At 53.4% G+C, this 137,246-nt stretch overlaps 4 protein-coding genes across 15 annotated transcripts in view; 2 read left to right on the forward strand and 2 right to left on the reverse strand.

Moving 5' to 3' along the window:
* Positions 1-15,576: 15,576 nt before the first annotated feature.
* On the forward strand, positions 15,577-65,378 carry ATP2C1 (ATPase secretory pathway Ca2+ transporting 1). Of its 2 annotated transcripts, XM_064162302.1 has the most exons (28): positions 15,577-15,716; positions 16,231-16,305; positions 29,022-29,132; positions 30,002-30,118; positions 33,481-33,570; positions 35,197-35,232; positions 35,982-36,043; positions 36,912-37,020; positions 38,473-38,628; positions 39,214-39,282; positions 41,469-41,544; positions 42,100-42,166; positions 43,133-43,257; positions 44,199-44,296; positions 45,524-45,619; positions 45,710-45,799; positions 46,700-46,804; positions 48,056-48,212; positions 49,962-50,132; positions 51,516-51,613; positions 53,094-53,144; positions 53,871-54,037; positions 56,107-56,175; positions 58,192-58,308; positions 59,420-59,567; positions 61,064-61,159; positions 62,294-62,435; positions 64,580-65,378. In XM_064162302.1, exons 2-28 carry the CDS (start codon positions 16,300-16,302, stop codon positions 64,711-64,713), a joined length of 2,763 nt encoding a protein of 920 aa, XP_064018372.1. In that variant the 5' UTR covers positions 15,577-15,716; positions 16,231-16,299; the 3' UTR covers positions 64,714-65,378. The 2 variants fall into 2 exon arrangements, with proteins under 2 accessions (XP_064018372.1, XP_064018373.1); XM_064162303.1 differs by lacking the exons at positions 15,577-15,716; positions 16,231-16,305 and adding an exon at positions 16,315-16,383.
* A 2,212-nt stretch (positions 65,379-67,590) lies between these two features.
* ASTE1 (asteroid homolog 1) lies at positions 67,591-77,865 on the reverse strand. Its single transcript, XM_064162304.1, has 4 exons — positions 76,489-77,865; positions 72,421-72,631; positions 70,643-70,829; positions 67,591-69,545 (listed from the first exon to the last, which is right to left on the reverse strand). The coding sequence occupies exons 1-4, from the start codon at positions 77,776-77,778 to the stop codon at positions 69,254-69,256; spliced, it is 1,980 nt and encodes a 659-aa protein (XP_064018374.1). The 5' UTR covers positions 77,779-77,865; the 3' UTR covers positions 67,591-69,253.
* Positions 77,866-78,074: 209 nt separating this feature from the next.
* On the forward strand, positions 78,075-111,543 carry NEK11 (NIMA related kinase 11). 10 transcript variants are annotated; one of them, XM_064162311.1, is made up of 16 exons: positions 78,075-78,367; positions 83,175-83,428; positions 87,082-87,247; positions 88,827-88,945; positions 89,891-89,955; positions 90,888-91,014; positions 92,698-92,847; positions 92,930-93,008; positions 95,208-95,293; positions 99,451-99,570; positions 100,193-100,286; positions 101,439-101,559; positions 102,331-102,455; positions 104,062-104,122; positions 106,996-107,092; positions 107,691-107,751. In XM_064162311.1, the coding sequence occupies exons 2-16, from the start codon at positions 83,259-83,261 to the stop codon at positions 107,734-107,736; spliced, it is 1,626 nt and encodes a 541-aa protein (XP_064018381.1). In that variant the 5' UTR covers positions 78,075-78,367; positions 83,175-83,258; the 3' UTR covers positions 107,737-107,751. The 10 variants fall into 10 exon arrangements, with proteins under 10 accessions (XP_064018381.1, XP_064018382.1, XP_064018383.1 ...); XM_064162307.1 differs by lacking the exon at positions 107,691-107,751 and adding an exon at positions 110,270-111,543 and having other exon boundaries at positions 78,077-78,367; positions 95,217-95,293; XM_064162305.1 differs by lacking the exon at positions 107,691-107,751 and adding an exon at positions 110,270-111,522 and having other exon boundaries at positions 78,077-78,367.
* A 13,986-nt stretch (positions 111,544-125,529) lies between these two features.
* MRPL3 (mitochondrial ribosomal protein L3) overlaps positions 125,530-137,246 on the reverse strand; it is a 15,330-nt gene continuing 3,613 nt past the window's right edge. For both annotated transcript variants that reach the window (XM_064162323.1, XM_064162324.1), the window contains exons 3-10: positions 135,438-135,529; positions 133,800-133,898; positions 132,868-132,967; positions 131,904-131,964; positions 130,339-130,447; positions 128,087-128,164; positions 127,071-127,148; positions 125,530-126,041 (exon numbers count right to left, since the gene is read on the reverse strand). In XM_064162323.1, the coding sequence (XP_064018393.1) occupies positions 125,892-126,041; positions 127,071-127,148; positions 128,087-128,164; positions 130,339-130,447; positions 131,904-131,964; positions 132,868-132,967; positions 133,800-133,898; positions 135,438-135,529 (767 nt within the window). In that variant the 3' untranslated portion in view covers positions 125,530-125,891. The remainder of the gene's footprint in view (positions 126,042-127,070; positions 127,149-128,086; positions 128,165-130,338; positions 130,448-131,903; positions 131,965-132,867; positions 132,968-133,799; positions 133,899-135,437; positions 135,530-137,246) is intronic.

Below are 137,246 nucleotides of genomic sequence, written 5' to 3' on the forward strand. Positions count from 1 at the left end.
CAGGCTTCCCAGCTGCTGCAGAAAGGAGGCAATCTGTGATCTGGCCCTGGCTCCTCTGGGTGATCTGTGTACCTCCAGGACTCCCCAGCTGGGCAGGAGACGTGCCGGTGCAGGCAGGATGCAGTGCCATGTGCGGCCTCAGCACGGTGCCACGCTGGCTGTGCAGGCTGATTGCACGCAGGCATTTAGAGCCTCTTCCTGGTAAGCTCTCCAGACAAGTTCAGGGTGCAAAAATGAGGCAGCAGCAGCCTCCTGCTTATCCCTTTTATCAATATCCAGCTCAAGACTAATGGGGCATTGGACACAGGTCAGGCACTTTGCCAAGCCTCACCACATTAGGTGAAGCCAGGGCTTTGCCCTCCACTCCCATGGTTGCCTCCCCCCAGCACAGGAGCAGGGGGAGCAGGGGAACATGTCTTAGCAGGCCAGCATGGATAAGCACACGTTTGCCCCATCAGGCCTACCACCACACAGCCTTGTTACATCTGGTTATGGTTGCTACCTGCACTTTACTACGTGTCTATGTGTTACACAACCTGTGTGAAGAGCTGTTCCTTCTGCCCTTGCAGCCTTTCTGCTGGGTGCAATTAGGAGTGCCTCTGGGCACAGCTTCAGCCTCTCTGTACAGCACTAGGGGCTGCCTGCAGCTCTCTTGTGCCAGCTGTAAGAGGTACTTGCTGAATCAATTGCTTTTATCAGTAGCCTCTACCACCCTTAAAAATGTGAACTTGAGCAAATTTTTTGCCATCAGGGAGGAAAAAAGTCCTCTGAATGCCTGCCCCTCATTTACTGTCAGGTGTGGAAACAAAAAGGGAAGTGGAAGTCTCTCAGAAACCAAAGGTCCCACATCGAGCTAAGTGTCTTATCAAACCAAGTATCTTCTTATTGCCAGGAGCTGAAACCTCCTATCTACTGAAACGTCTGCTTAGTAAGGGCCAGCTCCTTACTGAGTGCTACCTTCACCCTGCTTTACCCCCACTGAGAGTCTTGAGGAAGGATTTCCAAGTGCAGAGAGGCTTGGCAGGGCTACCTGGCTGTAATGGATGCAGCATTCCTGAAATTCTTGGCATCTCAGGCTTGAATCAGGTCAGTTCTTCCCTGCCTCTGGGTGTTTTGACTGTTCATAGCTGCATTGTTGATTCATCTTTATTCTGCACCACAGACACCTAACCATGGCTGGCAGTGTGAGTTTGCAGCACAGACGGCCAAAGGCAGCCTGGGCTGCATCCAGAGCAGTGTGGCCAGAGACAGAGGGGATCCTGCTCCTCTGCTCTGCTGAGATCTCACCTGCACTGCTGGGTCCAGCTCCAGAGCTCTCAGCACAGGAAGATCATAGACCTGTCAGAGAGCGTCCAGAGGAGGCCACAAAGATGCTCAGGGGGTTGGTGCAGCTCTGCCATGGGGAGAGGCTGAGGGAGTTGGGGGTGTGCAGCCTGGAGAAGAGAAGGCTCCAGGCACACCTAAGAGCAACCTGCCAGTGCCTGAAGGGGCTGCAAGCAGGCTGCAGAGAGACTGTTTGCAAAGGGCTGCAGGGACAGGACGAGGGCAATGGCTGCAAAGCAGAGCAGAGCAGATGGAGATTGGCTGTGAGGAACAAGTTCTGCAGCAGGAGGCTGCTGGAACCCTGCAACAGGTTGCCCAGGGAGGTGGTTGAGGCCCCATGGCTGGAGCTATTCCAGGTGAGGCTGGGCAGGGCTGTGGGCAAGCTGCTGTAGTGGAGGATGTCCCTGCTGAGTGCAGAGAGCTTGGGCTGGATGAGCTGTGGAGGTCCCTTCCAAGCCCAGCCCATTCCATGCTTCCATGCTGATGTAATGGAAACATTCCTGAGCTCAGTGGGGTATTCTCCTCCCCCACTGAACAAACTGCAGAAACCTTTCCAAGGCAGCAGTCTTCCTGCTACTCTTGGGCCATGAGTGGCTGCAGCAGAAGGGTGCCTTTGTCCTGCAGCAGGCACTCTGCTAAGGCCTGCTGCCTACATCAGCTAAGACTCCAGTTACAGAGCACTCTCTCCTTGGATGTGTCTCCTGCCTGTCCTGAGCACACAACAGGAAAACAGCTCTTAACTTCCCCAAATGAGTAGGAAGGAGCTGGGGGTGTGCAGCCTGCAGAAGAGGAGGCTCAGGACAGACCTCATTGCTGTCTACAACTACCTGAAGGGAGGATGCAGCCAGGTGGGGTTGGATTCCAGCAAGAGAACAAGGGGACACAGCATCAAGTTGTGCCAAGGGAGGTTGAGGCTGGATATTAGGAAGAACTTCCCAGAGAGAGTGATTGGCATTGGAATGGGCTGCCCGGGGAGGTGGTGGAGTGCCCACCCCTGGAGGTGTTGCAGCCAAGCCTGGCTGGGGCACTTAGTGCCTTGCTCTGGTTGATTGGATAGGGCTGGGTGCTGGGTTGGGCTGGGTGAGCTTGGAGCTCTCTTCCAACCTGCCTGATTCTGTGATTCTATGGTTCTCTGGAAATGAGAAGCCCAACAGACAGGACATAGGCACCTCTGAGAGCTTCCACTTCAGTAACGAAGCTTTTGCTGGACTTGTCAGCTTTGCAAGCCCACCACTGAAGGCAACACAGCAACAGCTGAGGAGTTCTGTGTGCCCCCAGTGAAGAGAGGGGAAAGCTCTGTGGGAAATATGCAGTTGATATTTTTACCAGTTTCAAAGTAGTGCAGCTGAAGGAAGAGAAGAGCAGGGGAGTATGGAGCACACGGGGGAGATGGAAGGACATGAGGAGCAAAACAGGATGAAGCACAGGCTTGAGTGCTGTGGTCAGGAGAGGAGCTTACTTCTCCTCTCCCAGATTAAATGAGTACTCTGGGAGTGTATGGTCACAGCACTCCAAGGCCTGGAGCTCCCTGCCACTGCCTCCTGCTGGCTTCCTGCACAGCCTCGGGAAGGTCAGCAGCAACCCTTTCCTGAGGAGGGCTTTTGTCTCGCCTGGGTCAGTCCTCCTCAGCCAGCTCGCCAAGAGGCGGCAGCCTCAGGGCAGCAGCCTCAGGGCAGCAGCGAGCGCAGAACGAGGAGGACCACAACAGCCTGCTCTTGTGTCAGCTCAGACTGCTGTGGTGCTGCTCCCCTCCTTTGGATGCAGGATGTCAGCAGAGACGGGAAGAGAGGGTCACATGCAATGGCATTTTGAAAAGCAGTGAGATCTGAGAGCAACCCCAGGGGTCAGCTGGGGACTGAGCTGCTGGAGAGCACTGAAGAGGAAAAGGGCCTGGGGCTCCTGGTGGACAGAAGGGTACCCACGAGCCAGCATCGTGCTCTGGTGACCATCCAGGCCAAGGGCATCCCAGCATTGGAAGGACTGTAGGGCCCAAGGTAGGCTTCTTTATGCCTCACCTTGCCTGGACATGTCTTTCTGCCCAAACCAGAGGTAAACAGGTTACACTGACAAAAGGGGCACCATAGGTGCCGTAAGGTCTGCCCTGCCTAGGCTCTATGTTGTATAAGGTGGTTGTAGGCAGGCTGTGTGAGCCCCACAGCCTGGCTCCTGCCTGCCTAGTGCTAGGCCCATGTGCTCCCCACATTTGGAAAACCCAGGCCTGTGTCACTTTTGCCTGATATGGAATTGTTTGGCTGACTGCCAACCTGACTGGTCATCCTGGTGGCCCAGGGGCCATTACTCTCAGCCCACATTGAATAACTGGGGGTGCACAGGTAAACAGCATGCTCGGACTCCCTGCCTTGCTCGCCCGCCTGCCTACTCACTTGCAGAGCTCACTTAAGCCCTCAGCCTCCCAGCCAGCTGTGCACAGCTGCACACCACTGCGGTGAGTTACCAGGAGCAGATCCTGTACTGCCTGCCTGTACCTGCGGAGTGCAGACTCCCCAGCAGCCTTGCACTCACTGCCTTATCACTGCCTGCTGTGCGCCATTGCCACAGGTGACCAGGAGCAGACGCCCCTTGTCTGCACGCTGTCAGCCTGCTAGCCAGGGGGAGACTGTGCTGAGACAGCACGACATGCTGCCTTGGCACCTGAGATCCTGCCTACGTATCCCTGCACAGAGCATCCAGAAGAAGCAGCAGCACAAGGTCAGAGACAGTCATTTCCCCCCAGACTGGGAGGATTCCAGCTTCAAAGTCCACGGGCAAAGACTCCCCTGAAGTTTGGACACTAGTGATAGGCTGCGGCGTAGCCCTGGAGGGTGACTCCTAATTAATCAGAATTTGTTAGTAAATGCTTTAATGCCTCTGTAATTTCTGTGGCCTCCTGCCATAGAGCAGAAAGAGCTCTCAGCTCACCTGCTGGGCAAGCAGCATATAGACCCCAAGCGGCATTTGCCACGGGGAAGAATCCTCTCTCTGTTCATAGTTTGAATGTTTGCTGGTTATTAACAAGTTACTGCTGATATTAATCCTAGAATGCTTTCATGACTGTGTAGATCCTTTTAATATTAAACTCAGTGGTTGGGGGTGGCAGAGCTCAGAATATTGAAGTTAATAAATATCTGTTTTTATAGGATATCCTCTGGCACCAATTACCTTCTCCCCTCCACCACAATCGGCGTGGGCGGCAGAATCCCCTCCACAACAGTGCAGCAAATATGTCCAGAGAGGTTCTCCTGCCCCTCTACTCTGCCCTGCTGAGGCCACATCTGGAATATTGTGCCCACTTCTGCCTTCCCCCACCCAGTTTAAAAAGGACCTCAGGGAACTGCTTTAAAGAGTCCACCACAGAGCCACAAAGCTGCTGCAGGCAGTGGAAGATCTTCCTTACAAGGAGAGCCTGATGAGCTGGGGCTTGGAGCTTGGAGAAGAGGAGCCTGAGGGCTGCCCTCAGTCATGGTTATAAAAATGTGCAGGTGAGTGCCAGGAGGCTGGAGCCAGCTCTGCTGGGTCATGCCCAGGGACAGGACAAGGGGCACTGGTGGAAGCTGTGGCAGAGGAAGTTCCAGGGAAACAGAAGGAAGAATTTTTTCCCTGTGAGGGTGACAGAGCCCTGGAGCAGGCTGCCCAGGGGAGTTGTGGAGTCTCCCTCTCTGGAGATACTCAGAACCTGGTTGGATGTGTTCCTGTGTGAACTGTGATGCTGCTCTGGCAGGGGGTTGGACTGGATGAGCTCTGGAGGTCCCTTCCAGCCCCTGACACTCTGTGGGTCTGCGATTTCATGATTCTAATCAACTGCCAAACTTCCTCAATTAGCATTACCACACAGGGTCAGCAGGGCTGAGCTCAGGGAATGAGCCAATGGGAGGAAATCTCTGACATCCTCACATGTCACAGGTACAAAACAAAATCAGCACTTTTCTTCCTCTGGGGAAAATTCTACCAATTCTTCTTTTGGGCTGAGTGAACTGGTCATACACAGAGAGAAACGTACAGACATACACAAGCTCACTCAAACCTGAGGGGAGATTGCCAGGCATGCTCCTCTGAATCCCTTTCAGAGATCAGCTGTTTGCTTCTCTCAGCTGAGACATTTATCTATCTAATTAATTGATATAAATTACTACACATATATATGACATCTATATGCAGCCATACAAAACCATTCACATGCAAGGTGGAACTGCCATGGATTTTCCTCTGAGTGCCTGTCAGAGGTGAGCTGTTTGCTTCTATCAGCTATCAGTTAACCTGGTTTTTATGTATGTTGAGTATATGGAGACATACAAAACCATTCACATTTGAGGAGGAATTACCACAGATTTTCTTCTAAAGCCCTTTCAGTGATTGTGTCCAGATGGGCAAGAAGACAAATGGCATCCTGGGCTGGCTCAGGAACAGCGTGGCCAGCAGGACCAGGGCATTCCTTTTGCCCCTGTGCTCAGCACTGCTCAGGCCACATCTTGAGTGCTGTGTCCAGTTCTGGGCTCCTCAACTTAAGAAAGACGTTGAGGTGCTGGAAGGTGCCCAGAGAAGGGCAGCAAGGCTGGGGAGAGGCCTGGAGCAGAGCCCTGTGAGGAGAGGCTGAGGGAGCTGGGGGTGTGCAGCCTGCAGCAGAGGAGGCTCAGGGCAGAGCTCATTGCTGTCTGCAGCTGCCTGCAGGGAGGCTGTAGCCAGGCAGGGTTGGGCTCTGCTGCCAGGCAGACAGCAACAGAAGAAGGGGACAGAGTCTGAAGCTGTGCCAGGGCAGGTTCAGGCTGGATGTTAGGAGGAAGTTCTTTCCAGCAAGAGAGACTGGCATTGGAATGGACTGCCCAGATAGGTGGTGGAGTCACCATCCCTGGAGGTGTTTAAGAGGAGGCTGCATGAGGCACTTAGTGCCAGGGGTTAGTTAATTACAGAATCACAGAGTTAACCAGGGTGGAGAAGAGCTCCAGCATCACTGAGGCCAACCTATCACCCAGCCCTTCCAATTAATTAGAAGGAGTTAGGGTGATAGGTTGGACTCAATGATCTCGAAGGTCTTCTCCAGCCTGCTTAATTCTATGACTCTGCGAGGTGATTGCTTCCATCAGCTATCAGCTGGACAGCAGGGATGGGAGGGATGTGGGGAGGAAACAGTCAGGGCAGGCTTGCCTAAGGACATAGAACTGCAAGTGTGTAAATGAGGAGCTCCTGCATCAGCCCTCGCCTGTCCAGACTCTGCTCTCACAAGCACTCTGTAGAAGACTGCAGGAGAACTGAGGAGCTTTTGATATCAAGATGAAAGAAATAATTGCATTAAATCCAGTGCAGGTCCATCTTCCCAGAAGGTAATGCTTTTTTCTTCTAAGCTAATTGGTGCTCAGCATCTGGAGAGTGGCTTTATAGCTGCAGCAAAGCAAGCAGACAGCTGAGAGGCTCATTTGGACAGAGGGGTCACATATGAGCCTTTTCTGCCCCAAGCTGAAGTGCTGCTGTAGAAATAAACCTGACATTACCAGTCTGCAGGAGATTTCATTAGCGTAACTCATCACTGCCAGTTGTTAAACAAAGGAATCTTTAAAAGGATACTTTGGATCCTCCCAGAGGTGGAAAAAATACTCTGGGCGAGGTCTGACCAGTGCAGAGTAGAGTGGCAGAATCATCTTCCTCAACTCATTGTTTATAATGGGGCTGGGGGAACACAGAAACAGGTTGTTCAGAGAGGCTGTCAATGCCTCAGCCCTGAAAATACGCAAAATCAGGCTGGGTGGGGCTCTGTGAAACCTGGTCCAGGTCTCTGCTCACCACAGGAGGGTTGGACTAGATGAACTTCAAAGCCAAAAGACAACAAAGTCAGAAAACAGCAGTTTGCAGTAGGTTTCATCAGCACTACTCAGCACAGACAGAAAGCAAACGAATGACTCTTTAAAATGATCCTTTAGGCAGCATCTGGAAGCTCACTTTGGAGCAAGCAGTGTTTCACATGGTGCTGTGGTCTGAAAAGTGACTTCACCAGACTTCTGTGTAATAGATCAGAGAATCTAGAACGGGCTGGGCTGGGAGGGACCTCCAAAGGGCATCCAGTCCAATCCCTCTGCACTCAGCAGGGACATCCTCCACTAGAGCAGCTTGCCCACAGCCCTGCCCAGCCTCACCTGCAATAGCTCCAGCCATGGGGCCTCAACCACCTCCCTGGGCAACCTGTTGCAGGGTTCCAGCAGCCTCCTGCTGCAGAACTTGTTCCTCACAGCCAATCTCCATCTGCTCTGCTTTGCAGCTATGGCCCTTGTCCTGTCCCTGCAGCCCTTTGCAAACAGTCTCTCTGCCCCTTCAGGCACTGGCAGGTTGCTCTTAGGTGTGCCTGGAGCCTTCTCTTCTGCAGGCTGCACACCCCCAGCTCCCTCAGCCTGTTCCCATGGCAGAGCTGCTCCAACCTCCTGAGCATTTTCATGGCATCCTCTGGTCCTGCTCCATCAGGCCCATGTCCTTCTCCAGACTGTGAACCATGCAGTTGTTGGTATCTTTGATGTGTCTAAAGCATATCTTACTACTTCTTGTGCTGTAGCAGAAGGGAGTAGTAGAGATGAAGATGAATCAAATGCTATCCTGATCACTAAGCTGAACTTGAAGCTAGGCCTGCCTGTAAAGATGCTGCAAGTTAAGGCCTACCTGTTTCATACTGTTACACTGAGACTTCCTTCTTTCCTTCCTTCTCATTGATCCATGGAACTATCTAGAATGCCATATTTATCATCTATTCATTTCTGCAAGTCTTCCAGAGGACTTCTGAAGAAGTAGAAAGTTAAAGTTCTGTGGGAAAAGACCTGGGAGTCCTGGTGGGCTACACAATGACCATGAGCCAACACTGTGCCTTTGAGGCCAAGAAAACCTTGAGGCACCCTTGGGTGCATCCATTAGAGTGTGCCCAGCAGGCTGAGGGAGCTTATCCTGCCCTTCTACTCTGCCCTGGGGAGGCCTGGTCTGCAGTCCTGGGTCCAGTTCTGGGCTCCCCAGTTGAAGAAAGAAAGGGAACTGTTGGAGAGGACACTGCAAAGGGCTAGGAAGATGGCTAGGGGACTGGAACAACTCTTGTGAAACAGAAGGGTAAGGCACTTGGGGATTTTAGCCTGGAGAAGAGAAGGCTGAGGAGGAGTCTAATCAGTGCTCACAAAGACAGGGAGGGTGGCTGCCAGGAGGACGGGGCCAGGCTTTTCTCAGCATGGCTCAGCAACAGCACAAGAGGTGAGAGGCACAAACCTCAATGTGGGCAACTCCACCTAAACATCAGGAGGGACTTCTTCTCACTGAGGGTGGTGGAGCACCAGAACAGGCTGCCCAGAGAGCTGCTGGAGTCTCCACCACTGCAGCCGTTCAAAGCCTGCCTGGATGCATGTCAAGGTCCAGAGAACAGAGATTAACAGCATCTCTGTCCAGAGGAGCAAGAGCTGTTCTTAGAGGTTTCTGTGGTGTGACATTAAGGTGCAAACGAGACCAGAGACCACCACAAGACTATTTATTAAAGGATAAGGTTGGACAAAACAGAGGAGGGAGGGGCCTGGAACACAAACCCTATGAGGAGAGGCTGAGGGAGCTGGGGGTGTTTAGCCTGCAGCAGAGGAGGCTCAGGGGTGACCTCATTGCTGTCTACAACTACCTAAGGGACATTGTAGCCAGGTGGGGCTTGGGCTCTTCTGCCAGGCAACCACCAACAGAACAAGGGGGACACAGCCTCACTTCTTCTAAGGCCCATGAAAATAGGACATTTTGTAGGAGGAAGGCTTTGTCACAGACACTCTGATCTCAGCAGCTCCAGCTGTGAACAAGCTCTGCCATGAGCAAGAGCTCACAAGCTTCTCCCCAAAGCTTTTCGTGGCATAGTGGAAAGGATCAGAGAATCACAGAATGTGCTGGGTTGGGAGGGACCTCCAAAGGGCATCCAGTCCAACCCCTTGCACTCAGCAGGGACATCCTCCACTAGAGCAGCTTGCCCACAGCCCTGCCCAGCCTCACCTGGAATAGCTCCAGCCATGGGGCCTCAGCCACCTCCCTGGGCAACCTGTTGCAGGGTTCCAGCAGCCTCCTGCTGCAGAACTTGTTCCTCACAGCCAATCTCCATCTGCTTTGCTCTACTTACAGCCATTGCCCTCGTCCTGTCCCTGCAGCCCTTTGTAATGGAGGCCAGATATGCTGTGGATGCAAAGCACCATCAGGGTCCACAGGCTTTGGGGTTTCATTCATGAAAACATTTCAGGTTTTCATATTGAAGAGTAACAACTGCTACTGAGAGCAGGAGCTGCCTGTTCTAACAAGGTAACCATACACTGTCTGCATCACTTTTGTGCTCAGATTGGGACATCATAGACTTAGACTCACAGAATGATAGGGGTTGGAAGGGACCTCCAAAGCTCATCCAGTTCAACCCCCTGCCAGAGCAGCATCATGAAGAGTAGTTCACACAGGAACACATCCAACCAGGTTCTGAGTATCTCCAGAGAGGGAGACTCCACAACTCCCCTGGGCAGCCTGCTCCAGGGCTCTGTCACCCTCACAGGGAAAAAAAATCTTCCTTCTGTTTCCATGGAACTTCCTCTGCCTCAGCTTCCACCAGTGCCCCTTGTCCTGTCCCTGGGCATGACCCAGCAGAGCTGGCTCCAGCCTCCTGGCATTCACCTTTGCAACTTTATAAACAGCAGCGAGGGCAGCCCTCAGGCTCCTCTTCTCCAAGCTCCAAGCCCCAGCTCCTCAGGCTCACCTCATAATGAAGATGTTCCTCTGCCTGCAGCAGCCTTGTGGCTCTGTGGTGGACTCTTTCAAGCACCTCCCTGAGGTCCTTCTTGAACAGAGAGGCCCAGAACTGAACACAGTACTTGAAGTGCAGCCTGGTATCTCACAGCTGGCATCACAAGGAGCTCAACAGAGTTCTTTGCCTTTGCACACCAGTTAACATCAGCGACTGGGAGAAACGTGGTTGCTACAATGGCAGGGCTACCTGCTTGTAGTGGGACACCTCCTGGAGAAGCCAAGACAACATTCAGGTGTGTGGCAACTCCATGGGGCACATCAGAAATGATGCATTAACCACTCTCAAACATTTAAGCTGCTTATTATCTTAGCTTCCCAAATGCAAGCAGCTGAAGGCTGTACTTTTAAATCACCACTTGTAAGCTCTCCTTGCCTCTCAGAATTCAGGCAAATTTGTATTAGTGTGGCATCTCCAAGAGCGTCAAGAGGAGGAAGCCTGCTCTCTAATTTCCCCTCGCTTAGCTGGCGAACTATGGAATTTCTTAGCTTGGAAAAGACCTTCAAGCTCCTCGAGACCATTCATCAGTTTCACACTGACAAGTCCTTGGCTAAACCAAACCCCTCAGCACAACATCTAATCACTACGAATGGCTATGGCTGGAAAGCACCACCAGCATCAGCCAGTCCAGCCTTCATCCCAGCACCCTTCATCACTAGACCATAGCCTCGAGCGCCACATCCACTCCCCTTTTAAACACCCCCAGGGATGGCGACTCCATGTGGTGGAGAGTCCCAAGGGTCACAGAATGGGCTTGAGCATGTCCTGTCTTGTCCAGACATGTTACTGCCTGCCTGCACTGCAGCCAGAGGCAGGAAATCAGGACAAAGCAGCCCAGACAGCTCAGTCTGCTTTAGCCTGGCCGCATGAGAGGGGTTCCAAGAAGCCCACACCCCTGCCGCGCGCCAGGCGAATGCACCCCCAGTTTTGGAGGAGAACAGCCTGTGGGGTCTGCCTTTTCTGGGTGTATTGGGGTGATTGCCAGAGGTGACTGGGGGATGGTGTGGCCAAAGAGCCCATTAGCCTCGGCCATGGCCCTGTAAAAGGGTGAGCAGGTGAATAAGTGCTTGTGTGCTCGCTCGCCCCTCGCTCGCCTGCCGCTCGCCCACCGCCTCAGCCAGCAGCCCAGCCGCAGCGCAGTGTCCTGGAGTCCTGTACCCCTAAAGTCCTCTCCTGCCCGGACTTCGGGGGGAAAAGGGAAAGCTGCCTGGTTTCCCTCCCCCCTCGCCTGCCCTGCAGCCGTGAAGGGGGGAGGACTGCCCCGTGAGTTCCCGCGCTGGAGCCAGGCTGGCATTGGCCGTGCGCTTTCGTGCCTAAGGTGTGGTAACTCTGCCCTTTGTCTAGCCAAGGTTATAACTATTGGGGGTCTTCCTGCCTTTGGGGGTCCCGCTTTGGAGTTTGCCTGTGCCTGGACGTATGTGTCTGCCTGAGCTCACACACTCCCCTCGACTGGACTGCAGAGATCATCAAAGGGACTGTTCCCTATTGACACCTTTGTGAGCCTAACGACCCTTAACGACTCTTAATCGTTCACCTGCAGCCGCTGAAAGGTGGAGAAAGACAGAGGCGAGCAAGCCAGCCCGATCCTCAGTTGTTCTTGGCTCCACTTGGTAAGAAACCACAATTAATTAATAGCTAAAGCCTTTTCCAACTTCTGACTTCCAAAATAGTCAGATTATTGATAGTGTCCCTGTAGGTAATTCTCATGCGACTGAATCTGCTAATTAAACTAATCTTTGTATATACAGTTTTGGGGGCAGGTTTTTGGGAAATAAAATTAACTATTTTTGTGTAATTTCCCGACTCAGCCACATATTAATTCCTGCCTCTGCGACACGCAGCCCACCTGGGACTCCCCACAGCACTTCTGCTGAGTGCTTTCCTGCCTACGTCTGGGGCACAGACATGGAGCCTGAGGACTGCTGAGTGTGCTGGAGTCTTTACTCAGGCTGCTAAAGGAATTTGCTTAGCCTCACCAGCGGTGACTGAAGCTGCCAGACTCTAGCACAGACATTGCCAAACCTTTCCAAATCGCTCTGTACAGAGACATTCTGTAAAGCAGCTCTGCTGACTGCACCCCAGAACTTGTGTGGAGAGCTGCAAATGAGTTTGGGGAATTACCTTTGTGTACATTAACAAATTATTTAATACCTTTTGAACTGGCCTCAGTGCATTTCACCCCAAACTCAGATTTCAGCTAGCCCCTTCATAACACTCCACCACCTCCTTGGGCAGCCTGTCCCAGTGCCTGACCACCTGCTCAGGAAAGAACTTCCTCCCAAAAGCCAACCTAAACCTCCCCTGACTCAACTTGAGGCCATTTCCTCTTGACCTGTCATCAGTAATTTGGGAGCAGAGACCAGCTCCAGCCTCACTACAACCTCCTTTTAGGTAGTTGTAGAGGGCAATAAGGTCCCCTCTCAGCCTCCTCTTCTCCAGACTAACACCCCCAGCTCCCTCAGATGCCCCACGCAGGTCATGTTTGCCACACCTCTCCCCAGCCTCGTTGCCCTCTCTGCACCCGCTCCAGCACCTCAGTGTCCTCCTGTACTGTGGTGGCTAAAACTGGGCACAGTACTGGAGGTGTGGGCTCATGAGTGCTGAGTACAGTACACTTCCCTACTCCTGCTGCTCACACCATTTCTGATACAGGCCAGGATGCTGTTGGCCTTCTTGGCCACCTGGGCACACTGCTGGCTCATGTTCAGCTGGCATTATTATGGCTTGAGAAACGGAGGTGTTTAACATTTAGTTCTGTTAAACAAACTGACAAAGACTGATTTGGGTTCCCTCTGCTGTTTAAAGTAAACCCAAGCCAAGGTGACAGGTCAAGTGAAACTGCATTGACATCAGGAGATGTCAATGCAGTTGCACTTCTCCACATTGTCACTCTGCCTTAGGAACTTCTGAAGCCTCCAATTACATGAAGGGAGGCTGTAGCCAAGTGGGGTTGGGCTCTGCTGCCAGGCACCCAGCAACAGAACAAGGGGACACAGTCTCAAGTTGTGCCAGGGCAGGTCTAGGCTGGATGTTAGGAGGAAGTTCCTGGCAGAGAGAGTGATTGGCATTGGAATGGGCTGCCCAGGGAGGTGGTGGAGTGGCTGTGCCTGGAGCTGTTGAAGCCAAGCCTGGCTGGGGCACTTAGTGCCATGGTCTGGTTGCTTGGCCAGGGCTGGGTGCTAGGTTGGGCTGGCTGAGCTTGGAGGTCTCTTCCAACCTGGCTGATTCTATGATTCTGATTTCTCCAAGAGATTTTTGTCCTTGAAAGGCAAAGGGCATTTTGTTCTGATTGCTGTGCATCATACCTGGATACAAAATACATTATCCAAGTGATTTTTGTTTGAAACTTCCTCAAACACTGAGTTGTAGTTTCAGATCAGAGCCCTTTGGTGCCAGGTAAAAAGAGGGATTGGAGAGAAGTTTTGGGCACTTTTCTCCACAGTACTTAACCAGTGATAAGTGTTGGTAGGTACCTTTCTGGCAGTGATCACAGAACAGCTTAGGCTGGAAGAGACCTTAGAGATCATCTGGGCCCCCCAGTTAAGGAGGGACAGGGATCTGCTGGGGAGAGTCCAGCAGAGGGCTACAAGGATGCTGAAGGGACTGCAGCACTGCCTGAGGAGCCTTTTGGCTACTTAGGCTGCAGAGGAGCAGGCTGAGAGGGGATCTCAGCAATGTCTGTCCAGAGCTGAGGGCTGGGGGTCAGCAAGGAAGGCACAGGCACAGCCTCTGCTCACTTGTGCCCTGCCACAGGACAAGGGCCAAGGGATGGAAGCTGCAGCACAGGAAGCTGCAGCTCAACATGAGGGAGAACTTCTTGACTGTGAGGGTGCCAGAGCCCTGGCACAGGCTGCCCAGAGAGGTTGTGCAGTCTCCTCTGGAGCCTTTCCAACCCTATCTGGATGTGCTCCTGTGTGACCTGAGCTAGATTGTGTGGTCCTGCTCTGGCAGGGGGATTGGCCTCGGTGATCTCTCTGGGTCCCTTCCAGTCCCTGACACCCTGGGAGCCTGTGAACAGCCTGGGACCCAGGCGGGAGCCCTGAATTGCTGCAGGTTTTGTATTGGATCTTGATTTTCTTTTTGTTTCATTTCATTTTTTGTACCATTTGAAATGCCATGATAAATGTCTGGCAACTCAGACCTGGCCCACACCTGGCCTGGGACCAGTCCAGCTCACAGCACAGCCATGCTGCTCCCTGTGACACCTGCTCCCCTGCTCCAGTTCTTGGCCCCTCAATTCAAGAGAGATGTTGAGGTGCTGGAAGGTGTTGAGAGAAGGGCAGCAAGGCTGGGGAGGGGCCTGGAGCACAGCCCTGTGAGGAGAGGCTGAGGGAGCTGGGGGTGTGCAGCCTGCAGCAGAGGAGGCTCAGGGCAGAGCTCATTGCTGTCTGCAGCTGCCTGCAGGGAGGCTGTAGCCAGGTGGGGTTGGGCTCTGCTGCCAGGCAAGCAGCAACAGAACAAGGGGACACAGCCTTAAGCTGTGCCAGGGCAGGTCTAGGCTGGATGTTAGGAGGAAGTTGTTGTCAGAGAGAGTGATTGGCACTGGAATGGGCTGCCCAGGGAGGTGGTGGAGGCACCGTCCCTGGATGTGTTTAGAAGGAGGCTGCCTCCATGCCCAGGGCGCTGCTCGCGGCTCCGTGTCCCTCAGGCACCTGACATGGGAAAGGGCTAGAGAACACCGAGTGTAGCGAACTAGTTAAATCATCAACTGTGTGAGCAATAATACTGAGCATCATCCGATAAACACAAAGGAAGGGGGTTACGGCTGAGAGGGTCTTGAAACACTCTCATGGAGAAGAATACTGTGTTCAAGATAAGAATATCGCAAACTCCAGCCAAGAATGTGACCCACAGCTGATGCCAGGTGGACGAAAGGCAGAGAAGTCAGAGCGAGGAAGACGTCAGCCTTCCTCTCAGACTCCAACAGACGCCCAGCAGGTGGCAATGAGCATGTGCAAAGAGGTGTGACAGGATGGAGATGAGCTCCGGAATCGATTGTTGTATCTCCTCCCGTTCCAGGCGCTAACTGCAATAACCCTGTGCGGAAGAGGCATGACTTGGTACCGTAAATACTGTACCCGAACCAGGTGAAGGGGTGCAAGGGTTTGAGGAGGACCTCCCCTTGTCACACAGCGCTGACTGAACATATCTTTCCCGATTATCACTGTGTGTTGTGAGGTCTCATTTCCCGTACGTCAGGCGGCAGCCGGGGTCTCCTCGGAGGCTCCCTCAGGCAGCGGCTGGGGCATCTTCAAGGCTCGCCATGCGGCGCGGAGGCTCCCGGTGGCCGAACAGCATGACCCCGGCGCTGGGCGGGGACGCACACAGGGTCGCGTACGCCCTGCCGCTCCGCCCGCCCGCTCCCCCGGGGCGCAGGCGCCGCCGCACGCCGGCCGAGCCGCCCGGGCCGCCCCGCCCTTCCGCCGCGCCGCCCCGCCTCGTCCGCTGCCGCCCGCGGAAGTGAGCGGAGCGGGAACGCGGCCGTGCCGCCGCAGCCCCGAGCCACGGCCGGCAGAGCGCGGCCAGGCCACGGCCACAGCGGCAGTGGCTCTGAGGGGGCCGCCGCCTGCGTCTCTGCGCGGCGCCGCCGCCACCCGCTGCTGCCCGCGGCGGCCTGCGCCTCAGGGTGAGCGGGGCGCGGCGGGGCTGCGGCGGCCGAGGGAGCCGCTCGGAGCGGGGCCCTCCGCGCTCCAGGGCTCTCCGCTTCCCTCGCCGCACCCCCGCCGCGGTCTCCGGGGCGCGGGCGGAGGGGTTTTACCCGGGGCGAGGTTTTATTTTTAGTGGGGGACGTTCGCTCGGGGCTCGGCCCCTCCCCGGGCGGGACGCGCCTGCTCGGGGCGCGGGTGGCGAGCGGCAGGCGGCGGCGGCGCTGGCTGCTCTCCGCTCTCCGCTGCTGGAGGCTGCTGGGCCGCTGAGTTGGGTCCTCTGCGGGCTGTCTCCGTGCGTGTGCCGGCGCCGCGCTGCCCTGAGGGAGGAGGTGGTGCAGGCCTGCGGGGTCCGACCTCCCCGTTCTGGTGCTGCTCCCATCGGGTTTTAACTGCTTTAGCGTTGGTTTCTCTTGCAGATGTTGCTGCAGGTAGGGGCAAAGGGAGCTGTGTGATTGCCTGGCATCTTAGGGCATCTCTCTCTTCACCTTTCAGCTCCCGCTCCGGCGCTGCTGTTGCTAAAGAGTTTTGTAACTATCGACTCAAGTACAATTTCGATGGAAAATGAAGGTAAAGGTCTCACCAGAGTCACTGACCTCACTGGAGCTAAGAGGAGTTTTGCATGCAATTTGGTGACAACCCCGCCTGGTGCGTGTGTATGTTTTGCCCTTCGGGGGTTGCAGCGTTGCTCTCTTCTCGTGTCGTGGTAGGAGTTCTGACCTGTATCTTGTAGTGCAAGAGCTGTACAGCCGTGGTTCTCCTTCCTTTCTGCTGCTGCTTGCTGAACTAATTCCGAGGCGGATTCTGTTGTCCCTTGACAGGCGTTCAGAAGGCCTGTTACACGATTTAGTGCTCTCTCTGTGTTTGGCATAGAAAGCCCTTATTTATGTAGGGATTTCTAAGCGTTAGTTGCTTGGTGATTGCTTTGGTTATGTGATTTTTGCATCCTTTAAGGGTAAAATAGAGAAGTGCTGGTGGCATTGTGTTAAAATATTTTTGTACATGTTTTGTGCTCTTAAATGACTCCTTTGGCCTTTCCTAGTACCAAGGTTTTGTGTTGTACCCCTTGAAATATCTGGTCTCTGTAAGCTCTGTGTATTGACTGCAAGACATTGGTCTCTTTTCCTTCTTGTCTGGTTTGGATTTGACTTAATGCAGGGAGTTCTTTGAGCTTCTCTATGTTGGTCCTCAGTTTAAGCTCTAGGAAACTTCAACATCCCTTTAGCAGTAGTGGCTGTGAGCTTGATTGATTAAAAAAAAAAGTTTAGTTTTTGCTTTCATCCTATTTGAATGCTGAAAAATCCCTGAAATGTATTCTTTTTATTACTATGTGTGTCAGAAAAGAGCTGTCCATTCCCCCCTCCCACCTACGTATTCTTTGAAGGTGTTAGATGGATTATGCTTTTTAGGTGAGGTTTCCTCTGGATTATCTGAGCTCTTGCAGTTCATTTTCCTCCCACCCCATCTGAAGGAAGGTGCCTTTTAAAAAGTTTTGAGTTTTGACTTAAAATCCTAACCTGAAGTCGTGGGGTAGGCTAACTACAATTGTTTTCTGCAGCTGGATATTGTTCTGCTTGGAAATAGCTTCGTGACGGGAAAGTTGTGGTCATTGTGGAGGCCAACCTGTGCTGAAGATGACCTAGGTTACTAAAACTGTCATTTTTAGGACCTTTTTTGCACCTTCATGTTAGCATTCTTTTAGTTCTGTTGGCCATGTCTTTGAACTGAAGAGTGTGACACTTGTTGGGAGTTGTGGAGTGTGAAGGATCATTTGAAGAAGCCAGGAGGAGGAATGGGTTTAAAGTGGCAGAGTGGAGATTGAAACTGGATGTTAGGAAGCTCTTTGCAATGAGGGTGGTGAGACACTGGCACAGTTTGCCTAGGGAGGCAACCTCCTTGCTATGAGGAGAGGCTGAGGGAGCTGGGGGTGTACAGGCTGGAGCAGAGCAGCCTGAGGGCAGAGCTCATTGCTCTCTGCAGCTGCCTGCAGGGAGGGGGCAGTGAGCAGGGGGCAGCCTCTGCTGCTTGCTGCCAAGGGCCAGGAGCAGAGGAAATGGTTCCAAGCTGCCCAGGCAGGGGAGGCTCAGGCTGCACCTTAGGGAATCTTTCTGCCCTGGAAGGCTTCTCAAGCATTGGCAGTGTCTGCCCAGGGCAGTGCTGCAGAGCTGCAGCCTGGAGGTGTTGCAGCAGCCTGTGGAGCTGTGCTTGGGGCCATGACTTAGTGCTGGGGGGAGGCTTGGGCTGGGTGAGCCTGGAGGGCTCTGCCAACTGGATGTGCTCTGTGAGTCTATGAATTTTGGATCTCTCCACTTTTGCCTTCGATCATTTTCAGTAAATTCGTTCAATCATAGTCTGTATTTTTGTTTTTTTTTACCTCCAAATTGTAGGTTATGACAGATTCTTCATTCCACAGAGAACTGTCTTGTGGAGGGCTGCCTCTTAGTAGAAGAAGAAAGAATGCAGGTTAGGTTATATCAGCCTTGAGCTTTTCTGCTCTGAGGGCTGCCTGTGATCCCAACTACAAACCCTTAAACAGAAGGACTGGTTTGTTACCAAGGCCTTTTGTAGTGTTTGCTTTCAGATCATTAAGAGCCTCTCAGAGGAGGTCACAATAACATTTTTCCCACTTGTAAACCAAAAAGATTTTCCCCAAGTCACATAGAGCTTTGCTACAGAAACTCAGACCAGACTTACTCTAAGTACTAAGAGCACCATGTGGAGATTCTGAAATCCTCCTTAACGTCCATTGTTTTGAGCCCTAGTTAATTGCAGCTAATCTGTAAATCCTTCTGTTAACTCCATCCTGCAGCCTGTCAGTTGTGATTTCAGGGTAATGTTGGTAATTGGGTGGCTAGTCAAGGAAAAGATGCTTTAGTCCTTCACCTGATCCTGAGCTGACAAACAAGTGAGGTGCCTGCACTGAAGGTGAATTTCCCAGTGATTTTTGTGGCTTTCTTAAATGATACAAAAGGGCTTAGCTGCTGAAGGACAGATTGAAGATGAGTGATTAGATCTGGGGTTTGGGGCCATTGAGTTAGCTCAACATGAATTCGGTGACTAGGACCAAATGGCTGACACCAGAGGGGCAGGGATTGCCTGTGCCAGCAGGGACCTGAGAACAGCTAAAACTAATCCAGAGGGGCTGCTCCAGTTGTTGCTGAAAGTAATACACTAAGCAGTGGGAAGGGAATTTGTGATGGACAGCATTAGGAGTTGTGAAATGGGCTTGGTGTTACCACAGCAGTTGATATTCCTTTCAGTGTGTAAGTGGATGTCGATTTGCTTTGCTTGCTGCTTCCTACCAGTTCCAGCTGCCAGAGAGTTGACCCCAGTGCTTTACACGTACATTGGCAAAAAAAGTCACACCTCTTCTGTTCCACTTGGAGGAGAGAGTGAGAGAAGAGATCTGTGGGGTTTTCTTTCTGTAGGGAGTCTTCATTAAAGAGCAGTTGTAGCCTGTCTTTTAGCAGTGCTTTGGTGGCTGCTAATGTAGCACAGCTCTGCTCTTGCATTAGAAACACAGAGTGAGGCAGAGATTGATCTCTTCTCTCTACTGTCAGCTTGACAGAATGGGAGGACAAACATGGCCTGAAATTGTGCCAGGGAGCTTCAGGTTGGAGATTAGGAAATATGTCTTTGCTGCAGGAGTATCAGGGATTGGAAGAGGCTGCCTGGGAGGTGCTGGAGACCCCATGCCTGGAGTTCTTCAAGCAATCTGTGGCCATGGCATTTTGGGACATGGTTCAGTGGCCATGGTGTTGTTGGGCTGATGGTTGGACTGGATGATCTTAGAGGCTTTTCCAGCCCAAACAATTCTGGGGTTTCTTTTTAATTGATGATTGGTGTCCACTTCTCCTCTGTTTGCTTGGTGGAGCATTAGGTAGTTTTAGTCTTTCCCCCTTTTTTTCCCATGCAGACATCTCAGAAATGTTAATCTCTGATAATCCTCTGTCTGCTTAGAATCAGAATCAGCCAGGTTAGAAGAGACCTCCAAGCTCAGCCAGTCCAACCTAGCACCCAGCCCTATTCAGTCAAGCAGACCATGGCACCAAGTGTCTTATCCAGGCTTTTCTTGAATACCTCCAGGACAGTGACTCCACCACCTCCCTGGGCAGCCCATTCCAATGCCAATCACTCTCTCTGACAACAACTTCCTCCTAACATCCAGCCTGGACCTCCTCTGGCACAGCTTGAGGCTGTGTCCCCTTGTTCTGTTGGTGGTTGCCTGGCAGCAGAGCCCAACCCCCACCTGGCTACAGCCTCCCTGCAGAGAGCTGCAGGCATCAATGAGCTCTGCCCTGAGCTTCCTCTTCTGCAGGCTGAACACCCCCAGCTCCCTCAGCCTCTCCTCACAGGGCTGTGCTCCAGGACCCTCCCCAGCCTTGCTGCCCTTCTCTCAACACCTTCCAGCATCTCAACATCTCTCTTGAATTGAGGAGCTCAGAACTGGACACAGCACTCAAGGGGTGGCCTGAGCAGTGCTGAGCACAGGGGCAGAAGAACCTCCCTTGTCCTGCTGCCCACACTGCTCCTGAACCAGCCCAGGATGCCATTGGCACTGCTGCCCACCTGGGCACTGCTGCCTCATCTTCAGCCTACTCTCCACCAGTACCCTCAGGTCCCTTTCTTCCTGGCTGCTCTCAGCCACTCTGTCCCCAGCCTGTAGTGCTGCTTGGGGTTGTTGTGGCCAAAGTGTAGAACCCTGCACTTGGCCTTGTTCAGTCTCATCCCATTGGCCTCTGCCCACCCATCCAGCCTGGCCCAAGTCTCTCTGCAGGGCTCTCCTACCCTCCAACAGCTCCACAGCTGCTCCTATCTTGGTGTCATCTGCAAACTTACTGCTGCTGGACTCAATCCCCTGCTCCAGATCATCAATAAATATATTGAACAGGACTGGGCCCAGCACTGATCCCTGGAGCACACCACCAGTGCCAGCTACCAGCTGGATATGGCACCATTCACCACCACTCTCTGGGTCTGGCCTTCCAGAGTGAATCTGTCCAAGCCATGAGCTGCCAGCTGTGCCAGGAGCTTGTGGCAGATGGTACCAAAGGCTTTGCTGCAGTCCAGGCAGACTCCATCCACAGCCTGCCCCACATTCACCAGGCAGGAACTTGATCACAAAAGGAGCTCAGGTTGGTGAGACAGGACCTGCCCTTCCTAAACCCATGCTGGCTGGGCCTGATCCCTTGGCCATCCTGTAGGTGCTGTGTGATGGCACTCAACATGAACTGTTCCATGCCCTTGCCTGGCACTGAAGTCAGGCTGACAGGGCTGTAGTTTTCTGGCTCCTCCTTATGACCCTTCTTGTGGCTGGGATCACATTGGCAGCTTCCAGTCTTCAGGAACCTCTCCAGTGAGCCAGCACTGCTGATAAATGATGGAGAGTGGCTTGGCCAGCTCAGCTGCCAGCTCTCTCAGCACTCTAGGTTGGATCACATCTGGTCCCATGGACTTGTGAGGATCCAAGTGGCTTGGGCTTAGAGGCTGCAGAAAACATGTTCAGTCATTTTGCTGTCTTTGTAGCTCTGAGACATAGATAGTTTCTGGCTGTTCCCTCTTTCTGAGTCAGGAAAACCAGTGGTGTAAGGAGAATGCAGCCACTTCTCAGGGTAGCTCATTTAACAGGAGAGAAATACACTTTTTCACCTGCTCTTTTGGCAAAGGGTGGCAGGTGTGGTGGTGCTGGCACTCTGTAGGACCTGATGAACTGCTCTTCTGGCTGCTGAACTAAGACCTTAATCTCAGCATGTCCCTGCTGCCCATGGTGGTTGAGTTTGTCTGTCTTGGCAGGAGGTTAGCCCAGCCCTTCTGTCCTCTTTTGCCATTGGAACTCTCCCTATTGAGTTAATAAATAAGTTCAAAGCTTCACTAAGTGCTGAAATCAGTGGGGGCCAAAGGGCTGAGACCTGCTCCTCTTAGCATGAGCAAGCTGTTGGGTTGACTCAGGTCTGCAACTGCAGCCTCAGCTCAGCAGAAATTCTCGTGTGGACCTCAGGGAAATTTTGCAAGAGTGGAACAAGTTAGTGAGAAGATTTTAGTTGTGAGACCTGATCTTGAGTTTGAGAAAGAGTCCAGGTAGCACCTCACTGACACTGGGTGGTACCATTGGCATGTGCAGTGTGGTGTGCAGGAGCTAGAGAGAAGGATAGAGGCAGAGCAGAGAAAGCAAATACGCTGCAGTAACCAAGGGTAGGTCTGGGAGAAAGCCTCTGTTTGTAGTCACTTGCTTTGCTCTAAACACCCAGTAGGGATAGAATAGGTAGTGGTGGTTGGCAAATGGAGTCTTTTACAAAGGCATTTCAAAGTATTTGTATGCCATAGATTTTCTGCAGCACTTTTCTCTGCATGCCTGACCCACAGAAACACCCAGAACTTGCCAGAAGAGTCGAGCTGGAGGCCTGTGTCTAGTGGGGTCCCGCAGGAGTCAGTGCCAGGACTGTCACTCTGCAGTACATTTGTCAGTGACCTAGGTGAGGGCACAGAGGGCACTGCCAGCAAGTTTGCTGGTGGCACCAAACTTGGACAGGCTGAAGAGGTGGGCAGGGAGAAATGGGATGAACTCCATAAAGGACAAGGGTAGAGTCTGCATCTGGGGAAGAACAACCCCATGGACCGGTAGAGGCTGGGGACTGAGCTGTTGGAGAGCAGCACAGAGGAGAGGGACCTGGGGGTCCTGGTGGGCCCTTGTGGCCAAGAAGGCCAAGGGCATCCTGGGGTGGATTGGAAGGGCGGTGGTGAGTAGGCCAGAGAGGTTCTCCTGTCCCTCTACTCTGCCCTGGTGAGGCCACATCTGGAATATTGTGTCCAGTTCTGGGTCCCTTAGCTCAAGAAGGACAAGGGAGCTGCTGCACAGTCCAGCCCAGAGCCCCCAGGCTGCTGCAGGCAGTGAGCATCTCCTGTGAGGCCAGGCTGAGGCAGCTGGGGCTGGCAGCTGGCAGCAGAGGAGCCTGAGGACTGCCCTCAGTGCTGTGCTCAAGATGTGCAGGGCAGTGTGGGGAGGATGCAGCCAGGCTCTGCCCAGGGGTGGCCAAGGGCAGCACAAGGGGCACTGGGGGCAAGCTGCAGCAGAGGAGGTGCCATAGGAACTGGAGAGAAAAACTCCACTGTGAGGGTGCTGGAGCCTGTAGCAGGCTGCCCAGAGAGCTTCTGGAGTCTTCTCTGGAGCTTTTCCAAGCCCACTTGGATATGTTCCTGTGTGCCCTGCCCTGAGTGATGCTGCTCTGGCAGGGATTGGACTGGATGAGCTCTGGAGGTCCCTTCCAACCCCTACCTTTCTGTGATTCCAAGAAAGCTTCATCCTGAGGACTTTGTAAGCAGTGAGTTCAGGGCTTTTAACTGGCATTTGGCTGTGTCACATTCTGCAGTACCTGCACAGCTCTCCGGGGTGGTGTCAGTGATTTGTCCTGGAGCTTCAGCCACGACTCTGAACAAACACCAAGCAGGTGTCCTGCTGGTGCTTGTGCTTGCAGCTCCGGTCTGCAGCTGTCATGGGCACACTGGTGGTGTATCCCAGGCTGCTACAGTTCTTTTCAGTGTTTGCTGTTCAAGTGCTGGCCTTCATTTTGTCAAGCTCAGCACTTCAGAGTGTTACGAGATAGCAGCAGTGTTGGAGAGGAGCCATGTGATCTTACTGCTAAGCTCAAATGTTCTCTTCTAAAAAGCTAACAACTCCCAGCCAAGATAAATGAGCCTTAGAATCAAAGGCTTCAGCTGCTAAACCCATCCATGTGAGTCGGGATTTAAGCAGAAGTAGAAGCTCTTTGGAGGTGTGGCCATGGGTGCCAGGTGCTGCTGGTGCTGACCTGTCCATCTCAGTGTGTGCTCAGCATTCTCTACCCTTTTCCTGTGGCTATCACTGAGCTATAGAATGCCAGGTTGGGAGGGAATCCAAGGATCATCTGCTCCAACCTTTCTAGATGATGAGTTGAAATGAGCTGGCCCAGTACTCTGTCAACCTGAGTCTTAAACTGTCCAGTGCAGGGGGTTCCACTGCTTCCCTTGGGAGATGATTCCAGTGTCCATCTGGAATCATGGGCACACATTTCCTCCTGCACTCCAGTGGGAATCTCCCCAGCAGTGACCTGTCCCCACCAGCCCTTGGCTTTTCCTTGGGACTCCTCGTACAAAGGGAGTCTCCATACTCCTGGCAGCCACCCTTCGTGTCCTGGCAGTAAGGTCTCCCCTGAGCCTTCTCCAGGCTGAACAAGCTCAGCTCTCAGATTTCCTAAGAGGGCTGCCAGCCCTCTGAGCACTCTCCTGGCCTCCTCTGGATGCTCTTCAGCCTGTCCACATCCCTTTTGTGCAGCAGGGACCAATACTGCAGTGCTCCAGTGACCAGCACTGAGCAGAATGGGACAATGACTTCTCTGTCTGCAGTGATGCCCTTGGTGATGCCCCCAGCACCCTGTTGGCTCTCTTTGCCCCTGCAGCTCACTGCTAATTCATGCTGAGCTTGTCCACCAAGACCCCCAGGTCCCTCTCCACAGGGCTGCTCTCCAGCGAGGCGGATCCCAGTCTGAGCTGCACTCCTGAGTGCTGCATTCCCAGGTACCAGCCCTGCACTTGGCCCTGCTGAACTCCATATGGTTCTTGCCAGCCCACTCGTGCAGCCTGTGCAGGCCTTCCTGGAGGGTGGCTCCCCTTCTGGAGTGTCAACCTTCCTACTCATCTTGGTGTCATCTGCAAACTTCTGCTCTTGACCCCAACACCCAGATCACTCATGAAGATACTAAACAGCTTTGGACCCAATACCATCCCTGAGCATCCTCACTAGTGCCTGGCTGCCAGGTTGAGAAGGAACTGGCACCCTCTGGGTGGGGTTGGCAGGCAGTTCCTCACCCACCACACAGGCCCCTTCTGTAGGCCATAACATGTTAGTTTCTTTAGGAGGAGGTTATGGGGCTGGTCCAAGTCTCCCAGAAGAACCAAGTTTCATTGATCTGAAGCCTCTTTAAGTGACTCAAGAATGACCACATTAGTTGTGTCATCTTGGTTTGGGTGTTGGGAACAGATGCCCACTGTGAGGGCTCCCTTGGAGACAACCCTTCTGGCTTTGACCCATGGCACTCCAAACCCCTGCCATAATTGATTTCAGTACTTTGAGGCTTTTCTTTCTTAAATAAGAACAGATACATGAAATGTTTAAAGAGGCTTTTCCAGTGTGGAGAGAGGGTTTTTTGGAAAGGAAAAACTCAAGTTGTGTATTTTGGCCAAGCAGATGCAGATTGGTCTGATGTTTGTCAGTGCATTCTCAGTAATCCTGATGCCATCTCAGGGCTTTCAGCAGCCAGGCTTGAAGTTCACCGCAGTGTGTCCTCCAGAGTACCAGAAGTGCTCTAAATGGTTAGGTTTAGGGGTTAGAGTTAGGGTTAGGTTTGAATGTTTGAAAGCTCGTCAGTGAGCTAGGGGAAGTTGTGGTGGTGTTGAGGGTTTAGACTCATAGAATCAACCAGGTTGGAAGAGACCTCCAAGCTCAGCCAGTCCAACCTAGCACCCAGCCCTAGCCAGTCAACCAGACCATGGCACTAAGTGCCCCAGCCAGGCTTGGCTTCAACACCTCCAGGGGTGGGCACTTCACCACCTCCCTGGGCAGCCCATTCCAATGCCAATCACTCTCTCTGACAACAACTTCCTCCTAACATCCAGCCTGAACCTCCCCTGGCACAGCTTCAGGCTGTGTCCCCTTGTTCTGTTGGTTGTTGCCTGGCAGCAGAGCCCAACCCCACCTGGCCACAGCCTCCCTGCAGGCAGCTGCAGGCAGCAATGAGCTCTGCCCTGAGCCTCCTCTGCTGCAGGCTGCACCTCCCCAGCTCTCTCAGCCTCTCCTCACAGGACTGTGCTCCAGGCCCCTCCCAAGCCTTGTGCCCTTCTCTGGACACCTTCCAGGACCTCAGTGCCAGCTCTGGGACCCTCGCAGTCAAGAAGCTCTCCCTCATGTTGAGGTGAAGCTTCCTGTGCTGCAGTTTCCATCTCTTGCCGTATGGCAGGGCGCAAGTGAGCAGAGGCTGTCCCTGTGCCTTCCTTGCTGACCCCCAGCCCTCAGCTCAGATCCCCTCTTGGCCTCTCCTTTGCAGACTAAGCAGCCCCAAGGCACGGTGAAGCATCCTGAAAGAGGCAGGTGTGTTGTGGGTCATTCAGGCATGTTTGTCAGAGGAGGAGGCTTTAGAAGGTACTTTTAGTACTTAAGATAATTCTTGAGCTTTGTAGACTTCCATGGAGTTACTCAGCTGGCTCTTAAATGGAGCATCGTAGCCTTTATTACACTGCCTGAAGCAGAGGGGATTGAGGAGAGGTCTATTAAATATTTTGCAACTTCTAAGGTTGGGCAAACCCTGGAATTTCAGGTGGTTGGTGTCACAGATGTGTGCCCACTGGGTCAGAGATGCAGAGGTGTGTACCAAGGAGTCCAGTCCTGCCTCACGGCTGCTGGGTGACTGCAGTGCCAGCCTCAGCACCGCTGCAGCAGGGCCTGACAAGGCAGAGCTGCTCAGGCTTCTAGGGCAGCTTCTTCTCCTGGTTTGGGTGTTTCTGTTTCTCTGGTTATCAGGTGGTGGCTGTGTCCTCTTCCTGGGGAGTCTGAGGGAACAGCACACAAGAGCAAGGGGCTGGAACTGTGCCCCTCAGGATAGTGATGACTGCCAGGGGAACTCACTCATGCAAATTAGTGTTTATCTTTCCCAGTGGCTTTTTGAGAGACAGAACTTTCCTCTGTGCACTTCTTTTGATGTGAGGACTCCTGGTAAATGTAAAACCAGGCTGCACACCCCCAGCTCCCTCAGCCTCTCCTCACAGGGCTCTGCTCCAGGCCCCTCCCCAGCCTTGCTGCCTTCCTCTGGACACCTTCCAACACCTCAACATCTCTCTTGAATTGATGTTGCTGATGAATGTGTGATGTTAACCATTTTGGTCTGTGTTTCCTCCACCCTGTCTGAGGGGAACTTCAGTCAAGTTCTAGAGTGAACTCTGAAGTAACAGATGGAGTGGAGTGACTGAAAAGGTCCTGGGTGCTCTGCTCACGCTAGCAGTGGTGATTGCTGGCATCATCACTTCCTGGCCTCTGAGGTGCTGCCTTTCTTTTCCCATTTGTGGTGTGTTTAGGCAGGCAGCCAGAACAAAGGTTGAGTGGAGTGCACATCAGCTGTTGTGTTTGGGTACGTGGCCAAGTGTGAGTGGTCTAGAAAATGCAGTTTGGCACCCCATGCCAGGGCACAGAAATGCTGGGCTGCTCCTCTACAGTCATCTGGGGCTACTTCCTCTTAGATTTGATCCACAGAGGGGAATAATGGTTCTTGAAACTGTAAACCCAGCTATTCCTGCTTGATGCAAGTGGAAGGCCATTCCTGTGGTGTGCACATTTGGTGTCTTCCAGATGATGGAGGGGGCAGATGTGTGTGCAGATGAGCCACAGGGGGTGGGTGCACTATGGCAGTGAGAGGGAAAGAGGAGCATCCCTGCAGGCACTCCTCTGCTCAGCAAGGTCTGGGGAGCTGCAGCTGCCATAATTAGTGAGGCAGAGTGGAGCTATGTGATCAGTGTTGCTGCTGAGCTGTTCTGCAGCTCACAACATGTTGGTTCCTGGAGCGCCAGGCACACATTCCTTTTAGCTGCACTGACTCTGAGCCTTCATGCTGCAGGTGCTGGAAGGTGTCCAGAGAAGGGCCATGAGCAGAAGGCTGGAGCTGCTCTGCTGTGAGGAGAGACTGAGGCAGTTGGGGCTGTTCAGTCTGGAGAGGAGAAGGCTCCCAGGAGACCTTATTGTGACCTTTCAAGATCTTAACAGGGTTACAAGAAAGCTGGGGAGGGACATTTTAGGGTGTGAGGTAGTGATAGGACTGAGGGGGGATGGAACAAAGATGGAAATGGGTAGATTCAGACTGGATGTTAGGAAGAAGTTCTTCAGCATAAGGGTGGTGAGAGCCTAGAATGGGTTGCACAGGGAGGTGGCAGAAGCCTGATCCCTGGAGGTGTTTAAGGACAGGCTGGATGAGGCTCTGGACAGCCTGATCTAGTGTGAGGTGTCCCTGCCCATGGCAGGGAGGTTGGAACTAGCTGATCCTTGAGGTTTCTTCCAACCCTGACTGATTCTATGATTCTTCTGTGGTCAAGTCTTCACAAAATCACAGACTCACACAATGTCAGGGGCTGGAAGGGGCCTCAAAAGCTCATCCAGTCCAACCCCCTGCCAGAGCAGCATCACTCAGGGCAGGTCACACAGGAACACATCCAACCAGGTTCTGAGTATTTCCAGAGAGGGAGACTACACTCCCTCTGGGCAGCCTGTTCCAGTTTTCTGTCATCTTCACGGGCAAAAAAATTCCACCTCGTGTTTCCATGGAACTTCCTCTGCCTCTGTTCCCATCATTGCCACTTGTGCTGTCCCTGGGCATCACCCAGCAGAGCTGGCTCCAGCCTCCTGGCACTCACCTGCACATCTTTATAGTCAGAAAAGAGGGCAGCCCTCAGGCTCCTCCTCTCCAAGCCCCAGCTCCTCAGGCTCTCCTCAACAGAAATGTTCCACTGCCTGCAACATCTTTGTGGCTCTGTGCTGGACTCTCTCAAGCTGTTCCCTGAGGTCCTTCTTGAACTAGGGGCCCCAGAACTGGACACAGCACTCCAAATGTGGCATCAGCAGGGCAGTGCAGAGGGGCAGGAGAACCTCTCTTGACCTACTAACCACAGCTCTTCTGATGCACCCCAGGATGCCCTTGGCCTTGTTGGCCAGGAGAGCACACTGCTGGCTCATGGAAATCCTTCCATCCACTAGGACCCTCAGGTCTTTTTCCCCTTCACTGCTCTCCAACAGCTCAGTCCCCAGCCTCCATGGGGTGGTTCTTTCCCAGTTCTGTGGCTTTGCTGGCAGCTGTGCTCTTCTTGGGCATTTTCTTGGTGTCATTTCTTCTCTGTGCATATGAAAAGGTCCTGCTTAGGCCACCTTTATTCTGGAGAAGAAAGCAGGGGCTGGGAGTGATATTTATCTTGAGTAATTACTTTGTGACCAGGTACTGTACAATGAGCTTAAGGATTATGACTGCATTAACTGCTAGGGTGTCTGTCACTGCTGATGATGTGGGCACAGCAGTTAGTCTGCTCTGCTGCCTGCCCAGTGCTCTCTTCTGTTACTGCATGGAACTAAGTGCACCTGTGGATTTATTCATTTGTTTGGAGCACACAGGTTATAAAGAGCCACTTTCCAGTGGCATCAGTGCTGTGTTGCTCTTGCCTGTGTGGTTTGGAATGAGATGTTGGTGCTCTCCTCCCCTTCAGACTTGGGTTTTGTTTCGTAGGTTGCACGTCTTCAAAAGCTCCCTGATGGTGACAATGAGACAATGATTCCTGTACTGTCCTCCAAAAAAGCAAGTGAACTGCCAGTGGATGAAGTAGCCAGCATTCTTCAAGTGAGTCCTGCAGCTCTAAGGGCTGCCTTGGTGTTGCCAGTGTTGATTAGGAAGTTAGGGACAGCTCCTGTCCCTGAAGGTCTCTGCAGTGTCGTGCACGCTGATGTTAGCAGTTGTCTGCTGCTACAAGTGTACGAAGATTAAATGCTCTAATCTCTATCAGGTTCCAAAAATGTGGGCATTTGGGAGGGGATCTGAGATAGAGTTGAACAGTGTTTGGATTTCTGTGTGCCTTGAGACTTGCTTTTGGTTAACAGAACTCCTAGGGTCAGTCTTCCGATGGGATTCTGTCGTGTTTCCATAGCTGTTGTTTCCACGTCTCCAAAGGATCCTTCAGCTCCTTAATTTATCTTGGTAGCCTCCATCTGAAGTGGAGGAACTGGAAGGCTGCCCATTGTCTGATTTGTGACCCATCCAACCTGGGTTCCCTTTCATGAGAGACAGTCTTTTATCACCTGCTGTCTGCTCCACTGTTTGAGGAGCACACCATGACAAATGTTGGTCAGTGACAGCTGAGGACTGCAGAGCTGTCGCTGTCATCTGGCCAAGGAGCTGATCTTAAGAGTCTGAACCATGCCCACACTTTGGCTTGCTGAAGAGTTTTCTGTGGGGAAGATTGGCAGTGAGTCAGATGTGGAGCAGCATCTGCTGCTGTAGGGCTCTGAATGTGGTGTTGAGTCCCTTCAGCAGAGCCAAAGCAGGCTTGAAAGCAGGAGTCGCTTCGATTGTTGCCACACAGACATTAGTCCCCAGCTTGTCTTTAAGATGCTGCTCAAATCTAAGGCTGTGTTTTGGTGCTGGAGTTTATTCTGGAGTCTAGCTTCTGAGTGGCCTTGCTGACTGTGTTACCCTTTCCATCTTTTACTTAGGCCAATCTTCAGCATGGCTTAAAGAACTGTGAAGTGTGTCACCGGCGAGCATTCCACGGCTGGAATGAATTCGACATCAGCGAAGATGAACCTCTCTGGAAAAAATACATTGCCCAGGTTTGGTTTTGCTGCTTTCTGCTTTCATAGGTGGTAGATTTGCTCCACATCACTTAGCTTTGGTGTCCTTTCACAAGAGTGTGTGTGTTGGGTGTGCTTGAGAGAGATTCTCAGGGAGAAAAATCAGCAGCTGGCTTTTCTAGGCAGTAGGTAGTGCTGGTCCTGGGGCAGCTGTGGTGAGCTGGAAGAGCAGAGGAAGTTTAGAATCATTGAATTGTTTGGGTTGGAGAAGCCCTTTAAGCTCATCCAGCCCAACCGTTCTCTAACTCTGCCAAGGCTGGGGCTAAACTGTGGTCCTCAGCACTACATCTCTGCCTCTTTTAAACACCTCCAGGGATGCAGCTTCAAGCACCTCTCTGGGGAGCCTGTTCCAGTGTCTGGAAACCTTTCAGTCAAGAAGTTTCTTCTAATGTCCAACCTGAACCTCCACAGTGCAGCTTGAGGCTGTTTTCTCTCCTTGTAACTAGGGACAGGACAGGCTCTCAATGATTCTTCTCATGACTTTATAGAGAAGCTAAAGCAAGGTGGCTGAGTTTGAACCTGCTCCTTTGAAAGTGCTGGAGCAGCTGTCCAGCTGAGTGGATTCCCCAGGAGCCTACCATGGCTCTGGGACCATAAGTAGTTACTTTGCTCTTGTGAGGCCCCACCTCATATACTGCCTCCAGTTCTGGTGTCCCCATCATAAGAAGGACACAGAGCTGCTGGAGTGAGGCCAGAGGAGGCCTCAAAGATGCTCCAAGGGCTGAAGCAGCTTTGCTGTGATGGCAGGCTGAGGGAGCTGGGGCTGTGCAGCCTGGAGAGGATGGGGCTCAGGGGGCCCTTAGAGCTGCCATCCAGTGCCTCTGAAGGGATCCTGCAGGCAGGCTGCAGAGAGACTTTTCATGAAGATGTCTAGAGACAGGCCAAGGGGAGTGTTTTGGTGCTGAGGCAGAGCAGGGTTACACTGGAGCCGAGGAAGAAGTTCTAAGTAAGAGGGTGGTGAGACTCTGAAACAGGCTGCCCAGGGAGGTCGTGGATGCCTCCTCCCCAGGGGTACTCAAGGCCTTTGAGCAGTTGAGTCTAGTTGAGAGGTGTCCCTGCGCATGGCAGGGGGTTTGGAACAGATGATTTCAGAGCTCCCTCGCAGGCTGAGCCTTTGGAAGATTCTGTGTTCTGATAAGGGTGGGGAAACTAAGCAGAACAGTTCGAGCTTCTGTAATTGCTGTTCAGTTCACCTCCCGAGAAGCATTTCCTTGGACAGCTGCCAGTGCTTTCTGGCATGCTTTGGTCTTAAGTGTGTGCTGCTAAGGAGCCCAGGGCTGCCGTTCCCACCTAGCCTGCAGGCTCAGACACAGGTGCAAGTGACTGTTGGTAAATTCTGGGGTGGAATGTGAAGTGTGAAGAACTTGATAGGAGGAAATTGCCAAAGGCAAACCTGCTGCCTTTGAGCCGAGGGTGGAGGTGGAGCCAGCCACAATGCTGGCGTTAAGCAGAACTGGCAGAAGTGTGACTTACTAATTCCTGTCTTTGTCCTCTCTGTGATGTGTCAGGTGTACAGCAGCACGTGCAGCTCTCAAACTGCTGCCCACACCTACCCTACCCCTCCTACCCAGCTACAAGAGATTTACACCAAATCTCTGCAGAGATCACAGAATCAACCAGCTTGGAAGAGTCCAACCTAGCACCCAGCCCTGGCCAATCAGCCAGACCATGGCACTAAGTGCCCCAGCCAGGCTTGGCTTCAACACCTCCAGGGAAGGGCACTCCACCACCTCCCTGGGCAGCCCATTCCAATGCCAGTCACTCTTGCTGGGAAGAACTTCCTCCTAACATCCAGCCTGAACCTGCCCTGGCACAACTTGAGTCTGTGTTCTCTTGTCCTGTTGGTGGTTGCCTGGCAGCAGAGCCCAACCCCACCTGGCCACAGCCTCCCTGCAGGCAGCTGCAGGCAGCAATGAGCTCTGCCCTGAGCCTCCTCTGCTGCAGGCTGCACACCCCCAGCTCCCTCAGCCTCTCCTCACAGGGCTGTGCTCCAGGCCCCTCCCCAGCCTTGCTGCCTTCCTCTGGACACCTTCCAACACCTCAACATCTCTCTTGAATTGATGTTTCTGATGAATGTGTGATGTTAACCATTTTGGTCTGTGTTTCCTCCACCCTGTCTGAGGGGAACTTCAGTCAAGTTCTAGAGTGAACTCTGAAGTAACAGATGGAGTGGAGTGACTGAAAAGGTCCTGGGTGCTCTGGTCATGCTAGCAGTGGTGATTGCTGGCATCATCACTTCCTGGCCTCTGAGGTGCTGCCTTTCTTTTCCCACTTGTAGTGTCAGATCAGATCACAGAATCACAGAACACATCCAAATGTCAGAGCCCTCCAAGCTCACCCAGCCCAAGCCTCCCCCCCAGCACTGCAGCCTCAGCACTAAGCCATGGCCCCAAGCACAGCTCCACAGGCTGCTGCAACACCTCCAGGGTGCAGCACTGCAGCACTGCCCTGGGCAGACACTGCCAATGCTTGAGAAGCCTTCCAGGGCAGAAAGATTCCCTAAGGTGCAGCCTGAGCCTGCCCTGCCTGGGCAGCTTGGAACCATTTCCTCTGCTCCTGGCCCTTGGCAGCAAGCAGCAGAGGCTGCCCTCTGCTCACTGCCCCCTCCCTGCAGGCAGCTGCAGAGAGCAATGAGCTCTGCCCTCAGGCTGCTCTGCTCCAGCCTGCACCCCCCCAGCTCCCTCAGCCCCTGCTCAGCCCCAGCTGCTCCAGGCCCTTCTCCAGCCTGGCTGCCCTGCTCTGGACACGCTGCAGCCCCTCAGTGTCCTTCCTGCAGCCAGGGGCCCAGAGCTGAGCACACACTTGAGATACATAATTTTAGAACGTTTTTCACTTTAACTGTTACCAAACAAGAACATTCCTACAGCTCTCAAAAGAAGAGGCAATGTTAGCAGCCACCTGCCATCTGGAAATAAGGTCCTTCATCATTTTCACCTTATGAACAGGAAGAAAATGTTTTATCTTGTGGAAGAAATCAGGAGCTGAAAGTTGCACACCTTTTTGCTGCCTGGATGATTGCCAGGAACAGAATTCAAACTTGCTTCTATGTATTTAAATGCAGTGTAAACAAATATAGGAGGTGACTCTGTGTCTTAGAAATGTGACTCGAATGTAAGGAGCATCTTTGTCCTGTTTGTGTCAAACGTGGCCTCATCCAGGGCTGGGGTGGTTAAAGAGGTCAACAGCTGGGCTGCACTGTCAGATTTACTTTGCACTGGTGGGTTACAAACGTTTTAATTCCAGCAGGTGTTTCCAGAGTAGCTCAGAGGTGCTCTGAGGGGGTAGGTAAGATGGTCTTGCTGTCAGAGGTGTTGCTGAATTGCTCTTCTGTTTCATTGCAGTTTAAAAACCCTCTCATCATGCTGCTCCTGGCATCTGCAGTCATCAGTGTTTTAATGCATCAGTTTGATGATGCTGTCAGTATCACTGTGGTAAGGAACTGAAACCCTCCCCTCGTGGGCTGTATTCCAGCGTGTGGGACCATGTGAATGGCAGTGTGGGATGGGATTGCTGGGCTCTAGCTGAGTAATTGGATTCATGTGCTGTCATGTAAACTCTTTGGTTTGTGACTGGGTTCTGCTTTCTTCCCTTGACCAACAGCAGTAATACAGATGAATAATCACCTGCCTGTGCCCTGCATCTTCACTCTGGCATTGACTGAAGTGTCTGCCTTTAGCAGCAATTTTTGGTGCCTTCTATGCAATTTTTACCTTAAGTTGTGCTTTGATTTCAAATTGAAACCAGCAAAAAGCCTTCTGTGAATTTACTGGAAAGATGGAAAAGGTGAAAAAGCAGTGGGACCTGGACTCTCTAGGGTCCAGCAGAGAGACAGAAGCTGAAAGGATCTTTTGTAGGGGTTTAAATAGATTTGGCTCCCTAGTTTAGCACCCTGACACTGCTATCCATGTGTCGCTGCAAATGAGGCAGAGACGAAGATTGTCATCCCTTGACTTCTTTCTTGGTGATAGATGGCAACTGAAGATTGGGATTTCTGTATGATCAGAGGCAAATTCTAGCTCTGGTTTTCATGGCAGACCTCCCTGCTGCCTCTGGCCAGTTTTATGTTGGTAATTAAGGTGGCTGGAGCCCTGCTGCTAACCCCTCTAGCACTGTAGAGAGCTGATTTTTGCTTTGGCCAGCAAACTGTGTGCCTTCTGTAAGGAAGAGCCGTGCAGTGTGGAATGTGTGTGTCAGTTTGGAATGGCCTGCTCTGTTTCTAACTTGAATGTAGGCAAATGATTGTATTCTGAAATGTATTTCACCATTGTGGCTGCAGGTTGAGTTCAGCTGAGTTTGAGAGTGTGTTGAAGGGAAGGGGATGCTTGCTTAGCACATTCATTAGCTGCTTCCTCTAATAGCTTTCCTTCATCTACTCACTCCCATCTCACCTGTTTACTAAGCCTCACGCTGCCTGTGCTGAAGTCTGCTGAGCAGAGCTGTGCAATGTGGGGGACTAGGAATGCTTCCTGTAGAGGCCTCAGTACTGCTTCTGAGCTATTCCTGGTGACACCAGGTGTTTGGCTTTTTTCCTTTGGGCTCTCTAGCATCGTGGCTGTTGGATGTGCTCAGTGTCCTGTCTCACTGCTTGGGAACCCTGACCAGGATTTCCTGAGTCTCATCCTCTTCTCATTCTCCTTGCCAGGATATTTTATGGTCTCAAACTGTTCTTCAGCTTACTCTGTTAAGGGCACCACACTTGTGATGCTCTGTGGCAACTACACCTCACTCCTCTGTTATTTGTGGTTGTGTCTGTCGTGGGTCTCTCCACTGCTGCCTGTTGCTCACCATTTAGAGACACAGAGCCAGGAAGCTTTGCTTCATGATCACTCTCTAGTGACTAACCTGCTTTTACCAAAGTAACCTTAGCAAACTAGTGGCCATCACTAGAGCAGCTGCAGGCAGATAGCAGGGTTGCTTTTGTAACAGAGCCCTGGGGTACTTGAGTGATTTTGAGCACGGGGAAGTTTGTGATCACATTCATGTGATCACCCAGGGAGGATCAGTTGCTTCTGTGGCCTTGGAATTCTTTTGTGTCATCCACTTATGTTTTCTTGCAGGCAATACTCATTGTTGTTACAGTTGCCTTCGTTCAGGTAAGACAGCTGCTGAAAGGAGGTTACTGCTTTTGTGTCAGCTTCTGCCTGTGAAGCTGAAGGAGTTCTGCTGGGAATGGTTGAGAGCTCTGTGCTCATCCAAGCCTTAAAGGCCATGATTTGCCCTGCTTTAGCTGCACTGGCAGTTCCGTGTCTGTTGGAGCGAGCCGTAAAAGAGAGCTTGGAAAGCAGCACTCAGGAAACAGTAGAAGTAGTGAAATATGTAACTTCATCTAGACTTGGAAAACTGCAGCTCTGGCTTCTGTTTTGTAGAGAAATTGGGGGAAAAAAGGGAGATCTTTAAAGTAATTTTCTAAGTCATTGAAAACTAGTTGTAATTGTGTAAATATGCAGTGTGTGCCTAGGCCCAGACTGCTTTGTGCTTGTGCTTCCTGCCTGAGCTTCCCTTAGCTCTGTAAGCTGTTGATTAAGCTAGAGGTGAGCTGTGCTGCCTGAGTTCTCCAGGGGCTAAAAGCACAGCTTATCCTTGCAAGTGCTGCCAAGAGCTGAAGGTACCGAAGGGCAGAGGCCCTGTGCTGCCCTTCCAGCAGGCCTGTCCGTTTGTCTTCTTAAACCGCCTGGCACAGAACTGCTGAAGGGCATCTCCCGTCTGACCGTTTGGGATGTTGCAGCCTCACTAACAAGGTCAATGGCATTGCGTGGCCACAGAGCTTATTGGCAGGTGACTTCTGCCTGCTTTACAAATGCTACCTGCCTGATCATTTGCTCCTTTTTATATGTCCCTGCAGGAGTACAGGTCAGAGAAGTCTCTTGAAGAGCTTAGCAAACTTGTGCCTCCAGAATGCCACTGGTACGTGATTGTGCCTCCAGCCCTAAACTGAGTCACAGCAAGTTTAATCTGGAATGTGTGCAGGGATGTAGCCTGTGCACATTTAATCTGAAATGGGGACAAACTGACCGTGTTTGTATCAAGCTCTGCTGCTGACTTAAAGCCTGCTTTGCTTTTGCTCAATTTTGAAGACTGTTTTGTAAGCCTAAAAGATGCCTCCTCACTGTTCCCTTCTGAACCCTTTGAAGAAGGCTTCGAGGAGACCATGGAGTGGCCTTCCAGGATCTGAAGGGGGCTACAGGAGGACTGGGGAGGGACTATTGGCTAAGTTTTGTCATGCCAGGATGAGGAGGAATGGGTTTGAAGTGGCAGAGGGGAGATTGAAACTGGCTGTTAGGAGGAAGTTGTTTGCAGTGAGGGTGGTGAGACACTGGCACAGGGAGGTTATGGAGCACAGAATCTTCACATTCTGTGCTCCACAACCTCCCTGGAGGTATCACACAGTATCACAGTATCATCAGGGTTGGAAAAGACCTCACAGATCATCAAGTCCAACCCTTTACCACAGAGCTCAAGGCTAGACCATGGCACCAAGTGCCACGTCCAACCTTGCCTTGAACTGCCCCAGGGACGGCCAGGTTGGATAAGGCCTTAAGTGACCTGTTCTAGTGGGAAGAGGTTGGAACTGGATGAGCTTTGAGCTCCCCTCCAACCTAAGCCATTCTGTGATTCTCAGGGTGCTGCTGATGTGTAGCTCCTAAGAAATGGAGGTAGAAATAAGGAGCTGGCTGAAGGCTGCAGCGCTGCAATGCCATTCAGCAGCATGGATGCTCTGCTCAGAGCAGGTGGCAGGGCAGACACTGACTGCTCTGCTTGTTCTTGCCCACAGTGTACGAGAAGGCAGGCTGGAGCACACCCTGGCAAGAGACCTGGTGCCAGGGGACACCGTCTGCCTGGCTGTTGGAGACAGAGTCCCGGCTGACCTGCGGCTGTTTGAGGTGGGTCACTCACACTGCTTGCTTTGAGGAATTCTCTTGCTGTGGGGCAGGGGGGAAGAGAAGATAGGCACTGAGTACTGAAGCACAGCAAATCCTCTTGTTTGGAGCCGACACCTGCTTTGCTAGGAGCTGTGGAATGATCACTTGCCAAATGCCATTGTGCGTTCTCCGTGTGTGCAGTCTCATATTGCATGGGTGGGCTCTGGGCGTGGGACGTTAGCAGCGGTAACTGGGCCAGTGGAGGCTTTTCCCTCTGACACTGTCTCAGCACTCTCTGTTGTTTGATGATGTGGCCCCCTAGAGAGTTCATAGGGATGTTGTCAACAGGCCAAGGGGGAATGAAGCTGAGGAAGAGCAGGGTTAGACTGGAGCTGAGGAAGAAGTTCTTCAGTAGGAGGGTGGCGAAACTCTGGAACAGGTTGTCCAGAGAGGTTGCAGCTCCCTCCTCGCTGGGGGTGTTCAAAGCCAGGTGGGGTGAGGACTTGGGCAACCAATTCTAATTGAGAGGTGTCCCTGCAGGCAGCTGTGTGCTGGGCTATAGCCAGAGGACTGTGGGCAGCAGGGCAAGAGAGAGGATGCTGCCCCTTGGCTCTGCTCAGACCTCACCTCCAATCCTGCCTCCAGTTTTGGTGTCCCCAGAAGAAGAGGGGCACAGAGCTGCTGGAGTGAGTTTAGAGGAGGCCACAAGGCTGGAACACTGCTATGAGGGCAGGCTGAGGGAGCTGAGGTTGTTCAGCCTGGAGAAAGCTCCAGGGGGACCTTAGAGCTGCCTTCCAATACCTGAAGGGGTCTTGCAGGAAGGCCGCAAAGGGACTTCCTGAGGGTGCCTAGAGACAGGACAAGGGAGAGTGGTTTGAAGCTGAGGGACAGCAGGGCTAGATTGGAACTGAGGAAGAAGCTCTTCAGTGTAAGGATGGTGAGACTCTGGCACAGGCTGCCCAGGGAAGCTATGGCTGCCTCCTCCCTGGGGGTGTTCAAGGGCAGGTTGAATGAGGCCTTGAGCAGCCAAGTCTAGTTGAGAAGTGTTGCAGCCCTTGGCAGGGAGGTTGGAGCAGATGAGCTCTGAGGTCCCTTCCAGCCTAAGCCATTTTGTGATTCTCCAGGCTGAACAGCCTCGACCCTCTCAGCCTGTCCTTGCAGGAGAGGTGCTCCAGCCCAGTGCTTTGTCTGGATCAGCTGTTGTTTGCCCCTGTAGCACAGCTAATACTTGAGCAGGTTTGTTTGCTCTGCCTGCAAACCCTTTCTCCTGCCCTCAGCAGTTGTTGCAGCAGCATCTCCCTCCTTTGCTCGGAAGCTGATGGCATGCCCTGATGGCAGCGTGCCCTGATGGCAGCATGCTTTGCCCTTGGAAAGGGGAGCAGAAATGTCAGTAGAAGCTTCTTGACTGTCTGTAGGCCTGCACCAGTGAGCTGCAGGCACCTGTAAAGCTCTGTACCTGTGCTGCTTTCCCAGGCTGTGGACCTCTCTATTGATGAATCCAGTCTGACAGGTGAGACAGCTCCGTGCTCCAAGTCCACAGCTCCGCAGCCAGCAGCGACCAATGGAGACCTTACTTCCAGGAGCAACATCGCCTTCATGGGAACGCTGGTCAGATGTGGGAAAGCAAAGGTAAAGTCTCTTGCCAGGGCAGTGTGTTCTCCTGTGCCAGCTGTTCAAAGGGTGTTCTTGCTGTAAAGCTCAGCTGTCGCTTCACAAATGGACTTTAATGCCCATGGCTGGGTTGAGTTTTCTGAAAGAGCAGGAGTGGAACAGAAATGTAAACGTTTCCTGAAGCAGGCTTTACTGTGACACACTGCAGAGCTGTTCTCATTCTGCTTTGATTTACAGAGATTGCAGACTTACAAAGAACACTAAACCTAAGGCTAGGAGAGATCCAGTTGATAGGGAGCAGATGATGGGAAACTCTTCCATCTAGGATGTGGCATTTAGCTCCTAGAACTCCATTCACGTGTTAGAGCATCTGTAGGTGACAGCACAGTTGTTGGTAGTGTGAGGTAGCTGTTGCCTGTTGGCTTCACAGAAGCTCAGCTCTTTCAGTAGGAGTATTCCCTGTTAGTGCCAAGACTTTTTGAAGCACACTAAGAGGTGTGATAGGCTGAAGATCCTTTGCCTCTTTACTCTTTCAGCAGCTACTAAGGTGGAAGTGAGACTTCAGCTTGAATTGACTTCATCTTTGCTTTTTCCTTTTTTTAGGGGATAGTTATTGGCACAGGAGAAAACTCTGAGTTTGGGGAGGTTTTCAAAATGATGCAAGCAGAAGAGGTAAGGTTGCCTTCCGAAGCAGAGACCTCTGTACGTGGCTGTTTGATGGGCTACAGTTGAATTCGTGCCCTTAGGTGTAATTACACTAACTTAGGAGTTTTCCTCAGTGTGACATTGGCCCTTGAAGGTGAAAATGGTAACTAAAGTCAGTGCAACAAAATATCCATAGCTGACCTAAACATGTTAACCTGGGAACTGCTATGCAAGGAGGAAAGCTCAGTGCAGCTGGTGGGTGAGAGGCTTTGGTCAGCTCTGTTAGTGCAACAGGGAGCTGGGTGGCAGATCTGTGTGCTGTGTGCACAGCACTCTGCCTTCCTCTGGTTGGCAGCTCTGGCCTTGGCTTCTGTGTCTGCTGCTGCTTCCTCATCTCCACCTTGCCCTTCTGTGGCCTTCCTTTGTCTCTCGTCCATCCAACTCCCACAACTCTTCATTGCAGTACCCTGACCCACATGGCAATTCAGGCTCTTGAGTGCTTTGTGTGGCTGGGGCCTTCCAGCTCCTTCTCTGCCCAGTGTGGGATCAGGAGGAGACCATTGCTCTCCAGCTGCCAGGAGGTCGCAGGCATCCTGCTTGTTTGCCCAAATAGTTACAGGTCTGAAATCTGCCCAAAGAGGCTGACTGAGGGCACTGAGTGCATCAGCTGGGAGCACAGGAGGAGCCCTTAGCTGTAGAGCCTCACTCCTCTAAAGCCAGCACTGCGTCCAGTCACTAAAGGGGCATCTGCTTTAATGTCATCAGCTCTTCTAGTGAAAAAAGTGATGAAGACAAAGAGCCCTGGGGGTGGCCATTCCACACCACCAGTGTTCTGACACAGCAGAGCCCCTAGGGGTCACTTTGCATGTTTATATTGCAGTCGACTAATCTGAATAGTTCCAGAGGTAAGAGTGAATCCAGCCCGAGGACAGCTTTCTCCTCAGGGTGCGCACTCTGTTCCAGGCTCAGGATGTCAGAGGTTGGAGGGGACCCAAGGAGATTGTCGACTCCAGCCCTCCTGCCAGAGCAGGACCATACAGTCTAGCTCAGGTCACACAGCAACACATCCAGACAGGGCTGGAAAGGCTTCAGAGAAGGAGACCCCACAGGGACAAACCTGTTGAGCAGAAATGATTTGGGTTTTGGCCACCCTGTCTGTAGTATACTGTGCCATAGGCTGCTGCTGAAAACCCCAAACTGTGTAAGAATCCACAGTGCTTGGGTTGGTTTGATCTGGTTCAAACAAAAGCTTTTGCTCTGTGTCTCTGTCTCCTTTTTATACTTCACTGGTTTTTTTTTGGCTTGGCACAAGATTGCCTAAGTATTTCCTTGGTTTGGCTAAAATGGATTTTCTGGAGGTGATTAACAAACTCCTTTTGAAATACAGTTCAGCTGCCAGGGCTCTAATGCCTCTGTCTTGAAATGTTTGCTTTATTCTTCCCGCCAAGCAGGGAGAAGCACAGTGCCTGTGCACTTAGCACTGCTCTGGTTTTGTAATAAAGTCTCTGATAGGACTTTTTGAATTAGATGTGCAGGATGGTAGGGGCTGGAAAGGACCTCTGGAGAGCTTCCAGTCCCCCTTCCAGGACAGGACCAGAGAATCCAGCACAGGTCACACAGGAACATATCCAGACAGGGCTAGAAAGGCTCCAGAGGAGACTGCACAACCTCTCTGGGCAGCCTGTGCCAGGGCTCTGGCACCCTCACAGTCAAGAAGTTCTCCCTCATGCTGAGGTGCAACTACCTGTGCTACAGCTTCCATCCCTTGCCCCTTGTCCTGTGGCAGGGCACAAGTGAGCAGAGGCTGTCCCCGTGCCTTCCTTGCTGACCCCCAGCCCTCAGCTCTTGACAGACATTGCTCAGATCCCCTCTCAGCCTTCTCCTCTGCAGACTAAGCAGCCCCAGGGCTCTCAGCCTCTCCTCCTCAGGCAGTGCTGCTGTCCCTTGAGCATCGTTGTAGCCCTCCCTTGGACTCTCTCCAGCAGAGAGCCAAGTTCAAGAGACATCACCAAGCTCCCAGAAATGCTACTAATAAACATTTCAGTGAAGTGTTCTTCTGTCTTCTGGAGTTCCACACAGGAATGAAGCCTGTGGTCTGGTTTCACATGTGGAAGCTAAGTACTCACTGACAGGGCCTTGAAATTTGCCCCTCTGAAGTAAGGGCTGATACAGTGAATGGGTTTTAACCTGCTGCATGTTTACCATTCCTCAAGGCTCCAAAGACCCCTCTGCAGAAGAGCATGGATCTCCTGGGAAAACAGCTCTCCTTGTACTCCTTTGGCATCATAGGTAAGAGCAGTTCTGTAAAAGCTGTAGCTGCAGCTGCCAGGTGGGCTTGGAAGGCAGGAGGATTGTTGTTGTTCTCTTCGTAAGGGACTGGGGGCAGCAGGGTGGCACCAGCGAGGTGACAGGGTGCCACCCATGAAGGCACGTGTGGCAGAGTGGCACCACTGAGTCAATGGGTGGCAGGGTGGCACCAGTGAGTCCACATTTGGCTTCTCCTTTGGTCCCTTGGAGTCCATGCCACTGATCACTGGAGGTTCCTCGTGTGGCACAGCTTTCAGGGTAGGTGTTCCCTTGCTTCCTCCTGCAAGCACAGGCTTCTCTAGCTTCTCTGTGCCCTCTGAATGCTTCTTTTGAAGCTGAAGCTGTTGGTACAGTTGGGCAGCTTGGCTGGCAGAAGACTTCACTTGTGCCACACCACCGGAGCCATGTTTTGCCCGTGCAAGGAGTGGGAGGTTTCTGTGGTTAGTGCAGTGCTGAGCTTGGCTGTGGCTGGCTGTGCTCTGTGAGGCTGCAGTAGGTATTGGCTTTGTACTTACCCTGAGCCTGTTTGCTTTCCAGGTGTCATTATGCTGGTTGGCTGGCTGCAGGGCAAGCACATCCTTGATATGTTCACAATTGGGGTGAGGTAAGAGTCTGGAGCTTAAGCATTGCAGCAAGTGTCTGGAAGTTAATGATGCCTGTTACAGCATCCTTGCACAGCCTCCTGTGCATGGCATCAGACAGAACTGAGGGTACTACAGGCCTTGTGTTCTGTGGTTTACCTCCTGTGCATGGCATCAGACAGAACTGAGGGTACTACAGGCCTTGTGTTCTGTGGTTTACCTCCTTATCCAATGTGTTGATGCCAGGCTGTTGACTGCTGGGAATAGCCCTGATCTGAGCTGATCTCACTCTGCACTCTCAGAAAAGCTGCTGAGTTGCTGATGCCACAGGCAGTGCACAAGGCAGAGCTGTCTGTAAATGACTGGGTCACACTTTGGACATTTACTCCATTGTGGGGAGGAGAGGGACCAAAAAAAACCACCAGGAACTGTACCTCTGAGCATTGTGTAATGAGTTGATTGTAGTATCATTAACAGTGAGCACTGTGTGATGAGTTACTGTGATGTCTTTGGCACTGAGCACTGTGTGATGAGCTATTGTGATACCATTCTTTACCTTCCATGTCATTCCTGCTCTTGCCTTGCTGCCACGTGGTGATCAGGCAGTGAGAGCTGTGGTTGAGGGGTCTGTTGAAGCAGTGCCATTTCCCAGTGCTGGTCAGTGCTGCCTACACTTACTCTTCACAAGCAGGGCTGCGTTGTGCAGGGTTCATTAGTGCAAACCAGATGTACAATTGATTTCTCCACCTCCCTCACTGTTCTTCATACGTAGTCATAAGAGTAGAAATGCCCAAGCCTGCAATATGTTGCTGCCTGCAGTGTGTACCCTGCAGTGCCTGGAGTGCAGCTGGAAGCACACAACAGCTGCTGCTTGTCCCCTCCAACCTCAGTGACCAGACTGCTGCTGCAGCAGTGCTCTGGGGGTGAGGGCATGGTGGGTGTGCTGGTTTGGGATACCCCCAGACAAGAGCTGTTCACTTTCATTACAGCTTGGCTGTGGCTGCAATCCCTGAAGGACTCCCAATCGTGGTGACAGTGACCCTGGCCCTGGGTGTGATGAGGATGGTGAAGAAAAGAGCAATTGTGAAAAAGCTGCCAATTGTGGAGACGTTGGGTAGGACTGATCTGGGGCAGTGCTCTGATACAGATGGGCACAAATATTGATGACCACAGCAAGCTCCAGACCTGGGGATGTGTGCTTGGAAAGCTGCAGCTTGGAGAGGGTCCTGGGGGGTGCTGGTTGGCAGTTCAGTGAGCCAGCAGTGGTGGCCAAGACAGCCACTGGCATCCTGGCCTGGCTCAGGAGCAGGGTGGGCAGCAGGGCCAGGAGGGGATCATGCCCCTGTGCTCAGCACTGGGCAGGCCACAGCTCGAGTGCTGTGCTCAGCTCTGGACCCCTGGCTGCAGGAAGGACACTGAGGGGCTGCAGCGTGTCCAGAGCAGGGCAGCCAGGCTGGAGAAGGGCCTGGAGCAGCTGGGGCTGAGCAGGGGCTGAGGGAGCTGGGGGGGTGCAGGCTGGAGCAGAGCAGCCTGAGGGCAGAGCTCATTGCTCTCTGCAGCTGCCTGCGGGGAGGGGGCAGTGAGGAGGGGTTTGGTCTCTTCTCTCTAGTATCAGGTGATAGGAAGAGAGGAAATGGGCTGAAATTGTCCAGGGGAGAGGTAGTTGGGCGAGGAGGAGCAATGTCTTTGCTACAAGAGTGATCAGGGATTGGCACAGGCTGCCCAGGGAGGTGGTGCAGTACCCATTGCTGGAGGTGTTCAAGTGCCATGGCACCTGGGGACGTGGCTTGATGGCCATGATGGTGTTGAGTTGATGGTTGTCTGGGAGGTCTTCTCCAATCACAATAGTTTCATGATTGTATGGTTTCAGACAAGTGGTGAATTTTGGGGTTTAGTTTTCCTTTGTGATTTATTGGTCAAACTTATGAAGAGCCTTACATAGCTGTTCATGATTGTTCAAAGTTGTCTGTTTCTGCTTTTGGCTTTTCACAAAAGAGCTGCAGGATTTCTAGAGATTTGTTTGTCTTCAGTACTTGTGCAAATTGATTGTTCCAGGTTGCTGCAACGTGATCTGTTCAGATAAAACTGGAACTCTGACCAAGAACGAGATGACTGTGACTCAGATTGTCACTGCAGATGGGCAGCATGCTGAGGTAGGGCTGTGGGGACACTGAAAATGGTTCCCTTTTCCTTTGTATCAGCTGAGACATGCTGGAAGATACTGCAGGTGAAGCATGCATTTGGAAGAGCAGCAAGCAAGCAGGTGTGGTAGGGTAAGGAAAGAACATGCACTGCATTTGGTAAGGAAGGAACATGTGCTGCATTCCAGGTTCTGCATCTGGGCAACAGCCACCCCATGGGGAGCTCCAGACCTGGGCATGTGTGGTTGGGAAGCTGCAGCCGGGAGAGGACCCTGGGAGTGTTGGTTGGCAGTGATTGAACATGAGGCAGCAGTGCCCAGGTGGCCAAGACAGCCACTGGCATCTGCCTTGGCTCCCTGGCAGGGTGGGCAGCAGGGCCTGGAGGGGATCATGCCCCTGTGCTCAGCACTGGGCAGGCCACAGCTCGAGTGCTGTGCTCAGCTCTGGGCCCCTGGCTGCAGGAAGGACACTGAGGGGCTGCAGCGTGTCCAGAGCAGGGCAGCCAGGCTGGAGAAGGGCCTGGAGCAGCTGGGGCTGAGCAGGGGCTGAGGGAGCTGGGGGGGTGCAGGCTGGAGCAGAGCAGCCTGAGGGCAGAGCTCATTGCTCTCTGCAGCTGCCTGCAGGGAGGGGGCAGTGAGCAGGGGGCAGCCTCTGCTGCTTGCTGCCAAGGGCCAGGAGCAGAGGAAATGGTTCCAAGCTGCCCAGGCAGGGCAGGCTCAGGCTGCACCTTAGGGAATCTTTCTGCCCTGGAAGGCTTCTCAAGCATTGGCAGTGTCTGCCCAGGGCAGTGCTGCAGTGCTGCAGCCTGGAGGTGTTGCAGCAGCCTGTGGAGCTGTGCTTGGGGCCATGGCTTAGTGCTGAGGCTGCAGTGCTGGGGGGAGGCTTGGGCTGGGTGAGCCTGGAGGGCTCTGCCAACTGGATGTGCTCTGAGTCTGCAATAGTGGCAGGGAAGGACATGCAGTGTGTGCAGTAGTAGCAGGGAAGAACATGCAGTGCATGTAAAATGGCATTAAAGAAATGATTCTCTAATAGCTCTTTTGCCCTCAGCACTTTTATTCCTTATCTGCTGCCTGCTGCATTAGAATCTGGGTGGGAGAATCTATTCCCACTGAGAACTCAGTCATTGTGAAGGGCCTTTCAGAAATGTTCTGTAGTTTGCAGTAAAAAGCTGAGCTGAAAGCATTTCTTGCCCCTGGTGGCCACCACATTCCATGCTGCCTTTGGCTGTTTGTCTTGCAGGTTACTGGAGTAGGCTATAACAGGTTTGGAGAAGTGCTGCTGGATGGAGAAGTGATTCATGGCTATAACAACCCATCCATCAGCAAGATCGTGGAGGTAAGATCCTGGCACAGATCAGTGAGCAGCACGAGAGCTTTGTGTGGCATCGACTTTATCTTCTGCCTTCTCCCCCTCCTCACCTCCTAGGCTGGCTGTGTATGCAATGATGCTGTGATCAGGAACAACACCTTGATGGGGAAGCCAACTGAAGGGGCTCTGATCGCGCTCGCCATGAAGGTGTGTACCTGGTGCTGCCTTTCAGGTTTGTGCAGGTGTGGAGAAGTCTTTGACCACTCTGAAAGATGAGGGAAAATGGTGTAGAACTGAAGTAAGTTTTACTGCCCTCTGTGTGGTCTCAGTACTTCCTCTTTACCAACCACCTGTTGTGATTGGTCCTGCTGTCTTTCTCAGCTCTCAGCAGAGCACATCTGTTGCTGGAAAGGGAAGTAGTGAAGGAGTGGTGGCTATCTGTGAGCACTAAGAATGGCTTACAGCAGACTGCTGCTTCAGCACCTTCTTCAGTCAGCATTTTCTCTTGGACTTGCTGAAGGGTGGGGTGTGGGACGTGAGGTGCAGTGAGTGGGGGAGGGCAGCATGGCAGTGAAATGCATTTTGTCTGCAGTCTTTGTGGTTAGTTTCACATTAAGTGTTTAGATGGTTCTGGTCACTGAAGTAATTTCAGGTTGGGTCATTCACACTTAAAAACAGTGACCAGCTTACTGCAGACTTCACCAGAGCTGTGTTACAATTCTGTAGGCTCTCCTAGCAGAGAAATTCCCTAGAAGACCTAAAAAAGCCATTGGAGCAGTACAGGTGTTTTGGCAAAGCAAGAGCTGCACTGCTGCTCGTTGCCAGGCTCGGCTTTGGTCATAACCTGCAGTGTTCCAAGATGCTTGGGTCGGAGGTGGGATTTGGTGGTCACTGAGCTGACTTCTGCTGAAGCCTGAGAGAAGCTTTGAGGTTCTCTCAGTTGGAGCTGGTCAGAAGTTTGTCCAAACTGGGAGAGTGTTCTCAAAGAAGCACTTTGGAGGTGAAGGTGGCGTTGAACTAAGTGGTGATTGCTGAGATGTCTCAGCCAGTCAGCAAACGGCAGAGCTGTTTGACAGGAGCCTGGTGATGGACTTCTCTTGTCTGCAGATGGGTTTGGATGGACTCCAGGAAGACTACATAAGGAAGGCTGAGTATCCCTTCAGCTCAGAGCAAAAATGGATGGCTGTTAAGTGTGTTCACAGGACACAGCAGGTGAGCTGCAGGGGCTGTTCCCTTGCGTGCTGATTCTGCAGGGTGCTTGTCTGCCTTGGCTAGCATCCTGAGTATCCAAGTGAGGGCAGCCTGGTGGCAGTGCACAGTACGGGATGCAGGGGATGCTTCAGGAGCTGTGCAGCTGGTCAGATGATGAGCTAATACCTATAAATGCTCTGTGTAGGTTTAATTTCTGTCCTTAACATGACCTGCTTCAGTCTATGGACTGTGACCTGTCTAATGTGTGTGATGTCTGCTGAGATGAGAGAGTGACTGTAAAGTTGGCACATTGGACATAGCCACTTTGGAATGTACCCTGCATAGCCAGGGTGAAAGGAGCAGGTGTTCAGGTCTAGAAGTGGTCCTGTTTGCAGCCAACCTCACCAGCAAGCCCCACACACAGATCAGGAGGGAGGGAAAAGAATACACAAAGCCCTGAGGTGAGATCAGGAGTTTAATGGAAGTAATCCCATGTACTGCTCCCGAACTACTTCCCGGCGGCAGCCCCGGCTGTGGGAGGCGTTTGCCAGCAAAGCAAAGGCAGAAGCAGCAGCAGAAGTCAGCCACAAAACAGCCCCCAACCCGCAGCCAACCCAGTACCCAAGCCCAGAAACTGGCAGCAGCAAGTGGAGCAGGAAGCCTCTCCTGTTCCAATTTGAGCTTCAAGCTACACTTTGCTTGTGCAGAGCATCTCTGCTACGAAAAGAGACTGAGAGCCCTGGGGCTGTGCAGTCTGGAGAAGAGAAGGCTGAGAGGGGACCTGATCAGTGTCTAGCAATGTCTGAGGGGTGGCTGTCAGCTGCAGGGGGACAAGCTCTTTTCAGTGCCACACAGTAATAAGACAAGGAGCAGTGGATACAAACTGGAACTCAGAAGGTACCACCTTGGTATGAGGAGAAACTTGTTTGGTGTGAGGGTGCTGGAGGCCTGGAGCAGGCTGCCCAGAGAGGCTGTGGAGTCTCCTTCTCTGCAGACTTTCCAGGTCCAGCTGGATGTGTTCCTGTGTGCCCTGCTCTGGGTGATGCTGCTCTGGCAACAGGGGTGGCCTGGATGCTCTCTGGAGGTCCCTTCCAGCCTCTGCCACTCTGCGGTTCTGTGCAGCAGCAGCACAGAGCTGAGCACAGAGCTGAGTGTGAGCAGCAAGTTGTGCTGAGGTGGTGCCAGCAGCGGCCCTGGGCTGTGGGTGCTGTGAGGCTGTGCCAGCAGCTGGCACACACCACACCTGCACACCACATTGCTTTCTTCTTCTAGGACAAACCCGAAGTGTGCTTTATGAAAGGTGCTTACGAACAAGTCATTAGGTACTGTTCATCATATCACTGTAAGGGGCAGACCCTACCTCTTGGGCAGCAGCAGAGGGAGCAGTACCAGCAAGAGAAGACTTCAATGGGCTCTGCAGGACTTAGGGGTAAGGCTGTTTCGGTCTCTCAAAATAGCAGTTTGTGTCAAATGGCACCAATTGTTTTAAAGAAACCTCTCAGAATCAGCTAAAAGCACCGGGAATGGCTTTTTGTTCAGTGAGTGCCACTGTGTTGGTCAGTTTTCCTTGGCAATGAGGGACTGGAGAACTAGATACAGTTTTCTGGGGCCTGTGCATGTGGGTAAAGCACAAAGGCACTGCTGGGGTCTCATCTCTTGCATGGGACCATAACTGGACACTCCAGTGCTACCCAGGAGGGATTGTTTCAGGTGTGAATGTGCTCACTGGTTTATTTCTTTGGCTTCTTGCACCCTTGAGTCTGCCTGCAGGTCAGAAGATGCCATTGTGGTTACCTAGCAAGGTAAGAAGCTGGGCAGACTTACATAGAGCAAAACATATTTTCCCAGGGTGACTGATAGAAGGTGGCTGTGGGCAGGCTTTACACTCGGCTGGAGATGGGCCAGTGTGTGCCCAGGTGGACAGGGAGGCCAGTGGGGTCCTGGCCTGGATCAGCAACAGTGTGGCCAGCAAGACAGGGAAGTGACTCCCCCCTGTACTCAGGACTGCTGAGGCCACAGTACTGGGTTCAGTTTTGAGCCACTCACTGCAAGAAGGACATTGAGGGCCTAGAGCAGGCCCAGAGAAGAGCAACAAAGGGTCTGGAGAACAGGGCTGGGAGGGAGCAGCTGAGGAAACTTAGGGTTGTTTAGTCTGGAGGAGAGGAGGCTGAGGAGAGACCTCACTGCTCTCTACATCTCCCTGAAAGAGGGTTGCAGTGAGGTGAGGGTTGGGCTCTGCTGCCTAGTCTCAGGTGATGGAATGTCTTGGAATTGTGCCAGGGGAGGGTTAGGTTGGAGATGAGGAAAAAAGTCTTTAAGAGTGGTCAGGGATTGGCAGAGGCTGCCCAGGCAGGTGGTGGAGTCCCCATCCCTGGAGGCGTTCAGGAAACCTGTGGCTGTGGCATGTGGGGACGTGGTTCAGTGGCCTTGGTGGTGCTGGGTTGATGGCTGGACTGGATGGTCTCAGAGGGCTTGTCCAGCTATAGTGACTGTGTGCTTGGCTGCCTTTCTTTGGCTGCTGTAGAGAGAGCAGGGTTTGTGAAGGCAGGGCCAGCTTGGCCCAGGGAGTGCCTAGGATGCAAATGACTGGCAGTGAGAGGTTGTGCTGGCAGTGGTGCCTGTGGGAGCTGTTCTCTTCAGTCAGGCTTTGTTTCTGCCTCAGGCCAGCCTCAAATGAAAGCATTCAGGGTAGTGTTGAAAAAAGCGAATTTGCTTTCCCCATCCAACCCTGGTGGCATTGGGTAAGGTTCTGTGGAGAGAGACACTCCAGACAGTATTTGACAAGTACTGAAGTGCTTCTCAGAGGCAGTAACCCTGCATGAGGCATGCCTCCCTTTCATCCTCTTGCATGAGAGGCCACCTGAGGATCCCCAGGGCCAGCTGCCGCTCTACTCCCACCCAGTGAGAGTGTCACCTGCACCTGAGAACAGCCAGGGCAAACACTTCCCAGCCTGGGCTGCCTGTGTGTGCTGAGGAGGAGAGGAAGCCTGTGCTGGTAGCAGGCTGTTGTGAGTGCTCAGGGTGCCAGGCCTGCTGCCAAGCTCTGGAAACAGAAAACTGCAGCTGCCCTCCTTTGCTTGGTGCTGAGCTCCTAGTTCAAAGCAGTTGTGGGTGCTGATGTAAATGCTCATTTCCAATCTTAACTTGAGTGTTTTTTTTTGCCTTTGTCTCCTACAAGTGCTGGCCTTAGCCTCTGGCCCTGAGCTGGGGCAACTGAGCTTCCTGGGGCTGGTGGGAATCATCGACCCTCCACGCACTGGTGTCAAGGAAGCTGTTACCACACTGATCACCTCGGGGGTCGCAATCAAAATGATTACTGGGGACTCCCAGGAGACTGCAGTTGCCATTGGTATGGACACTCCACTGCCTTGCTTGTCTCTCTTGTGCTCAGCTCCTTGATGGGAAGTGTGGCAGTTAGGTCTTTGTGAGCATGGCACAGTGGAATCGGGAGTTTATGAAGCTGAAGAGGCACAGGGATCTGCTGGAGAGAGTCCAAGGGAGGGCTGTGAGGATGAGTAGGGGACTGGAGCACTGCCTGGTGAGGAGAGGCTGAGGGCCCTGGGGCTGCTTAGTCTGGAGAAGAGAAGACTGAGAGGGGATCTAATAAATATTTATAACTATCTGAGGGCAGGGGGTCAGGAGGGGGGGACAGGCTCTGCTCACTGCTCCCTGGGATAGGACAAGGAGCAGTGGATGGAAGCTGCAGCACAGGAGGTTCCAGCTCAACACAAGGGGAAACTTCTTTCCTCTAAGGGTCCCAGAGCACTGGCACAGGCTGCCCAGAGAGGTTGTGGAGTCTCCTCTGGAGCCTTCCCAGGCCTGTCTGGATGTGTTGCTGTGTGACCTGAGCTGGATTGTATGGCCCTGCTGTGGCAGGGGGGTTGGGCTGGATGAGCTCCTTGTGTCCCTTCCAACCCCTGACATCCTGTGAGCCTGTGTCAATAAAAGCCCCCAAAGCCAACACTTCAGTTTGAAGGGACACTTTGGGTTCCATACTGTCTCCCCCATCTCATTCTTCATTTTCTGTCCTGTATTTTTGAACTGCAAAATCTTCAGAAGATGCTCAGAGGCTGCAGCAGCTCTGCTATGAGGACAGGCTAAGAAAGTTGGGGCTCTGCAGCCTGGAGAAGAGAAGGCCACCTTGGAGTGGCCTTCCAGGATCTGAAGGAGGCTACAGGAAGGCTGGGGAGGGACTATTGATAAGGACTTGTCATGAGAGAAGGAGAAGGAATGGGTTTCAACTGGCAGAGGGGAAGTTGAAGCTGGCTGTTAGGAAGGAGTTCTTTGCAGTGAGGGTGGTGAGATGCTGGCACAGGTTGCCCAGGGAGGTTGTGGAGCACAGAATCAAAGATCACTACCTCCCTGGAGGTGTTCAAGGCCAGGTTGGATGAGGCCTTGGGTGACCTGTTCTAGTGGGAGGTGTCCCTGCCTATGGCAGGGGGTTGGAACTGGCTGAGCTTTGAGGTCCCTTCCAACCTAACCCATTCTGTGACTCTGTATGACTGAGGCATGGAGCTGATGCAGCACCTGACACCTTCAAACCCAAATGATGTAGGGAAGTACCTGCTGAGATCAGGCTTTGGGGCATGTCCTCCAGCACACTGCCCCAGCCAGGTGTTAAGGTCTGAAGTTCTGCAGGCAGCAGTAGGTTTAGAAAAGAGCTAAGCTTGGGTGCTTAGTGCTTGGAAAGGCTGAGATGGGTTTTAGTAACCTGCATGTCCTTTATTTCCAGCTAGTCGCCTGGGCCTGTATGCCAAAAATTCCCAGGCAATCTCTGGAGAGGAAATAGATGATCTGGATATTCAGCAGCTTTCCCAAATTACACCAAAGGTTTGTTTTGATGGAATTCTGTATTGAGAAATGCCTTTTTTTCCCTGTGGGAAGCTAAAGCAGAGATGCAAGCAACATGGTTCTAATAGAAACAGGTGAGCCAGTAAATTGCCAGAGGCTTTTAGTGCACAGCCCAGATCAGACAAAGATCTTTTGCTTTGACACAAAGCCATGTGAAAATCCCTTTCTTTCAGCTTAGTGAGTTTACTACTTTTGTCTGATTTAATGAGTCAGTTTGGCTTTTACCTTCCAATGGAAGCTTCATTTTATCCCCTTTCAGTGAGCACTGTCACCTTTTTGTGGTGTTAGATCATTTGATTTCCTGCAGCGCTCAGCTCCCAGCTCTAAGCTTGCTGTCTGTGTGTGCAGACAGCCCCTCCTTGTGCAATTCCTTAGGGCAGCTGTCTGCTTCTTCAGTGATTTTTAATGGAGCTGAGGTCACAGGTTGAGAAGTTTGAAAGGGTCTATTGCTCAGTGCTTTTTAGTTATTAAATAAATGTTAGCTGCTGTCAAAGCCATAAGCAAATGCAGCTCAGGCTTGGCTGTCTTGCAGAATTTAGGCATCAGCATGCTGCTCTGTTTGTGAGGGACTGCAGAACTAGGCTGCAGCATGCTTGAGTCTGAGGAGAGCAAGCCCAAGCCACTATTTGCAACCAAGAAATGTGCACATCAGCTTGGGGTCTTGCTCTGGTGACTTACCAAAGCAAACCTGGGGTCCCAAATAGTGCTTTCTGCTTTACTTGGGGAGAACGACCCCCAGCTCAGCCAAACCCAGTACACTTGGTAATAAGGGCTGAAACAGCTACAAGTCTACTTTGTGGGTGTTTGAACTGAGTCCTGCTTTGATAGGCATTTAGTTAAGAGTCAAATCAGCAGAGTCACCCAGGACAGCCTGAAGGGGCTGCTGAGAAGTCTGACTCCTCAGCCAGCCTCTGCAAAACCAGCTGGGGATGCCATGTGTGGCATCTATGGAAAGCTGAATTCCATGTGCTCAAATTTCACTCTGCAGAGAAGACCAGAGGCACAAAGAGTCTGAGCATTCTTCATTTCTTCTAATCTGGAGCCTTCATTGCTTAGCTCTTCATGATCTGCCCCACAGACAGGGAACACTGCAGCATCCCCAGCTCCTTGCCACTAGTGCTGACTGTGGCAGAGGACATGAATTGTGGGGGCAGCATGGCAACCACCTGTGTGAGGTGGGGCAGCAGGGCCAGCAGCAGGTTGCTTTGTCATTTCAGAAGGTTTTTAAATTGTCCTTTCCATCCTGAAATAAGCAGCACCAACTTCATTCCCCAGGGCATGCTGGAATGAATGATATCACTCCATTGAAAGCACAGCTGGCTGATGCTTCAGCTGTAGAGCTAACAAGAGTAGAACTGGCCACTCCTAGTGTGTTTTTTTCTCCTCTAGCTTTAGAGCATCCAGTGCAACTCTTTGCACTTCTCAAGTTCTCACTGCTCCTTCATTGTGCTTTTAACAGGTTGCAGTCTTCTACAGAGCCAGCCCCCGCCATAAGCTGAAAATCATAAAGGTACGTCCCAGCTGCTGGGGCTGCTGCTTGTGCTGCCTTCCCTTCAGTTACAGCTTGCTTCAGTGGGTCCAGATGAGATCAGACATGAATTTGGCTTGGAAGGGAAGTGGACTGCAGAGTGTTCCCGAGAAAGATGCATAGTGCCCACAAGGGACGGGCAGCTGCTGGGAGGCAGCATCGCACTGCCTCCTGCCTAGGCAGCTTCGGGGAGGTTGATGTAGATTTTGTGTCATGTTGCAACTGAATTGCCTAGAAACCTGCAAGAATTGTTTGTGACACTGCCAGAAGAAGATCAAGGGGCAGGAATGTCAAGCAGTGCATGTGGTGGTGGTTCCGTTCAGAAGGTAACAGCAGAGGTGGACATACGCAGTGCCACAACTGCAGTAATCACAGAAGCAACAAGGAGAAAGAAGTCAACCCCTGAGGCAGTTGGGATGTATTGGGAATTTTGAGAGGGTGGTACTGTTAAAATACAAATATGGGATGCTTTCTCTTGAAGGGCAGCTCTGATATACCTCAGCTTTCAAATTGAGGCTGCCTGAATGGATGCACTGAAGCTGAACCTAAAACCCTGTGTCACAATTCACTGCTATACAAAGAGCTGCATGTTGGAGAAGGATTTTACAGTGAAAGTACAAGAAATTGGAGGGGTGTGTGGAATTATCACCTTTGTATCCATCTGTTATAGGATGAATTCCTTGACATTAGCTCTCTTCCTCTCTTCAGTCCCTGCAGAACAACGGTGCAGTAGTGGCTATGACAGGAGATGGAGTAAACGATGCTGTTGCTCTGAAGGCTGCAGATATTGGTGTAGCCATGGGACAGACTGGAACTGATGTTTGTAAAGAGGCAGCAGATATGATCCTGGTGGATGATGATTTCCAGACAATAATGTAGGTGGCATTTCTGTGCATCCCTTGAGCTCTCTGGGTTTAATGAGGGTTGCTTGTGTTAGCAGCCAAAGAAACTCCCCACCCTTGGCAGCGTAGCAGCTCTTGGAGAGTTCTCCAGCCAGTCAGGGCAGTTCCCTTGATGGCCATTAGGTGTGGGAGACTCTTGAAAAGGAGCAGGGGACGTACTGGTGGAAGGGGCATCTTAGCATTTTTGCCTTTTTATGGATGTTCATACAAGAACTTATTTAAACCTTTTGCTTCTCTGATCTTAGACATAAATCAGGTGTCAGTAACAGGAGGTTGTGCAAACTAGCCTGTTCCTGCTTCTCTGAGTAGAATTAGAGTAGTAGGATACTTGGAAGCATAGCTGAGGTGAACTTGTGAGGCTGGCAGCTGTCAGTTGTGGCAATTTTTGCTTCAGAAGCATAAATCTTAGATGAAAGAAGGCAGAACATTCTTTTTGTTAAAAGAAAATACACAGTGCTGCCTTTGTTTTCAATCCTGCCCTGAGGTATTTCAGAGCATGAGCCACTGAAATGTTGTGGGTGAGAAGCTGCTGCCTCCTGGTAACCAGCTCTTGTCTTGCTCCTTAAGGAGAGCAGAGCTGAGCCTGCCTTGGTGTGAGCTGCTGCTCTCCCAGCTGAGATCAGCCTTGGCTTTCTATGAGTTGCTGCAGTCTCACAACACTTGAGCTTGTCTCAAAGTGTGGCACAACTCTTGGGAAGCAGGAGTACAGTGTAAGGAGATCTGCCAAGGTTATAGTGGTACCTCAGGAGGGGGTGACCTGGGAGTTAAAAGCCTCTAAGGTGCTGTTTTGGAGACACTCAGCCCACAGGAAGGCAGTCTGGGGAGAGTGCTTCACTGGGGCTCCAGGAGGCTTTTGCTGGAATGCTTTAGTCACTACTGCAACCTCAGGTTCTCAAAAGGAGAGTGAAGAGTGGTGAGCACTAGCAGGAAAAGAATGATGAGCCTCCCTAGTTCTCCAGCCTTCCCCAGCCTCTGTCAGCTTGAAAGTTACAAAGGGGGTCGCAGGCTTACAGGATGTTAGGGGCTGGAAGGGACCTCTGGAGAGCTTCCAGTCCAATCCTCTGCCAGAGCAGTGCCAGAGAATCCAGCACAGGTCACACAGGAGCACATCCAGACAGGGCTGGGAAGGCTCCACAGAAGGAGACTGCACAACCTCTCTGGGCAGCCTGTGCCAGGGCTCTGGGACTCTCACAGTCAAGAAGTTCCCCCTTGTGTTGAGGTGCAACTTCCTGTGCTGCAGCTTCCATCCACTGCCTCTTGTCCTGCGGCAGGGCACAAGTGAGCAGAGGCTGTGCCTGTGCCTCCCTTGCTGACCCCCAGCCCTCAGCTGTGGATAGACATTGCTCAGATCCCCTCTCAGCTTTCTCTTCTGCAGACTAAGCAGCCCCAGGGCTCTCAGCCTCTCCTCCTCAGGCAGTGCTGCAGTCCCTCCAGCATCCTTGTAGCCCTGCCTTGAACTCATCCAGTTGATCCCTGTGCCTCCTAAACTGGGGAGCCCGGAGCTGGTTGCAGTGTTCCAAGAATGCCAATGAATTGTTCTTCTTGGCTACTGGGGAATGGGAGAAAGAAATAAGTCTCACATGCAGCAGAACAGACATGAGTTAGGTATTATCAGTCCCTTTCTGCCCTCTCTAGCTGCAGCAGTGTGCCAGGCAAGTTGCAGCAGTGGGCACTGCCCATGTTTCATGGTGGTGCAGTAGGGATATGTGGCCCTGCTGTGCTTCTGAGGCTTTGCTAGAAGATGTGTTTGGAGGGAGTTAGGGCTTTGGTTTGGGTGTTATCTGACTTGGCTTGGAAGGCCTCCTGAAGGATGAATGGTGAATCTTGACCAAGGAGGACATGGTGCTGACACTTCACTGTGAAAGTCATCCCTGTTGTGCTGAGTCTGGCAGTCCAGCTGACAACCAATGGCTGTCAAGGCCAGCAGGACAGATCCCTTTGTGCCTTGACATTTACATGGCTGCTTAAAGTAAGAACTTTCTTGGGTTCTTGTAAGCTTTGTTTTTTACTGTAGTGATGTAATCTTCTGTTTTTAATTGCAGGTCTGCAATTGAAGAGGGCAAAGGAATTTATAATAACATTAAAAACTTTGTTAGGTTTCAGCTGAGCACGTAAGTGAAAGTGGACACCACCCAAGCTTCTCACCACCTGTCAGTGCCCCTGGGCACCCTGAAGCAGATGTGGCACAGAGCCACTGCAGCCCTCACCTAGGATGCTGCTGGGCTGTGCTTGGGAGTTTCCAGTGCTTTGCACAGGGTGGCTTTGTTCATTGCTACAGCATCAAGAAGCAGTGCAGTAAGCAGACAGCTGACCTGGCCACAGCTCCTTCTTTGCAGAGGTCAGGAGCTGAGAGGCTGGGGAGAAGGAGCATAGTTACCTTTTGGCTCCCTGTGAAAAGGTTAGGAGTCATTCCTTCCTTAACCAGATCGTGGAGGAAAACTGGGAAGGGAGAGGGTAGCTGCTCTGTAATCCATAGCCTGACTTGTGGAGTGCCACAGCTCTGTGCAGCTGACTTGTCCTGCTTGCATGGGGAGGTCCCTGGATCACTTACACCCTGTGCAAGGCACAGAGACAAGGTCATTAAGCCTGAGCTCCAGTGTTTGTGTGAGTTGAGTTTATGGCTCTCCTGGATTCAGGAACATGCCTTGCCTCTCTGCCATGCTGTTCATGTACTGTCTGATGCCTTCTAGGCCCTGAAGAATAGCTAAGCATAGATGTTTCAGCACAGTCTGCTTGCCTGCCAGCCCTGGGAATGGTAGCTGCAGGGGCCTGGGGCATGACCCTTATTTTAACTCCTGTCCCTCTTTGCAGGGAGAGCACAGCAGAGCTCAGCAAAGCAGCACAGTCAGAATTACTGTCAGCTGTGCTCTCTGCTTGCTGGCCATGGAACCACTTCACCTGGCACTGAAGCACTTAATGCCTGCAGCCATCTCCAGCCAAGCCTTCTCTGAAGGGTTTTGTGTGGCCTCAGGCAGTCTGCACAGGTCCATACAGCAGGCTTTGTATGGACTTAAGCCTTGCCTGGCTAGTCCTGGCAAATATGCAGCTTACCCTATTCAGTCTCTTTTTATTGCTGAAACAATGCTTTGTGAGAAGGACTCTGCCAAGATAATGAAGTGTTCTACATGAATTGCTGCTCCACAGGCCCACAGCATGTCAGTGGCTGGAAGGGACCCAAAGAGATCATCCAGTCCAACCCCCCCTGCCAGATCAAGACCACACAATCTAGCTCAGGGCACACAGCAACACAGTGAAAGGCTCCAGAGAAGGAGACTCCACAACCTCTCTGGGCAGCCTGTGCCAGTGCTCTGGGACCGCTCCAGGAAAGAAGTTCCCCCTTGTGCTGAGCTGGAACCTCCTGTGCTGCAGCTTCCATCATTGCTGCTTGCCCTATCCCAGGGAGCAATTGAGCAGAGCCTGTCCCACCTCAGCCCTCAGATAGTTGTAGACATTGTTTAAATCCCCTCTCAGTCTTCTCCAGACAAAGCAGCCCCAGGGCCCTCAGCCTCTCCTCATCAGGCAGTGCTCCAGTCCATCCATCATCCTCACAGCCCTCCCTTGGACCCGCTCCAGCAGATCCCTGTCCCTCTTCAACTGGGGAGCCCAAAACTGAAGGCAGTGCTCAAGATGAGAGCTCAGCAGGTCAGAATAGAGAGGGAGGAGAACCTCCCTTGGTCTGCTGGACACATTCCTCTTAATGTCCCCCCAGGACCCCATTGGCCTCTTGGCCCCCAGGGCACATTGCTGTGCCATGGATGTTCTCCCCCAGCACTCCCAGGTCCCTCTCCTTGGGGCTGCTCTCCAGCAGTGACCTCCCAGCCTGTGCTGCTGCAGTTTATCCCTGCCCAGGTGCAGGATTCTGCACTTGTCCTTGTTGGACCTCATCTGGTTCCTCTGTGCCCAGCTCTGCCCAGGTCTCTCTGGGTGGCCACACAGCCTGCAGCTGTCTCAGCCAAGCCTCCCAGCTTGGTGTCAGCAGCAGACTTCGGAGCTGGGCTTATGGCAGATGTGATTCACACTGTCTGAGTCTGCTCTGGAGCAGTCGTAGTGCTGAGCACAAAGCAGTTAGCAGTGCCTCTCTAGACACATTTCATGCTGACAGTTGTAAAACTGGGTTCTCTCAACAGGAGTATAGCAGCACTGACTTTAATCTCACTGGCTACATTAATGAACTTTCCTAATCCTCTCAATGCCATGCAGATCTTGTGGATCAATATTATTATGGATGGACCCCCGGCCCAAAGGTAAGCAGGGACCTGAAATTCTAGTAGAGGTTTGTAGTCCTCTTATTTAGGAGCAAGTTCTGCACCAGAAGGCTGCTGAAACACTGCAACAGGTTGCCCAGGGAGGTGGCCACATCCCTGCAGATATTCACTGCAGACTGATGGTGAAGGAAGAGGAGGAAAGGAAGCAGCAGTGAATTCCTTGGCTAGGTGGAGCACAGTGACAGCTGTGGGAGACACAACTCATACTGCAGCTTGCTTTAGAGTGAATCCCAGACTCAGAGTGCCAGGGGCTGGGAGGGACCTCCAAAGCTCATCCAGTCCAACCCTGCTGCAGAGCAGCATCTCCTATACCAGGTCACACAGGAACACATCCAGGTGGGTGTGTTCCAGAGAAGGAGACTCCACAGCCCCCCTGGGCAGCCTGTGCCAGGCTCTGTCACCCTCACAGGGAAAAAATTCCTCGTGTTCTCCCAGAACTTCCTGTGCCTTAGCTTCCACCAGTGCTCCTTGTGCTGGCACTGGGCATCCCCCAGCAGAGCTGGCTCCAGCCTCCTGGCACTCACCTGCACAGCTTTATAAACAGCAATGAGAGCAGTCCTCAGGCTCCTCTCCAAGCAGCAGAGCCTCAGCTCCTCAGGCTCTCTTTGTAAAATAGATGTTCCACTTCCTTAGTCATCTTTGTAGCTCTGTGCTGGACTCTCTCCAGCAGTTCTGTGTCCCTCTTGAACTGGGTGCAGACAGAACTAGACACAGTACTCCAGATCTGGCCTCAGCAGGGCAGAGTAGAGAGGCAGGAAAACCTCTCTTGATCCACTAACCACAGCCCTTCTAATGCACCCCAGAATGGGGTTGGCCTCCTTGCTGGGGACACCTGGGGACTTCCAGTCCTGCCACTTCCCCTGTGTGTGGGGCTTCCCAGGCAGCAGGGTTACAGTGTTTGCTGTTACTGTGTATGACTCAGTTCTCTCAGAGTGAACATTTAATCTGCTGCTTGCAAGATGATTCTTAGGCTCTAGAGAGGAGGTTCAAATCTTCCTCTCGATTCAGAAGATCTAGGCCTTAAGTGAGAAGCAAGGAACTGTTTTGCTGCTGCTGGAAACAATCTGACCTCTTCTTTTCAATTGTTAAGCCTGGGGGTGGAGCCTGTGGATAAAGATGTTATTCAGAAGCCTCCCAGAAACGTGAAGGACAGCATTCTGACCAAAAACCTGATTGTTAAAATCCTGGTCTCATCTGTCATCATCGTCTGCGGGACACTCTTTGTCTTCTGGAGAGAGGTATGGCACCAGCACAGCTCAGAGCAGTAACAGCCTGACTGAGAGCAGTTCTCTGCCAGCAGCTGGCACTCAGAATCTGTTCACTGCAGCTGGGCCATGCTCAGTAACCAGGCAGAGAAGGGAGATTTCTTTCTTCAGCCTGGGGAAGAGAAGGCTTCCAGGAGACCTTGGGAGTGGCCTTCCAGGGTGTGAAGGGGACTCCAGGAGGGCTGGGGAAGGACTATTGACAAGGTCTTGTCATGACAGGTTGAGGAGGAATGGGTTTGAAGTGGCAGAGGGGAGATTGAAACTGGATGTTAAGAAGAAGTTGTTTGCAGTAAGGTGGTGAGACACTGGCACAGGTTGCCCAGGGAGGTTGTGGAGCATAGAATCACAATTCTGTGCTGTACAACTTCCCTGGAGGTGTTCAGGACCAGGCTGGATGAAGCCTTGAGTGACCTGTTCTAGTGGGAGGTGTCCCTGCCTATGGCAGGGTGCTGGAACTGGCTGAGCTTTGAGCTCCCTTCCAACCTAAACCACTCTGTGATTTTTGGGAGCACCTGTTGAAATGAAGAACAGAGTTTTATTCCTTAGTCTGTATTTTAAGACTTTGCCATGTTCCACATCTGCTTTGGAAGCAGTGGCCTGTAGAAAGCTACTGAACAAATCTGGCCAGGCTGTGAGCAAAGCCCTCTGACTTTCTTTTCCCAGTGGAGACAAAGGCTTCCTGGATGTTTCAGTGGTGCCTGGGGGATTCTTGGCGTGGCAGAATCACAGAATGTCAGGAAGGGACCTTGAAAGGTCATCCAGACCAACCCCCCTGCCAGAGTCCAGCCCCAGGCATTGCAGAGATGTTGGCCAGTAGGAGATGTTGAGGTGCAGGAAGGTGCCCAGAGAAGGGCAGCAAGGCTGGGGAAGGGCCTGGAGCAGAGCCCTGTGAGGAGAGGCTGAGGGAGCTGGGGGTGTGCAGCCTGCAGAAGAGGAGGCTCAGGGCAGAGCTCATTGCTGTCTGCAGCTACCTGCAGGGAGGCTGTAGCCAGCTGGGGTTGGTCTCTTCTGCCAGGCAACCAGCACCAGAACAAGGGGACACAGCCTCAAGCTGTGCCAGGGGAGGTCTAGGCTGGATGTTAGGAGGAAGTTGTTGTCAGAGAGAGTGATTGGCATTGGAATGGGCTGCCCAGGGAGGTGGTGGAGTGGCCATGCCTGGAGGTCTTCAAGCAAAGCCTGGCTGGGGCACTTAGTGCCATGGTCTGGTTGGTTGGGCAGGGCTGGGTGCTAGGTTGGGCTGGCTGAGCTTGGAGGTCTCTTCCAACCTGGTTGGTTCTATGATTTAGTCACAGCCTGGGGCTGCAGATGGTCGGATGGTTTGCTGTGGGGTCGATTGAATCCCCTTGGGGCCAACAAGTTGCTTCGGCTTCCCTTTCCTAGCTAGCAGGATTGGAGCTAGTGTAGGAAGATGGTTTAGCTGCAGTGGGTTGCAAGCTTGCTAAAGCTGTGCCATGTTGTGTGGTTGGCAGCTGAGAGACAATGTGATCACCCCTCGAGACACCACCATGACCTTCACCTGCTTCGTCTTCTTCGATATGTTCAATGCCCTGAGCTCCAGATCCCAGGTGAGTGACCTGTTCCTCTGCACACTGAGCACTGCTCTCTTGCAGGGAGGACCTTGCTGCCTTCCTCTCACAGGTGTTCCTGCAAACTGGCAGAGTTTCAGGTATTTAGTAGGTAGGATTTCTTAACCTCCAGAGAGTTAGCTTCCTCCCTCGGTTTGGGTGCTGCAGGGCTGGTCCAAGGCTGCTGTCCTGACAGGAGCCAGACCCTTGTTCAGCAGAGCTGGAGCAGGGTGGGCCTCTCAGTGCTGTCCACACTTGGAGGGCTTTTTCCTGGAAAATTCAGCATTCTTGCCAGAATCTGAAACTTCCTGAAGGCCTTAACCCTACACCCATCATTCAAGGAAAAGTTTTTAAACCCTTCTTTCTGACTGCATTTTGGTTTCAGGGGAGCTGTTGAGCTGGTTGGAGAGGACACTGCCAGCCTGCCTCACTGCAGGAGCTGCTCTGCAATTGTTGGGGGCAGCAAAAGCACTTTCAGTTCTGAGGGCAGCTGCTGCTGAGCACAGTATTGCAGCTGCTGGCTGGGAAGGCAAGAACTGTCCTCTGCTTTAGCCAGTCCAGAGGAGGCCACCAAGATGCTGAGAGGGCTGCAGCAGCTCTGCTATGAGCACAGGCTGAGAGAGTTGGGACTCTGCAGCCTGGAGAAGAGAAGGCTTCCAGGAGACCTTGGAGTGGCCTTGCAGGATCTGCAGGGGGCTGCAGGAGGGCTGGGGAGGGACTATTGACACGGTCTGGGAATGACAGGAGGAGAAGGAATGGATTTGAACTTGCAGAGGGGAGGTTGAAACTGGATGTTAGGAAGAAGTTCTTAGCAGTGAGGGTGGTGAGACACTGGCACAGGTTGCTCAGAGAGGTGTTCAAGGCCAGGTTAGATGAGGCCTTGAGTGACCTGTTCTAGTGGGAGGTGTCCCTGCCTATGGCAGGGGGTTGGAGCTGGCTGAGCTTTGAGCTCCCTTCCAATATAGACCATTCCATGAGGCAGTCAGCCTGTCCAGGGACTTGTCCTGGATGATCTCAAAGGTCAGCAGTGCATCTTGACACATCTTTGGGTGACAGCAGTTGCAGCTTGGAGCACCTCTGCTGCTGAGCTGAGCCTGTTCCCAGGCAGGGTTCAATGTCTGCTTCATCTTCCAGGCCAAGTCGGTGTTTGAGATTGGACTCTGCAGCAACAGAATGTTCTGCTACGCTGTCCTGGGATCCATCATGGGGCAGCTGCTGGTCATTTACTTCCCTCCACTGCAGAAGGTTTTCCAGACAGAGAGCCTGAGTGTCCTGGGTAAGAACAGTTCCCTTTTCCAAAGGGTGTGCACCCAGGGGTGGCTTGGGCACACTTAGCTGGGATTGTGCAAGAGCACTCCGGCTGCTGGTGTCAGACCAAGCCTGCTGCTGAGCTGGGCTGGACTTACCTGCTTGGCTTGGGTTGGTTTTCTTCCTCTTAGGTAAAAAAAATGGTTTTAGCTGTTCTCTGGGAGCTATGATTTGATTACCTGTTGCTGTGCAGCTGCTCAGGGCCTCCTCAGTTTCTCAGGTGCTGCTGCATGTTTAAGATTTTTAATAGACATCTTGATGCAAGCAGAGTTACCTACCCCCCCTTATGAAACCACCCAGGCTAGACTCAGCCAGCTGGAAGCTAAGGGATGAAGCTTTATCTTCACAGCTTAGCACAAGGTACAAGCAGAGAGTTACAACAGTTACAGCTATAGGCAGAAATAGACAAGTTAAAGGTGATACAGAAACACAACTCCCCTCCCAGAAACCAGAGCCCCCAGGAGGGGCTCCCAACCACCCTTCCACCTTCTTTCCACCCTTCTGCCTTATCCCAGGGTCTGCCTTACGTGCAAGGTGAGGTTGGAGGATCGGCAAGGGGAGTTAGAAGCAGAAGGATTAGTTACACAGAAGCCCAGGGAGAAACACAGACTCTGAGAGACAGAGACACACTCTGTGTTACCTGTGTTTGTGTCCTTGCTTTCACACATCAGCAGACATCAGCAGTTTCCTTTTCACAGCCTGTAGTCTGTGTTTTCATTGAGGTGTTCCATTGAGCCTCACACCAGCACCCAGCAGCACTAAAGTTGCTGTTCAGCAAGTTTTCTTCTCTAACTACTTACCCTGTTACTCAAATCCCCTGCTTTGAAATCCTGTCCCCTGCATGCTCACAGCTGACGTTGCCACAGGCACCTTAAGGAGCTTTTGGCCTCCTTAAGACGTCTGTTGGTTACTGCTGTGGTTTTCTGGAGTCCCATGTATTCCCTCACAATAACAGAGCTGGTTTAGCATCTTTCTTTGCTCCAGTGTCATTTCTGCTGATACTAAACATTTTTTCAGCCTGAAGTTACTGACGTTGCTCAGTGCTCATTGCTGTCCTAGATGTCAGTGAAAATAGGGTTATGAAACACTGCAGAGGTCTGAGATGTCAGTGCCTGCACTTGTGACTTGTGCCTAAACTCTGCACCTTCATTTCCTGGTCCTGCAAAAATGGATCCTTGCTTCACAGAGTCACAGGATGTTAGGGGCTGAAAGGGACCTCTGGAGAGCTTCCAGTCCAATCCTCTGCCAGAGCAGGACCAGAGAATCCAGCACAGGTCACACAGGAACACATCCAGACAGGGCTGGAAAGGCTCCACAGAAGGAGACTGCACAACCTCTCTGGGCAGCCTGTGCCAGGGCTCTGGCACCCTCACAGTCAAGAAGTTCTTCCTCATGTTGAGGTGTAACTTCCTGTGCTGCAATTTCCATCCCTTGACCCTTGTCCTGTGGCAGGGCACAAGTGAGCAGAGGCTGCCCCTGTGCCTTCCTTGCTGACCCCCAGCCCTCAGCTCTGGATAGACATTGCTCAGATCCCCTCTCAGCCTTCTCCTCTGCAGCCTAAGCAGCCCCAGGGCTCAGCCTCTCCTCCTCAGGCAGTGCTGCAGTCCCTTCAGCATCCTTGTAGCCCTCTGCTGGACTCTCCCCAGTAGATCCCTGTCCCTCTTGACCTGGGGAGCCCAGAACTGGATGCAGTATTCCAGGTGGGGCCTCTCTAGGGCAGAGCAGAGAGGGAGGAGAACCTCCCTAGATCTGCTGGCCACACTCTTCTTAATGCCCCCCAGGACTCCATTGGTCTTCTTGCCCACCAGGGCACATTGCTGCCCATGCAGAACCTGCTGCCACCAGCACTTCCAGGTCCCTCTCCACAGGGCTGCTCTCCAGCAGATCACCTCCTAACCTGTCCTGCTGCAATTTACTGTTCCTTCCCAGGTGCAGGACTCTGCCCTGATCCTTGCTGAACTTCTTTGGCTCTTTTCCCAGCTCCCCAGCCCACTTCATTTGTCCTGAAGTTACCCTGGTGGCTGGGAGACACTTGGCAAGTCCTGTTCTTCCATTAAGACTGCCCTTGGCCTTAAATGACAGGTTTGAAAAAGGCCAATTGTCTCTTTGCAGATTTACTGTTCCTGCTGGGCCTCACCTCCTCTGTGTGCATAGTGACTGAGATCATCAAGAAGTTTGAACGAAGCAAGGACAAGGTCCAGAAACGTGGGAGCTCTTCATCAACTTCCTCCTTCCTGGATGTATGATGCATATTGCATTCTTCTTTGGCACACCAAGGGTGGAGGGGAGAGCAAAAGCAACCTGGGAGGATCAAGGAATCCTCAGGGCTTTGGACAAGTCCTTTCCTTTCACTGGCTAAGGAGGAGCAGTTCTGTTTCAAGACTTTAGGATTTCACTTCCAGCTGTGGGAGTAACAAATGAATTTATGCAACTTTGGTAACCTTTTTCCTCAAACATCAGTTTCCTTTTGCAATGGGATGGGGTTCTGGAGGTGTGTGTGGGGGTTCATTTAGAGAAAGACCTAAGCCTGAGACCCATTTTCTGCACTTAAGAGATCCACCTGTGTCAGATCCTCCTCTAGATGAAGTATTTGAGTTGGGTTTTATTTAAAACGTTGTACACTGTCACTCGGGGGGGGACACTTTGCTACTAACCCAAGGAGAGAAGAGGCTCTCTGAGGCACTGTGGGGGCTGCTCTGTCCCAGGCTGCCATCTTCTAGCTACTGTATTTATTTACTTCATCCTGCAACTGTGTGAGGGGCTCCAGCACCTCCTGCTGGGTTGGGTTCTTTTGTATGTCCAGGGGTGGTTTTGCACAGGGTGGGACTGCTGTCAGGTCACTGTTCTGCTTTTCTCTTTCTGTGATTGAGAAGCCTACTCTGCAATTTGAAGTAAATGTTTGCTTTTCTTAGAGGTGTGCTCTGTGCTTCAGGAGGGGCACTTGCAGCAGGCTGCTCTGGAGAGTGTCTGAGGGGAGCCTTGCCTCATGGTGTGCTGCTAGATCACAGCAGTGCTGCCGAGGCAGGAGCTACCAAAATGGTTTGTAGTGTGTGGAATTAGGAAGTGAAGGCAAAAATCTTCCCTCTACTGGCAAGTAATGGTGGGTTTGGGGCAAGTGCAGAGGCTGCAGCCAGGCACAGGAAGGCTCAGCTTAGAAGCCTGGGCAGGAAATGATGTTTCCACCTCTTTGGGAGTTTGCTGTGGCAGAGTGAGTGTCACAGAGTGTGACTGACCTCAGCTGTGTCAGACTAAGCTTTGCTGTGCTTCCCCATGCCAGATGGAAGAGTCTGGCTCACTGCACTGAGTTGGCTCCACTCTTGATCGTGTCACCTGACAGCAGGTTTGAGAGGTGTCTCCACAGCAGCTGAACCAGTAGTGGGATCCTTCCCCCCCAGTATGAAGCAGCACTTCCTGTGGGGTCAAACAGGCAGCAGCAACAAGGCACTGCAGCTGCTCTCACACGAGCATGGAGCCAGCTCTGAGTAAGTAAAGGCCTTTTATTTTTTCACACAGATGACTGCAACCCTGCAAGGACTCAAAAATGAGAGCTGGAGCACTGCAGTGAAAGCCTGCAGGGTAACCCTAGAGCCAGTCACAGAGGGGCAGTGCTTGCAGTGAGCTGCCTTCCATGTTATCAGCCACAAGGAACAGCTGAACTCTGCACTCAGAATGTTTTCAGTGGAGGAATTCTTAATCATGGACTCAGCACTCCCAAAGGGTTTGCAAAATGCCATGGGATAACAGCAGCTTTTTTATCCAGAAGTGGAGTATTTGAGTACCCCTTCTCCAGAGCTGCCTGATTCTCAGATCATGGAATGGAGCAGAAGGGACCTTAAAGATCATCCAGGCCAAGCCTCTCTGCCACGGGCAGGGACACCTCCCACCAGCACAGGTTGCTCAAGGCCTTGAACACCTCCAGGCAGGAGACAGCCACAGCCTCCCTGGGCAACCTGTGCCAGTGTCTCCCCACCCTCACTCTCAAGAATTTCTTCCTCATCTCCAGTCTGTCTCCCCTCTCCCAGCTCAAAGCCATTCCTCCTTGTCCTGTCACTCCCAACCTTTGGCAGAAGTCCTTCCCCAGCTCTCCTGAAGCCCTTCAGCTACTGCTCTAAGGTCTCCCTGGAGCCTTCTCTTCTCCAAGTTGAACATTCCCAACTCTCTCAGCCTGTCCCCACAGGGGAGGTTCTCCAGCTCCCAGGTCTCATGCTGGGTTCCCCAGAGCTGGAGGCAGTGCTGCAGGTGAGGGCTGAGCAGAGCAGAGGCAGAATCCCCTCCCTGTGCTGCTGCTCTGGCTGCAGCCAGCACACAGCTGGCTCTGGGCTGCCAGTGACCAGTGCTGGCTGCTGGGCACTCTGGCACCAACTGACACCCCCAAGCCCTTCTCAAGCTGCTCTGAGGCAGTGCTCACCCAGCCTGGGTTTGTGCTTGGGATTGCCATGCCCCATGTGCAGAGCCTTGGACTCGGCCTTGTGGAACTCCAAGGGGTTGACTTGGGCCCAGCTCTGCAGCCTGCCCAGGTCCCTCTGGATGGATCCTTCTCTCCAGCTGTCAGCCACACCACACAGCTTGGTGCTGTCAGCAAACTTGCTGAGGGTGCCTCAGTGCCACTTCCCATGGCACTGCCAAAGATGTCCAGCAGCACTGGCCCCAGTGCCCACCTCTGAGGGCCACCACTGGTCACTGCTCTCCCTTTGGATATTGAACTGCTGAATGCAATCTCTGAGTGCAGACACCCTGCCAGCTCCTCACCCAGCCCACAAGCCCATGCTTTCCCCTCTGGGTGACCAGGATTCATGTGGGACAGTGCCAGAGGCTTTGCACAGCTCCAGGTGAATGCCATCAGTTGCTCTTCCTTTGCCCACTGATGCTGTGGCTCCACTGAAAGCCACTGACTGAAGATGCTGCTTCTTGGCAAGTCTCAAGTCTGTGTTCTCCAGTGTGGGATTCAGAGTGAATGAAGAGCTCCACACAGCATCAACACAGTGGAACCAAATGTGCCTGTGGTGTTATAGTGAAGACTTTCAACGTGGCTTTTTTGTGATGATTAAAACCCCTCAGGGACCACAAGTTTGGTACTGTCATGGATGATTTGGATGATGAAGGCTTTAAGGACTACAATCAAGAGCATTAACTTTCAACTTTATTTGAAGTCATCTGGCTCCAGGCTCTGCTCTTTAGAAATAGGTTGTGAAGGTCATTTGCTGTTCAGTCAGAGCCTAGATGCCATCTGCAGTTCTCTGTTCAGTGCTTCTCTCCCAGACTGCCTCTTAAAGGCTGCTCTCAGGAGTGCCATGGATGTGCTACATGACTGTGACAGTATCAAGACTGCCCTGCAAGATCATAGAGTCTTACAGGACCCAAGTGAGTGAACTCCTCTTGGACAGCAGTTAGGGGGCTCACCAGGACTGAAAATGCAAGGTGATGCAGGATCTGGGTTTGAATTCTAGTGAGTCACAGGCAAATCTTCAATGGCCAAGGGTGGAAACCTGTGCCAGTGTCTCACCACCCTCACTGGAACTGCCTGTTAGGAAGGAGTTCTTTGCAATCTGCCCTCTGCCACTTTAAACCCATTCCTGCTTCTCCTGTCATTACAAGACCTTGTCAATAGTCCTTCCCCAGTCCTCCTGCAGCCCCCTTCAGATCCTGCAAGGCCACTCCAAGGTCTCCTGGAAGCCTTCTCCAAGCTGCACAGCCCCAACTCTCTCAGCCTGTCCTCAGAGCAGAGCTGCTGCAGCCCTCAGCATCCTCGTGGCCTCTGCTGGACTGCCTCCAACACTTCCATGTCCTTGTGCTGGGGGCTCCAGAACTGCACCCAGGACTGCAGGTGGGGTCTGAGGAGAGCAGAACAAAGAGGCAGAATCCCCTCCCTTGCCCTGCTGCCCACACTGCTCTTGCTGCAGCCCAGCACAGGGTTGCTGTCTCAGGCACATTACATCTGCATGTTCTTCTGGGAGCCCCTCAGCATGTGCTGAGAGTGATTCTGTTTAGCCACAAGCACCATGCTGTGCTGCTGTGCCTGCTCAGCACCATGGCTGGGGGGGCTCCAGTGGTTGCTCCAGGGGTCCAGCCCCCCTGCCAGGCTTGGTTTCCCAGAAATCACTCCCCAGTCAAACACCAGGCAGCCACCAGTCCTGTGGCTGGGTGGAGCTGAACATCCCCTTGGAAGCAGGCAGCCTCCCCTTCCTGTGCACGGGGTGATAGTGGCTTTGTGGCCCAGAGTGGAGGCAGCATTCAGACAGAAGCAGTCCTCCACACGAACTTGGGGTGCAAGAGTCTGTCCCTTCAGCAGAGAGAGAGATGGGCACAATTGGTCTGGCTCAGCAAAGCTGTGAAAGGTGGCTCCGTGCCTGCCTTTAGCCTGATCACAGCAAGGGGGCAGCGACAGGAGCTGCAGCTCCCTCCCAGCACAGCTCAGTGCCCGTAAGGCTCCAAGCACAAGGTCCTGGTCAGCAAGCAAGGACAGTGGTTCTGCTGCAGTCTTACACTTGGCAAGTTCCACTTGGACCTGATCTGCAGCCACCTCAAAGGCTCGCTGAGGGAGCTGAAGGGGGAGCCATCTGGGCACGTTCACCCACCCATCTGACCACCTTGGTTCTCATTTTCAGTTAGGTGCCTTTAAAGATAAAGCACAACACTGCAGCCAGCAGCTCTCGGGGAAGTGTTGGTCACAAAAGCCAAGTAAAAATTCCCTGAAGCAAGAACTGTTGCTAAAGATGGAGGCAGGAAGTTGTGTCCCAAGAGCTGAGCAGATTCCAGTCCCATCTGCACTGGCCTGGTACAACACTTTCAGTCCTCCAGTTGCAGGGAGGCAAACCTGTTCCCAGTGCCCAGCTGCTGCCCTCCTGGTACAGCCACTCTGGGAGGCTTCTTTCTCTTCCCAGATGCTTTCTTCTTGCAGGACCCAGATGTGGGCTTGGCTGTCTTCTGAAAGCACTCTGCAGCCACAGCTGACTCCAGTGTCTGTAACAGCAGCTGGTACAGCCCAGTCATGCTCGGAGAGGGACTGAAGAGGTTTTCCACTGCAGGGGCTGATTTCAGCTCTTGGCACAGCCTGTGGGCAAGGCTCCCGTTGTAAAGCCTGCTCGAGGGAAGGAGAGAAGCCTCCTTTAGTGGGACCAGATGGGGTTAACAGCTAATGAAGAAACAGATCTGAACTACAGCCAGCAGCAGGCTCCTGGGGGAACACCTGTTCTGCTCAGGGCTTTTCTCTGTGCTAATGTCCCTGCAGAAGGTTGTGTTCTGTCTTGAACCCCTTTGGCCATAGAATCATGGAATGGGTTGAGCTGGAAGGGACCTTCAGGATCATCCAGGTCCAACCCCCCTGCCGTAGGCAGGGACACCTCCCACCAGCCCAGGTTGCTCAAGGCCTCATCCAGCCTGACCTTGAACACCTCCAGGGAGGGAGCACCAACAACCTCCCTGGGCAGCCTGTGCCAATGTCTCACCACCCTCACTGCAAAAACAGTTTATTTTTAACATCCAGTCTAAACCTGCTCTCCTCAGGATTAAATCCATTCCCTCTTATCCAATCACTACAAGCTCTTGCAAAAAGTTCCTTCCCAGCTTTCTTGTAGGGGCAGAAAAGGCTTCAAGAAAGATCTGGAGGTGCTGGAACGTGCAGAGCAGGGCCACGAGGACAATCAGAGGGCTGGAGCTGCTCTGCTGTGATGAGAGGCTGAGACAGTTGGGGTTGTGCAGTCTGGAGAAGAGCAGGCTCCCAGGAGACCTTATTGTGGCCTTACAATATCTGCAGGGGGCTGCAAGAAAGCTGGGGAGAGACTTCTCAGGCTGTCAGGTATTGATAGAGCTGGGGGAGATGGATCCAGGCTAGAGGAGGGCAGGTTTAGATTAGACATCAGGAATAAGCTGTTCCCCATGAGGGTTCTGAGACACTGGCACAGGTTGCCCAGGGAGGTGGTGGAAGCCTCATCCCTGGGTGTTGTTAAGGCCAGGCTGGATGTGGCTCTGGGCAACCTGCTCTAGTGTGAGGGAGGTTGGAACTGGATGATCTTTGAGGTCCTTTCCAGCCCTGCCAGTTCTGTGATTGTGTGAATGCTAAGGGAGACTCCCCCCAGAATGATCCTATGGCCAAAGGAGTTTAAGAGAACGTAACCACCATGGGAACAGCTTCCAGCAGGGGCTGCTGTGCAGAGCAGATCTCTGAACCATCCTTACCGACTCAGGTCTGGCTCAGCCAGAGGAGCAGAGAGGAGCTGGTTGAGGTAGAGGCCCATCTGGAGACAGCACTGCCACTGGCAAAAACTGTGAGCAGTATCCAGATCAAACTCTTCACTTGGCAGCTTCTTTTCCTTCCATTTCAGAAACTGGTTGTAAGCAACACTGTCCTCTTCAGCAGGAGAGACTGGGGGATCAAGTGAAAACCAGATGCAAATCACCCTTCTGCTGTGCACAGTACAAAAGGTACCTGGCCCCTCCAGGCTCTTTGGACCCCACATCCCTTTCAGGAAGCATCACTAACCATTGCTCATGTCTCACACTGCTCTCAGAGACATAAAATTGAGTGAAAATTCACATATGGATATTCCCGAGTCAGAAACTGCAGTCAGGAGTTGTGTGCCAGGTCATCTGCTGTTCTGTGAACAGCACTTCCACAGCAGAAGCTAAGGAAACTGTTTCACCTTAGCCATGCAAGGAAGGAGTCCTGGAGGAAATGCCAGCACAACCATAAAGAGCTATAAGGAGGACTGAAACAATTTCTGCCCTCTGAGTGCTGCCAGCCTCTCACCCAGCACAGATGAAGGTGCTGGCACAACTAAGCAGCTGAACGTCCTGGGGGCAGAAAAACTGGAGGGACAAGAAGCAGCCTGTCAGAATGCAGCTGGGAGTGCTCCTCTTGTCAGGCACCACTCTGGGAAGCTTCACTATTGTCTTTATAGGCTTCCACATCTAAATCAATCTCAGTTCCAAAGAAAGCATTTCTAGAGAGTAAACTCCTGAGGTTCAACAAGGGCAAGTGCAGGGTCCTGCAGCTGGGCTGGAGCAATCCTCACTGTCCATACAGGCTGGGGGAGGAGGGGATGGAAAGCAGCCCTCAAGAAAAGGACTTGGGGGTGCTGGTGGGGGAGAAGCTGGCCAGAAGCAGGCAGTGTGAGCTGGCAGCACAGAAGGCCAAGGGCAGCCTGGGCTGCATCCAAGGCAGTGTGGCCAGAGGTGGAGAGAGGAGATCCTGCCCCACTGCTCTGCCCTGCTGAGACCTCACCTGCACTGCTGAGTCCAGCTATGGAGTCTTCAGCACAGGAAGGACATGGACCTGGTGGAGAGGGGCCAGAGGAGGCCATGAAAATGTTCACAGGGGATTGGAGCAGCTCTGCCATGGGGACAGGCTGAAGGAGCTGGGGGTGTGCAGCCTGGAGAAGAAAAGGCTCCAGAGCAGCATGGCAGGACCTGAAGGGGCTACAAGCAGGCTGCAGAGAGACTGTTTGCAAAGGGCTGCAGGGACAGGACGAGGGCAATGGCTGCAAAGCAGAGCAGAGCAGATGGAGATTGGCTGTGAGGAACAAGTTCTGCAGCAGGAGGCTGCTGGAACCCTGCAACAGGTTGCCCAGGGAGGTGGTTGGGGCCCCATCTCTGGAACTATTCCAGGTGAGGCTGGGCAGGGCTGTGGGCAAGCTGCTCTAGTGGAGGATGTCCCTGCTGAGTGCAGGAGGTTGGACTGGATGAGCTGTGGAGGTCTCCTCCAGCCCACACCATTCTGATTTTGCTTTACCAGCTGGCAAGGCCCTGCTGTACCTACAGAAGATGTTAAACTGACAGCCTGCTCTGTTCCTCTGCTCTGCATGGGTGCAAAGGAAGTGATACCTCAGGATACAGTCGTGCAAATCAAGGCTAATTCACCTTAGTTTGCACAAGTTGCCACCAGTGAGGAGAAATGAAGGGTGGGGTAGAGCTGCCTGGCAGCTGAGCACCTGAAGTGGTATTCTTTGGAGACATACCTGGGTCATTTGTTGTCCTCTGCAGTTCTCCAGAAACTATCATGAGAAGCAAAGCCTTTAACTGGTGCAGCTTAACTGGTGGTTGTGAACAGCGCAGCCAGTGACAGGTCACAGCAGCAGGGAGCTGTAGGTGCCTGGGGACAGCTGCTAGGGAACTCACTTGCACCCCTAAAGTCTCCAGCAGGAGCGCCCGACGGCAGGACACAGGCACCTGGGAGCAAGGGAAAAAGAGTGCACAAAGCTCAGCAGCTCTGCTCTGATGAGCAACTTCCAGCAGGCAACTAAGGTCAGGTGCAAAGGAGCCACTGCATGGGTGTGGGGGTAGGCAAAGCAACGGCGTGTGGGTGCTCTGCAGAGGACGTGTGTCTGGAGCTCTACAAACCGTGCAGTGAATGGTTATGTGGAAGGATAAAGGCTGAGGCTTAAGAGGCTTCAGAGGCTTCCTCCAATCAGATGGCTTCATTTGAACCCCTGTGCAGGAGCCAGCTGCCTGGAAAAGGAGGCAGAGAAATGACTTTGGGATGGCAAATATATGTAAAAAATCTACATCACAGCCTTAGTTTTGTGCCTCCTGGCAGCTCCTGTAGCCCTGAGATGCAGTGGTGGTGACTGCCTCTGACACCTTGAAGGCACTCAGCTGGGCCGCAGTGCACTCACCCTGAGCCTGCATTTCTCACCTCCTAGCGGCTGTCCCCTCTTGGTTGTGCCATTCAGCTCTGTCCCTAACCTCCTGCGTGCAGCAGAACAGCAGCAGAGGGTTCCACTGTAGTTCCACTGCCTTACAGAGCTTGCTTTTGCCTACTGAGGGAGCTGGGGCTGCTCAGCCTGGAGAGGAGGAGGTTCCAGGCACACCTAAGAGCAACCTGCCAGGACCTGAAAGGGCTACAAGAAGGCTGCAGACTGTTTGCAAAGGCCTGCAGGGACAGGACGAGGGCAATGGCTGCAAAGCAGAGCAGAGCAGGTGGAGATTGGATGTGAGGAACAAGTTGTGCAGCAGGAGGCTGCTGGAACCCTGCAGCAGGTTGCCCAGGGAGGTGGCTGAGGCCCCATGGCTGGAGATATTGCAGGTGAGGCTGGGCAGGGCTGTGGGCAAGCTGCTCTAGTGGAGGATGTCCCTGCTGAGTGCAGGGGGTTGGACTGGGTGAGCTGGATGAGCATCACCATTCTGTGATACTCTTAGGCAGACGTCCCCACAGGAGCAGACAAATTGACATCAGCTTCTGTGCAATCACAGAATGGTTTGGGAGGGACCTTCAAGATCATCCAGTTCCAACCCCCTGCCATGGGGCAGGGACACTTCCCAGCAGCCCAGGTTGCTTAAGGCCTCATCCAGCTTGGCCTTGAACACCTCCAGAGAAGGGGCATCCACAGCCTTCCTGGGCAACTTGTGCCAGTGTCTCCCCACCCTTACTGTCAAGAATTGCTTCCTCATCTCCACTCTCACTCTCCCAGCTCAAAGCCTTTGTTCTTGGTCACTGGCACTACAAGCCCTTGTCAGTAGTCCTTCCACAGCTTCTATGTAGGCCACTTCAGGTCTCCCCAGGATCTGGGGAGGGCCTTTGGAGCCACATCTCTACAGCATTTAATGGTCACCATAGCAACAGACTCGTCTGAAATGGCCACCAGCATGTGGTGTGTTTCGCTTGGGGTCCAACGATCAGCCTACCACCACCCTGGCCACTGAGCCATGCCCCACAGTGCCATGCCCACACGGTTTCTGAACACCTCTGGGGATGGGGACTCCACCACCCTGGGCAGCCTGTGCCAATGCCTGACCACTCTGTCAGTACAGACTCAGCACAGCCTGTGCATGCAGCTGTTAGCAACTCTGGAGGCCAGAGTGGACAGGGCATGGGGCTGAGACACAGAGTGCCCAAGGGCACAGCCCCACTGCCAGCTGTGCCACAAACTCCTGCATGCAGAACCTCATGTGGGCAGAGTGGGAGGACTTTCACTCAAAGCCCTAATCCTCAGAATGGCAGCACATGGACTTGCTCAGGGCGACTGGAACTGACCTGGCACAACTCTCCTTTGGGCTCCAGTGCTGCTGTCTGGCAAGCAGCAGGCTCCACAATCCCTGCCACCAGGCTCTGTCCTGCTGGGCAGCTGCAGGGTGCATAGGTGAACTGATGGCATTTCTAGTGACAAACCTCAGGGGCTGTCACAGCTGCAGCTTCATCAAATACAAACCAATTCAGAGAAGGGATTGTGCTCCAAAGCAGCACGGGGGAGCCCACACTGTGAATGCTGGGTTTGGCTTTGGGCCCCTAACTCCAAGGACACCGAGGGGAGCATCTCCAGAGAACAAAGCTGGGGAGGAGTCTGGAGAACAGGGCTGGGAAGGAGCAGCTGAGGGAGCTGGGGGTGTTTAGTCTGGGAAAGAGGAGGCTGAGGGAGACCTCACTGCTCTCTGCAGGTCCCTGAAGGAGGTTGCAGTGAGGTGAGGGTTGGACTCTTCTACCTAGTCTCAGGTCATAGGAGAGGAAAAGGCCTGAAATTGTGCCAGGGGAGGGTTAGGTTGGAGATAAGGACAAATGTCTTTGCTTCAAGAGTGGACAACTGGCACAGGCTGCCCATGGAGGTGGTGGAGTGCCCATCCCTGCAGGTGTTCAGGAAACCTGTGGCCCTGGCAGCTGGGGACATGGTTCAGTGGCCATGGTGGTGCTGGACTGACAGCTGGACTGGATGACCTTAGCAGGCTGTCCAGCAAAAGACTTCTGATTTCATGACACTGTAGTAGTACCTTGGACTCCTTTCTAATGAGAACTTATTACAATTAGAGAATCTTAGAACGGTCCAGAAGGGGCCTCCAGAGGCCATCCAGTCTGCCCCACCCTGCAGTCAGCAGGGACATCCCCTGTTCCGCAGGTCAAGCCTCACCTTGAATGTCTCCAGGGCCTCAACCACCTCCTTGGGCAACTTGTTCCAGTGCTTCACCACCCTCATAGTAAAGAACTTGTTCCTAACATCCAATCTAAATCTGCTCTTCTGAAGCTCGAAGCCATCACCCCTTGTCCTGTCACTGCAGGCCTCTGTGAACAGCTTCTCTGCAGCCTTCCTGCAGACCCCCTTCAGGCACTGGCAGGCTGTCATTAGGTGCCCCCAGAGCCTCCTCCTCTCCAGGCTGCACACCCCCAGCTCCCTCAGCCTGTCTTCACAGCAGAGCTGCTCCAGCCCTCTGATCATTTTCATCACCTCCTCTGGTCCTGCTCCATCAGCTCCATGTCCTTCCTATAATGAGGGCTCCAGACCTGGACACAGCACTCCAGGTGAGGTCTCACCAGACCAAAGTGGCAGAACCTCCTCTCTGGCTCCGCTGGCCACACTTTTGGTGCAGCCTAGGATAGGATTTGCCTTCTGTGCTGCAAGCACACAGTCTGCTTACGTCCAGCTTCTCAACCACCAGCACCCTCAAGTCCCTTTCCACAGGGCTGCTCTCCAACACCTCCCTCAGCCTGTACTGCCAGTGAGGATTGTTCCCTCTCAGCCGCAGGACTCTGCACCTGCTCTTGTTGAGCTTTAAGAGCTCCACCTGGGCTCACCTCTCCAGGTCCCTCTGCTGTGTCGACACCACCATGGAGTTTGCTGTCACCTGCAGACTTGCTCCTGGTGCCCTTGTCCCACTGTCTACCTCATTGATAAAAACAGCACAGGTGCCAGCAGGGACCCCGAGGGGCACCACTTGGCACCGCTCTCCATCTGGACCTGTAGCCATTGAGCAGCACCCTCTGGATGCGACCATCCGGCCAAGTCCTTACCCACTGAACAGTCCACGCAGCGTTCTAAAGCCAGTGTTAGTGTAAGGCACAGCAAGGACGAAAGGAAGGCTTTGAATGCAAGTTTCAGGCCATGCTACAGACAAACACTCAGCCAGCTTGTCCTGGTACCCATGGCTGGGGCAGGAGGGCAAGGAGGTAAAGACAGTTTGTGCAGCTTCTCCGGTGCCGCAGGGCAAGCTGCCTCTGCGTGCAGCTGTGGCCGAAGGGGCTCAGCTCAGGCGTGACACTGACCAGCTGGCCAACTGCCTTCTGTCACACACCTCACTGACCTGCTGGGACAAACATTTACCTCCGTTAGCTTGTCCAGAGGACAAGGATCACCACAAAGCTCTGTGGGTAAGCTTGCTGCTTGAACGTACGTTTTCTGCATTGTCTTTTGGAGCCTGCCAAATTCGCAGACCACTGGCACCTCGTTACTCTGCCTCCCGGGAGGGGCAGCCCGGCTGCCTCGGGGCGCTCCCAGCAGCAGTCCGTAGATGACCTGCCGGATGGGCAGGGCTGTGCTGTGCGCGCTCGGCCGCTGCATGTTCTCCACTTGAACACGGAGGAAGGTAGATCTCAACAGCAAGACATTGCTGATGAGCGGGTCCAGCTCCCCCCTCACCAGAGCACTCAGCACCCACTGCGGAATGCCCACGCTCCCGGCAGCCTCGCACTCATACCTGCCGTGCTCAAAGAAGTCCTCCAGGTTCACCTCCGAGGGAGTGTAGTCCTTCATCGACGTGCACAGCAGCTGCCGTACTTCTTCTCTCTGCTGTGCCTTCAGGTACTGCAGCAGGCTGCTGACGGCCTCGGCGGGCTCGGCGAACTGCGAGAGCCAGCTGAGGAGCCCCCGCAGGCGGGCGCAGCCCCGCGGCAGCCGCGCCTTGCTGTAGAACACCTCCAGGGCGGCTAGGCCCACGTAGTCGTTGCCGCTCATGACGGCGAAGAGCGGGAGCAGGCTCTTGTCGAGCGGGGCGAAGGCCCTGCAGAACCTCTCCACGGAGAAGCGCCGGGCGGGCACGTAGTAGCCCCGCGGCTCCTCGGCGGCGCAGACGCTCTGCCACTGGAAGTGGCTCAGCGGGCAGAAGCCGCCCGTCAGGTCGAAGATGCAGAAGTCGCTGTCGAGGGAGAGGACAGGGCAGCCCCAGCGGTTGGCCAGCCCGGCGATCTCCCGGTCGGCCTCGGCGAAGCACTGCACGAAGGGCACGGCGAGCCGCCGCAGCGCCTGCACGAAAACCTCGCGGGCCAGCAGCGGCGCCAGCGCGCCGGCGCCGCCCCGGGAGAGCCCGCAGGCCGTCCGCAGCCGCTCGGCAGCGCGCTCCCGCAGCACCGGCAGCTTCCTGTCGCCGGGGTCGCGCCCGCCGTCCAGTACCACGAAGGGTGCGATGCGGCAGCGCCGCAGGCTGCCGAAGAAGTCGCTCACGATGGCCGCGAGGAGGCCGTAGTCGCCGCCGCGGCGCAGGTCGGAGGCAGAGGCGAAGCAGAGGCAGTAGTACAGGCTGCTCCCGTCAATAACCAGCTTGGTGTTCCCCAGGCGCAGCTCGGTGAACAGCGACCCGCGGTCCTCCACGAAGCGCATCAGGCCCCGCACGCCCATGGCCGCGGAGCTGCGCCGCCAGCCCAGCGCCACGCTGCCGGAGGTGATGCTGCAGCGCAGGACTCCGCCAGTCCCGGCCGCGCACTGCCGGAAGTGACACCGCAGGGACAGGGGGCAGTGGCGGCTGCGCTGCCTGCCTGCGGCGCCTCCTAGCGACGGCGCCTCCTAGCGACGGCGCCTCCTAGCGACGGCGCCTCCTAGCGACGGCGCCTCCTAGCGACGGCGCCTCCTAGCGACGGCGCCTCCTAGCGACGGCGCCTCCTAGCGACGGCGCCTCCTAGCGACGGCGCCTCCTAGCGACGGCGCCTCCTAGCGACGGCGCCTCCTAGCGACGGCGTGGCCGCCGCCGGGACAGGGACGCGCCGGGACAGGGACCGAAACAAGGACAGGGAGGGGCAGAGATAGAGGTAGGATTTGCTGTCGTCGCCGCTGATCTCCGGCTGCTGCCGTTTCGCCGCGGCCGAGGCTGGCAGCGCCCGGCAGCGGGAAGCGGAGGGTCCGATCGGCTATGCCGGCGGGAATCGGTGGGGAAGTGGCGTAGCCGTTGTCGGGGCCAGAAGGGGCCCGAAAGCTCAGCCTTCCGCGGGAGGTGAGGAGGGGCCTGGAGGGAGGCCTGCCGCACGCTCCCGGGGGGTGTGAGAGCAGCCGGACGGGCGCCCGGGGCCGCTTCACGGTGCAGTGTGCCCGCCCCGGGCCCTGGGAGCGGGAACTGCGGCTTACACCGGCTGCTGGCGGGGCGCTAACAGAGCCACAGCATGGGCTGGGCTGGAAGAGACCTCCAAAGGGCATCCAGTCCAACCCCTCTGCACCCAGCAGGGATATCCTTCTCTAGAGCAGCTTGCCCACAGCCCTGCCCAGCCTCACCTGCAATAGCTCCAGCCATGGGGCCTCGACCACCTCCCTGGGGCAGGGTTCCAGCAGCCTCCTGCTGCAGAACTTGTTCCTCACAGCCAATCTCCATCTGCTCTGCTCTGCTTTGCAGCCATTGCCCCCGTCCTGTCCCTGCAGCCCTTTGCAAACAGTCTTAACCAGGTTGGAAAAGACCTCTGAGATCATTGAGTCCAACCTATCACCTAACCCTTCTAATTAACTAACCCATGGCACTAAGTGCTTCATGCCTCCTTTTAAACACCTCCAGGGATGGGGACTCCACCACCTCCCCCAGCAGCCCATTCCAATGCCAATCTCTCTTGCTGTGAAGAACATCCTCCTAACATCCAGCCTGAATCTGCCCTGAGGCTGTGGCCTCTCGTTCTGTCTCTGATCTCCCAGATCAGCCTGGCAGATCTCAGCCTTACCAGTGTGATCAAGGAGATATTACTTAGTCTCTTTAACCTGTTTTTACTGTCACCTGTGAGCACCTTTACTGGTGACACTACTAATGAAATCTTTGTTCTCCTTATGGGGGGCAGAAGCAGTGAAAACCTGAGCCGTCTGATAAGATGTTACAGTGCACTTGGCTTAGGCCCACGAAGATGTGGCAGAAATAACAACGCAGCCAGTGCTCAGGAGTTCAGTAAAAAAGGGACCAAATCCCAGGGTACTTTGGGTTTTTCTTTTCAAAAACCTTTAAGGAGCAGGCCAGGGCAGTCATGGCTAGGAAAGGAAAATGGTGTTTTAATGAAAGACCTTTATCATTTGGAATCACAAAATGGTTTGGGGTGCAAGAGCCCTTTCAGATCATTAAGTTGAGCTGCCAGGTCCCTGCTAAGCCATATCCCTCAGCACCACACCTTTAAACCCCTCCTGGCATGGTGTTATGAAGGGGCTAGCTGAAATCTGAGTTTGGGGTGAAATGCACTGAGGCCAGTTCAAAAGGTATTAAATAATTTGTTAATGTACACAAAGGTAATTCCCCAAACTCATTTGCAGCTCTCCACACAAGTTCTGGGGTGCAGTCAGCAGAGCTGCTTTACAGAATGTCTCTGTACAGAGCGATTTGGAAAGGTTTGGCAATGTCTGTGCTAGAGTCTGGCAGCTTCAGTCACCGCTGGTGAGGCTAAGCAAATTCCTTTAGCAGCCTGAGTAAAGACTCCAGCACACTCAGCAGTCCTCAGGCTCCATGTCTGTGCCCCAGACGTAGGCAGGAAAGCACTCAGCAGAAGTGCTGTGGGGAGTCCCAGGTGGGCTGCGTGTCGCAGAGGCAGCAATTAATATGTGGCTGAGTCGGGAAATTACACAAAAATAGTTAATTTTATTTCCCAAAAACCTGCCCCCAAAACTGTATATACAAAGATTAGTTTAATTAGCAGATTCAGTCGCATGAGAATTACCTACAGGGACATTGTCAATAATCTGACTATTTTGGAAGTCAGAAGTTGGAAAAGGCTTTAGCTATTAATTAATTGTGGTTTCTTACCAAGTGGAGCCAAGAACAACTGAGGATCGGGCTGGCTTGCTCGCCTCTGTCTTTCTCCACCTTTCAGCGGCTGCAGGTGAACGATTAAGAGTCGTTAAGGGTCGTTAGGCTCACAAAGGTGTCAATAGGGAACAGTCCCTTTGATGATCTCTGCAGTCCAGTCGAGGGGAGTGTGTGAGCTCAGGCAGACACATACGTCCAGGCACAGGCAAACTCCAAAGCGGGACCCCCAAAGGCAGGAAGACCCCCAATAGTTATAACCTTGGCTAGACAAAGGGCAGAGTTACCACACCTTAGGCACGAAAGCGCACGGCCAATGCCAGCCTGGCTCCAGCGCGGGAACTCACGGGGCAGTCCTCCCCCCTTCACGGCTGCAGGGCAGGCGAGGGGGGAGGGAAACCAGGCGGCTTTTCCCCCCCGAAGTCCGGGCAGGAGAGGACTTTAGGGGTACAGGACTCCAGGACACTGCGCTGCGGCTGGGCTGCTGGCTGAGGCGGTGGGCGAGCGGCAGGCGAGCGAGGGGCGAGCGAGCACACAAGCACTTATTCACCTGCTCACCCTTTTACAGGGCCATGGCCGAGGCTAATGGGCTCTTTGGCCACACCATCCCCCAGTCACCTCTGGCAATCACCCCAATACACCCAGAAAAGGCAGACCCCACAGGCTGTTCTCCTCCAAAACTGGGGGTGCATTCGCCTGGCGCGCGGCAGGGGTGTGGGCTTCTTGGAACCCCTCTCATGCGGCCAGGCTAAAGCAGACTGAGCTGTCTGGGCTGCTTTGTCCTGATTTCCTGCCTCTGGCTGCAGTGCAGGCAGGCAGTAACATGTCTGGACAAGACAGGACATGCTCAAGCCCATTCTGTGACCCTTGGGACTCTCCACCACACATGGGGACTCCACTGCTTGGCAGCCTAGGCCAGGCCTTGACAACCCTCAAGGGGCAGCAATTGCCCCTGTGTGAGTGAAGTTATGCTGGACCTATGGGCAGGTAGGACATGGAACTGTTTGAGCCAGTGCAGAGGAGGCGACCAAGATGCTGAGAGGGCTGCAGCAGCTCTGCTGTGAGGACAGGCTCAGAGAGTTGGGGCTTTGCAGCCTGCAGAGGAGAAGGCTTCCAGGAGACCTTGGAGTGGCTTTGCAGGATCTGCAGGGGGCTGCAGGAGGGCTGGAGAGGGACTATTGACAAGGTCTGGTGATGAGAGGACAAGGAGAAATGGGTTTAAACTGTCAGAGGGGAGAGTGAAACTGGATGTTAGGAAGAAATGAGGGTGGTGAGACACTGGCACAGGTTGCCCAGGGAGGTTGTGGAGCACAGAAACATAGAATGTGATCTTCAATCACCTTCCGTTCTTCTGTGCTCCACAACCTCTCTGGAGGTGTTCAAGGTCAGGCTGGATGAGGTCTTGAGTGACCTGTTCTAGTGGGAGGTGTCCCTGCCTATGGAGAAGGGTGAAGCTGGCTGAGCTTTGAGCTCCCTTCCAACCTAAACCATCCTATGGTTCTATGATTGAAAAGCAGAGAGATGCCAGAGGTCTGCCTTTGCAGTCCCTGGGTCTGCAGCATCAGCACTTCAGCAGGGATTCCACAGCAGAGGTGAGTTGTTCAAGACGAGTCAGGAAAGATCTACTGCAGCAAAGGAGAGATGAAGACCTGTGGGGAGAACTGGGGGTTACTGAAAGTCTCCCAGACTTGTGAGTAGCAAATCACACAGAAGCTGGGCAGTCAGGGAGGTGCTGGAAGCTTCAGCCCTGGACGTTTTTAAGGCCAGGTTTGATGTGGCTCTGAGCAACCCGATCTGGTGTGAGGTGTCCCTGCCCATAGCAAGGGGGTTGGAACTGGGTGATCTTTGAGGTCCTTTCCAACCCTGACGATTCTGTGATCTGTGAAGTGAGCACTGAAACAGAAGGTGAGATCTGAGTGGCAAACGAAGGAGCAGATAAAATCACTCTGTAGTTGGGGAAGGCAGTGAAGTCGAACGGTGGGTGGAGATTTTGCCTCATTTCACACAAAATCATGAAAGCTGTGTCCCCAAATGCAGATTTTTCTGCTGTCAGCTGCCTGAAAGGAGGCTGTGGAGAGTTTGGTGCTGGTCCCTTCTCACAGGTGATTAGTGATAGAACAAAAGGGAATGGCCTCAAGCTCAGTAGGGCAGAGCTAGGCTGGCCATGAGGAACAGCTTACAACAAGAGTGGTCAGGCACTGGCACAGGCTGCCCAGGGAGGTGGTGGAGTCACCAACCCTGGGTGTGTTTAAAAGTCATTTGGCTCTGGTGCTTGGGCTTTAGGGTGATCTCTGTAGAGGGGGTCAGTGGTTGGACCTGGTTTGTCCCAGGGCTCTTTTCCAACCTGCACATTTCTGGGATTCTGTGAAAAACAGGAGAGGAAGAGGGCCCTGGCCAGGGGAGCTCTTGGGTGCCATTTGCACCTGGCTGTCCTTGCCAAAAGCACTTGAGCCCTTTAACTAAATCAACACCTAAGTGCCTGTATTCCCTTTCCCCTCTGCTGAGTGGATTCCTTTCAGGGTGGTTTGAAGGAGCTGCTTGTGTCCTATCTACATTCTCTGGAGTGTCTTTATCAAGCCTGCCCACAGCTCAGCAACTAATTATTCTGTGCTGTTTGTGTTTTGCTTCAAGCTGAGCACTGCAAACACTAGCACAGAGGTAAAAGAAGATCTTCACAGGCTCACAGGATGTTAGGGCCTGGAATAGACCTCTGGGGATCCTCCAGTCTGATCCTCTGCCAGAGCAGGACCTGAGAATCCAGCACAGGTCACACAGGAACACATCCAGACAGGGCTGGAAAGGCTCCAGAGGAGGCTGCACAGCCTCTCTGGGCAGCCTGTGCCAGGGCTCTGGCACCCTCACAGTCAAGAAGTTTTTCCTCATGCTGAGGTGCAACTTCCTGTGCTGCAGTTTCCATCCCTTGCCCTTGCCTGTGGCAGGGCACAAGTGAGCAGTTTGTTCACTCCCTGTTTACCCCCAGCCCTCTTGTAAGAATAATGCATTGACAAAGAACACTTTGGGTTTTTTCTGTTTCAAGGATTGACTGTGGACATTCATGGAAGAGTAAGAGCCTTTGAAAGCTACTTCCCAGAGAAATCCTTGTAGCTTCTGTCACAGAGAGATGCTGACATTTCAGGACACTGCCAAGCAAGTGGCTGTTGCCAGCTTTCATTCTGCTTGCTCAGATGCTGTGGTTGCAAGGAGATACAGCCTGGAGAGGAAACTCGGCAGAGGGAGCTTTGGAAATGTGTACCTGGTTTCTGACAGAAGGGCAAAGCAAGGGGAAGAATTGTAAGTACCTCCTCACAGGCTTTGAAGGAACATGTCTGGGCCATGCTTCCTGCATTGCAGATGTCTTCTTGGTGCCCATTCAGTCAGTGCTGTTATGTCACAAACTTCAGTGAGGTCCTAAGACAGGAGCAGATTTTCATCACAGCATGGGCTGGGCTGGAAGGGACTTCCACAGCTCATCCAGTCCAACCCCCTGCACTCAGCAGGGATATCCTCCACTACAGCAGCTGGCCCCAGCCCTGTCCAGCTTCACCTTCAGAATCTCCAGGCATGGGATCTCAACCACCTCCCTGGGCAACCTGTTGCAGGGTTCCAGCAGCCTCCTGCTGCAGAACTTGTTCCTCACAGCCAATCTCCATCTGCTCTGCTCTGCTTTGCAGCCATTGCCCTCGTCCTGTCCCTGCAGCCCTTTGCAAACTGTCTCTCTGCAGCCTTCTCATAGCCCTTTCAGGCACTGGCAGGTTGCTCTTAGGTCCCCTTGGAGCCTTCTCTTCTCCAGGCTGCACACCCCCAGCTCCCTCAGCCTGTGTTTGTGCTGAGTCAGCATCTCAGCTGAATCTGATTCACACAGCTGCTCTGATTGTCTGCCTTCTTGTGCTTTTATCTGAGACCTTCCTCATTTACTTGTGCCAGACAGAGCAGAGTTAGCTAGGCAATCCCAGCCGCCTGTCCCCGTGGCGCTGAGCACCTCAGGAGCTCTTGCAGAAATGCCAGTGGAACCATACAGAGCTCTGCCCACTGAGAACTGGGGAGATCTCCCCTGGAGAATCATAGAATCATAGAATCAACCAGGTTGAAAGAGACCTCCAAGATCATCCAGTCCAACCTAGCACCCAGCCCTATCCAATCAACTACACCATGGCACTAAGTGCCTCATCCAGGCTTTGCTTGAACACCTCCAGGCTCAGTGACTCCACCACCTCCCTGGGCAGCCCATTCCAATGCCAATCACTCTCTCTGTGAAGAACTTCCTCCTAACATCCAGCCTAGACCTGCCCTGGCACAGCTTGGAAGCTGTGTCCCCTTGTTCTATTGGTGGTTGCCTGGCAGCAGAGCCCAACCCCCACCTGGCTACAGCCTCCCTTAAAGTAGCTGCAGACAGCAATGAGCTCTGCCCTGAGCCTCCTCTGCTGCAGGCTGCACCCCCCCAGCTCCCTTAGCCTCTCCTCACAGGGCTGTGCTCCAGGCCCCTCCTCTTGAATTGAGGAGCCCAGAACTGGACACAGCACTCAAGCTGTGCCCTGAGCAGTGCTGAGCACAGGGGCACAAGAACCTCCCTTGTTCTGCTGCCCACACTGCTCCTGAGCCAGCCCAGGATGCCATTGGCTCTGCTGCCCACCTGGGCACACTGCTGCCTCATCTTCAGCCTACTCTCCGCCAGCACCATTCACCACCACTCTCTGGGCTCTGCCATCCAGCCAGTCCTTGACCCAGCACAGAGTGAATCTGTCCAAGCCATGAGCTGCCAGCTTGGACAGGAGCTTGTTGTGGCAGATGGTGCCAAAGGCTTTGCTGCAGTCCAGGCAGACTCCATCCACAGCCTGCCCCACATTCACCAGGCAGGAGGCTGATCATAAAAGGAGCTCAGGTTGGTGAGACAGGACCTGCCCTTCCTAAACCCATGCTGGCTGGGCCTGATCCCTTGGCCATGCTGTAGGTGCTGTGCTGGCACTTAACATGACTTTGCCTGGCACTGAGGTCAGGCTGACAGGGCTGTAGTTTTCCAGTTGCTCCCTCTGGCCCTTCCTGTGGCTGGGATCACCTTGGCAGCTTCCAGTCTCCGGGGACTGCGGAGGGGATTTGGGCAAGCCGGAGGCGGCTCAGTGTGAGTGAAGCTTCTGAGTGATCCAACTCCTTACTGAGAGCAGCAGGCCTCAAGCTCCAAGCACATCCTCTCGGTTAGGCTGAGAGAAGGGAGCACACCCAGCACGCAGTGCAGTACTGCTCACTGGCATTTGGTGCATCTAACAGATTGCAGTTTGCACACTCCTCCCTCCTTGTGGTTACTGCTCTAGCACTTAGCACATCTGAATGCTGACAGTTGCATATTCCTCCTGTTTCCCTCCTACTCTGCACACAGCCCCACAGAAGCTGTTCATCAGAAGGCTCAAGGACAAATTCCTCTGAGCTTCTTCACACACAGCCCTGTGGTTTCCTGCAGCTCCAATGCTCAGACCTCACATCCTAGGCTTGATTGTACAAGCTTCTAGGGGCTCAAGCCCCTCTCCTTCAGCCAGTTCCCAACAGGGGACCTCTCCAGTGAGCCAGGACTGCTGATAAATGATGGAGAGTGGCTTGGCCAGCTCAGGTGCCAGCTCTCTCTGCACCCTAGGATGGATGCCATCTGGTCCCATGGACTTGTGAGGATCCAAGTGGCTCAGCAGGTCTTTTACTGCTTCCTTCTGGGTTACAGGGGGACTATACTGGTCCCTGGCTCCATCTGCCAGCTCAGGAGTCCAGCTGTGCTGGAGACAACCTGTCCCACTAGTGAAGATTGTCCCTGCTGCCCACCTTGCTTCTGAGCCAGGCCAGGATGCCAGTGGCTTTCTTAGCCACCTGGGCACTGCTGCCTCATCTTCACTCACTGCCAGTCAACACCCAAGCTGCAGCTTCCCAACCATACATGCCCAGGTCTGGAGCTCCCCATGGGGTTGTTGTGACCCAAGGGCAGGACCTGGCCCTTGGCATTGCTGAACTTCACACACTGAGCCTTGGCCCATGGCTCTCACCTGTCTAGGTCCCCCTGTGAGGCTTCCCTACCGTCTAGCAGCTGGGCACAGCCACCCAGCTTGGTGCCATCTGCACAGCTACTGAGGCTGCCTCAGTGCCCTCAGCCAGGTCATGGATAAAGACATGAAAGAGGACAGGCCCAGTGCTGAGCCCTGGGGGCACCACTGGGCACCAGCCAGGGTTAGCTCCATTCCCTGCTGCTCAGCCATCAGCCAGTTTGTTACCCAGAGCAGAGGGCACTGAGCCAAGCCCTGTGCCAGGAGTTTCTGCAGGAGGATGATGGGGCAGGCAGTATCTAAAGCTCTGCTGAAGTCCAGGCAGACAATGTCCATGGCCCTTCCTTCAGCCACTGGGCACCTCCTGGCCTTGTGTTGCTGGGTACCTGATGGGTGTATTTTGCAGCCCGTCCCGGGTTAGGTGGATCCCTCCCCTGGTAGAATTCACTCACCAGAACATCCACTTCTTTGGGGAAGTCAGGGGAAAATGAAATTGTACTTCTGATAGTTTAAATATAGCAGTATAAGAGAACAAACTGCTAGAGAAATAGAATGCCCTTAGTGAAGATGGGGAAGGGTCAGGCAGCAAAGCAGCAAAGCAGCAGCAGCCAAAGCAGCCGCAGAGGAAGACAGCAGCAGGCTCAGCTGAAGCAGCAGAAGCAGCAAGGGGAAGGTCCAAGCTGTGCTTCCAGGCACAAAGCTTTGATGCTCCAGTGAAATTATATTGTCCATTGTTGCCATTCTGTGGCCTCTCCCTAGCATGCTCCCCTCTCCCCTCAGAGCTGCTCTGTTCTGAGTAGGCTTTTATGTCTGAGCTAGAAAGTGGCTCAAACAGCCACGCAGCTGGAGATGGCTTTTGAGCACCCCACAGTGTCATATTTGTTATGTCTCTGGTTTAGTTAATGTAAAGATTTCTTTTTCCTCTAGAAAGGTTCTAAAGGAAATCTCTGTTGGAGGCCTCAAGCCTACTGAAACAGTTGAAGCACACCTGGAGGCACAGCTGCTCTCCAAACTGGACCATCCAGCCATTGTCAAGTTTTACGCCAGCTTTTTGGAGCGAGATAGCTTCTGCATTGTCACTGAGTACTGTGAGGTGAGCATTGGAGCTGGCTTGGGAGAAACTGGAGAGGATGTGTGCACTGAAGCAGGGTTTTCAAAGCAGCACAGCACACTGCTTCTGGTGTTTGAGTTTGAATTTACTCTTTGCTTGTTCCTTGTGGTGTCACAGGTTGGGCCTGTTTCAGAGACACCTTTTGTTGCCACCTGCTCAGGTGAGGCTCAGAGCTCCTCGACAAAGAAGCCAGAGAAGAGACAATGGCTAATTTTAAAGACAAGTTTGTTTTGTTCACTGCAATCAGTGTTACACAAACCACTTAAACACAGGCTCAGAAAGGTTATACTGCACCTGCTGAGACCCTACCTGGAGCACTGTGTCCAGTTCTAGAGCCCCTGATACAAGAAAGATCTGGGGGTGTGGCAAGGTGTCCAGAGCAGGGCCACGAGGACAGTCAGAGGGCTGGAGCTGCTCTGCTATGGGCACAGGCTGGGAGAGTTGGGGTTGTGCAGTCTGGAGAACAGAAGCCTCCAAGGAGACCTTATTGTGGTCTTGCAGTGTCTGCAGGGAGCAAGAAGAAACTGGGGAGGCACTTTTTAGGCTGTCAGGTAGTAATAAGGCTTGGGGGAATGGAACAAAGCTGGAAGAGGCCAGATTTAGATTAGACATTAAGAACATTAAGGACAAAGGACACCATTAGTGTGTCTCTAGCAGTGACAGAACCACCAGCCCCTCCTGGACTTGAGGACAGTGAGGATGCTGAGACACTGGAGGAGGTTGCCCCAGGGGGGTTGTGGCTGCTCCTTCCAAGGAGGTGTTCCAGGTCAGGTTGGATGAAGCCTCCAGCACCCTGTGCTGGTGGGAGGTGTCCCTGCCCACGGCAGGGAGTTGGAACTGGATGAGCTTTAAGGTCTTAAAGGGACCTGGACAGGCTGCAGGGGTAGGTACAGGTGAACCTCCTAAGGTTCAACAAGAGCAAGTGCAGGGTCCTGCAGCTGCACTGGAGCAATCCTCACCGTCCATACAGGCTGGGGGAGGAGGGGATGGAAAGCAGCCCTCAGGAAAAGGACTTGGGAGTGCTGGTGGGGGAGAAGCTGGCCAGGAGCAGGCAGTGTGAGCTGGCAGCACAGAAGGCCAAGGGCAGCCTGGGCTGCATCCAGAGCAGTGTGGCCAGAGATGGAGAGAGGAGATCCTGTCCCTCTGCTCTGCTGAGACCTCACCTGCACTGTGGGTCCAGCTCTGGAGCCCTCAGCACAGGAAGGACATGGACCTGGTGGAGAGGATCCAGAGGAGGCCATGAAAATGCTCAGGGGTTTGGAGCAGCTCTGCTGTGGGGACAGGCTTAGGGAGCTGTCAAGTGAGAACACATCACTTTGATGATACTGTGTAATCCTAAGAGCAAAGTGATCTACTTCCCTGTGCAGCCAGAGGCTTGGCCCTCAGTTGTGTCTGCCTCTGGTGCTGGGAGCCTTCAGAATTCATCTGCAAGTGTTCATTTTACAGCCAACATGGTAGGGAGCTTGAAGGTCTGAGAAAGTGGAGTGCTGTCCTCTGCTGAAGGAGAAGGGATTGAAAAGCACTGACTTGAAATATACAAACATGCTGTGGTGTTTTCCAGGGTGGAGACCTAGACTTTAAAATTCAAGAGTACAAAGAATGTGGGAAGATATTCACTCAGAGGCAAATACTGGACTGGTTTATACAGTTGTTACTTGGAGTCAACTACATGCATGAAAGGTACAGACACTGAGTGTGAGAGCACTGTCTTGGGAGAGCAGTGAGCAGTTACTGACAGTTTGAGACATCAAACTCCCCACCTCTGTCTCTTCTTTGTCAAAGGGAGGAAAGGAAACTGCTGGGGATTGCTGAAGCAGCATTTGAAGTGGTTGTATTTCTTCCCTGCTGGTAGCCCAGAGGTGGCTTTGACACAGTGGGAGGCGTCAGCTGTAGCAAACTTGCTTCCTTTCCAGAGTGCAGGGGCTTCCACTGCAGGCCATGGCGAGCCTGTATGTGCATTCTCATGCTGGGATCACACAGACTCACAGGATTCAAGGCTGGGAGGGACCCCAAGGACCGTCTGCCCCAACCTTTCTAGGTGACGGTGCAGTTGCTGTCAGCTGGGCCAGCACCCTGGCAAGCTGAGTCTCAGAACTGCCCAGTGCAGGGGACTCTACTGCTGCCTTAGGAGGTGACTCCAGTCCCTGACTTGTTCTCATGGGCAAATATTTCCTCCTGCAACCCAATGGGAATTTCCCCAGCAGTAACTTGTCCCCATCAGCCCTTGTCTTTACCATGGGACTCCTTATACAAAGGAAGTCTCCTCCTGGCAGCCACCCTTTGTGTCCTGTTCCATGGCAATAAGGTCTCCCCTGAGCCTTCTCCAGGCTGAACAAGCCCAGCTCTCTGTCGTGGGGCAGGGCTGCCAATCCTGGGGTCCTGCATGCATACCTGCTCTCCAGGCTGCTTAGGCTCCCCTCCTGCACTTGCCTGTCGGTGGGTGCGGCTCTGTGTTTCCATGAAGCTCCTCAGTGCTGTTGTCTGTGTGGTCACCGGCAGGGTGAGAGCACAGCTGCTGTGGGCTGACCTTCCTCACAAGGAATGGAGTTCAGGGCTTGGGGTACTTGACAGGTGACCATGAGTGCTTCAGGTCAGCTGAGGCTGAATTTCCTTTCTGTATTCCAGGAGGATTCTTCACAGGGATCTGAAATCCAAGAATGTATTCTTGAAAAGTAATCTTCTGAAAATTGGTGAGATTGGCACAGTCTACAGAGAGCTACCCTGGGGGCTCTCACTGAGGGCATCTCTGCTGCAGTGCTGGCAGAGCATGAGCAGGGCACTGGAGCACTGCCTGATGAGGAGAGGCTGAGGGCTCTGAGGCTGCTCGATCTGGAGAGGAGAAGACTGGGAGGGGATTTAATCAATGTTCATAAACATCTGAGGGCTGGGGGTCAGGAGGGGGGGACAGGCTCTGCTCACTGCTCCCTGGGACAGGACAAGCAGCAATGGATGGAAGCTGCAGCACAGGAGGTTCCAGCTCAGCACAAGGGGGAACTTCTTTCCTCTAAGGGTCCCAGAGCCCTGGCACAGGCTGCCCAGAGAGGCTGTGGAGTCTCCTTCTCTGGAGCCTTTCAAGGCCTGTCTGGATCTGTTCCTGTGTGCCCTGAGCTAGATTGTGTGGTCCTGCTGTGGCAGAGAGGTTGGTCTGGACGATCTCTTTGTGTCCCTTCCAACCCCTGACATCTGTGAGCCTGTGGTCAGGCTCTTATTTGGCAATCAGATGCAGGAGCTGAGCCCTGGGGAGACAAGGAAATCTCCAAACCTGAGCCTGCTCCAAGCTTGCCTGGACCTGCAGCTGAGCAGACTCCTGGAACTTGCTTTGCGCCAGAGGGTTGGAGCAGATGACCTGTCCAGTGGGAGGTGTCCCTGCCCATGGCCGGGAGTTTGGAACTAGATGACCCTTAAGGTCCTTTCCAACCCATGCTTCTCTGCCCTTGTGAGGCCTCCTCAGTAGCTGTCTGGTACTCTGGGGAGTTTTGCTGCTGAGCCGCCAGGTGTTTTGCAGGAGTGGCAGTGTGTCTTGGCTGTGGCCACTGTGGCATGCCTGACAGGGACCACACAGAGCTCCTAGGAGCAGGCCCAGGGTTAGATCAGTTGATTATTGTTTTGCTGCCACTTCCAGGGGACCTTGGAGTTTCTTGTCTCTTGATGGGCTCCTGTGATCTGGCAACGACGTTCACTGGGACACCTCACTACATGAGCCCAGAGGCACTGCAGCACCAGGGGTACGACACGAAATCTGACATCTGGTGAGTAGGCAGCATGCTCCTTCAGCTGCATTTGGGCATTTCTTTCCTGGGTCAGCATTTGAAACTATTTAGGAGCTGCTTGGATGGTTTTTTCCAGTGGCTCTCATGCTGCTCACTGGAACTATTCCAGGCCATCCACACCAGAAACTGCGGTTCGCAGGTTAGCTCTTTGCTGCAGTTGCTGAGGAATGTGCCCTTCTCTCGGCTCTGGTTTAAATCCCCACAGACTCAAATACACTTGGTAGAACCAATGACAATTTCTAGGATACCCTTTCCTCTTCCCCCTTCTTTCCCAAGTGGAAGGAATTAGATGCAGAGAGGAAAGGTGAAGCAGACCCAAATAATCAATCTCACTGCGACTGGGAAGTTAAAAGGAGAGAAGTTTAGCAAGAAATTAAAGAGGTATCTGAGGTAGGGAAGTTACAAAGGTGTAGGGAAGGAAAAAACAAGCTACAAAATGTGTAAATGCAACCAGATGTTGCTGGTAAGAGGTGTGTCTGCCTCGTGGGTGATGGCCACGTGGTGAAACAAAGAGAAGCAGGACCAGGGTGGTGATGCTGGTAGGCAGAGAGTGCAGGGAGAGAGAACCAGAAGTCCCCCTGCTTTGATGGACCTTTAGGCAGGGAGGGCGAGTGGGCTAACCATGGTGGTGTTCAGACCCACCCCTGGGGAGGGGTCAAGACCACCTAGGGTCAGGTTCAATGTCACTCCCCCTGGAGGGTTAACCTTGTGCAGCCATTCACTGCTGCTCAGGCTTATTTGGCACTTAAAGAAGAGTGGGACTCACATCCCATGACACAGGATGATTGTAGACCAGGTTCAGGCTTTGCTAGGAAGGGGAAAATCTTTTTTCTTTCCCATGTTGTCATAGATAAATAGAAAGAAGCAACTTCTTGTGAAACCTCCAAGTGGATGAGGAAAGAGCAGTCCCTGGCCAAGAGACTGCACAGAAAAACACTGACAAATGCAGAAAGGCTGAAGAGAGCTGGAAGGGCAGCTCGAAGTGAGAGTAAGTGGAGTGTTAGGGCAGAAGCACAAAGGCACTCAGCTGTCCAAAAGGCTCACAGGTAGAAAGTCTCAGTTCCTAGATGGCTCTTGAGAGTTTGAGTAGATTGGGAGTTCAAGGTGGTGATGAGAGAATCAGGGAGAATCACAGCATGGGCTGGGTTGGAAGTGACCTCCAAAGCTCATCCAGCCCAATCCCCTGCACTCAGCGGGGGCATCCTCCACTAGATCAACCTGCCCACAGCCCTGTCCAGCCTCCCCTGGATATCTGCAGGCATGGGGCCTCAGCCACCTTTAGGTGTAGAGGTATTCCTCCAAGGTGGAGACTGATTTTTTGGGAGTGGGGAAGATCCCTGGCCTGTTTGTGTGTCCTGAAGCATCCTGTGCTGCAAACCGGCAGCTCTGAATGCTGTGGGCTTGAGTTCTGCCACAGAAGTTCTGTATGCAGTGAGCTTTGGTTCTTCTCCTCAGAGCTGGGGTCTCTGCAGTAGGTGCTGTGTTCTATGCTGCTGTCAACTCCGCTGCTCATAAAGCTGCTGCTGTGTGCTCTGGAGGCTCAGGCGAGGAGCGGAGCTGCTGAGCCCTGCTGCTGCCGGCGGAAGGGAAGCGCTCCCGCGGTGCGTCCCCCGTGTGCCCTCACTGCCTGCCGTGCGCTACTCCTGCTGTTCATCCTTCCAGGTCTCTGGGCTGCATCCTGTACGAGATGTGCTGCCTGAGCCGCGCCTTCGCAGGACACAGTTTCCTGTCGGTGGTACTGAAGGTTGTGGAAGGTTCCTCCCCCTCCCTTCCTGAGCGCTACCCGCACCAGCTGAAGGCCCTGCTCAGCAGGTGAGACACTGCCTCCTGCAGCACCTTCCCACCTCAGCTGGCAAAGTTGCTTCATGATGGCTTCTGGTTTTTAATGTTTCAGCATGCTGAGTAAGAATCCTGCACTCAGACCAGCAGCTGCAGACATCCTGAAAAGCCCTTACATTGAGGAGCAGCTAAAGGTGTGTAAGAAACAGCAAGAGCTGCACACTCACCCTGGGGGAACTCTGCAAAAGCAGAATGGAGGCAGAGCAAATGTGAGGAGAAAAAAGAGTCAGAGAGCAGTTCACTGCAGCTTCAGCGCAGGGGACCTGCAGAGCTACTTAGCTACTGAGCAAGGCAGAGAACTGCAGGCCTTGTCACTTGATGTGCTGGGTCTCAGGAGGGTAGGGGCTGGAAGGGACCTCTGGAGAGCCTCCAGTCCAACACTCTGCCACAGCAGGACCAGAGAACCCAGCAGAGGTCACACAGGAACACATCCAGACAGGGCTGGAAAGGCTGCAGAGAAGGAGACTGCACAACCTCTCTGGGCAGCCTGTGCCAGGGCTCTGGCACACTCACACTAAACAAGTTCTGCCTCACCTTGAGCTGCAGCTTCCTGTGCTGCACTTCCCATCCCTTGCCCCTTGTCCTGCGGCAGGGCACAAGTGAGCAGAGGCTGTCCCTGACCCTTCCTTGACCACCAGCCCTCAGCTCTGGATAGACATTGCTGAGATCCCCTCTCAGCCTTCTCCTCTGCAGACTAAGCAGCCCCAGGGCTCTCAGCCTCTCCTCCTCAGGCAGTGCTGCAGTCCCTTCAGCATCCCTGTAGGCCTCCTGTGGACTCTCTCCAGCAGATCCCTGTCTCTCTTGACCTGGGGAGCCCAGCACTGGATGCAGTATTCCAGGTGGGGCCTCTCTAGGGCAGAGCAGAGGGGCAGGAGATGTATTCTCCCCTTTTCAATGCTGTCTGGGTTCTAATTTAAATCCCCATAGACTCAGATAAGTTTGGTAGAACCAAGAACAATTTTATAAAGTGCCCTTCCCTCTTCCCCTTCTTTCCCACAAGAAAGGGATTAGATGGAGAGAGAGAGAAGGAAGCACAGCCAAAGAGATGAATCTCACTGATTTGGAAGTTAAAAAGAAAAGTTTAACAATAGCTTAAAAAGGTGTCTGAGGTAGGGAAGTTACAAAGGTTAGGGAAGGGAAAATAGCAAATACAGAATGTACAAACACAACCTGAGTGTGCTGGTGATGGCCACGTGGTGAAACGAAGAGAGACCAGGAGCAGGTGGTGATGGTGGTAAGCAGGGAGCAGGGAGTGCAGGGGAGTGCAGGGAGGTGCAGAGAGAATGCAGAGAGAGTGAAAACAGGCAGCCCCCCTGCCTTTATGGGACAGGAAGGGGGGGAGTCGGCAACCATCACCTGGTGGTGTGCAGACCCACCCCTGGGGAGGGGTCCAGACCACCTAGGGTCAGGTTCAGGGTTACTCCCCCTGGAGTGTTAACCCTGTACAAATTCTATAAGCAGTGAAGAGCACAAGTGTTTGTCATAAAATTCTAGGCTGGAAGGGGCCTGAAGGCTCACCTGGTCCAGCAAAGCCATGGTTTAAGCAAGCTGGCCCAGCAGCCTGTCCAGCTGAATCTTGAAGCTATCCAATGCAGAGCACTCCAGCACTGCCCTGGGTAGCTTATTCCAATTGCTGATTGTCCTTATGGGGAAAAAGTTCAGGTCCAACTGGCATCTCCCCAACAGGAACTTCTCCCCATCACCCCTCCTCTTCCTCATCTGACTCCTTGTTCAAAGTGAGCCTCCATCCTCTTTACAGTCATAGATTAGAATCTTCACAGCCACCATTTGCTTCAGATAAAACGTTCCCTGCACTATGGCATCCTGCAATTCCCCTGAAATCCATGGATTGGTACAAGGCAGCCACAAATGTCACTGGGAAATGGTGAAAGCTTGACTGAAATCTGGGACAAGGGCAAGATTATCCAATCTTTGAACTGCTCTGGTTAGTCATAGTGGTAATGAAACCCACTGCATCTTGCTTCTGTTGTTTGGCTTTCTCACAAGGTGGGGAAGGAAAGTGCCTGCCCCATCATCCTCCTTAGGAAATCTTTCTGCCCTGGAAGGCTTCTCAAGCATTGGCAGTGTCTGCCCAGGGCAGTGCTGCAGTGCTGCACCCTGGAGGTGTTGCAGCAGCCTGTGGAGCTGTGCTTGGGGCCATGGCTTAGTGCTGAGGCTGCAGTGCTGGGGGGAGGCTTGGGCTGGGTGAGCCTGGAGGGCTCTGCCAACTAGATTACTCTGTAACTCTGCTCACTCAGCTTTTAATTAGGCTGTTTGGGCCAGCTGAAGAGTCTGCATTGCTTTAACCTCAGATGTGTTTTATTTCCCTGTAGAACATACAGGGCAAGTTCCCAGCCATGGCTGTGCAGGACAAGGCCCTTGACTGGCAGAAAGAAGCTGCTCCCATTTCTGCTGCTGTGTAAGTGCTTCTAAGTGTTTCCTGGGCAGCCATAGGTGAAATGACTGAGGGGAGAAACATTTGCAGGTCAGATATTTGTGTGATCTGCCAATGGCACAGGTGCAGTACATGCATATGTTAATCAGCACTCACTGGTATGCAAATTATGCCCTTTGTCTTTATGTTAGGAGGGTGTAGATGTGCAGCTTAGTTGTGTCTCAGTCATTTGTACTGCTGCTGGTTGGCTACCTACTGATTGTTGAACGTGGAAGCTCTTTCCTAAATTACTGCATTGCTGCTGGGAAGCAAAATGCCAACGGATTTCTGTGATCCCCAACCCAAAGAGGTAGGGAAAAGGAAGTAAAAATGATAGAGGAGAAAAGTGGAAAAGAAAAATTTTGGAGGTAGTGAATTGCCCTGTTGTGGTGCAGCAATACTCTGAGTCTGCAAGGAGCTACTCCTTAGGATGTCCTCTTTGATCTTTGCCACTTTATAGTCTCCTTTCTCACCGGGACTTGTTTTATAGCTGAGCCTGGATCCTTCTAGTGGAGGCCTCTGATGGCTTCCTTCATTCCAGTCCCAGGCAAGCAATACGTTTTAAATATTTCTGTGAACAAACAGCTGCACAAGTCCAGTTTTGATGTGGATGAAAAATGGCTTTTTCCCACCCAAGAGATCCACAGATTCATAGAATACCTGATTGGAAAAGGCCCCAAGGATCCAACCTTTCAGGGTAAGGCTATGGTTTAAGCTGCAGGGCCCAGCACTCTTAGAATTGAAAGCAGAGTTTTTTCGAGGGGCCAGGAAAGATGTCTGAGGTCCACACTGAAGAGCTGATTCCATTCCCATGAACAATTGAACTCTTCTGGCCTCTCTCCTTTGACCTCCACATTTCAAACAAATATTCACATCTTTACACTGTTTTTCCCTACAGTCAGCCTTGAAAGGCAAGCTGAAAATTACTCTTTGTGTAGTTACAAAACTGGGCTCCTTGAGATGCTCAGCAGTAAATTTATCTCAGCAGAGTGAAAGCAGTAGTCTGAGTGCTGGGTTGCCCAAAGGCCACGTGGGAGACTGGAAAGACAGGAGCTGATCCCAGTGTGGTACACAGAAGGTCAATCTGTCAGACAGGAGCTGATCCCAGTGTGGTACACAGAAGGTCAATCTGTCAGACAGGAGCTGATCCCAGTGTGGTACACAGAAGGTCAATCTGTCAGACAGGAGCTGATCCCAGTGTGGTACACAGGTCAATCTGTCAGACAGGAGCTGGTCCCAGTGTGGTACACAGGAGGTCAATCTGTCAGACAGGAGCTGATCCCAGTGTGGTACACAGAAGGTCAATCTGTCAGACAGGAGCTGATCCCAGTGTGGTACACAGAAGGTCAATCTGTCAGACAGGAGCTGATCCCAGTGTGGTACACAGGTCAATCTGTCAGACAGGAGCTGGTCCCAGTGTGGTACACAGGAGGTCAATCTGTCAGACAGGAGCTGGTCTCAGTGTGGTACACAGAAGGTCAATCTGTCAGACAGGAGCTGGTCCCAGTGTGGTACACAGAAGGTCAATCTGTCAGACAGGAGCTGGTCCCAGTGTGGTACACAGAAGGTCAATCTGTCAGACAGGAGCTGGTCCCAGTGTGGTACACAGAAGGTCAATCTGTCAGACAGGAGCTGGTCCCAGTGTGGTACACAGAAGGTCAATCTGTCAGACAGGAGCTGGTCCCAGTGTGGCACACAGAAGGTCAATCTGTCAGACAGGAGCTGGTCCCAGTGTGGTACACAGGAGGTCAATCTGTCAGACAGGAGCTGGTCCCAGTGTGGTACACAGGAGGTCAATCTGTCAGACAGGAGCTGGTCCCAGTGTGGTACACAGAAGGTCAATCTGTCAGACAGGAGCTGGTCCCAGTGTGGTACACAGAAGGTCAATCTGTCAGACAGGAGCTGGTCCCAGTGTGGCACACAGAAGGTCAATCTGTCAGACAGGAGCTGGTCCCAGTGTGGTACACAGGAGGTCAATCTGTCAGACAGGAGCTGGTCCCAGTGTGGTACACAGAAGGTCAATCTGTCAGACAGGAGCTGGTCCCAGTGTGGCACACAGAAGGTCAATCTGTCAGACAGGAGCTGGTCCCAGTGTGGTACACAGGAGGTCAATCTGTCAGACAGGAGCTGGTCCCAGTGTGGTACACAGGAGGTCAGTCTGCCTGCTGAAGCTAAGCTGATGCTCATGTGGTGGATTCGGTCCATGTGTGCGTAACCCTGGCAGGCTTCGCCAGCCACAACATTTCACTTGTTCCCAGGGCTGAGCAGCCTGCCCCCCTTCAATGCCCCCTTGCACAGTTCAGTTACAGGTAGCAGCTAAACTTTCTCAGCTTCTATCCAAGGCTGCTTCCCTGCAGCTGTGCTTCTTATCAGAGTGACCCTTAGCCCTACCCTGTCTGTTCTCCTTATTTCTCAGACTGTTCAGCTACCCAATCCTGCTCAAACCCCAGCATCTGAGGTGAATGTTTGGTGTCATCTACTGCAATAAATGTGCATTGGTGTCGGTGAAGGGTGGCTGCCAAGGCATTCCAAACCCTGGCTTGATGTTACTGTGGGCTGGGAGATGACAAACTGACATCAGTACCCTTTGGTATAATGTTACTGTCCTGTGCTGATCAGTGCAGCTCAAATCCATCTGTCAGTAATTTGTGGGCAGCTTTCAAGAGGCTCTGTGCAGACCATTTTACAGAGCATTGTATTATTGATTAGGAGCAGAAGTTCATAGAATCACAGCATGGGCTGGGCTGGAAGAAAACTCCACAGCTCATCCAGTCCAACCCCCTGCACTCAGCAGGGACATCCTCCACTAGAGCAGCTTGCCCACAGTCTTGTCCAGCCTCACCTGCAATAGCTCCAGCCATGGGGCCCCAACCACCTCCCTGGGCAACCTGTTGCAGGGTTCCAGCAGCCTCCTGCTGCAGAACTTGTTCCTCACAGCCAATCTCCATCTGCTCTGCTCTGCTTTGCAGCCATTGCCCTCATCCTGTCCCTGCAGCCCTTTGTAGCCTGCTTGTAGCCCCTTCAGTTCCTGGCAGGTTGCTGTTAGGTCTGCCTGGAGCCTTCTCTTCTGCAGGCTGCACACCCCCAGCTCCCTCAGCCTGTCCTCACAGCAGAGCTGCTCCAATCCCCTGAGCATTTTCATGGCCTCCTCTGGACCCTCTCCACCAGGTCCATGTCCTTCCTGTGATGAGGGCTCCAGAGCTGGACCCAGCAGTGCAGGTGAGGTCTCAGCAGAGCAGTGGGGCAGGATCTCCTCTCTCCATCTCTAGCCACAGTGCACTGGATGCAGCCCAGGCTGCCCTTGGCCTTCTGTGCTGCCAGCTCAGACTGCCTGCTCCTGGCCAGCTTCTCCCCCACCAGCATCCCCCAAGTCCTTTTCCTGAGGGCTGCTTTGCATCCCCTCCTCCCCCAGCCTGTATGGACGGTGAGGATTGCTCCAGCCCAGCTGCAGGACCCTGCACTTGCTCTTGTTGAACCTTAGGAGGTTCACCTGTACCTACCCTGCAGCCTGTCCAGGTCCCTTTAAGACCTTAAAGCTCATCCAGTTCCAACTCCCTGCCGTGGGCAGGGACACCTCCCACCAGCACAGGGTGCTGGAGGCTTCATCCAACCTGACCTGGAACACCTCCTTGGAGGGAGCAGCCACAACCCCCCTGGGGCAACCTCCTCCAGTGTCTCAGCATCCTCACTGTCCTCAAGTCCAGGAGGGGCTGGTGGTTCTGTCACTGCTAGAGACACACGAATGGTGCCCATTGTTCTGCACAGCCCGTGGCAGTCAGTGCAGAAGCAGGGGTAGGTGCTTTTGCTGCTGTGGTGTTCATTTAACAGCTGCCTTTGTCCTTGCCATATGCTCACTGATGGGGCCCTCACGGAGGGGGTAGATGTTTCACTGTGCTTCAGCATTCATTCTTCCAAGGACCCGAGTTTACTTTTTTCCTTTCTCCCCTGAAATGCTTCAGAGTCTTTGTGAATCTAAGCTTAAACAGAGAGGAATTAGAAAGTCCCAGCCCGAAGGCTGCTTAGTCCCGTGCAGCACCTGTCACTTTCTGATCCTGCGGGGGAAGTGTCACTGTGTTTCAGCAGCAGATCAAAATGCTCTTTGCATTCATCTGAAGGTGGGTTTGCAACATGTCCAATTCCAGGCCCAGGAAGGTTCACTTGCAAACTCTGCAGGAGCTCTCTGAAGTACAGAGGATGACCCCGCGGGAGCGAATGAGGCTGCGGAAGTTCAGCCCTGCAGATGAGAAGGCAAAGAAGCTGAAGTAAGTTGAGCTTCCTCTCTTGTTGTGCCCTCACCAGGCAGCTGGCCCCTTCCACAGCACCCAAGGAGCTGAAACTGTCTCAGTGAAAATAAAAACATCACAGAATGCCAGGCTGGGAGGGACTCCAAGGACCATCTGCCCCAACCTTTCCAGGTGATGGTGGAGGTGCAGTCAACTGGCCCAGCACTCTGGCAAGCTGAGTCTCAGGGGGACTCTACTGCTGCCTTGGGAGACAATTCCAGTGTCTCGCTGTGCCCATGGGCAAGCATTTCATCCTGCAGCCCAATGGGAATCTCCCCAGCAGTAACTTGTCCCCATCAGCCTTTGTCTCCTTGTGCAAAGGGAGTCTCCATCCTCCTGGCAGCCACCCTTTGTGTCCTGATCCATGGCAATAAGGTCTTCTCACGGGGCAGGGCTGCCAGCCCTCTGATCTCTTCAGCTGCTGAAGAGGGCAGGGCTTTGGGTGAATGACAGCTTAGGAGTTACCCATCTAGAACAAAACTCAGAACAAGAGCCCCAAAACTGGTACTTAAGGAATTTGATTTTCCACACCTACTGTTAGCAGATCCCTCGGTGCTCTCCCTGCTGCCACATCCTAACCACGAGCTTTGTGTGTCTGCAGGCAGCTGGCAGAAGAAAAGTACCAAGAAAATATCAAACGAATGCAAGAGCTCAGGTCCCAGCAGGGTCAGCGGCAGAGTGCAGGAGCCCTGCAGGTGAGCAGGAGCTGTTGTTCCCAAGGCCTCCTCTCTGTGTGTCCACCTCCCACTAGAACAGGTCACTCAAGGCTCCATCCAACCTGGCCTTGAACACCTCCAGGGACAATTATAATCTGTGATTCTGTGCTCCACATCCTCCCTGGGCAACCTGTGTCTCACCACTCTTGCTCAGAGAACTTCTTCCTAACATCCAGTTTCAGTCTCCCCTCTGCCCATTTAAACCCATTCCTTCTCCTCCTGTCATTACAAGACCTTGCCAATAGTCCCTGCCCAGCCCTTCTGCAGCCTCCTTCAGATACTGCAAGGCCACTCCAAGGTCTCCTGGAAACCTTCTCTTCTGCAGGCTGCAGTGCCCCAGCTCTCTCAGCCTGTGCTCATAGCAGAGCTGCTGCAGCCCTCTGAGCATCACTACTCTTGTCCCCACCTGCTTGCTTTAGTGTTGGAGGGGCAGTCCTGTTCTGGGAGCACATGAAGGCCTGGACTGCTAAGCTTAACCTGTGGGTCTGTGCTGAGGGCAAGCAGAGTCACCTGCTGGGGGTTCAGCACACAACTGCCCTGAGTCACCTTTACCTCTGAATCTGCCCTCTGAAATGCTCCTACTGACAGCGTGGGTAACATCAGAGTTCAAAAGACATTCATTTGCAAGGCCAGTTTGTTGTGCTCGTTCCTGCTTGGCATGGCTTGGCATTCCTTTGGGTCAGTTAGTTGGGAATATTAACATTCCCCCTGGCTTTTCAGTAAGGCTGAAGCCTGGGAATGACTCCCAGCCTAAGCTGTCCTTTGCTTGTAAGCTGCAACAGAAGCCCAGCCTGTTCCCTTCTAGCACTGTGCAGTCTCAGAGAGCTGTCAGCCTGCAGTCAGTGCAAGCAGCACAGGAGCCATCGGGCTCAGAGCTTTGTCTTCTACCCTTCCTTTCATCTGCCTTCCAGAGTCTGTTTCCTTTGTGTCTGGAGGAGAAAGGTCAGTGAAATCTGATTCTGCTTGTGGCTAAGGCACTAGTGACTGATCATTTACACACAAAAAAGGAGATACTGGTTTGGTGCTTGCCCACAGTCCCAGCACTTGTGTAGATCAGGGCACCCACTCCTTGTGATCCTGCTGAAAGCTCTAACTCTGCCTGTTTCTCCATCCCTGCTTTGTTTGGCTCAGGAATCTGAGAAGCAGCCTGATTCTCAGCCAGCTCTTACGTGTGGTTCCGTGTCCATAGGATGTGGTGAACCCAGTGGAAATGAGACAGGTCAGCTCTGCAGGCCTCAACTTGCAAACCATGGTAAGGCTTCAGCATCAATGGTGAAAAGAAACTTCCTGCTGAGAAAGCTGGGAAAAGACAGAGAGTTGATTTCTTGTGCCTTTGAAACGTCTGCTGCTTTGTGTTACCTCCCACTGTAGCTTAGCATTTGTATTCAGCACAGGTTATGTGTGGTAGAGAAAACCAAACTGGAGCTTAACTTCAGCTCACAAAAGCTGGGTTCAATCCAGTGCTGTCCATGCTTTGACTAGATAACACAATCATGCAGTTGTCAGGGTTAGAAGGGACCTGATGGGTCATTCAGCTCCAACCCCCCTGCCATAGGCAGGGACACCTCACACTAGATGAGGTTGCTCAGAGCCACATCCAGCCTGGCTTTAGAAAGACCCAGAGATGAGGCTTCCACCACCTCCCTGGACAACCTGTGCCAGTGTCTCAGCACCCTCACGGGGAAGAACTTCTTCTTAATGTCTAATTTGAAACTGCTTGGCTACCCTCCTCTAGATGACCCCATGCAGATCAGCATGAATTAGTCTGTGGATTTCAGCCCCAAATGAATACAGATCCTTTAAGACCATTAAGTTCTGTATAATGAGGATCTGATCTTTAGCCAGCAGCTTGAACACTGCTTGTCCTGTTGCCATTCCTGACCGTTGCCATCTGAGAACCTGTGCCTTGGGTTTCACTTGCAGGCTGCATTGACAGTGTCACGAGTGACATAAAATCCATTTTGTGTCTCTGAGGTCACACATTTTTCCTGTCTGTATGCTATAAACTCATCATTGCCTTTAGAGATCCCTGAAGATCCAGAAACCGCAGAAGAATATTGTAAGGACAGATTTGAGTCTTGCTCGGAAGGCAGTGAAGAGGAGGAGGATGTAGAAGCCTCACAGACCCTCTCTAAGGCAGAACAGCAGGTATGTGGCACCTCTGGAGGAGCTGTACAGACCTGCTGCTCCTTTGCCAGGGGAAAACCACAGAGCCACAGAACTGGCAGGGCTGGAAGGGACCTCAAGGATCATTCAGCTCCAACCCCCTGCCATGGGCAGAGACATCTCACACTAGAGCAGGTTGCCCTGAGCCACATCCAGCCTGGCCTTTAAAACACCCAGGGATGAGACTTCCATCACCTCTCTGGGCAACCTGTGCCAGTGTCTTAGCACCCTTATGGGGAAGAACTTCTTCCTGATGTCTAATCTAAATCTGCCCTCCTCTAGCCTGGATCCATCTCCCCCAGTCCTGAGAAGTCCCTCTCCAGCTTTCTTGTAGGCCCCTGCAGATACTGCAAGGCCACAATAATGTCTCCCCAGAGCCTTCTCTTCTCCAGACTGAACAGCCCAAATTCTCTCAGCCTGTCCTCACAGCAGGGCAGCTCCATCCCTCTGATCATCCTTGTGTCCCTGCTCTGGACATGGTCCTTCCAAGATGTTCTCCTCCTGACCCGACTGAGCCGTGGTTTTGCTCAGGAAGTGTGTCCACAGCATGGCTGGATGGTGTGTGTCTGCCTCTGGAGTCCTGTGAAGGCTCTCATTACAAAGGATTGTGCTGCCATCAAAGCCTGCAGGTGGACTGTGGCCAGGGCACTTCTTTGGTGCTGAAAAACAGAGTGGGAATCTCTCATCTGTTGCCTAGGGGTAAATGAAATTAAAGCTAAGTGTGCTTCAAGCATGAGATCCAACTCAAGCTCTCATTCCCAGGCACCTTTTCTTGTCACTGAAGACAAAATCCTCTCGAGAGGCTTGCTACAGCTTTCTCACACAACACCTCTGCCATTAGGAAGTGCAGGGAAGCACTGCCAGGGGATCCTTTCAAATGCTTGGGTTGGCAGCCGAGGCAGCTCTTGGATAGAATCATGGAAGTGTTTGGGTTGGAAAAAATCCTCTGAGACCTCCAGTCCAATCATCAACCCAGCACCACCAAGGCCACTGAACCATGTCCCCAGCTGCCATGGCCACAGGTTTCCTGAACACCTCCAGGAATGGGGATCCCACCACGTCCCTGGGCAGCCTCTTCCAACTCCTGACCACTCTTACAGCAAAGACATTTTTCCTCCTCTCCAACCTAGTCCTCTCCTGGCACAATTCCAGGCCATGTCCTCTTATCCTGTCACCTGATACTAGGGAGCAGAGCACAACCCCACCTGGCTCCAGCCTCCTTTCAGGGAGCTGCAGAGAGCAATGAGGTCTCTCCTCAGCCTCCTCTTCTCCAGACCAAACACTCCAGGCTCCCTCAGCTGCTCCTCCCCAGTCCTGTTCTCCAACCCCTTCACCAGCTTCATTGTCATTCTCTGGATTTGCCCCAGTCCCTCAAGGTCCTTCCTGTAGTAAGGGACCCCAAAACTGAACCCAGTACTCAAGGTGTGGCTTCCCCAGTGCTGAGGTCATTTCCTGCAGGTTGATCTCCTTCCATTCAGCCATGTGGAGCCTTTGCAGGCTGCTGCTGACACTCAGTGTTGTAAATGTTTGCTGCCTGTGGGCTTGTGCCAGCTGTAGGATTTGCTCCTCTTTGTTCCTTTGGTCACAGGACAGTGACATTGAGGAAATTGTCAAGTATTTGGAGAATGTCCTGGAGAGCAGCCTGCTGGGTAAGAGTGCATCTCTTCTTTAGGTGTGCTAGCAGCAAGTGTTCAGCACAGTCCATTTATTGCCTTTTTGCAACAAGGTAACTAAAAAAAATGTGATCTGCTTGAAAATCCCCTCTGTAGCCTTCTGTAGAGAAGTGGAGATCACAGGCTCACAGAGCACATCCAGTTGGCAGAGCCCTCCAGGCTCACCCAGCCCAAGCCTGCACCCAGCTCTGCAAGCTCAGCACTAAGCCATGTCCCTAAGCACAGCTCCACAGGCTGCTGAAACCCCCAGGGATGGGGACTGCAGCACTGCCCTGGGCAGACACTTCCAATGCTTGAGAAGCCTTCCAGGGCAGAAAGATTAAAGAAATGTGTGGCACTTTGGGACATGTTTTAGTGGCCATGGTGGTGCTGGGTTGATGGTTGGACTGAATGGTCTCAGAGGGCTTTGCCAACCCAAACAATTCTCTGATTCTATGAAATGAAGTAGTTGCTTTGTTAGAATCAAACTGAGTTGATGCTTTGTTAGAATCAAACTGAGTAGATGCTTTGTTTAGCTTAGCAAATAGAAAACTGCAGTAGGATCTGGGTTTGTAATGAGGAAGAGAGGAGAATGCAAAAGGGAAGGAGAGAAGTGAATAGGCCAAAGAAAAGGACACAACTGAGTGTGAAGTGGCCAGTTCTGCAGCCAGCAGCTCTCAGTGAGGCACTGGAGTTGCCTCCCAATGGGAGCAGCTGCAGCAAGAAATAATTCATAGAACAGTAGGGGTTGGAAGGGACCTCCAGAGGTCACCCAGTCCAGCTCCTCTGCCAGAGCAGCATCACCCAGGGCAGGGCACACAGGAACACATCCAAGTAGATCTTGAACATCTGCAGAGAAGGAGACTCCACAATCTCTCTGCACAACCTGCTCCAGGCTCTAGCAGCCTCACACCAAACAAGTTTCTCCTCATGTTGAGGTGGACCCTCCTGGGTTCCACTCTGTGTCCATTGCCCCTTGTCCTATCACAAGGCACCACTAAGCCTGGCACCTTTGTCGTGATCCCCAGCCCTCAGCTATTGCCAGACACTGACCAGATCCCCTCTCAGCCTTCTCTTCTCCAAACTCAGTAGGGCTCTCAGCCTTCCTTGTCAGAGTGGTGTGCAAGTCCCTTCAGCTCTTCTCAGTCAGTGATGTCCAGGACAAGGAGCAATGGGCACAAACTTGAACATAGAAGGTTCCACCTCAGTGTGAGGAGAAACATTTTACTGTGTATCCCAGTCCAGAGGGATCTCGGGTATGGGAGGTTGGGATTCTTGGGCACAGAATTAAGGCACAAAGGGTGTCAAAGAGGCTGGCTTTATGGCAGTCACACAACACACACATGAGGATAGGAAGGGATGAGGAGAGGGAAAGAGTAAGAGAGGTGGGGGGAAAAGAGAAAGAGAAGAAAGCAATATCCCCACGCAGAGAGAAGAAAGGTCACCCTGGAGTCATCTGGCAATATCCCCATGCAGAGAGAAGAAAGGTCACCCTGGAGTCATCTGGCAATATCCCCATGCAGAGAGAAGAAAGGTCACCCTGGAGTCATCTGGCACCCCCAAAGTCCGTTTGACCATGCAGGTGTGTGAGGAGTGCTTGGGCTGCAGGGCAGAGCTGCTCTGCCTTTCCCTGGCTGCCTCATTGACCATGCAGGTGTGTGAGGAGCACTCAGGCTGCAGGTCAGAGCTGCTCTGCCTTTCCCTGGCTGCCTCATTGACCATGCAGGTGTGTGAGGAGCACTCAGGCTGCAGGTCAGAGCTGCTCTGCCTTTCCCTGGCTGCCTCATTGACCATGCAGGTGTGTGAGGAGCACTCAGGCTGCAGGTCAGAGCTGCTCTGCCTTTCCCTGGCTGCCTCATTGACCATGCAGGTGTGTGAGGAGCACTCAGGCTGCAGGTCAGAGCTGCTCTGCCTTTCCCTGGCTGCCTCATTGACCATGCAGGTGTGTGAGGAGCACTCAGGCTGCAGGTCAGAGCTGCTCTGCCTTTCCCTGGCTGCCTCATTGACCACACAGTTTTTTTCTGAGAATCACTTAGCATTTTGCAGGAGTGATGTGCCAGGCCCATTGCCCAGGGGTGCTGGGCATGCTGGCTGTGGCAGGGGCTTTCCAGGGTCAAGCCCCCTGTGCCCAGCTGGTTTCTCTGAAATGATGGCTGCTGTTGATAACCCAGGAGCTGCCAGACTGCCGCTGGCTCAGGGTCAGCATCCCCTGGCACAACAGGAAGCCTTCACCTCCTGCATGTGTCAGGTGACAGGAGCTCAGTTCCAGGTGTGGTGGCCCAGAATGGTGCCCTTGCAGCCCATGCAAGCTGAGCAGTCAGGCAGGGGGCCCCATGGCAGCATGCACAGGCTCGCTCTGCGCTCCCTGGCTGGTTGCTTGTCCTGTTGTTGCACACTGGGGAGCTCCTGGGGCTCTGAGCTCACGCAGGAGGGGATCTTCAGGACAGTGAGTACAAGCAGGATGCTGACTTAGCACTTCTCAGCAATTTGGCTCAAGCCAGGTTTTTCTGAGCTGTTGGGACATAGTGTTTGTCTCAGTCTCTGACACTGTGAGGGTGCTGGAAGCCTGGAGCAGGCTGCCCAGAGGGCTGGTGGAGTCTCCTCTGCAGACTTTCCCAGGGAGCAGCTCTCCAGAGAAGCACTTGAGGGTGCTGGTGGGGGAGAAGCTGGACTGCCCTGCGTCATCCTGCTCTGGCAGCGGGGTTGGACTGGATGATCTCTGGAGGTCCCCTCCAACCTCTACCCTTCTGTGATTCTGTAATTAAGGTTGCAGACAAGCAGGAGCAGTCTTCCTCCTGTGCCCTGCCCCTGGCTCTGGCAGAGCTCTGGGATGAAGGTGAACAAGGCTGTGTCTGTGCATTGCTTCGTAGGCTCGGGGACTGTCAGCAGAGTGTCTCCAGGGGCACTCGCAGGGCTCGGAGCTTCCAACAGCAGGATGGCTGAGACCAAGCTGAAACACATGAGGGAGTAAGTAGCTTACCTGTGTGTTACCACTTTTCAGACAAAGAGAAGGTCCTGGAAAGCTGCAGGAGGTGGCAAAGGAAGCCACTTCAGCAGGAGGGGAACGGGGAGGTGTCCTTCACAGACTGCACGGAGGACAGAGGTTGACTGTCACCTCTGCTTCTTCCTCACAGCCTGCACAGTCACTGTCGTCCTTCCAGGACCTTGTTTGCCTGCAGTGCTGCTGGGTTGCCCTGGACTTCCCATTTCGTATTAGCTCAGCACATGCCATAAATCCCCTGCAGACATCCATCTCTGCCCCAGCCTTGCTCCCTCACCCACACCTGATTCTCCTCTGCAACAAAAGACTGAGAAATCTTTCTGCACGTTTGACCACCTCAGCCACACTCTGGCTAACAGTGAGTGGTGAGGCAGAAGTGCAGACTGCCAGGAAATGTCCTGAGATATGTTCTTGGCATCTTGAGTCTGTGCAGGGCTTCATGAACTCACCTGGAGCAGCAAGGCTGAGGGCGAAGGCCAGGGAGTGCAGGAGGGTGTGGAGAGAGCAAGCCTTGGAAGGGGGTGGGTACAGCTGCCTGTGCTCACATTGCTCCTCCTGTGTTAGTCACATCCAGTGTGCCCAGGGAGCAGCTCTGCAGAGAAGAGTCTGAGGGTGCTGGTGGAGGAAGATGCTGGACAGGAGGCAGCAATGGGCACTGGCAACCCAGAAGGCCAAGGGTAGCCTGGACTGCAACCAAAGCAGCTTGGGCAGAGATGGAGAGAGGGGATCCTGCCCCCTGCTCTGCTGAGACCTCACCTGCACTGCTGTGTCCAGCTATGGATGCCCTGATCCAAGAGGGACATGAACCTGATGGAGTGAGTCCAGAGGAGGCCAGAAAGGTGCTCAGAGGGCTGGAAAACCTCTGCCATGGAGACCGGCTGGGAGAGCTGGGGATGTTCAGCCTGTAGAAAGAGAAGGCTCCAAGGGGACCTTTGAGCTGCATTTCAGTATCTAAGGGAACCTCCAGGCAGGATGGGGAGGAACTGTTCAGAAGGGCCTGTGGGGATAGGACAAGAGGCAATGGTTTGAAACCGGAGCAGGACAGAGTTAGGTTGCACATAAGGAGGAAGTTTTGCACCGTGAAGGTCGGGAGACACTGGCACAGGGATGTGGTTGAGGCCTTGTCCCTGGAGACATTCAAGATCAGCCCTGCTGTGTCGCTGGAAGCCTGCTCTATCTGGAGGTGTCCCTGCAGCCTGCAGGGGGGTTGGACAAGATGCCCTTTGAGGGTCCCTTCCAGTCTGTGACTCTCTGGAGTGAAGGCTTCCCCTGGCTGCCTCATCAGCACTGAGGCACAATTTGTGCTTCACAGAGAAAGGAGCAGATGTACACTTTGTGCTCTCTTCTCTGGAAGCATGGGGACACTGAAAAATGTAGGAAATGAGGGGAAAAACCCTTGGTGCTGAGTGTTTTGTTCTCCTTTGTGGAGAGTATCCTTGAGTGTGAGCTGCAGCATCCAGCACTCAACACAACCCTTCTGAGCCCATGACCAGGCAAGCTCCAGGTGCATTGGAGAGTCTGCAGCTCTTTGAAGTGGGACAGCAGAGTGTTCTGTTTGCAATCAAAGCCAGGTGCTTCCAGTCAGGAATTAGAAAGTTATTAAGGAGAAATCATGACAATTCTTGTGTCTGCCAGTGAGGGAGTTATCACTGGAAATAGAAAAGTCAAAGTCAGGTGAGGCTCAGAGATGAAGGTAGGAACTGATATGGACACTTCAGACTGTCTTGGACTGGCTTTTATGCAACAGCTCCTTCAGTTTCCTTTTCCTTTTTGAAATAAGCCTTCATTAGACTTTGCCATACTTGTCACAGCCCTAAGACTGAGCAATTGCACAGCTAGGAAGGTGAGGCCCTAACTGTAGACTAAGCTGTTTCAGATGCCCTAGCAGACAGGAAGCCTAAGGTGCTGAGGCAGAACTGTCTGGGATGCTGTGGCAGGTGACTGAGACAGACCTGTCTGGGATGCTGTGGCAGGAGGCACTGCCAACCCTCTGAGGTTCACTTTCTAGCACCTCCTTTGTGTCCAGAAGAATTAGCACCAAGCTAGAGTTGCAGCAAGTGTGATGCTTAAGCAACAGGTGAGAGCATTGTCAAGATGTGCTGAAGAGATCTTCATGCCACGATGGAGTGCCTCAGAAAGGAGCAATGGTCCCACCTAAATATTCTGGAGCCCCTGGTAGAATGGTAGTGGGAGGAAGGGCTGCTGAGCACAGCTTGGCCTCAGCAAAATGTGATGAAGCCATCAATGAGAGAGAGGTTCTGTGTTACCTGAGGGACATGAATGCAAAGAGGTTTGCCTTTACAGAATTCAGTGCTGCTGCCTGTCTTGCAGCCTGCAAATGGGTTTAGAAACCTGTGGGTGTGTTCTTTGTAGCAGATCTACAGATCCACCTTCTGCTGGAAGGAAGAGAAGGAACTGTCATCTGCCTCGGGCTGAATTTGTGCCATGGTTCCACTGGGATTTGACAGAAGCTCATATTAAGCAATGAGCCCTGAAGAACTTTGTTCACATAAAATGCCACTGGGATACAGCTGCCTGGGCTCGCTCCTTTGCTTCCGCTGACACCCAGCGGCAGTAGCAGTGCTCCTGGCTGCAGCACTGTCCTGGTTGAGTTGCTGTTGGGCAGCACTCAGAGCACCAGCCCTGGTTCAGCTGCTGTTGGGCAGCACTCAGAGCACCAGCCCTGGTTCAGCTGCTGTTGGGCAGCACTTAAAGCACCAGCCCCGGTTCAGCTGCTGTTGGGCAGCACTTAAAGCACCAGCCCTGGTTCAGCTGCTGTTGGGCAGCACTCAGAGCACTAGCCCTGGTTCAGCTGCTGTTGGGCAGCACTCAGAGCACCAGCCCTGGTTCAGCTGCTGTTGGGCAGCACTCAGAGCACCAGCCCAGGTTCAGCTGCTGTTGGGCAGCACTCAGAGCACCAGCCCTGGTTCAGCTGCTGTTGGGCAGCACTTACAGAATCAGAAAATTGTCTGGGTGGGAAGGGACCACCAAAGGTCCAGTCCTACCCCTCTGTGCTGAGCAGGCCCATTCTCAACTAGATCAGGTTGCACAGAGGCCTCTTGAGCCAACTTTGAACACCTCGCCTGGATCCTGCCTGTATTGGCCATCACTTTGCTTCAGTTCCATGTCCCCTTTGTTTCCAGATGTGCCATTGGGAAGCTGGGAGCCGAAGCCTTTGAGGCTGTGTACAGCTACCTCAAGCAAGCAAGGCAGCAGAACTCCAGTGAGGAGCAGATCAGAAGACATCTGGAGAAGCTAGTGGCTAGAACAAGTGACTGCTTTGAAGTGGATCAGCTGCTCTACTTTGAGGAGCTGGTGCATGATTCAGGATCATGTCTTCAGCTATAAAGTGCAGCCCAGCAATGGTGCTGGATAATTAGGTGGTATAATTAGATGGAAGAAATCTCAGATGAGTTGTAGACCACTGAATTAAATGAATGCATCCTATCAATATGACAACTACTGCTGTTACACCCAAGCTGAGATACTCATAGTCAAGATAAATAGTCCACTAAGCAGTATTGCTGATCCCTCTCTTGGACATATGTTAAGAGACTCAAAGGGAAAGATAATGGAGCCATTGTAATCTCTTAGAGCAGCAACACGAACTGAGGCAGCAAAGGATATGCCCAGCTACAGAAAATGTGACCTTACACTTCCAGGAGATTCTGGAGCCAGTGACTTCAGCTTTTGATTGCAATGCAGAGCAATGAACCAATGCCTAGACCCACTGCAATGTTCTCTGAACTACAAACCAAGGTATAACATCCACTGGGATGCTCACTGAGCTACAAACCATTTCACAGCCCTGCCTCTTCAGCTTCTACCTCCTGGGCTACAAACACCGCTACAAAGGCTGACATTTATGGCTACAAGTTCTATCTGTTCACCTCCTTGCTCCAAACACCTTCTTCCTCCTTAACCCAGGCTGTGCCTCTGCTGGGGGAGGCCCTGGGGGATGTGTGAAACTTAAGGGGCCCTTGGCCACCATCCTTTGCTTTTGTATTTCCCCTTCACCACCTGTGAGCAGGAGGCAGCTCAGGACTGACCTGGCCACCGGGAGGAAGCCAAACAGTGCCTGGAAGGTCACAGATGGCCAAAGACCAGCCCAGGTCTTCACAAGGCAAATTCATTCTTTCCCTCAGTGAAGGTGCCACAGGTAGCAGTTCAAGAGGCCGAAAGGAGATGCCCATGGAGAGGAGGTGCCAGGAGGGGGACTTACAGGCCTGTCCTCCCCGAGACTCATTTCTAGATGCAGGGCAAGTCACAGTAAAGGAGTGCCAAAGGAAACAGACTGCTCTCCTGCATGCAATAGAGGACCCAGGCCGATTGGATGCTGTGCCAGCAGGCAGGCGATGACCTGGAGCAGTTTAGAGAGGTGTCACTCACTGCTGCCAGGCTGAACCATGCCAGGCTGTGCCACATGGCTGCTTTGCAGAACACACTCAGGGTGCAGGTGCAATGATGGCCACAGAGTTCAGGCACTGTCACACAAGCACAGAATCCTCTTGGTGGGAACAGAGCTTCATCTGCTCCAGTCCAACCATTCCCTAGCTCTGCCACATGCGGTGCCCTTGGCAGGCTGGTTGGGCTGCTGGCAGAGGGCGTGAGAGGAGGCAGCCGTTCAGAGGGGCCGGCACCTGGCAATGGCAGAGCGGCGGGTGGCTCCCAGGGGCTTTCTCCCCTGGGCATGGTGGGCAGCAAGCTTGTGAGGCTGCTCTGGAGGCAGCAGCTCGGGCTGCTGCTGCTGCCAGGTGAGATTGTCCCTGTGCAGCTGTCACTGTCACACTGCAAGAGGAGGTGAGGAGAGGAGCTTTGTGCCAGCAGCGTGCTGGCCCTTGCCTCCTAGCCCCCTAGCCCCCTTGCCCCAGCTCAAACTGCTGATGCATCAGGGCTCCCCTGGCCCCTCCAGCTCCACGGCCACCCTCAGCGCCCCAGGAGCAGCTGTGCCCACGCCCATCTCCCTTCTGCATCTGCTGCCTGCCTGCCTGCACGGTCAGGCCCTTACCGGCGGTTCTGTGTCGCTGCCAACGCTCAGGAAGCCCCAAGAGCAGGGCAGCAGTGGGAGCTTGCCCCCGCGGGTGGACAAGTCCTGCCCGTGGCTGCCCTGCAGGGAGCTTTGCACAGGTGATGTCTGCACCTGTCTGCGGCACACCTGTGAGGAGGGGAGGAGGAGCAGGAGGTGGAGTGGGATGGATGCCGCTGCCTTGGCACAGTGGCCCTGGCCCTGCCTCGGCCTCTTCCTCCTGTGCCAGCGTCAAGGCTCGGCGAGAGCAGGACCGAGGCCAGCTCAGCTGGAACGCGCTTTCTCGAAGCTCCTTCTGCTCCACTCTGCGGCTCTCTCGATCGGAGGAGCCCAGCAGGGGGCAGGGAGGCGGCAGGCGCGGCAAGGGACGCGGCGCTGAGCGCTCGCTGGAAGGTGAGGCAGAGGGACGGTGCCTGGGGAGCGGTGACTGAAACGAGGAGCGGCAGCGGCGACGCCACAGCCTGGTTCTGCCAGAGAGCAGCTCCCTGCCGAGCCCTGCCCGGTTCTGCCAGAGAGCGGCTCCCTGCCGAGCCCTGCCCGGTTCTGCCAGAGAGCAGCTCCCTGCCGAGCCCTGCCCGGTTCTGCCAGAGAGCGGCTCCCTGCCGAGCCCTGCCCGGTTCTGCCAGAGAGCAGCTCCCTGCCGAGCCCTGCCCGGTTCTGCCAGAGAGCGGCTCCCTGCCGAGCCCTGCCCGGTTCTGCCAGAGAGCGGCTCCCTGCCGAGCCCTGCCCGGTTCTGCCAGAGAGCGGCTCCCTGCCGAGCCCTGCCCGGTTCTGCCAGAGAGCGGCTCCCTGCCGAGCCCTGCCCGGTTCTGCCAGAGAGCGGCTGTCTGCCGAGCCCTGCCCGGTTCTGCCAGAGAGCGGCTCCCTGCCGAGCCCTGCCCGGTTCTGCCAGAGAGCGGCTCCCTGCCGAGCCCTGCCCGGTTCTGCCAGAGAGCGGCTCCCTGCCGAGCCCAGCCCGGTTCTGCCAGAGAGCGGCTCCCTGCCGAGCCCTGCCCGGTTCTGCCAGAGAGCAGCTGTCTGCCGAGCCCTGCCCGGTTCTGCCAGAGAGCGGCTCCCTGCCGAGCCCTGCCCGGTTCTGCCAGAGAGCGGCTGTCTGCCGAGCCCAGCCCGGTTCTGCCAGAGAGCGGCTCCCTGCCGAGCCCTGCCCGGTTCTGCCAGAGAGCGGCTCCCTGCCGAGCCCTGCCCGGTTCTGCCAGAGAGCGGCTGTCTGCCGAGCCCTGCCCGGTTCTGCCAGAGAGCGGCTCCCTGCCGAGCCCTGCCCGGTTCTGCCAGAGAGCGGCTCCCTGCCGAGCCCTGCCCGGTTCTGCCAGAGAGCAGCTCCCTGCCGAGCCCTGCCCGGTTCTGCCAGAGAGCGGCTCCCTGCCGAGCCCTGCCCGGTTCGGCGAGAGCTCTGCCTGCTGCTGAGCTCAGCCCCAGCACGCTGGGCAGAGAGAGAAAAAACTCCCCTAACTGGCTCCCATCGGCCTCCCAAGCAAGCCAGACATGGTGCAAGCTAGGACAAGGCTTTACAATACTTACAAACCTGTGGGCACCCAAACTGAACCCACCCGTAGGCATGCAGGTGTTCAGGCCACTGCCTGTGAGCAGTGTTGGAGCCTGGCACTGGGAGTCAAGGCAGACAGAGGCAATGGCTGCATTAGGGGTGAGCAGATTCATAGTCTGCTTCACCCAGTGGCTGAACTCCAGGGACGGAGTGGAACGTCTCAAGGCTGAAAGGGAATGAGAAAGAGAGCTGGACCTACACACCATGCTCTGCAGTCCCTCGTACCAGAGGGAGATGAACCAAGTAACAAGGGAGAATGGATGCAGGTACCTGCCAGAAGGGGCAAGGGCAAACCCTTCCAGCCATCCTCACCTCCTCAGCTGCCCTTACACAACAGATAGAGGGCACTAGAGGTTGAGGATGAGGTGGTTTTGGAGCAGGCAGAAGCATCACAAAGCACCTACAGGATGGCCAAGGTTTTAGGCCTAGTCAGCATGGGTTTAGGAAGGGCAGGTCCTGTCTCACCAACCTAAGCTCCTTTTGTGATCAAGTTCCTGCCTGGTGAATGTGGGGCAGGCTGTGGATGGAGTCTACTTGGACTTCAGCAAAGCCTTTGACACTGTCTGCCACAAGAAGCTCCTGGCCAAGCTGGCAGCTCCTGGCTTGGACAGATTCACTCTGTGCTGGGTCAAGGACTGGCTGGATGGCAGAGCCCAGAGAGTGGTGGTGAATGGTGCCACATCCAGCTGGAAGCTAGCACCAGTGGTGTTCCCCAAGGATCAGTGCTGGGCACAGTCCTGTTCAATGTCTTTATTGATGACCTGGACGAGGGGATTGAGTCCAGCATCAGTAAATTTGCAGATGACACCAATCTAGGAGCAGCTGTGGAGCTGTTGGAGGGTAGGAGAGCCCTGCAGAGGGACCTGGCCAGGCTGGATGGGTGGGCAGAGGACAATAGGATGACATTTAACAAGGCCAAGTGCAGGATTCTGCACTTTGGCCACAACAACTCCAAGCAGCACTACAGGCTGGACTCAAGAGTGTCTGGAAAGCAGCCAGGAAGAAAGGGAGCTGGGGGTACTGGTGGAGAGTAGGCTGAAGCTGAGGCAGCAGTGCCCAGGTGGGCAGCAGAGCCAGTGGCATCCTGGGCTGGCTCAGGAGCAGTGTGGGCAGCAGGACAAGGGAGGTTCTTCTGCCCCTGTGCTCAGCACTGCTCAGGCCACCCCTGGAGTGCTGTGTCCAGTTCTGGGCCCTTCAATTCAAGAGAGATGTTGAGGTGCTGGAAGGTGTCCAGAGAAGGGCAGCAAGGCTGGTGAGGGGCCTGGAGCACAAACCCTATGAGGTGAGGCTGAGGGAGCTGGGGGTGTGCAGCCTGCAGCAGAGGAGGCTCAGGGGTGACCTCATTGCTGTCTACAACTACATGAAGGGAGGCTGTAGCCAGGTGGGGAGTGGCTTCTTCTCCCAGGCAACCACCAACAGAACAAGGGAACAGAGTCTCAAGTTGTGTGGAGGGAAGTAAAGGCTGGATGTTAGGAAGAAGTTCTTCACAGAGAGAGTGATTGGCATTGGAATGGGCTGCCCAGGGAGGTGGTGCAGGCACCGTCCCTGGAGGTGTTCAAGCAAAGCCTGGATGAGGCACTTAGTGCCATGGTCTGGTTGACTGGCTAGGGCTGGGGGATAGGCTGGACTGGATGAGCTTGGAGGTCTCTTCCAACCTGGCTGATTCCATGATTCTGAGAGAGATGAACAATATCTCTGCCCAGAGGAGCAAGATCTGCTCTTATAGATTTCCCTGTTGTGAAATTCAGTGCAAGCAAGGCTCAGATCATGACAAACCAAATAAACCAATTTATTAAAGGATAGAGTTGAACAAAAGAGAGGGAGAGGAGGGGGGAGAGAGGGCGAGGGAACAAGGGAGAAACAGAGAAGAGCAGGGAAGGGAAAGAGCAGGGATTATATTGCCTTTAGCTGGAGATGGGGAGGGAGAGGGGGAGAGGGAGAGATGTGTGCATGGCCCAGGGATGCTCTTCCGTGGAGGTCATCAGGAGATCTTCTGGAGTTGCTCTGCAGGAGTTGTTCCTGCAGTTCTTCAGCTGGAGGTATTGGTGTGGAGGTGTTCTTTGAAATCCTCTTCTTGGCAGCATTGCTCAGGCCTTTTTAGGCAGTTTGTCTTGACCCATGTCCAGGTGCAGCTCCCCAGGGAATCCTCCTGTGTACTCTCATAGGTTTGCAGGGCTCCAGCGGCACTGGGGAGGGCCTCCGCCCCCTCCCGTGCAGCTTCCCTGCCCGTGCCCCGAATACACAGAAGCCTTTTCTCCTCAGAGTAGCTGCTGTAAGGCCTGCAGCTCCTGGGCACTGCAGCCAGGCTGCAGGCTGGGAAGGTGACACAGGCAGCCTTGGTCTGGGTTGATGTGAAGCAGGCAGAGACCATTTGGGCTCTCAGAGCCATCTCTCAGCTGCTGCTGCCTCTGCTGCCACCGCCTCAGCAGCCGCCCGGGGAGCTGGCAGCTCCTCTTGCCTTTCTTCTCCATGGGCACCTTCAGCCCCAGCTGACAAAGTGTCCAGTTGAGGGCCAGGCAGTGCTGGCAGAACCATGTCCTGAGGGCAGTGCAATGCCAGGGAGCACTGCCCATGCCCCCAGCCTCCCCTTGGGGCTGGCTGTGTGTCCTCCAGCATCAGCACTGAGTGCCTCTGGGCACGGAGAGCTCCGAGGGCCAGGCGGTGCCATGTCTGGGCACCTGCTGTGAGCTTGCCAGCAGCTCTTAGTCATCTCTCTGTGCCTTCAGGCAGGAGAAAGCATGGAGTGCACGGCTCAGAGCCCTCACGCTCCTCCTGAACATGGAGGGCCGGCGCTGCTTGGCTGGGGCCAGCTGGGCCTCGGCAGCGTCCTCTGGAGCCATGGCAGCAGGTGCAGGAGCCACCCGAGGAGCCCCCTCCTCCAAGAAGGAGTCAGTGCTCCGAGGGGCTGCTGGTGGTGTTTCCTCTGCAGCACTGTCGGTGGCTTGCTGGAGGTGTTGCTGGGTGACGAGCAGAGCCTGGCACATGATGCCCCCCACGATGAACTGGTGTGAGTCCAGGAACGCTTCCTGGCTGCCCGTGGGGCTGCACGGGGAAGGGTCTTGGCACTCCTCCTCCCGTGTGCCCACCTGCTCAGCAAGCACAGGGGACTCAGAAGCGTCTTTGTCCTCTGCTGCTGGAGGAGCAAGAGCAGGAGGAGCTGCCTGTGTCTCCTCAGGCAGGAGACACTGGGGCTCAGAGCCCTCTAGGGTGGCTTGGTGGAGGTGTTGCTGGGTGACGAGCAGAGCCTGGCGCATGATGCCCCCCACAATGAACTGGTGTGAGTCCAGGAACGCTTCCTGGCTGCCCGTGGGGCTGCACGGGGAAGGGTCTTGGCACTCCTCCTCCCGTGTGCCCACCTGCTCAGCAAGCACAGGGGACTCAGAAGCGTCTTTGTCCTCTGCTGCTGGAGGAGCGAGAGCAGGAGGAGCTGCCTGTGTCTCCTCAGGCAAGAGACACTGGGGCTCAGAGCCCTCTAGGGCTGCCAGTGCTTTGGCAGCCCCAGCTTCCTCCTGCCTTGGGGCCAGGTCTTGCTCCTTCTCTTGAGTCGTGATCTCGAGCGCCACAGCCAAGCTCACGCTGCTGTGCACCTTGAATGTGTCTGTTTCAAACCAGATGTCCTGGCTGGCTGTGGGGCTGAGTGGGGCAGGAGCCTGGCTCTGCAGAGGCTCTTCAGCAGCTCTGGGCAGGGTTGGTGCCAATGGCAGGGCCTCTGGGAGCCCCGCTGGCTCAGCAGACCTGCTCTCCACTTGCCTTTCCTCTGGGTCTGGCACGCTGGGTCCAGAGCTGGGCTCCTCCTGGACAGCAGCAGCAGGGTCCTGGTCCTGGCTGAGCTCTGGGACCAAGGGCTTGAGCCACTCATAGAGCAGGCCTTCATTCCGTGCTGCTGTGCTGCCCTTGTCCTCTCGTGTGGCTCCTGCCTGATCGTCGCTGGAGCCTTGCAGTGCCCTCAGCACCTCCTCTTCCTTGCAGGCGGTGTCCTCTTTGCCTGTCTCCTCTGACCGCCCCAGGCTCTCGCACCTCACCCTCAGGATAGGTGCCAGTGGCTGCTGGGCAAGCCCCTGGCGCAGCTGGCTGTGCCCCAGGCCATCAGGCTGCCGCTGCAGGGTGACTGTGGTGCTGAGCGGGGACAGTCTGCAGGCCGAGCTGCTGCTTTGCTGCTCCTGCCCAGCTCTGGGCTTCCTCTGGAGGGAGAGCAGCGTGCGGCGCCTCACGGCAGGCTCCTGCTGCTGCTGCTGCTGCTCCTGCTGCCCTGTGCCGCTGAGCAGGCGGCAGCGCAATCGCAGCGCCGCTGCCGCAGGGTGCAGCGCCGCTGCCAGGCGCTGCTGCTGCCCTGTCCCTGCGCGCCTGTCGGGGCTCACTGGCGCAGCAGCAGCGCTGGAGCCCCGCGCAGTGCTGAGCGCAGGTGCAGAGAGCCCAGCGGGGACCTGTTCCTGGCTGCCGGGGCAAACCCTGCGCAGGACCTCACGCACCATGTCCCGGCTGGCCGCTCGCACCGCCTGGGCAGTGCCTGGGTGGCCGTGCGGGGCCAGCGCCTTGCTGCTGCTGCTGCTCACCATCGGGGCTGTGCTGCTGCTGGCTCGGCTGCTGCTGGCCGTTTGCAGCCTGCTTCTGCTGCTGCCAGAGGCCGTGATAGGAGGCAGCCGTTCCGAGGGGCCAGCACCTGGCAGTGCCAGAGGTGTGGGGAGCTCCCCGGGGCTCAGCCTCCTGCTGCTGCTGCTCACCTTCGGCTCTGGGCCACTCCTTGTGCTGCCGGTGGCCGTTTGCAGCCTGCTTCTGCTGCTGCCAGAGGCCGTGATAGGAGGCAGCCGTTCCGAGGGGCCAGCACCTGGCAGTGCCGGAGGTGTGGGGAGCTCCCCGGGGCTCAGCCTCCTGCTGCTGCTGCTGCTGCTCACCTTCGGCTCTGGGCCACTCCTTGTGCTGCCGGTGGCCGTTTCCAGCCTACCTCTGCTGCCAGAGGCCGTGAGAGATGGCAGTCGCTCAGCGGTGCCCGCCCCTGGCAGTGCTGCAGCTGCGGGTGGCTCGGGGGTTGCATTCCTGGAGGTGCTGGGCGAGCTTGTGCCGCTGCTGGCGCTGTGCCAGCTCAGCCTGCTGCTGCCCCGTGGGATGGCCCACGCGTGGCTCTCACTGTCACTCTGCAAGAGAAGATGAGCAGAGGAGCTGTGTGTCATGAAAGCTCTGGCCCATGCCCTCTATCCTGCTTTCCCTAGCTGGAAGAGCTCCTGGAACAGGGCTCTCCTGACACCCCCTAGCTCCAGTGCTGCTCTCACTCCCAGCAGCAGCTGTGCCCAACCCCATGTCCCTCCCTCCCACACCTTCTGTCTGCCTGGGTGGTCTCCCACTCTGCCTTACCTGCTGTTCTGTGTCACCGAGAGTGCTGCATGAGCTCAGGGAGCTCCAAGAGCAGAACATCAAAGTGCTCTTGCCCTTATGGAGGGACAAGTCCTGCCCCTGGCTCTCTGGCAGTGAGCTCTGCTCAGGTGATGTCTGCACCTCTCTGTGGCACACCTGTGAGCAGGGGAAGAAGAAGAAGGAGGAGGGGGTGAGGGCTGGACGCCGCTGCCTTAGCACCCTGGCCATGTCCCTGCCCTGTTCACTTCCTCCTGCCCCATCTCTCAGCTGCTGCTGCCTCTGCTGCTCCTGGCTCAGCAGCTGCCTGGGGGGCTGGGAGCTGCTGCTTGCTTGCTTCTCCATAGTCATCTTCAGCCTCTTGTGCTTCAGAGTGTCTGTGGGCACCCAGGGGAGATGCTGCCTCTTGAGAGAGGTGCTCCTCTAGGAGTGCCAGCCCAGGCACCCAGGGCCCCTTTTATAGCTGCTGGGCCTGGCCACGCCCATCATTATGACATCCCCATTGGCCTCGTCAGCTGTCCATCACCATGGGCGTGGCATAGCAACGGTGGTCGCTATGGACACGCCCACAGCCATGGCCTGGCCTGCAGCCTTTGCAGGGTTTCTCCACACAGGCACCAGAGGGAGTCCCACTTAGACAGGGCCAGTCAGAACCCGGACAAGGGCACACGGAGGCCTCCTTGCCCTCCACCCAACTGAGAAGCTGCTGGGGCAGGTCTGGCGCAGCTCCTGTGGCCAAAGAGTTGATTGCTCCTTTAGGTGTGCCAGGCTTGCTGGAGGACGCAGCTGTGCTGTGGGGCTGCTCTTGGTGCACCCAGCAGGGCCTGCAGTGCCTGCTCTGCTGGGGGCTGTTCAGCTCTTGTGCTGCCCCTCTCCAGCCAGGCTCCTCAAAGATGCCAAGCCACAGTGCTTCACCAAGGGCCCTGGTGCCAGCTCCGTCACTCTTGTGTTCATTCTGCCCTGTGCTGCTCTTGTCCTCTCGTGTGGCTCCTGCCTGATCGTCGCTGGACTCCTGCACGCCCCTCAGCACCACCTCTTCCTTGCAGGTGGTGTCCTCCTTGCCTGTCTCCTCTGTCTGACCCAGACTCTCAACACCTCACCCTCAGGATTGGTCCCAGTGGCTTCTGGGCGAGCCCCTGGCACGTTAGCAAGGGATACCACATGTACCCCTGTTGCGGAGAGCAGGATTAATTCGTGGCCGAGTCGAGAATTTATCAAAAATAGATATTTTTTATTTTTACAAAACCTGCCCCCACAACTATATATACAAAGATTAATTTCGTTTGATAAACAGGTTCAGTTGCATGAGAATTAATCTACAAGGATACCATTAATAATCTGACTATATATATTTGGAAGTCAGTTTTTGGAAAAGGACTCAGCTATTAATTAATAGCAGTTTCTTACTAAATTAAGCTAAGCCAAATAACTCACTCAGGCTGGCTCGTGCGGTCTGTCTTCCTCCTCCAGCGGCTGCAGGAGTCGTTAAGGGTCGTTAAGGGTCGTTAGGCAGACAAAGGTGTGCCTAACAGGAAAGCAAATCCTTAGTCTCTCTGCAGTCCAGGCACAGGGGAGTGGGCGAACTCAGGCAGAGACATACGTCCAGGCACAGGCAAACTCCAAAGCGGGAACCCCAAAGGCAGGAAGACCCCCAATAGTTATAACCTTGGCTAGACAAAGGGCAGAGTTACCACACCTTAGGCGCGAAAGCGCACGGCCAATGCCAGCCTGGCTCCAGCGCGGGAACTCACAGGGCAGTCCCCGCCCCCTTCACGGCTGCAGGGCAGGCGAGGGGGGGGGAAACCAGGTGGCTTTTCCCCTTCCCCCCCGAAGTCCGGGCAGGAGAGGAATTTAGGGGTACAGGACTCCAGGACAACCCCACACGATCCATTGTGAATCCCACCAGAGACCTTTATTCTGCATTCTGACTCCATTGATACAGTCTAGAGCATAGGCCACAGACCTGCACATTAGCATCAGCTAGACAAGAACAACCCGGTCTGTTACAAACATCACCCCTTGTTTGTCTCATTAACCAGGTGCCCACTCTCTGTCCTGCCCTGTGGGAGGCATCCTGAAGCCATGGGAATCAAGGCTGCAATGCTCAGCCTGCTTGTTCCTTTCCTTCTCACATTGCCTTCCCACAATCTCCCCTTTTCATCCTGCAATGAAGGCATTTCTCATCCACTGCAGGGCCCTTGCAAAAGATGACAAACACAGCACCTTCAGCAGTGCTGTACAGCAGGACAACTGTGTTTCTATGGACCTATGGATCCTGTAGACACCTATAGACCCCTATGGCTCTATGGATCCTATAGACACCTATATACCCCTATGGACCGTATGGATCTTATAGACACCTATAGACCCCTATGGACCGTATGGATCCTATAGACACCTATATACCCCTATGGACCGTATGGATCTTATAGACACCTATAGACCCCTATGGACCGTATGGATCTTATAGACACCTATAGACCCCTATGGACCGTATGGATCCTATAGACACCTATATACCCCTATGGACCGTATGGATCTTATAGACACCTATAGACCCCTATGGACCGTATGGATCTTATAGACACCTATAGACCCCTATGGACCGTATGGATCCTATAGACACCTATATACCCCTATGGACCGTATGGATCTTATAGACACCTATATACCCCTATGGACCGTATGGATCTTGTAGACACCTATAGACCCCTATGGACTGTATGGATCTTATAGACACCTATAGACTCCTATCGACCCTATGGATCCTATAACACCTATAGACCCCTATGGGCCCATATTGGCCCCTATGGCTCTATGGATCCTATGAACCTGTATGAAACCTATGGATCCTGTGAACTCTAAGCACCCTAGAGACACCTATGTGCCCTATGGAACCCATTGACTGTATGGATCCCTATGCATCCTTTGGACCCTATAGTCTCCTATGTACCCCAATGATCCTATAGACCCTGTGGGTCTTGTGGACCCCCATGGATCCTCTGGGATTTAGCACAATCCCTGTGGACTCTAGCCACCCCTAAAGGGCCCCTGCGGACTGGTAGCCCCAACCCTATCCCCTAACCCTACCTGCTAAGCCTAAGCGCTAACCCCAACCCCTAACCTTAACCCCTAACCCTAATTCCTGACCCCTAACCCCCCTGCTATGCTTTGTTTCAAGTCAAGCAAGAGTGAAGCCTGTTTGAAAAATACATCCATTTGCTCCCAGCGGCAAGAAGGAAGGGGGCACACAGCAATATGATGACTCATTCCAACTCTTCACTGGATCCTTCCACACTGGAAAAAGACACCTGGGGCTGGGTGGTTACCTTCAGCTCGTAACCCCCCACGGTCCCCACGGTTTTAATTCACACAAGAAGGAAGCTTATTTCCAAAGTGCCTACATTTCCTTCCAGCTCATACAAGGAAGGGGTAGACAGGAATACAGTGCTTCCCAGCAGCCGTTGCCAGGATCCTCACGCGTGGGAAGAAGAAAAACAGGGCCAGATTAGTTCTGTTAACTCACAACACCTCATGCTCACTACTGCTGCTGCTCGTCCAAGAGAGAAGCCTATTTCCAAAGTGCCTATGTTTCCATCCAGCTCCTAGAAGGAAGGGGTAGAGAAGAACACAATGCATTGTTCTGAGTGCACACAGGATCCTCACCCTTTGGAAGTAGCAAGCTGGGGCTAGGTAGTTTCCTTAGGCTGTACAACATCACGCTCACGAGTGCCTGAATTCGGCCGAGAGAGAAGCCTGTTTGAGAAATGCATCCCTTTGTTTCTCTTGTTAGAGAGCAGTGGACAGGAGCACAGTGCATCCTTCTAAGTGTTGCCAGGAGCCTCACACGTTGGAGAAAGAAATTTGGAGCTAGGTGGTTTCCTTTCCCTTATGCACTCCGTGCTCACCTCTGTTGCTATTTGGTCGACACAAAGCCTTTTGGAAACTGCATCCATTTGCTTCCATCTCCTAGAAGGAAAGGGGTAGACAGGAGTACAATCCATCTTCTAACTGTTGCCAGGATCCTTACATACTGGGACAAGAAATCTGGGGGCAGGTGGTTGTGCTCCCTCAAAGCAAGGGCAAAGAAGAGAGCTAAGAGAGAAAGGAACTCTCTCTTCTGCCAGCCACAAGCTACAGCAGGTGCTCTACTGCTGGGGGCAGCAGATGTGCTGCACAAAGGAAACACAGGCAGCACAGCAGCACAGGATTCTTGCAGATGGAGGCAACGCTGCAGGAGCTCTTGGCAAGCTCTCCTTGCTGTGCTACCAAGGTACCCTGACTTTCCATGGAACCATCTTTCCTAGGCTAGCACATATTGTCAAGAGTTGTAGAAAGGCTTTTCACAGGGTTCCAGCAGCAGTTCTCTCTTTGCCCCTCTCCAAACCCCATTTTCCAAAGCAATTAATCACTTCTGTCTTTCATTTACAGGAGAACTGCACTTTCTAGAAGTGAATTACCTAGGCAGGCCAGCCTTCAAACTTTGCACCTAGCAAGCACTTCAGCTACAGGGACCCTTTCTTTCTTTTGACTGCAGGGCTCTAAAGTGCTTGTGCTGGGCTTTTCCACAAATAGCTCAGGAGTATCCAGACACAAAGAAAGGGACACCAAAGACAATTAATGATTCTGAGTGGAAACAAAATCTTTCTCTAGCTCTGCTCTTCTGGTGCATCACTGCCACTGCCTTGCCTTGCGATGGCAGTGACCTAACAATGGCACTTAGAAGGAACTGCTGCTTTCCTACGAGGAAGAAGAGGGCAGCGAGTCAATACAGTGGCAAAGAGCACATGCACTGGACTCCCTGGAGCTGCTCTCACTGCCTCTGCCTCTACCTCTGAAATATCCCACACTGCAACAGTCTGGGTAGTGCTGACTTGCCTTCTCCAGCCTGGCTGCACTCCCTCTGTCTCCAGCATGTCTGCTGCAGGCTCAATCCTGTGCCCTCTATGCAGCCTCCAGGAAAATCTCTTCCATCGCTGTGTGAAAGCAACCCACTTGAACAAACTCAGAGCGAGAGCTATGAAAGACTCCCAGCTCTGGGGAGCAGCATGGCCCAGGCAAAGAGAAATCCCTCGGGCTACTTCTGCTCTTGCTGCTTGGCAGCTGTCGTAGTCTAGCAGCTCCTTGCAGAAGTGCTGCTAGGGACCAGAGCTGTCTCTTGCACTAAGTAAGCATCTGAACCACGGCCACCATTGGGAACAGCTCTTTCACAGGTCAAGAGTCAACATGAGGGGAGAGTTATTTCACATGACCCTGACAGAGAACTTCACTCTTCTGCTTTGAGTCTTTTAAATAGTGAGAGCAGTCAGAGCTCAAAGTTGCTATTGCAATGACTGCTGCGGAATTCAGCTCCCTCCAAAGCCCAGGAGCAGCCTTCCCAAGCGCCACCGGCCTCACTTACCCTGGGCCATCATGCTCCTGTGCTGGCAGCCTCCTCAGTCTTCACTCTTTCAAGGGATGCATGGCAAACTACCCCCTGTGCCACCTCTTCACCCTCATCTTCAGTTGTGCTCTACCAAGGCAAGGGGAAAGAAGAGAGCTAAGAGAGAAAGGAACTCTCTCTTCTGCCAGCCACAAGCTACAGCAGGTGCTCTACTGCTGGGGGCAGCAGATGTGCTGCACAAAGGAAACACAGGCAGCACAGCAGCACAGGATTCTTGCAGATGGAGGCAACGCTGCAGGAGCTCTTGGCAAGCTCTCCTTGCTGTGCTACCAAGGTACCCTGACTTTCCATGGAACCATCTTTCCTAGGCTAACATCCACTGGGACGTCACTGAGCTACAATCTGAGTCTTCTCTCTGCAGCCTTCAAGCTGTGAGGACTAGGCTGCCAATCACGTGGGAACTTGAACATTCACAAATCCGGGGCCCTGCTCCACATCCACGAGTGCTGAGGGAGCTGCTGGTAGTGCTGCTGTGCCACCCTCCATCATTTCTGCAAGATCATGGAGCTGGAGGAAAGTCAGTGGCACTGCATTCTTCAAGAAGGGCAAGAAAGAAAACCCCAGAAACTCCAGACCAGTCACAGCCTCACTTCCATCCCTGGGAAGGTGACGGAGCAACTTGTTCTGGAAGCCAGCTCTAAGCACATGGAAGGGTTAAGTGGAGGACTGGGGCATATAAATTAGAAGGTGGGAGCCAGTGCCTGACTGCTGTGAATTGCAGACTGTTTTGTTGGTCGTGTTTGCAAAGAAAGGGTTACAAGAAAGGAAACCACAGAGCAGGAAGCTTGGCTGTCCTTAGGACATTATCAGCCTGCAGGTGGCCACTACAGTCTGGTGCTGCTGAGTTCCTGAGCATTTCCCACCCAAACACCCTCTTGCCACTCACACTGCCAGTACTCTGAGACTGGGAGTGGTTGGCATCACCTTTCCTCTAGAAAACCTGTCTGCTACATTAGGCTCAATGCAACATTAAAGTACGCAGAGAGCAAGGAAACAAACTGAGCTCGCTCTGAGAGAGCAAGGAAACAAACTAGGCTGCTGCTGCTACAGAGCAATGCATTGAATTGGTTTATTGTGGATTATTCCTCACAGATCTTCCCAGATTTGGCAGTTTGATCAGAGACTGCTGTGATGCTTTCCACAAACCAGACTTTGGTACAGGGAATCTTCTTCAAAACAACAGCTTTTCAGAAATGTCCAAGTGTTCACAGCCTGGGGCAGAGAGCAGAAAGAGGAGGCAGAGTGATGTGCTGCTGCTCTAAAAACAGGTTTGAAAATGGCAGCAGTAAGGGACAGCCAAAAGGGCCCTGTCTGAAGCAGTCAGGTCAGCTGGGCAGGCTGCAGCTCCCAGGTTCACTTTCATACAGCATCACCAAGTTCAGGGCAGTAACACAACTGTGAAGGACATTAAGCGTAGGTGATAGATGGCTCTGTGAACTGGAACACCTCCTCATCATACAGATCTTCTGGGAGCTTTTCATCTCCATCAGCAAAAAAGGTAGGGAAGGGAGGGTTCTTATTGCAGTCCTTGTAAGTGGGCAATTTGCTGTCTTTGACCTGAAAAGCAGGGAGGGAAAGGCTGGGGTTAAGAGGCCTTACAGCAGACTTTCAGGAGTGATACAAGAGAAATTAAGGAAATCATCCTGCATGCATAAGAAAGAAAATCCCAGAGGGCTTCCTAGGACACTTTTCAGCTAAAGAATTCCAGCTCTGAACAGCAGGTGTCTGAAAACCTCCCCCCCAGCTGCTGAATGGAACACTTGGTACCTGCCACAGCATTATTTGGTACCTGCCACTAGGAGCAGGAGAGAGAGTATTCTGCCCCTCTGCTCTGGTCTGCTAAGGCCTCAACTTCAATTCTGTGTCCAGCTATGGGGCCCCCTGCATAAGGACAGGGACCTGCTGGAGTGTGTCCAGAGGAGGCCACATTGATGATCAGAGGGGTGGAGAACCTCTGCCATGAAGCCAAACTGAAAGAATTTGGGCTGATCAGCCTGGAGAAGAAAAGGCTCCAGGGAGACCTTAGAGCTGCATTTCAAGATCTGAAGGGGACCTCCAGGCAGGCTGAGGAGGGACTGTTCAGAAGGGCCTGTGGGTACAGGATGAGGCAATGGCTTGGAACTGGAGCAGAGCAGGGTTAGGTTGCACATCAGGAGGAAGTTCTGCACAGTGAGGGTGGTGAGACCCTGGCACAGGCTGCCCAGGATGTGGCTGAGAACCCATCCCTGAAGACATTCAAGACCAGACATGCTGTGGCCCTGAGCAGCCTGCTCAAGTTGGAGGTGTCCCTGGTTAGACAAGATGCCCTTGGAGGGTTCCTTCCAACCCAAAGCAGTCTGTGCATCTGTCCCTCTGTCACAGTGACTGTGCTGCTTACCACGTGCTGCATGGCTGCATAGCCCCAGTGCAAAGAACAAACCCTTCAGAGCTGCCCCTGTCACAGAGCTTATCACACTGCCCTTTAATTCAGCAGCACAGAAGGAGCTCTGAAGATGTGCAGACTGCCTTCAATCCAAGCTTTTCCTTCCCTAGGCAGAGTGCTGCAGAGAGCTTAGGAGTGACCAACACTGGTAAGCTCAAACCTACCTTCACCAAACAGTTGGTGTGACCTGGAACAGTCCCGTTGACATAAATGATGTCATGTTTTGTGTTGATCCTCCACACCTAGGAGACAGAAAACAGCACCACACACTGAGCTCATTTTATAGCCTGTGCCCAGCTTTACAAACAGGAGCCCAGCAAGGCACAACCTGATCAGCTGGAGGTGCTACTGTGGGGAAGAGCATTCTGCACAGACCTAACCCTGGCACAGCCTTCACTCAGGTGCTACCCTGAGTGCACAGCTTCCCACTGCAGGGCTCTAGCAACCAGTTTCAAAGGGCTTATGGTCAGGCCACTTCTGGGAGGCCTTTGAGCAGTGAGAAGCTCTCAAGTCTCTCTTCCCTGGTATGACAGCTGTAAATTAAACCAGGTATGCTCATCAAATTACTGTGACCAGTTGTTCATTGTAGGAGCTGCTCAACAGAACAGGCACAGTCTGCTCTGAAACCTCCTTTGCTTAGCACACAGCAGCACCACCACCCCGCCCCCTCCCTTCAAACCAGAGGCTTTTTGGTGCCCATTGCAGAGGCTGCCTTCAGCCCAGGCAGAGTAGCTGGAGTAGTCCAGGGACTCTGTGCACATCAGCACCCACACTGAAGCTGTCACCCCCTCTTTGAACATCCATGTGCAACACCTTGTTTGTCACACCAGGGCTTTGGCCAGCTCAGCCTTGGTTGGGTTTGAGCAATTGGAACAGGCATGAAAACATGAACTGAAGGTCACCAAAAGCTGCTATTTTTTTTTCCACTTCAAGGCAGTCTTGAAGGGACAGCACAGTGCAAACCACATTAGCTGGGAATTATCTGACAACATCCTCCTTAGGGCACACCTGTGCAAAAGGAGCTCAAGTGGCTTATTTGCAAGGCACACGTTTCTGCTCCTGTCATTCCAGCCTGCTCACTTCACCACTCTAACAGACATGAGACAGTATAGCAGCACCTGGCCACGTTGCTCAGGCAATGCAGCCACCACATCCATCTCCCAGTGCCCTCAGAACTCACCTTTAGCCCAAAGGAAGTCCTGTAGATGTTACCCATTTTACCAGGCATCTTCTTCCCACGGTAGACTTTGCCAGCTTTCTAGATAAAAACAGGGCCCAAAACCCCCCAGGTCAGTTTGAGAGGTGCATTTACAAACTCAGGAGGAGCACCGAGGGAGCAGGCTGAGGGAGCAGGCTGAGGGAGCAGCCCGAGGGAGCAGTGCTGAAAATACCTGTCATTATAATCACTGAACCAGCATCATACTTACAGCATTGTGCTTCTGTGACAGGCTAACAGTGCTGGTGGGCAAGGGAAGAGCAGCTGATGGCATCTACCTGCACTTCAGCAAAGCATTTGGCACTGCCCTCCACAACATCCTGGCCTCTAAATTGGATAGACATGGATTTGATGGGTGGATCACTCAGTGGATAAAGAATTGACTTGATGATTGCACTCCAAGACTAATGGTCAATGGCTTGGTGCCTGCTTGGAGACAGAGGACAAGTGGTGCTCCTCAGGGATCAGCAATGGGACCAGCACTGCTTAATGTCTCTGTTGCCAACATAGGCAGTAGGATTGTGACACCCTCAGCAACTACGCAGATGACACCAAGCTGTGTGGTGTGGTTGAGACACTGGAGGGAAGTGATCCATCCAGAGGGACCTGGACAGACTGATGTGCCCAAGCCATCCTCATGAAGTTCAACAAGGCCAAGTGCAAGGTCTTGAACCTAGATTGGGGCAATCCCAAGCACAGACGCAGCCTGGACAGAGAATGGTTGGAGAGCAGTGCTGCAGAGAAGGCCTTGGAGGTGCTGGGTGAGGAGAAGCTCAACATGAGCCAGCAAAGTGTGCTGCCAGCTCAGAAAGTAGCCCTGAGCTGGGCTGCATCTGAAGCAGCATGTCCAGTTCTGGAGTCCCCAACACAAGAAGGACATGGAACTGTTGGAGAAGGTCCAGAAGAGCACTCATGGCAGAGCAAAACCTCTGCTATGAGGACAGGCTGGGAGAGTTGGGGCTGTTCAGCCTGGAAAAGGGGAAGCTCTGGGGTGACTTCAGAGCAGCCTTCCAGTACCTCAGCAGGCTACAAGAGAGCCAGAGAGGGACTTCTGACAAAGGCATGGAGTGGCAGGACAAGGGATGATGGCTTCAAACTGGAAGAAGCTGGATTTAAGTTAGACTTTAGGAAGAAATTCTTCCCCATGAGGGTGGTGAGGAACTGGAACAACCTTTCAACTGGCTCCAACCTTTCAAGTGTTCAAAGCCAGGTTGGATGAGGCCTTGAGCAATCTGCTCTAGTGGAAGCTGTCCCTGCCCATGGCAGGGGCTTGGAACCAAATGCTCTTTAAGGTCCCTTCCAACCCAACACACTGTGAGGCTCTGTGATGTGAAGCCCTTCATGCTGATGGTTAGGGATTACTCCATGTTACCTGAGCTGTTCACCTCAATCACAGCATTGTCACAAGCAAGTTAGATCAGCCAAGGGATTCTAGCTCTGCTCAGTGCTTCCTGTGCATAGATTCAGAGCAAAGTCTGCCCTCAGCCCATACTCCCAGTTCCTGAAAATCCAGAAGAGTTTTTTTCCCAGTAAGCACAAGGCTGTCACCCACACCACAGACTGGAGCAACTGGAAACTTGCCCAAGTTACTAATGGATGTGACCAGAGAGCTCCAGAGCAGTTCTGCCCTGGACATCTGCCCACATCAAGCTGTACTGGATCTCCTCCCTTCTGCCCCCTTTACACTGCTGTAAAGCATGGCTTTTGGAGAACACCAGTTTTAACTACAGCAGCTTGCCCACAGCCCTGTCCAGCCTCACCTGCAATGGCTCCAGGCATGAGTCCCCAACCACCTCCCTGGGCAACCTGCTGCAGGGTTCCAGCAGCATCCTGCTGCAGAACTTGTTCCTCACAGCCAATCTCCACCTGCTCTGCTCTGCTTTGCAGCCACTGCCCTCGTCCTGTCCCTGCAGCCCTTTGCAAACAGTCTCTCTGCAGCCTGCTTGTAGCCCCTTCAGGCACTGGCAGGTTGCTTTTAGGTCTGCCTGGAGCCTTCTCTTCTCCAGGCTGCACACTCCCAGCTTCCTCAGCCTGTCCTCATAGCAGAGCTTCTCTGCCCCCCCTGAGCATTTTCGTAGCCTCCACTGGTCCTGCTCCACCAGGTCCATGCCCTTCCTGTGCTGAGGACTCTAGAACTGTGCTGGGCACTGTGAAGTGGCTCTTTTTCACTAAGCACTTCTAAGATTACTGTTACCAGAGCAGCTCAGAATGCTCACATTGGTTGAAATAGCTCCAGGCCGTCTGTGTGTTTTGGTCTGTCCGTGGCTTGCAGGCTGACCTTTAAACCCCCACCTTTTCATCACACCTTGAAATCCTTTGCCAATGCTGCAAAGGAAAAACAAGTAGTAAACAAACCTGGGTTAATGAGACCTCGAGTTCCTAGTACTCATCAATCACTTCAGTCAGGCTCACAATCTTTTGTAGCAAAGCTCAGCAGAGCAAAGAATGCATTAAAAACATCCCTGAGATCTGCATTGCCAACCATAAATATATTCTAGTGCAAGACTCAAAACTGCTCTGCACCAGAACAGGGTGAAACAGGCCAAAAGCCTAACACAAACTGCTCCCTTCTGTGTCTCCAGTATGAGGTATCCTAATGAAGCTTTCAGAAGCAGACAAAAGAACCACAAAAAAACCCATCAAGAACTCAACTGGAAAGCAGCTGAATATCAAGCACCAAAACTGGAGATGACTGCACTGAAGTATTCCCTGGCTAGTTCTGTGACATTGGGAAATGTGTGTTTCCAGAGCACTTAAACATGATGGATAGAGAGCTCTGAAAAACAACGGGGTCCAAAGCCCAGTTCGAGATGAAGCAACACTGGATGCAGTGACAAGATGAGGGGCAGTGGCTTCAAACTCAAGCAGAGCAGACTTAGAACCTCCATAGTGTTATTCACCTTCCAGGGAGCTGTAGAGAGCAGTGAGGCCTTCCCTCAGCCTCCCCTTCTGCAGACCAAACAATCCCAGGTCAAAAGGATCTGGGGATCCTGGCAGACAGAAGGATGCCCTTAAGCCAGCAATGTGCTCTGGTGGCCAAGAAGACCAAGGGCACCCTGCATTAGAAGGGCTGTGGTCGAGAGAGATTCTCCCACTCTGCTCTGCCCTGGTGAGGCCACATCTGGAAGTGTCCACTTCTAGGGCCCTCATTTGAAGAACCTCAGGGAACTGACAGATAGTGTCCAGCACAGAGCCACAGACGTGACTAAGGCAGTGGAACATCTTCCTTACAAGGACAGCCTGAGGAGCTGGGGCTTGAAGAGGAGGAGCCTGTTTATAGAGATGTGCAGGTGAGTGCCCAGAGGCTGCAGCCAGCTCTGCTGAGGTGTGCCCAGTGACAGGACAAGGGGCACTGGTGGGAGGCATAGGAAGCTCCATGCAAACATGGGGAAAATTCATTCCCTGTGAGAGTGACAGAGCACTGGAACAGGCTGCCCAGGGGCCTGTGGAGTCTCCTTCTCTGGAAACACTGAAAGCATGCCTGGACATGTTCCTGTGTGACCTGCCCTGGCAGACCCTGCTCTGGCAGGGGGCTAGACTGGATGAGCTTTCAAGGTCCCTTCCAACTCCTGATGCTCTGTGAGTCTGTGAAAACCAAAAGCCAGCCTCAGCAATGGAAGGCAAATTGGTGTTTTCTGCCAAGCAGCCGAATGGACTTCTATTTCCTGCACAGCTCTTACAGCTGTGTTTCAGCTTTTGTGAGCCATCAGTTGGATCCCAAGAGAGAGGGAAGAAAGCAAACCCAAGCAGCCTGCTGGAAAGCTGAGTATCAGGCACCTACGTTTTAGCAGTGACATCCACAAACTGCCCGGGGCGGAAGTGAGCGGCGTACAGAGGAGTACCTGCAGGGGCAGAGGAGAGAGCAGGTCAGCTGAGTGCTGGAATCCTCCAGCACCACCCAGGCATTACCTTTCACATGTCCCTCGTCACTCTTTACAACCTCACTGACTGAAAGAGATGCTTCTAGTTACTACTTAAGCACATTTCTCAGTTCCTTCTCTCAGGTGAGCAGCAAGGAAAGCTTGGGGCTTTACTCATATATGCTGCACTTGAGACAGCAAAAAAGACAAACCCTCAAATGTTCCATTAGTTAAGACTCAGAGTAAACAAGCTTGGCAATGAAACAGAACATGCTCCACTTAAAAACTCCAGCACTTCTCAAAGGGGAAAGTTGTGTCCAGTTCTGGGTCCACCAGGTCAAGGAGGACCTTAGGGAACTGCCTGGGAGAGTCCAGCCCAGAGCCCCCAAGCTGCTGCAGGCAGTGAACATCTCCTGTGAGGCCAGGCTGAGGCAGCTGGGGATGGGAGCTGGCAGCAGAGGAGCCTGAGGGCTGCCCTCACTGCTGTGCTAGAGCTGTGCAGGACAGTGTCAGGAGGACACAGCCAGGCTCTGCTCAGGGGTGGCCAAGGGCAGCACAAAGGGCATTGGGGGCAAGCTGCAGCAGAGGAGGTGCCAGGGGAACAGGAGGGAAAACTTCTTCACTGTGAGGGTGCTGGAGCCTGGAGCAGAGAGGTTGTGGAGTCTCCTTCTGTGGAGCCTTTCCAAGCCCACCTGGCTGTGTTCCTGGGTGACTCTGCTCTGGCAGGGCACTGGGCTGGATGCTCTCTGGAGCTCCCCTCCAACTCCTGTGATTCTGTGAATTTTTCATACAGACCAGAAGTGAAGCACAGGTCCTAACCTAGCTGAGGCCTAGAAACAGCAGATGATGTTCTGCATGCAGTACTCAGCAGCTCCAAACCATCACCTGGTTTAATGAGGGCATCCTCTGTCACGCTGAAGGTTGTCACTTTCTGTTTCCGTGGCACTCCAGCTGCTCTGAAAATCTCCATTGCAGACTCTGACTTCTGTAGCAAAGAACAGCCATGAAGAACAAAGTGATCTTAAGTTACCTAAGGATCACAGTGATTACAGCCTGCCACCACCACGGGCAGAAACAAGGTAGGTCACACTTCACCTTGATCTGCAGCCTGGCAAGTTAGCTCTATGAAATGGATTTAAATCTCCAGTCCTCACAGCTGCCCCACAGCTACACCTAATAAATGAGTCTTAGGCTGGAGATTGGCCAGAAGCTCTTTCCAGCAAGGGTGGAGATCACCAGAACAGGTACCCAGGCAGACTGTGGATGTCCCCTGTCTGAAGGTGTTCAAGGCCAGGTTGGATGAGGCCTTGAGCAACCTGGGCTGGTGGGAGGTGTCCCTACCCATTGCACAGGGATTGGAACCAGACGATCTTTAAAATCCTTCCAACCCAATCTATGACTCTCAGAATCTGGCTTTGAGGCTTTCTTGTTACTTTATTACTTAATCCCACGGGTGGTTGGATCTAGATGACCTTTAAAGTCCCTTTCAACTCAAAGCACTCTGGGACTCAATGATCTGTGAAGATTACTGAGATCAGAAAAGGGAAGTCTGCAGGGAAGCCAACCAGGCAGACTGCAGATAAACCAGCTGCTTTGTTGTGACTCTGAACCAGCTCCCTAAACCCACAGCTCTCCTAGAGAACCAAGAGGCAAACCCTGCACAAAATTCCCGTTATTCTCTTAACCAAGAATCAGCACCAGCAAGGGGGATATGACCCAAGGGCAGCTCCAAAGCATCCCAGTGATGCTGCTTTTGCACTGGGTAATCACCACAGGAGCAGCTACTCCCACACAACCACACCCAGTGCTGCACTCACAGAGAACGGAGATGCGTTCTTGCCTCCAACAACCAGCAGAGGTCTTTTTTCACCCGACTCTTCCTTGGAAACGTATTTCAACACGTGGCAATCTTGCACCTGAAGGAAAGAAACAACCTTGACTTCAGTCTAACAGCTAAAAGCTCCTTTAGATGTGCTGCTTGGTGATATGGCTTAGAGGTAAACTTTGTAGAGTAGGGTTAATGGTTGGACTTGCCGACTTTGAGAGCATGGTGTGACTCCAGAGGAGACCATGAAAATACTCAGGGGTTTGGAGCAGCTCTGCCATGGTGACAGGCTGAGGGAGCTGGGAGTGTGCAGCCTGCAGAAGGCTCCAGGCAGACCTAAGAGCAACCTGCCAGTGCCTGAAGGGGCTACAAGCAGGCTGCAGAGAGACTGTTTGCAAAGGGCTGCAGGGACAGGACGAGGGCAATGGCTGCAAAGCAGAGCAGAGCAGGTGGAGATTGGCTGTGAGGAACAAGTTCTGCAGCAGGAGGCTGCTGGAACCCTGCAATAGGTCGCCCAGGGAGGTGGTTGGGGACTCATGCCTGGAGCTATTGCAGGTGAGGCTGGCCAGGACTGTGGGCAAGCTGCTGTAGAGGAGGCTGTCCCTGCTGAGTGCAAGGGTTTGGACTGGATGAGCTCTGAAGGTCACTTCCAGCCCATGCTGTGATCCTATGACTATCAAAACAAGTGAAGCAAAGGCAGCCTCTGCTTTAATTTCTGTGTATGGGAGATGCAGCCTCAAAGCAGCAGTCTGTTGCCTTTTCACCACAGACACTCTTTATCCAAACAATTAAAGGCTTATCTGAGAAAAGCTATTACTAAAATGCCAACTGTGCTTTCATAAATGCCTGAGCAATCAAACCAACTCTTACAGCCAGCTTCTGTCAGCAACATCTGCAAATCCCCTGCTGTGTGCAGCAGCAAAGCTTGGTGCCAAGGGCCAGGAGCAGGGGAAATGGTTCCAAGCTGCCCAGGCAGGGGAGGCTCAGGCTGCACCTTAGGAAATCTTTCTGCCCTGGAAGGCTTCTCAAGCATTGGCAGTGTCTGCCCAGGGCAGTGCTGCAGTGCTGCACCCTGGAGGTGTTGCAGCAGCCTGTGGAGCTGTGCTTGGGGCCATGGCTTAATGCTGAGGCTGCAGTGCTGGGGAGAGGCTTGGGCTGGGTGAGCTTGGAGGGCCCTTCCCAGCAGGTGCTTTCTGTGATTCTGGTTCTGTAACACCCCATGTTTTCATTCCTGCTCCTTCTGCCTGTAAACCTGATGTCCTCCACACCACTGTTTCATCATGTGGCAGCAACAGGTCAACCAACAGCTTCACTGCTGTTGGTTCACTTCTGGCAGAGAATATGAAACAGCAGCTTCAGATTTGCAACCAAGGTGAAATTAATCCCAAAGTGCTTGCAGGTGGCAAAAAGAAAGTGAATCCCAGCTTCCTACTGTCCTCCCAACTTCCCTCACCAGGCATACCATCTGCTTGAATACTTGCAGGGGCAGAGACATCACCCCTAGGAGGTTTGGGATGGAAACAGAACAGACATGCTGTGCTGTGCAGGGCTTTCCTCTCATGAGGACTTCCTACTATGTGAAAGTGTGAAGTTTCACACACTGCAGGAGCTCAAATCCATGATGACTTACCTTAAGCAGTGTGACAGCATGTCTCTTTCCTGACTTGGTCCACATTGGCATCATTCCCAGTTTTACAGCAACAACACCAACTCTGATGGAATCTGAGGATGGAAAGAGAGCATGGATGCAGCTCCACACACACCAGTTCCTTATGAAGCTCAGGCTAACCAAAGCATTGCTGAGCTTGGGGGGTCTTTGGGTGCAGCTCCACACACACCAGTTCCTTATGAAGCTCAGGCTAACCAAAGCATTGCTGAGCTTGGGGGGTCTCTGGGTGCAGCTCCACACACACCAGTTCCTTATGAAGCTCAGGCTAACCAAAGCATTGCTGAGCTTGGGGGGTCTCTGGGTGCAGCTCCACACACACCAGTTCCTTATGAAGCTCAGGCTAACCAAAGCATTGCTGAGCTTGGGGGGTCTTTGGGTGCAGCTCCACACACACCAGTTCCTTATGAAGCTCAGGCTAACCAAAGCATTGCCGAGCTTGGGGGTTCTTTGGGTGCAGCTCCACACACACCAGTTCCTTATGAAGCTCAGGCTAACCAAAGCATTGCCGAGCTTGGGGGTTCTTTGGGTGCAGCTCCACACACACCAGTTCCTTATGAAGCTCAGGCTAACCAAAGCATTGCTGAGCTTGGGGGGTCTCTGGGTGCAGCTCCACACACACCAGTTCCTTATGAAGCTCAGGCTAACCAAAGCATTGCTGAGCTTGGGGGGTCTCTGGGTGCAGCTCCACACACACCAGTTCCTTATGAAGCTCAGGCTAACCAAAGCATTGCTGAGCTTGGGGGGTCTTTGGGTGCAGCTCCACACACACCAGTTCCTTATGAAGCTCAGGCTAACCAAAGCATTGCTGAGCTTGGGGGTTCTTTGGGTGCAGCTCCACACACACCAGTTCCTTATGAAGCTCAGGCTAATCAGGGCTTTGCTGGCTTTGGGCTGCTAAAGGAAACCACACAGGTTTCACTTGTACCAAACTAACTAGTCAAAAGTTTACTGCAGTAAGTTCCTCCCCAGCCCACTCTGGGGAGTATTCCTGTCTGTGAGTGACTGCACAGCAAGGGCAGTCTGTTATGCCTGGCTTCTGACAGTCCATGTGACAGGAAACACAACACTACAGAGGAAGAATAAATGCTTTAAAGCTTGGAAAATGCTCTCTGCCCAGTTTCCACTGCCATACCTGAGGATCTTGTCACAGACCTGCAGACTCAGCAATCTGCTGTCAATTTCTGTCACCCTTTTGGAGACCCAAAAATCCTTAGGTTGTGTTTCAGTCTGCAAGACTTTGCAGATGGGAAAAAGGGGGTTGCTGGCACCTGGAACAAGATCCCAGGAGAGTGATCACAGCACCAAGCCCTTCAAGAGCTCAGGGAGCACCTGGACAGTGCTCTTAGTCATATGGTTTAGTTTTAGGTGGTCCTGTGTGCAGCAGGGAGTGGGACTGATGATCCTCACGGGTCCCTGCTGACTTGAGATTCCCAGTGCCACGACTGCCTGACCGGCGTGAGGTGTGTGATAGCCTGCACTTTTCCTTCACACTTCAGCAATAATTACAGGAACACTTCAACTCCATACCCCTGATATTCTGGGGAGTCTTGTTGATCCTTGTACTGCAGTGGGACTGCCCAGGTGCTGACCTGGACCAAACATCTGGAAATAGCTCAAATGCTTTTTAGAGAACCAGTGGATGTCAGGAGGTGTGCTTGGATGACTTAGCAGAGCAAAAAGAGAAACACAAGACACAATCCTGAAGGTACTGAACACAAGCAGACAAAAACAGCATTTTCAGCCTGAGTTTGGTATTTCAGGAGACTTTCT

The sequence above is a fragment of the Pogoniulus pusillus genome, chromosome 23, assembly GCF_015220805.1.
Source record: "Pogoniulus pusillus isolate bPogPus1 chromosome 23, bPogPus1.pri, whole genome shotgun sequence".
Taxonomy (NCBI): Eukaryota; Metazoa; Chordata; class Aves; order Piciformes; family Lybiidae; genus Pogoniulus; species Pogoniulus pusillus.

Coding starts and splice junctions, on each gene's coding strand:
- ATP2C1 (XM_064162302.1), top strand. Junction 30,119..33,480: donor GGAAAAAATACATTGCCCAG/GTTTGGTTTTGC, acceptor GTTTCATTGCAG/TTTAAAAACCCTCTCATCAT. Junction 45,620..45,709: donor CCATCAGCAAGATCGTGGAG/GTAAGATCCTGG, acceptor CTCACCTCCTAG/GCTGGCTGTGTATGCAATGA.
- ASTE1 (XM_064162304.1), bottom strand. CDS start 77,778: ATGGGCGTGCGGGGCCTGATGCGCTTCGTGGAGGACCGCGGGTCGCTG. Junction 72,632..76,488: donor CTCTGGACAAGCTAACGGAG/GTAAATGTTTGT, acceptor CCTTGCTCCCAG/GTGCCTGTGTCCTGCCGTCG. Junction 69,546..70,642: donor GCTGAGCCAGACCTGAGTCG/GTAAGGATGGTT, acceptor TCCCTCGAGCAG/GCTTTACAACGGGAGCCTTG.
- NEK11 (XM_064162305.1), top strand. CDS start 83,259: ATGCTGACATTTCAGGACACTGCCAAGCAAGTGGCTGTTGCCAGCTTT. Junction 95,294..99,450: donor GCTCCCATTTCTGCTGCTGT/GTAAGTGCTTCT, acceptor GTCCAATTCCAG/GCCCAGGAAGGTTCACTTGC. Junction 107,093..110,269: donor AAGCTGAAACACATGAGGGA/GTAAGTAGCTTA, acceptor CTTTGTTTCCAG/ATGTGCCATTGGGAAGCTGG.